Consider the following 144,179-nt stretch of genomic DNA (forward strand, 5'->3'; position numbering starts at 1 on the left):
AGTATAACTAGTGTTTTGCTCGGTGCGCGAGCTGCTAAAGCAGCTCGCGTGACGTGGTTATGTTAACTTTATTATATTTAACCAAATTTATTTATTAAAGATACACAATTCACCACAAAAATCCACAAAACGACACCCATATAAATTTTTTTCTTAAAAAGTGCATGTCCGCCATCTTGGATTTCAAAATAATTGTCGTTATCGAAATCAGCACGCCGGAAAACTCTGAAAACGACATCCATATCATTTTTTGTAAAAACGGGATAGTTGAGGTTAATAAAGTAGGGGTGCGTGGGTGCAGAATTTGTTCCACCGAGTAGACCTTCGGATCCTGATCATCTTTTGCCGAGAAACCAGTCTTCCATCTTTTATACCCTCCGAGATAGACACCGACGAAGTTTGTGTGGCGGCCATCTTGTTTTTCCAAATTTTTCCACTATTTCCATTAATCGTTTATTACTTTCTTCCAAGATTGCGAGTTTCAACGAAATCGGTCGAAAAACAATAGAGTTGCAAAAATCATATAGGCCGCCATCTTGTTTTTCTGAAATGTCATAATTTTTCCCTACTCGCCTCCACCACCCGAACACATCTCCCCTACATTATCGTATCGTTTTCCGTCTCTTTCTAGGAGAATGAGACATTCAATATTCGCCATACAAAATGTATGGGAAAATAAATTCCGCCATTTTGAATTTTTTTTCTATTCATCGAGTAGACCTTTGGATCCTGATCCTCTTTTGCCACGAAACCGCACCTCCATCTTTTATACCCTCCGAGCTGGACGCCGGCGAAATTTGTATGGCGGCCATCTTTTTTTCGCCATTTTGAATTTTTTTTCAGCTTTTTGGCAATTGGATGACGTCATGAATGACATTTGGTCGAGCACCCCCTACCTATCTTCAATACCTTGAGCGGACCCTTCACCCGTCTCCGACATCCTCGATCATCAGCTATTTCCAAATTGTTCCTCGATTTTTTTTTTGTTTTCTATACGAAACCATCAGTGAAAAAAAAAAAATTCATACAAAATTTTACAGGAGGAGTTTTTGGGGAGAATCTCGAAAATCTCCCCAAATGTGGCAACACTGTTTACATATTTCGATACTGCTGGTTGAGTCACACAATCGATTGATACATGTCGACTTTCCAAAATGTTGCCAACTGCCTTAAAAACGTGATCAAAATTTCGGAAAATTTGAAGAAAATACAAAATGGCCACCAACTTTTTTTGCAGAAGCAAATTCGATAATGTTACAACTTTCCCATTAACTACAGGATATACCGCTCCCGATGACGTTTCAATCTTTCATCTCGCTCGCACCCACGCGAAATGATCGTCCCTGAAAAAAGACAATGTCGAAAATCACTTTTGCTTCGATAAATTCCAGTTTTGCCAGTCCTCGGCGACGAAAATACCTAAATGTCATTTGCACGAGCAAAACACGTAATCGCTCATACTCGAATTTTGCTAAAAGTGCGTATTTCGATTTTTTATAATTTCCCGAAAATCTTGAAATTTCCCCAAAAAATGGGGTAATTTTTTTCCTTCAATCTATACCTCGAAACTATACGTACAATCGCTTCATAGAAGCCGAATCGCTCCGATGTTGCCAACTTTGAGATATTTAACTTTTAAAATTGCGTTTTTTCGTACCTCTAACATAATGGCCGCCACGACAGCCGCCATCTTGAATTTTTAAAAACCACTCCCATTCCGTCAAAATTCAGGATAATCGTAGACGAAACCAGAAAAAAAGTATTATTATCGATTTCCCGTTTCGGATCTGCGGCGCCGCGGTTCGGGGTCGAAAAATGAAAAATTTGAAAACGCTACGACTCGGCCGCCATCTTGTTTTTCCAATTTTTTCTACGTTTCCCATTAATCGTTTACTATTTTCTTCAAAGATTGCAAAATTCAACGAAATCGGTTGGAAAACAACGGAGCTGCAAAAATCACGTCGGCCGCCATCTTGTTTTTCTGAAATGTCATAATTTTTCCCCAGAGGGTTCCCGAAACCGAACACAACTCCCCCACATCATTATATCCTTTTCCGTCTCCTTCTAGGAGAACAATTATGTCAATGAGTCAGTCAGTCAGTGGTAATCGAGCTATATATAGTATAACTAGTGTTTCGCTCGGTGCGCGAGCTGCTAAAGCAGCTCGCGTGACGTGGTTAGGTTGAATTTATTTATTAGGATACACAATTCACCCCGAAAAACCCGTAAAACGACACCCATATCGATTTTTTTCTTAAAAAGTGCATGTCCGCCATCTTGGATTTCAAAATAAATGACATCATCAAAATCAGCACTCTGGAAAACCCTGAAAACGACACCCATATTATTTTTTGTAAAAACGGGGTAGTAAAAGATAATAATTTAGTAGGGTGCGTGGATGCAGAGTTTGTTCCACCGAGTAGACCTTCGGACCCTGATCATCTTTTGATAAGAAACTACTCTTCCATCTTTTATAGCCTCCGAGATAGACACCGACGAAGTTTGTACGGCGGCCATCTTGTTTTTTCAAAATTTTCCACGTTTTCTATTAATCGTTTACTACATTCTTCAAAGATTGTGAGTTTCAACGAAATCGGTTGGAAAACAAAAGAGTTGCAAAAATCACGTCGGTCGCCATCTTGTTTTTCTGAAATGTCATAATTTTCCCCTACTCATATCACGCATCCAAACATATCTCCCATACATCAATATATCGTTTTCTGTCTCTTTCTAGGAGAATGAGACATTCAATATTCGCCATACATTTTCTATGGGGAAAAAAAAATCCGCCATTTTGAATTTTTTTTCTATTCATCGAGTAGACCTTTGGACCCTGATCATCTCTTGCCAAGAAACCATACTTCCATCTTTTATATCCTCCGAGCTGGACGCCGGCGAAATTTGTATAGCGGCCATTTTTTCTTCGCCATTTTGAATTTTTTTTCAGCTTTTTGGCAATTGGATGATGTCATGAATGACATTTGGTCGAGCACCCCCCACCTATCTTCAATACCTTGAGCGGACCCTCCATCCGTCTCCGACATCCTCGATCATCAGCTATTTCCAAATTTTTCCTCGATTTTTTTTTTGTTTTCTATACGAAACCATCAGTGAAAAAAAAATTTTTCATACAAAATTTTACAGGAGGAGTTTTTGGGGAAAATCTCGAAAATCTCCCCAAATGTGGCAACACTGTTTACATATTTCGATACTGCTGGTTGAGTCACACAATCGATTGATACATGTCGACTTTCCTAAATGTTGCCAACTGCCTCAAAAACGTGATCAAAATTTCGGAAAATTTGAAGAAAATACAAAATGGCCACCAACTTTTTTTGCAGAAGCAAATTCGATAATTTTACAACTTTCCCATTAACTACAGGATATACCGCTCCCGACGACGTGTCAATCTCTCATCTCGCTCGCACCCACGCAAAATGATCGTCCCTGAAAAAAGACAATGTCGAAAATCACTTTTTGTTTGATAAATTCCAGTGTTGCCAGTCTTCGGCGACAAAAATACCCAAATGTCATTTGTACGAGCAAAACACATAATCGCTCATACTCGGATTTTGCGAAAAGTCCGTATTTCGATTTTTTACAATTTCCCGAAAATCTTGAAATTTCCCTGAAAAATGGGGTATTTTTTTTCCTCCAATCTATACCTCGAGCCTATTCGTACAATCGCTTCATAGAAGCCGAATCGCTCCGATGTTGCCAACTTTGAGATATTTAACTTTTAAAATTGAGTTTTTTCGTACCTCGAACAAAACGGCCGCCATGACAGCCGCCATCTTGAATTTTTAAAAATCACTCCCGTTCTGTCAAAATACAGGATAATCGTGGGCGAAACACGAAAAAATAATTATCCTCGATAACCCCGTTTCGGATCTGTGGCGCCGCGGTTCGAGGTCGAAAAATGAAAATTTTGAAAACGCTACGGTTCGGCCGCCATCTTGTTTTTTCAATTTTTTTGACATTTCCCATTAATCGTTTACTATTTTCTTCAAATATTGCAAAATTCAACGAAATCGGTTGGAAAACAACGGAGCTGCAAAAATCACGTCGGCCGCCATCTTGTTTTTCCAAAATGTCATAATTTTTCCCCAGAGGGTTCCCGAATCCGAACACATCTCCCCTACATCACTATATCATTTTCTTTCTCTTTCTAGGAGAACAATTATGTCAATGAGTCAGTCAGTCAGTGGTAATCGAGCTATATATAGTATAATAATAATAATCTACGTTGCAGCTTAGGAGACGCTAATAGAAACAATAGGATACAAGTAATCCCATCACTCAATCTCTATTCTATTGCTACTCATGCTTTTACGGGCCAACAGGCTAAAAACTTAGTCGGCTGAGTTTTTCGTCTAGAATCTAGATGTAATAGTACACGTTGGTCTTCCGCGATTGAGATAAAAATTATGTGCAAACATACAGATGTAGGCTCACACATAGTGGGTTTTCTGACTTCAAAGCAAGCGTAATTCAAACTTTTAATTTCAACATTAAATAATTACTATAATTGGTTTTAAAGTTACTAGTGTACTATTAAAATAAGTCCATAGATTTTGCTATATATGAAGGATTGTTCTGACTCATACTACCTATTACAATAATTTAGTTGGAACAATTTAGATCTATTGGGAACATACATGGCTTAGTAACCGCAGCATTATTTGCACCTAATGTGAAGAACCTTTACAATTAAAAGTTAGGGCAATAAAAACAATGTTACATTAATTCTGGGAGCGTGTTGTGGATGATTTATTATTGCCTGGTGTGAACCTTTCCGCTTTAATGCCCGAGGGGTTACAAAAAAACTTTACACATTATTTAATGTTTTTATTAATTGTATTAATAATCATTTATTTTACTATACTATTATTTTGAATTTTATTACGAACTAGCCGATGCCCGCGACTTCGCCCGCGTGGATTTAGGTTTTTTGAAATCCCGTGGGAACTCTTTGATTTTCCGGGATAAAAAGTAGCCTATGTGCTAATCCAGGAGATTATCTATCTTCATTCTAAATTTCAGCCAAATCCGTCCAGTAGTTTTTGCGTGAAGGAGTAACAAACACACACACACACACACACACACACACACACACACACACACACACACACACACACAAACTTTCGCCTTTATAATATTAGTGTGATCATATATTTTACTAGCCGACGCCCGCGACTGCGCCCGCGTGGATTTAGGTTTTTCGAAATCCCGTAGGAACTCTTAGATTTTCCGGGATAAAAAGTAGCCTATGTGCTAATCCAGGATATTATCTATCTCCATTCCAAATTTCAGCCAAATCCGTGCAGTAGTTTTTGCGTGAAGGAGTAACAAACATACACACACACACACACACATACAAACTTTCGCCTTTATAATATTAGTGTGATAGTGCCCGGCAAACATCTTGAGTATTGACGCAATTAGCTGGCGAATGGCGCGTGCGCGTGATTGGTTGATCAGTCGGCGCGAGTGTACAGGATTGGTTGATACGTCGACTTTCGCTTCCCGGATTCGCCAATTTTCTCCCAAAACGCTGCTTCAGGTCCAAGTTGCTTGCCGGACACTATACTATACTATTTTATATGCATTAGCGGTGATAGCCTAGTGGTTGAGACTTCGACCGGGATTCGAGGGGTCCGGGGTTCGATTCCGGACTCTGGACCTCTAACTTTTCGGAGTTATGTGCGTTTCAACCAATCAATTAATATTACTTGCTTTAACAGTGAAGGAAAACATCTTGAGGAAACCTACATGCTTGAGAGTTCCCCGCAAGTCCTCAAAGGTGTATAAAGTCTGCCAATTCACATTTGGTCAGCGTTATGAACTCTGGCGTGAACCTTATAGTTCTATATGGAGACTCATGCCCAGTAGTGGGAAGGGCATTGGGTGGAGATGATGATGATGATTACATGGACAGTTTCTATTTTATTTGTAAGAAGCAACGGCAGGGTGTCTACTGTCTATGCTGCCCCGCAATTGGTTCGTCATTTCCGTAACTTTCGTATCGCACGCAGTTTGTACTCGTAAAATAAAATCTTAGTGCTAAAACCTTAAAGATCTAATTTATTAGGGTCTACGGATCTACGGTCAATAATATCAATAAAACACGAAATTCTTCAAACATGTATTTTTATTTGACGTTCCATAAATAATGACGACAATAATATTAAGTTAAGATAATAACAAAGTATCTGACTTTACGAAGTTACACGAAGACGTAGATGCAACTTTGTCAAAGGAGAAAATGTATCCATTACAACGGATTGCGAGAGAAATCTCGGTAAAATTAACAATGACAAAGTTCTACTTCAGTATAATACAACAGGGATTTGGCACAAAGACTTGGCATTAAGGTAATTGCTATTTGACAAATCGCAAAAATGCTGTACTTTGAAGTAAATTGTTTATTTTTCTAAAGCATTAACAGCTATTAAATACATGCAATTAAAAACTTCAGTTTGTGAAGATTATAAGGGCCTCTTTTAATTTAGTATACATTATCCCAATAAATAAAAAAAACAAGTTGAAAACATTGCTGTTCGCAACTTGTTCTGTAAAAATTTACTTTAACATCTTGATGCTTTGAAGCCAACCTCCAGAAAATGATATGTTTAGGTTTAACAATCAATTCGAACTGTTAGTTTTATACTAAATGTTTTTCATTTCTTAAATAATCTAAAACTAACCAAAAAACTTCCTGTGCTATTTATTTTCTTGCAGGCGCTCTATGGAATTCAGTGTCCACTGGACTGTCATGGCGGAAGGACTGTGCGCGTCATTTCGTCGCAAAATATTATTTAAAATGAATTTAAGCTTATTATTTTTGAATGAAAGTTGTGTTTATAATCGTTGAAAAATAAAATAGGGATTTTTTCATTTCTAAATGAAGCCTGCTTATATACTAAAATTTATTCTAAAGTCACGGTTTTACCAGGTAAATACTCGGAGGTTGTCATAGATTATGATGACAGATAGTAAGTGTTCTAAATAGGTATTATACCTATGTTTTTTAGGAGATAGCGCGCCTCGTTCCGGGTGCCGTGTTCCGAAATGGATTTCGTAGTAGTGCAAGTTTGGTGCAAGCCCCACATGCCGGAGGGGTATGCGTCAGGCATTTCCTGTGTACAAAAAAGACCTATATTTCGGATCCATTTTTCATCACTGACATCATTCACTATTCAAAGACTGGTCTTCAAGCATTGAGGAATTTTGGACGAGAGACATCTCGAAGGTTCCCGAAGGCTGCCTAACTGAGTTAGATTTGTCGGCTAGCTAGCTTTTTTTGAAATTGGACCTACTTAGCTGGATTGTGTGTTAGAGATTTCTTATGAGATATTATATGTACATAATAATATAACCATCATAAGAAAGCTCAGATTCATGCTGCGGGCAATGGGGAGAGCCTAAAGGTTGGAACGCCATTTCGGCGGCCGTGTTTCCTGCCATATATACCTTAGATACCTGCAAGCCAAGAGTGAATAGGCATCTTCTAGGTAAGCGTGCTCCAACTTGGACCTCATCATTGCTTTCTTTAAAGCATGATTGTCGTCAAGCGCAAGCGCAAAGATTCAGGCGGCGCAAACCCGTAGCATGTGGAAGACCCTATTAAAGACCTATGTTCACTGTGGACGTCTGTCGGTTGATGTTGATGATTATGTCTTTAGTGCAAGTAGTTCAGTAGTTTCAGAGTTTATCGATAACAAACAAACAAACCTTTCCTCTTCATAATATATGTACTTAGTAGCGCAAACTTGGAAAAAATCTCGTGGAAACTCTTTGATTTTCCGAGATAAATGTCATTTTACCTGGCAGCCCTAATCAATTTTATCACTGATAATAATAACTAATTCATAACCGTTAAACCTAAGAGTCAAAATCTCGTTTTTCTAGTCGAGTTCCGTAGGCTCTTTGAACTCACCGCATCCCAAGAAAACCTACCATTAGATGTAGGAATAATGGAAAGAGGTCACAACCCTCAGCAATAAAGAATACGATGCGGAGAGAGATGTCACTCTCAAGGTCTTTAAATGTATCCATGCAAAAAACCACGTCGACTGGTTGCTCCGTTGTAGCGTGATTGAATATTAAACCAACAAACACACTTTCGCATTTGAAATATGGCCAATGATTATAAGAAACAGTTTAAATCTCTCTCTGCTCTCCGAGAGACGTTAGGCAAAGTGAACACGAATTATGACACTTCTGTGTTCTTATACAAGCTTAGGTCTCTCAATTTTGTCAATTAATGTCAAATTTCTTTCTCAGATCAAAACCTAGTAAGTGGTTTAAATTCAAGAGAAGTTTAGGAACACACCTTTGAGAACACGGAAAACTTGCAGGTATGCAGGTTTCCTCACGATGTTTTCCTTCGCCGTTAAAGCAAGTGATATTAAATTGCTTAAAACGCACATAACTGAAAAGTTAGTAGAACGTGATTCCAGGATCGAACCCCCGACCTTCGATTAGGAGGCGGACGTTCTAACCACTAGGCTATGACAGTTTTTAAATTAAAGGGGTTTAAATATTTTAGTGTGAAGACTGGCCTACACATTTATTCATTACATGTGCATCATTTTCTTTTTTAGGGTTCTGTACCTCAAAATGAAAAACGGAGCTCTTAAAGGATCACTTTGTTGTCTGTCCATTTGTCCGTCCGTCCGTCAAGAAAACCTATACAGTACTTCCCGTTGATCTAGAATCACGAAATTTGTTCTCGGATTTATTCCTTTACTTGGGCTATGAGAGTTGAGACCTCTCTACCTGCCCATAATTCTAGGTTAACGGGAAATACCCTTTCGGTTTCCTTGACAGACACGACAGACGGACAGACGGACAGAAAGACAGACAACAAAGTGATCCTATAAGGGTCCCGTGTTTCCTTTTGAGATATGGAACCCTAAAAACATTATGTAAGTATGCAAAGTATTTCCCTTGCAAACCATATTTAACAGTTGACATGTAGAGGTCAGAACTCCTTTTGACTTTTCCTATCTTACTTTTAAGTTTTAATGCATTATTAAGTATTTACTGTTTTGACATGGTATTTAGATAATGGGTGATATTTATTTTATTTAATCTAATTCCTTTGAAAAACTTAGTAAGGCGCATTAATCTATAAAAAACCTAGCGAGTTCATAGACTTACTATGTTTTAAAATGGTCAAAGCGACTTACTAGCTTTTAATTTTACTTTAATGTGGGTGTCCTTACAATACAACGGGACATACTATGAAAGTTAGGCTTATGACATAAAACGATTTTCGGAAAAATGACATTTACTTTGTTTTGATATGGGGCGGTCGATATAATTAGGTACTAGGGTAAAGGCTCAAGTAAATGAACAGATTGGACGTTTTTACATGTATTAAGAGCTGGAATAAAAAACCGGCTGATATACCTTTTTTAAATATTTTCTTACAAATTCTTACACTTTTTTCAATTTCAATTTCAAAACCGTGTTCCGTTCAAACCGTTCAAAAGTGCGTGTGCGTGCGTCCATGTGTGTGTGTGTGAGTGTGTGTGAGTATATACTTGTCTGTATGTTTGTACGAGTGTTTGTGAGTTTGGTATTGCGTTGTATAACCACATGAGTAGCGAACAGAGTCAAAGCTTCATATAAGCGCGCTACGATAGGTACTACACTACTACAAGCTTGAGGCGCGTGTGTGCGTGAGCACAGGCGCTACGTCGCGTACGGAGAGAAATCGGTTTATACCGGTTCGGCCTGTGCTCAAGCTCAGGGGCTGCAGTACACGTCGCGCGTCGTGTTTTCATTTAATTTAATGTTAATGATAATAATTTAAATAGTGTTTACAATCTATTTTCTTGAACTGTCATAGATTTTGTTCAAAATCAATATCTGAGGATCCCTAGGATCACAAAACAGGAAATTGTTACCAAAACTTAAAACAGTTGGCACCATTTTGTAATTCTTTGTTAATTGACCGATTTCGTTCAAAATCGATATTTAGAGCTCCCTGGGATCACAAAATAAGAAACTGTTACCAAAATTTAAAAAAGTCGACGCCATTTTGTAATTCTTTGTTAATTGACCGATTTCGTTGAAAATCGATATTTAGAGCTCCCTGGGATCACGAAATAAGAAACTGTTACCAAAATTTAAAAAAGTCGACGACATTTTGAAATTATTTGTTAATTGACCGATTTCGTTCAAAATCGATATTTAGAGCTCCCTGGGATCACAAAATAAGAAACTGTTACCAAAATTTAAAAAAGTCGACGCCATTTTGAAATTCTTTGTTAATTGACCGATTTCGTTCAAAATCGATATTTAGAGCTCCCTGGCATCACAAAAAAGGAAACTGTTACCAAAATTTAAAAAAGTCGACGCCATTTTGAAATTCTTTGTTAATTGACCGATTTCGTTCAAAATCGATATTTAGAGCTCCCTGGCATCACAAAAAAGGAAACTGTTACCAAAATTTAAAAAAGTCGACGCCATTTTGAAATTCTTTGTTAATTGACCGATTTCGTTCAAAATCGATATTTAGAGCTCCCTGGGATCACAAAAAAGGAAACTGTTACCAAAATTTAAAAAAGTCGACGCCATTTTGAAATTCTTTGTTAATTGACCGATTTCGTTCAAAATCGATATTTAGAGCTCCCTGGCATCACAAAATAAGAAACTGTTACCAAAATTTAAAAAAGTCGACGCCATTTTGAAATTCTTTGTTGATTGACCGATTTGGTTCAAAATCGATATTTAAAGCTCCCTGGGATCACAAAAAGGAAACTGTTACCAAAATTTAAAAAATATTTTTAACCGACTTCAAAAAAAGGAAGAGGTTCTGAATTCCTCGGTATCTTTTTTTTTAACGTATGTTCCCCGATTACTCAAAGACGCCTGGACCAATTTGGATTTTTTTTTGTTTGATAGGGTATACTTCGCAGGTGGTCCCATATAAATTTGATGAAGATCTGATGAATATCTTCCGAGACGGAGAACGGAACTCCTCAATGGATAAGAGCAAATTGCTCGCGATCTTAATATCGATGCTCGATAATATCTTAGTAAACAGTAGGGTTTTAACTGGGTATGGCATGTACAGTGGGGCCACTAAAAATTGTGAAATAAAAAAATTTCAAAAGAAAAATAAAACCGACTTCAAAAACCACAATCACTAAAATTATTTTTACTTTTTAGTGTTTGTGGTTTTTGAAGTCGGTTTAATTTTTCTTTAGATTTTTTTTAAAATATTTATTCTGGTATTCTTCTTTCTTGGATAAGGATCCCTCTTGGGTATCCCCATTTCTCTCTGTCTTTGGTACTATCAAGCTAATTTTCTCTCGCGATTTGCACAATAGCATTAGACCAACGCGTCTTCGGTCTACCTATTTTTCTTTTGCCTGCTGGACCTGGCCAAGGGGAGATTTTTCCTGTCCTTCTTTCATCTGTAAAAATCGATACAATATGACCATTTGCATTTCAGTTTTAGGGCATGTCTCAAGGTGTCTGTAGGCTTTGTCTTTTTTCTTATGTCTTCAATTCTCACTTTGAATATTTTTTCCTTAAGTTATGCTCCTTGCCATCGCCCTTTAGCAAGTCACTATTATTCTTTTTATATTCTTTGTCTGGACCCATGTTTGGCTGGCATAGGTGAGGCATGGCAGGATGCATGTATCTGTAACGGATCTTTTAAGATGTACTGGGTAAGCTCCTTTCATTCTTTCCTTTTGTGCCCAGTACTTGTTCGAACTGATGTTAATCTGTCTGTCTACTTCCTCTTCTGCACTTGTAACGCTGAATGAGACTTGTTTTTTAAGATACATTTAGGAGCATAGGTATTGTAGTTCCAATACTTAATTGTATTTATTTGCCTGTTACTATAAATATGGCGGCTGATTGAATGAGGCCGATTGTTGTAGGTACCTCTGCGAAACTGTTCAAAAATAGTAAACTGAAGTAAGTAAGTACTACTTACAAAATTATGTCGCTTTTCATTGATAAATATGGATTTCGAAAATTTGACCACATTTCCAAATTTCGCGATATATAAAGTGGCTTCCGATTCCGAATCATTTCACTGGCATACAAAATTCAACTTTTTTGTTTTATTAGGTTTTGAAACTGTTTCTTACTAATTTGACGTCGCTGATTTCAGATCTACTTTAATTTTTTACACAGCAGCTCTAGTTTTTGAGATACAGGTACCCCCATATTTTGCACTATACTCACACTTTGTATGTTCACACTTTATTAAGATCACACAAGTAATTTCCAAAATTTATCGAGGTGTTAACATCAAGAAGAACATCTGCAAGTTATTCCAATCATTTTTGTACCATTTGGTGGCGAGTACGTATTAAAGAATGTCGTGCAAGTGTGTCTAACTTTGTAAAACAAGCATACTCGGGCTACTTTGAGAACCCATTAGCAGCTAACAGCAAGGCCTGGACTCCAAATTTTTATATGTGGAAGCTGTATTTCCTCATTGCGTTTATGAGCAAATAAGAATAGACCCTACTTTTACTAAAAAAAGTATTATAATTTGGCGCGAACCATCTAAACACCATGATGATTATTATTTCTGCATTGTGAATATAACCAGAAGAAACAGCAAAAAAATTGTTCCAAGCGACTCTATTGTAACTTGCAGTCTACAATTAGAACGATTCTGACTTCTGGTGATAAATCTGTACCTCAGCCCCAACCCAGTACCTCCAATCTACTTCAAGAACTTTCAGAAGGTAGTGACGATGTAGTGACTTTTACATCTCAACTTAGACTATTCAATCAAAATGATTTGGACCACTTAATGAGAGATCTTAGATTGTCTAAAAAGCATCAGAACATGTGGCTTCTCGGCTCAAAGGAACAAATCTGATAACATGTGTTACGGTATATTGTTCTCACTACTCTCAAAACATTCAGCAGCTGATGTTGCACTTCCAGCGACTTGGGTGCAACATGGGCATTAAGTTTTTCTCTATTATACAGAAAGGGCTCTATTATACATTCTAAAACAGGTTTTATTTTTTATTATTATGTAAAATAGTTTTTGATTTATCGCGCAAAATGTAGAAAAAAATATACAATAAGTCAAAAACTGTGAAAATCTGACAATTTTTTTTGAATTCCAAGCCGAAAATATATTTAAGAATTTATTTATTAATAGGAATCGAGAGTTTATGCACTAGATAGAGTTCGTTCATTCACTGAAATTCCCAGTTCATTTACTGGCAATTTATCCTTTTGTTAAATAAAATAAGTTATAATAATTAATACCACGCATTTTATTTGATTTTTTGATATTTAAATAATTTAAGAGTGTATACCTACTGTGTACAGACACACAAAATATAAAAATTATATATAGAACGATTCTCATATACCTTAATTTTAGGTCAATGTCAGGGTAGTCCTTATTCGTTCATGTACTGGATCTTTTACCCTCCTACGTCAAAATACTAAAAGTCCGCGAAAATTTCGCAGATTGAAATGTCTGCTTGATTAATTGTCAATAGAGGGTCATGACATGTCAAAATTGCTAGTTTGAAGGTGAAATCGTCTATGTCATTCGCATTATCTTTCCTCTTAAGTACATGATCTTACTTCTATGAAGAGTTATCAGTCTTTCAATAAAGATATTCGACAGTAAATATTTAATACTCTAAAATGGGTTGGTTGCCTTTCGTGAAAAGATTTTTCGAACTCATAAATATTTTTAAGGTAAAATACTATCACCGTGCGATAGCGATTTTTGGGTAAAATAGTCTTTCGAAAAATTAAATCACAAAAGACTCGTTTTAATGATAAATGACAAGACTCCATTGCTTACTTTACTAGATAATTACTAATGTTTCAGATTCCTTATTGATATGATTTCAATGTTTATATTAAAAATTAAATTACAATGTTTTGCCTCTGTCTCTACGTAAGTTATACGTGTAATTTTCTGAATTTTAAAAATTCTATCGAGAACAAACACTTAATTTCTATACATAATATTTTCTACATAAACATAAATGCACCATAACAAAAAAAAAAGAGCTGTTTCTTCAGGTACAAGTGAATTACGCTCAAAATGTTCCAATATTTTTTTGGTAACAAAAATACAGATGAAATACAAAAAACCTCACAGTTTTAATAAACATAATAGAAAATTTAATTTTTTTAACCACTTAAATATAATTAGTATGTACTAAAATAATAATCATCCAAATAAATTATAATTTTATTAGCGACGTTGTATTCACGATAATAATAACAATTTCATGTCACATTGGCTTTGGTTGGTATAAAAAAATATTTTATGTGACATTGTTCAATCCTATTTATTTATTAGAGTTTAATACTGTGTCTTTATGTTAACGCAATAGACGTCAAAAACAATACACAGTAGGCATTTGTAAATTTAATTTGGCATTAAAATGAGACGAAAGGTTTAAAATCCCTTAAAACTAACGTCATAATATAAATACAATAATTCGCAAAAAGTACATGTACTGACTAAGGGCCTTTTCACATGCATATAATTGTCCTCCATACAGCGCGGCGTCCGTGCAATTGTCGAGGTACCAGATTGAAGACTTAAATTAATTATTGTTTACTATCAATATAATTATCCCATAAACTAAACTATTAGCAAGCTGACGTGGCAGTGGGCAGACCATGCCTGTCGTAGAGGCGATGGCCGTTGGAGCCGGAGAGTCCTTGAGTGGAGACCGCGCTTAGGCAAGCATAGTGTGGGACGCCCTCCAGCACGATGGATCGACGCGTACGATATAAAGCGGCTGGCGGGAAGTGGCTGGATGAGGAAGGCTGAGGACCGGGTGTGGTGGCGATCTTTAGGGAAGGCCTACGTCCAACAGTGGATGTCCACAGGCTGATGATGATGATGATGATAGTAGGTCGCATTTCTGCTAGGAAAATCAACACATTATCGTGCCATGATCTGCTCGTGTTGTTGTAAAACTCTATACAAGTCAATACATTACTGTAAAAACGGTTGCCACGTTGAAACCGTGTTTGTACTGGATGAGGACGGGCTACACACGGTTACGCCACGGTTGCTGTGCCTTACAAAAGCTGTCATAGATCGCGATGACACTTGTAAGCTTTACTCACATGAGTAAATTTCTCAACTTACGTAAATTGTAAGAATACACAATTAACTACTTAACTCTCTTAGTGTTTACATTAGTAAAGCCGTAAGTTAGTTACGTAAGTAAAACTTGCAGGTGTGATCGCGACCTTACATTACTACCTCATACAGCACGGTGCCCGTGCCGTGACCGTGCGCATGTGAAAAGGGCCTAACGGAAAAAGTATCTAAAAAACCTTGGTAGTGCTGTTGCATTGAAACAAAATCCTGGCAGTTTTTTATCTGTGATGCGGAGTTCGGCAGTGGCCTGAAACAACATTGTGATTTATTAACACTAGTCCCAGTTGTAAACAAGTTCCATTTCTATTTGAGAGTGCTTTTAGGAGGAACGGATGAAAAATGGCGTCATCATGTCGGTACTGCTTTTTAGGAAAAATTTTAAGATGAAAATGAAAATTTGTTTCGTCTATCAACATAAAGCTAAGTATTATGTACCTAAAAGTTTTTCAGGGTTTATAGCTTTGCACAATTATTTGATACTTTTTTCAGTTTATTTCAAGTCTTAAGTAGCAGTGACGCTGTGATCTTAGTAGCCAATTTCATAAAAAAGTCAAGCAAGGATACTGAGAAAATTGATGCCCGCGACTTGGTCCTCGTGGATATAGGTTTTTAAAAATACGGCGAGAAATCTTCTATTTTTAACCGACTTCCAAGAAGGAAGTCCCGCTCATTAGAATCAACCCACTTTCACATTTATAATATGGGTAGTGATTTCTTTGCACTTTTAGTCCAAGTAATTCTAAAAATGTAGGGATAAGTATAGTTCAATACGAGTAACAATGTTGAGAAGGTCCAAAGTTTAATACGAACCCGAACCGTGAGCTTCCTAGTATCAAATGTACAATTTCTGGTATTTTCCTTAATTGTTTTGCAGACCCTTAACTTTACTTGAGTGTGTAAGTAGTTTTGACTACAATGCTTACTCTGTGACGTAATCTCAAGCTCCGTTTTAGGCAAGCAAAGTTATATAATTTTACATATTTGAGGCAGCACAAAATCTGCTATTGTATGTAATTAGTCTCCGTAACTCGACTTGGTAATTTCTGCTTCAAGTCAGAACTACGTCAACAAAAAGTTTCCGCAGTGCAACTATTGCGCTGGTAAGTCATTCATTCTTCAAATTAGACCGAGAACACATTATGAGGAAAAGCGGAAGCAGTCGCGGTTATTAGGTTTTTACTCACAATCCATCCTCGTATAAAAATAAATGCAATTTGTTTGTTTGTGCACCATTCTAAGCTCGGTAATCATACAACGCGAACGTAAGAAATGACTAGTGTTGATAAATTTTTGGAACATTTCGTATTTTGCAAGACAAACAAAAATACCTATTCCATTTCCGCTGTCGCTTCTGGCAATGAATACACAGCCTAACTTTCGGTAGAACGGTCTCGTATAAATCAAGCTAAGTTCTCAGCATCCGCTACAGCTGAGATTTACGATACATTTGCCTTAAGAGAGCTTTTAATGGACTAACAAAGATATACAATGCAAATTTTTACAAAAATGCACTTTTTATAATAATAAGTATATTTTTTCTTAAGTTGAGCAGGCGGACTACTTGTACGAGTATTTTAAAATAATAGATGATGCCAGCTACTTTGTTTGCGTGGATTTAGGTTTTTTGAAAATCCCGTTGGAGCTCTTTGATTTTCCGGGATAAAAAGTTGTCTATTACAGTTTCCGGGATGCATGCTATATCTGTACGCATATAAATCGGTTTAAAGGATGGGCCGTGAAGAGCTAGCAGATCGACAGACAGACAGACACACTTTCGTATTTTTTTTTTTTAAATAAAGAATATTAGCCAAGTTTATTATGCTGACTAATATTCCCCTTTTCCCCTCCAATTAAGCGTAAAGCTTGTGCCAGGAGTGGGTACGACAATAGTGCAACGGGTGGGGTTTGAACCGCCGACCTTTCGGTTTTCAGTCCGCTCCTATAACTAGTTATAGGAGCGGTAGTTTGTAATATTAGTATGGATTTTAGTCTGGATTACAATAGTTATAGTATGACAACTGCAGCAAAACTGTAGATTTTGGAGTTTCGTCATATGAAAATAAACAAAGTTCTGATACATACACACAAACTCATAAGAAGTTAGATAGATCAAAATATACACCTATTGATTACCTATTATAGTTAAAACACATATTTTAAGTAAGTATAACGATTTTAACGTTATAAATCTATCTGTAATGTGTCGATAACTTACTTAGCAACTTAAAAGATTTAATGCTTGAGAAAAACCAACGTTGCTAAGTCTGGGACCATAGTAAAAGATCTTATCGGAGGTCTATCTAGATATTTCATTTAATCTCTCTGACCTCATTCACGAACATATATTGGTGTTGGCGTACTGCCAGTAGGTAGTATCTACACATGGTTCAATGGACACCTCCAGCTTATAATCATCTAATCTTTGATGTATTTCGAATACAAAATATTTACAGGATGGCTTTGAACTGGAAAATAAAAGCGTTAGTTTAGCTAAAATAAAATTTAGATAAAAGTTCCAGAAGTTAAGTTATATTTAGTTCTTTTATTCATGTTTCATTCATTTAAATCTCTATAGTTTCTTTTATTGCGTGATAGGTTTGTGTTTGATGACAATCTAAATGAGATCTAAGTTAATGGTTTGCCTAGAAAATGCCTATTTACTCTTGCCTTGAAGATATTTAGGCTATGTACGTGGCAGGAAACACTGACGCTGGAAGGGTAGGTATTCCACACCTTAACATTTCACGGCAACACAACATAGGCCAACGTTCACGCTATGCCTAATACGAATTTTTCAGGATTAAGGCACATAAATAAAGGAACTGGATGCAGTTTAAATTCCTGTCAGTCTCACAATTTTTGATGATATGTATTCAAGATTAGATAAACATATTTTTTAAATTATTTTAAACTTTTACCCATTCGTGGTTGCTTAAAGTCTCAGATTTGTATTCACATCACGCGATACATTAGCATTGAGTTAGACTCGTCTAGGTCTATGTAGGTAGGCACCCTGCCTACCTACTGGCAGACCGCCAAGTTCAATATGTCCCGGGAATGAGGTCAAAGCGATTAAATAAACTTTGTATTAACGTAATGTTTGAACGAATTTAATTAGATTGATTTTAACGTGATCTTGCAACAAAATCTCGAGGCTTCGCCCTAGACTGGCAGGCTATTTCGGTATGTGACATGGGCCATGGTGCCAGCGTGATAAATAGTTTTAAATAAATTATTATAATGTTTTTCAATAAGACACGATGAAAAAAATGCAAATAAAACATCTGACTGACGCTAGAGGTCAATAAACGTTGCGTAGATAGGTATTACGGTGTCAAAGGCGCGTCGTATGCGGAGCATTGATCCCAAGTTTTGCTTGCTTTACATTGCGGGTTTGGAAAATACTAAATCACTAAAACTACAAGTAGGTATAAGTAATAAGGCAAATGGTTTTATTGGTAAATTGTGATTGTGTTAGGGTAGTATAATCATAGCACTAAGTTTTTGCTGGCCTTCTACACGCTGTATAGAAGTATGAGTTCCCTATCAAGCAGATACTTACGTCTAGGCATCCCTGAGACTGTAGCTTTGGACGTGCTGTCACTATCATCTGACTCTGAGACTCGTGTCTGAAAACTGGTCTCTGAAACAAAGCATCTCTGTTAGGTCACTTTCTAACTATGCATGGTATGCATGGAAGTGGAGTTGGGTTCGTTTCGATACCGCCTAAAAGAACTGTCAAACTATTGAGCTGAGGAGTATTGAATATCACCACCTCTAGATATTATGGGATGTGGCACCTCTCTGCGAAATGAAGTTTAGGGTGAGGTTTGTTATAAATGGATCGAGTTAAAATATCCATTTATTATAATTAAGCTTTTCGATTTAAATCATGCCCTTGTAAAACAAAATTATTGTGGCTAATTCAGTATGTTCACAACTTCTAAAATAAACGAAATTAATAGGACTGGTTCATTGCTATCCCTTTCGTATTGCTTCCTCCGGAAAAACATAGCGCAAGATTTAAATTAGTCAATTTAGTTTAGTGATTGACAGAATTAGCCAAATTTTGTGCCTATACTACAGTAATCTATGTTTGATCACAAAAAAATCTGATTTCAGTATTTGAGCAAAACAAATACAAAAAGTGCGAAATATGTACAAAAAAACTGCCAATCACTGGCCCCAATAAAAAACCACTACGATCGTTCGATCGTAACAAAGTAATTCGCAACAATGATCAATCAGTTTTTTTTCAGCGACGGAAAATAAGTGAACTAACCAGAGAGTTGTCGTGTAATAGAGGCGGAGATAATCATAAAACGGCTTCAACGTGACTGGTAGATTAGAAAAATCATCGTGCTTTTTATCACTCAGTGAATTACTCCTGAATCTGATTTTAGGGTTCCGTACCCGAAGGATGCCAATGGAACCCTATTAGTAAGCCTCTAGGTCGTAGGTTTTCCTTAAATGGATTGTGTAAAATATTAACGGTGCGGTGTCTTTAAAAACCAAAACCACTCAAACATAAAAGCTAGCCTTATTATTGCTAGGATAGCCATTTCCAATTAAACCCCAACAGTAATTTCATTTCATATTAGGTTGTTGTCTTCATCGTATAATCTTTTAATATTTTATTCAGATCATGTATTTTAAAATAAGCTACCTATCTATCTATCTTATATCATATAACCTTACCTCCAGATTAAATTTTCATAAAGAGTCTTCCCTTTTGTTATTGTTGTCCTAACAGAATAAACATCTTCAATATGGTGGAACGTGAAACAAGCAAAACCAGATGTACTAATCTCATTTTTGTTTTTTAAATATCAGCGAATATTACATTAACTATTTTTTTTTTAAGTTTTTAAAGTTCCAGGCTTTGCAATTATTAGGTGGGGACGTTTTTTTGATGCCTGATATACAATCAATCTCTATGGTTCTATCTCTGGCATCTCTATGGCTTATAACTCTATGTGGATTACCCAGACTTTGTTCGAAAACCCGAAGCTAAACTAAATAGAACAACGGAGTCATTAATTTTATTAAATTAGATCAAGATTGATGGTGATACAGGATGGCTGGTGCGCTCGTGAAATGTGGAGCTAGGAAACTAGCGATAAAATATTATAATGTTATCTTACATTACATGATATAATGTTATGTACTACACGGGTACATCCCACGATTAATTCGATGATTTTATTTGCAGATAGTTCGACCCAGTTGCATGGGTATCATACAATGCATGGCTAAATAAATATGAGTTTGCAGGCATTTATGCCTCAAATGAATGAACGAATTTATGCAAAAATACGTCAAACTGATTTTTTTAAATTCTTTTTAACCCCCGACCCAAAAAGAGGGGTGTTATAAGTTTGACGTGTGTATCTGTGTATCTGTGTATCTGTGTATCTGTGTATCTGTCTGTGGCATCGTAGCGCCTAAACGAATGAACCGATTTTAATTTACTTTTTTTTGTTTGAAAGGTGGCTTGATCGAGAGTGTTCTTAGCTATAATCCAAAAAAATTGGTTCAGCCGTTTAAAAGTTATCAGCTATTTTCTAGTTACTGTAACCTTTATTTGTCGGGGGTGTTATAAATTTTTAATTTACACTTGTTGTTTACTGTATCACATTATAATGATCAAGAATTAAGACTAAGGTGATAGTTTAGAAATCTGTGACCTAGTGTTGAAGACGGTCTATTCGGATGTTCAAGGCTTTGATCTCGGGGCACGCACTTCTGCTCCGCTAATATTGCATTTTATGCAATTGAATATCACTTCATTTAACTGTGAAAGAAAATATCACGAGAAAAACCCGCATGCCCGAGAGTTCTCCATAATATTTTCAAAGGTGTGTGAAGTCTGCTAAACCACACTTGGCTAGCGTGATGAATTATGGGGCAAACCCTGAGAGGAGATCTGTGTTAAGTAGTGAGCGATGGATTTAATGATGACCAAAAAAGTTGAATAAATTAGAAGGGCACGCTTATCTCGTGGCCAATCGAACTTGCGATAGGATAAACGAAACTTTTGGAATTGCTTTTGTTGACAGCTTTATAAAGGCAGGGTGGGTAGGTACATAAAGATTTTATCAATAAATGAGGGCAGTTTACATAATCTGTATGGAAATGAACAAAGCGATAAGCAGACGCTGCCATGAACAGTTATTATCGCCAAGAAAACAAAATACTACAAATCAAACTTTTATAAAATATTCATATTGACTATTCTATTAGCTTTTGTAATTTGATATTCGATACTCTCAACTACTGCACCCACCGTAACTGATGCAGCTGACTCTCTGATTGCTAATGAGGTAAATAAGAACGAAGACATTTGTTTGTTGGTCTGTCCTTCAATCACGTCGTAACGGATTGATGTGAATTTTTGGACAGGTATAGTTAAAGATCTGGAGAGTGACATAAGCTACTTTTTATCCCGGAAAATCAAAGAGTTCTCGAGGGAGTTTTAAACTTAAACCCACGCGGATTTAAACTTAATACCACAATGACTGTGCTCCAAACCTTACAAGTGTTTGTAAAATTCTAACTGTTGAGTTAGAATAATCATTATTAGAAGTTGGAAGCAGTCAAAACATCAATTACTAATTTCGACCACAGAGTTTTCTGTGATTTCGACGGAATAACAACGTAATAGTATGGACAAGTCAAAGCTTTCAAAATTGATTTTGAATTTTTCTTTGAGCCAAGCTCTATTATTCACCATTGAAGGGTTATGAAGGTCAAACAGCAATCGTAAACCTTTTATAAAACACAGTTGCCATAAAATAAAATGTTTTTGCCCCATTTCATGTGCATAAAAATATCACTTTTTGCATGAATATCAAAATTAAAGCAATTGAATGAAAAAATAAATGCCTTGCAAATTCAATTATTGGAAACAAAAGCATGAAATGTAGTATCAAAGTGTTCATATTATGTTTTATTTTAAACTTTGTTTCGTAGCTCATAAGATCTGTTATTATAAAACTGTGCAATAAAAATTTATCCATAGTAGAATTAGTATAAAAAAATAATTCTTGTTTATAGAGAACTAACTACTAGGTGATGCCTGTGACTTCGTCTGCGTGGATTGAGGTTTAAAAATCCCGTGGAACACTATGAATTGCCGAAATAAAAAAGTAGGCTGGAAACTTAGTACAGTTCCATAAAAACGTATAACTGCTACTAATGTATATTTATACATTTAAAAGATTAGGGTACCTCAAAAAAAATGTTGGGTAGGTACCTCGAGTGATCCTTGTCGAATATGTATTTTTTTTAACTATCGTAAGTTTCTTAGGTAGTTTAAAAAAAACGACAGTTTTCGAAATGATGACTCAGAATTTGTAACAACTAGTATGACTACAGAACCCTACAAAATGCGTGTTCTGACACACACTTGACCAGCTTTTAAATTGTAGCACGACGTTTATTTTCCTTGCGTTCCCATGTGATGAGTATATAAAATATAAATTATTTCGTACATTTGTATTTATAATTTATATACATCACTCGTTCGGTAATTATTCCATAAGTGACCTCATTAATTTAATAGGCGATTTAAATTATTCCGTTAAAATATTAAATTAAAAATTTATATTCCTCTCACATTTAAATTGTAAGCTTTCCCAATATATGGAGCGCAGCTCGCAAGCCATTTCTGTTATTGTTAATTTAAATAAAATTTCATAGAGTTACGTTTCACTAGATACGATTATATTTTTGTGTTCATCGCAATTTATTGCATGGCCTTTGCATGACTTGCCCAGGCTTCGAAGTTCGAATGTATTATAGGAATCTTGTTTTTAACCCCCGACCCAAAAAGAGGGGTGTTATAAATTTGACGTGTGTATCTGTGTATCTGTCTGTGGCATCGTAGCTCCTAAGCTAATGAACCGATTTTAATTTAGTTTTTTTGTTTGAAAGGTAGCTTGATCGAGAGTGTTCTTAGCTATAATCCAAGAAAATCGGTTCAGCCGTTTGAAAGTTATCAGCTCTTTTCTAGTTACTGTAACCTTCACTTGTGGCTATTGAACACAATCTCTAAACGATATTAAAATAACAGGTCTATGGATATTGTTGCTATTTCTTTCATAATGTTCTTTGTAGAAATGCTAATTTAATTCAGTTATCGTACATTATCGTACAAAAGAATTAAGTAAATCATCAAATATACCATATAGCCAAGGTTTTATGAAGCTGGTTCAGTATTTTTTAAACACAACAATTTTCTAAAACAAACGGACGATCCTTTTCATCAGGTATTAAAATATGAGTTACTATATAAGGATAAGTGATCATAGCATTATATGAGCCGAGTAGCCATTGATAAGGTACATTTCCTTTGATATATTAAGCCAGGCCGCAAACGGGCGAAATTGATTGCTCTATACAAGCTTCATGCATGACTACTGAGAATTTGTAGATGCACTCCAACTCCAACTCCAATAACTTGGTATTTGATTGAATTAGGCTCAGTGAGGTATACATTGAATAGATGAATACAGGTACCAGTAGGTAAATAAATAAAAACAATTTAAGATTAAAATATAAATATAGCTAAAATACAACATTCTAAGCCTATAATATGAATTCAGAATGATTACTCAAGAAATCTTACATCCTCACTATGGTAGGTATATACCTGTACATACACAACACACGAATATCTTACCCAGTAGTACCAGGATTAAGTAGTTTTGCAATGCAAAAGTCTATTACTTGGTACCCTATATATTATATGAAACTATTTTAGTACCGGGATGACAGATCGTTATCGTTATTAGGTGAGCAATATCCCTACAACATCAGAATTTAGAAGATGAAACCAAAATTTCACATATCGATTTTTATGAAACTTCGCATTTGACGCGATATTATGTTTCATAAAAATCGGTTCCATAAAAGTGACTGAAAAATCCGCCGCAAGATTTGGAAAAAATATACGAAAGCTATCATGCTTAAAAATAACTAAAAATCTGTTTTAGAATGTAAATGTAAAGCCCTTTCATATGATACCCCACTTGGTATAGTTCTCTTACTTTGAAAATTAAAACACATTTTAATTTTTTTTCTGTGATGTAAAGACAAATTCACGATTTTCAGACTTATTCCTTTACTTATGCTATGAGACCTACCTACCTGCCTTTCATGATTCTCGGTCAACGGTGAGACCTATCTACCTGCAAAATTCCATGAATCTAGGTCAACGGGAAGTACCCTATAGGTTTTCTTGACACGGCGGACGGACGGACAGACAGATTGACAACAAAGTGGTTCCGTTCCATTCCCATTTCCGTAAGGGTTCCGTTTTTCCTTCTGAGGTACGGAACCCTAAAAATTGTGCATTGTCTGGGTTGTAATAAAATCCTGGAAATGATGAAAACAGGAAAATGTTTTATCATTTATTCTGATATGCCGAATCAACAACAACACTATCGAATATTTCAGTATAGCAACACTGATATTTGATATAACGTCCACTTCCAGGAGGGATGCAAAGCTTGTACGTGCTATCGACAAAAGGGATCACGTTTCCTTTGAAATATGAAACCCGACCGCAATATTTATTACTGGACCAACCCCGGAGTTGCAGCGGCTGGGTACCTACTCTCCAATTATATGGCATTTGATTGAATTGAGCCCAGGACGCTTTGATGTAGTTTGCTTGAGCTTTGTAAAATAAACTTGCATATTTAGAGGAGACGATTCTAAGACATCGGGTTGATACCTAACAAATCAAATTATTTGTATCAAAAGGTTACCAAACATCCATTACAGACTATAACACCGTATTTTATTATTATAAATGCGAAAATGTGTCTTTACTCCGTACTCCGTAGTACTCTGTACTGATACTTTTTACTTACCAGTATCAAATCTTGGTCTGTTAGGCAGTCTACTTGGCAGGTCTTGGTTCTCCACGTGGTCAAATGTTCTGAATCCAAGCGCAAATTCAGCGTATGGACTAATCTCGAACATTTCTGGACAAAAAGGAAATCCTATCAATATTGCACCTTATTAGATATTTGCAGATCCGATATATTGTCACGGATGACGTACAGATATTATTTTCATGCACTCGGATCGAATGAGTGCGTCGCTCGCTCGCTCGTCAATCGCTCTTACTTGAAAAGTTTCACCCATGGCTCAAAGCTTAAAAACAAGGGTGCAAAAGTTAGGGTCAAAATCGCATCAACAAAGATCATAAAAATTGCTCCAAGCAATAAGGCCGCCTTGGCAAACAATTGTTTTTTCTGTTTTCTTCTTTCCGTGTCGTGTTCCTTTTCATGTGTTTTTGTGTGCAATAAAGTGTTCTATCTATCTATCCATTTATCTATCTATCAATAACTCAAATCAAAGTATAAGCTTGCGAATACAGCGAAATAATAGTGTGTATGATTTCATGGTTACATGTTCGTGCGTCGCGGCACGGCGTCCGCGTCCGTCGTTTGATGTCAATTTTGTTAGCCGCGTCGTGACCGCGACAAAAGACTGCGACGCTCATATATTTGGTCGCGTACGTCGCGTGCATATTCGCTCGAGTGTAGAGAGGGCTTTACAACATATAAACTCAAAACGTAGATCCTCATAAGCTTGTAAAAATATAACTACCCATCTACTTACCTCTTTATTACCACCAGTATGAAATCCACTTACCATTTTTACCGCTCTTCCTCGGGTGGACGGGGGACGTGTATATGCGAGGAGTGTGCGCGTAACGCTCTTTATGTTCCGAATGCGAGGCCACACTCTCGTTGCGAGATTTAACCTCCTCGGCGATGGAGTGACGATATTGGGACGAGTAATTTTGCCTAAATCGAAGGACATAAAATTTTTGTAGGAAGGTAAAGTACAGGCAGGTAAAATATAATTTATTGCTTCAGATACTTTTTACGAGGGAGAATTGAGAAAAAAACTTTTTATGGTTAGATTTTGTATGAATATACCTGTAACGTAAAGGTAGAAGCACTAGATGAAGACCGCAACTTTGTCCGAGTGGATTTAGGTTTTAAAAAATCTCGTGGGAACTCTTTGCTCTCTCGGGAGTCAATCTCCAGATCTTTAACTAAGAAAATCTATGCAAAAAAATCTTTTAGATCCGTGGGTAGGAACTTTTGGAGCGTATTTGAAACATTTAAAGTACCTATCATAGTGATTTTCAAAACATAATATAGCTGACTTCCTATGGTACAATACATTTTTTGTAATAATATAGGTATTATAGGTATTAAAACTAACTTCTTTCCTACTTACTACTATTAATATTATTGTAATTAACTACTTTCCTTTAGCTCACTTAAAAGGTTAACTGAACAAAAACTGAAACCTCGCTGTAAACTTAAGTAGGTACCTATAAGTACGCTGTATGCATGGCGCATCCGTCGTTTTTATCGCGAACTAAAATTGAAAGCGTAATAAATGGAAAACCAAACTTTGCAAAGCGCCGACAACCTTCGGGTTTACCTTTTAAATCGGCTACGGAAAAAGTTTACAGAGAATTAATTTTGATTCAATTTATTTAAGGACAAAGCCACCTTGACTTTTGCATTGTTTGCAATTTATTAACCCCCGACCCAACAAGTGGGGTGTATCTGTGGCATTGTAGCTCCTAAACTAATAAACCGATTTTAATTTAGTTTCTTTTTTTTGAAAAGTGGCTTGATTAAGAGTGTTCTTAGCTATAATCCAAGAAAATCGGTTCAGCCGTTTGAAAGTTATCAGCTCTTTTCTAGTTACTGTAACCTTCAACTGTCGGGGGTGTTATAAATTTTTAATTTACACTTGTCTGTTTAAGAAAATGGTTTAGTAAAATCTTACCTATGTCTTCTAAACAGTATACAAATGAAGGCCAGAAGACAAATGACGAGGAGTATACTACTGCAGATTATCACCAACATGTTCAGGTCGAAAAATTCCGAAGGTGGACCTATTTCCTCTACAAAATAAAAAAGATGTTAAATTCCTAGCTGATGCTTACAACTTCATTCGCGTGTAGAGCTTGTCTATTTTGAAATGACGCGCCCCACTACATAATTTTGTTGACTTAAGGTGCCCACGCACTCGAACTGAACTGCAGCTGAACTGCGCGTCGCGGCAGCGCCCCGCACGATATCCTCTCCAGCCGCGACGCGCGGCAGTGACGCGCTACGCGGTACGCGCGGACGCGCAGTTCAGCTGCAGTTCAGTTCAAGTGCGTGGGCACCTAGATGTGTAAATTGCGGTGGTGGGCGCGTCATTTCAAAATAGACAAGCTCTACCTATGTACGTTTTTAAGTGGTAACATGGGTAGTATCTAGTACGAAAGTTAGACTTTCGTACTAGATACTACCCATGCCTTTATTACTAGTATGAACTAGTCTATGCCCATACACAAATTTCAAACCCCTATTTTCCCCTCTTTGAATTTTCATATCCACGTCATACTAGCTATCTGCATGCTAAACAGCCCGATCCGTTTAATGGATTGAGCTGGGCATTGATAGATCTATCAGTCAGTCAGTCAGCTTTTCCTTTTATATATTTAGATAAGCAATAATATAGAATGGAAGTAATATAGTGGACTGTATAATATCAGTCTGTGTGCAAAAGTCAATAAACTATCGACACTTAGCACCCGCTCTAAGCTTTAATGAAGCGCTCGGGGAATTATTATATTTATCTATAGGACGGCACTTGTTTGATTTTATGGACTTTAATACGTTTTAAAGGGGCTCTCTTATTTTACCGTAATCCTAAAAAAGTTAAAACGCAGTATGTGCAGGATAGAATTGGGGTCGTTAATAATACTGATCCTAATGGCAACTTAATTTTGCAGCACCCGCATCTTTTTCTTATGGTTGTTAAAAGAAAAGGATAGATAAACAAAATTTAATTTAAAACTATACATATAATCTTTGAATTTACATGCTAGTTTTGGGCAAAAGGTTTAGGCTTTATGGAGTAAATTGATCGTGAGTGTTCTTATTTATTCATGTACACATAAAGAACATCGCAAATAGTAAGTACCTACTTTTGAAAGCAATCAACTCAAGTATAAAATGAACACTTTTCTTAAACACGATTTGACTGATTTCTGAGTAATAAATAAATTTATTTCCATTGAATCGCTTCAATCGCTTCGAAATCCGTCCTTCCAATATCTTACTCAGAACTGGAGCACTTAATAAGTCCTCAGCGAACTGAAAGAGCTTGTTTGATTCTGTCGCAGCTTTGAGCACTATGTAGTTAAATAATGCCTGAGCTATTTTAATTTTTCGTAGTATCTAGATTTTATACCATTAACATAATATTATTCAAACTAAACAATTATACATAAAATAATTATAAAACTAACATTTTTCTAGCCTTGTGTCACTAAAACGCTTATTAGTCCATTTTTACACCGAACACTTTTTTTTTATTGCACGACTTTATCACGTCAATCAAGCTAAATTGCAAGTACATCTTAGTCAATTTAGCATAAGGCTGAGACTTATTTAGTCACACGTATCGTTATGTACCTAGTACATATTTAAAACTTAACATAAGTCTTAGAACTAAGAGAATTGGTTCTGTAGTCTAAAGTCATGAGTAATGAATGCCTGAGGAACCTTCAGCTCCTTCAGTTATTTACTCCATCAACAATGATTTTGAATGATCCAGATATTTATGATGCAAATATAAATCATTGTATTAGATGGTAGGCAATATGTGAATCACAGCAGTGGTTTTGGTAAAACAAAACTGACAGCAAAATCTTGTCTTGTATGAATGAATCTTTAATGGACCCCAATGGAGGGTGTGACTTGGAATCAGGTTAAAAATGAATTGTTTACGTTACTGATATGTTCCTTCCATCTACGTTGGTACCTACTTTTCGTAACCAGCGGGATGATTCGCTAACTCAGTTTTCTACGATGAATGATAGCCAGTGAGCTCATTTGACTATTATTTTTAATCCATTGAAGGTTTCTATGTAAAAACAATTTAATATCACTCAGTGAAGCAGCAATGTAGAACCAACCAATATCAAATAGGCTCGGTGGCATTCATCATTGATCATTGAGTTAGCAAATCAGCATGCAGCTACGAAATAAGATTAATATTTCGTCTTTTCGTAACTGTTAATTTATCAAGAATATTGTGGTTGTAGCCTTGTAAACATGTAATCAAATGTCTCATTTTGAAGTCAACTATTGGTTTTGAATTTCCATTAACCAAATCACTGGTAACCTTTACTGTAGTAATTATAACCCCCTGTCAAGTGCAGCTATTATACTCGTTTAAGCTTGTTTACGGATCAAATCATAAGTTAAACCGCGGTTAACTACATGTATTGATTTGATGTTAGATTGGCTCAACTTACAAACAGTTTATAAGTAGGTATGACGGCCGAACCAAAGTTATTAGTTTGGATCACAGAATTCAAAATTTGTATAGAAGAAGCTTGATCTTGGCACCATGCAAATGTTTAGTGAAACATCTATAATACGCGCTATTGTAAAACCAGTCATATTTATGTAGCTTATTAAAGTTTAATTTGCATAACTTTGGATACAATAAGGTGGTTTCGAATTATTTTCGTATGAGCACTTATAAAAAATTTGTGACACTCTTTGCGCCATTTATATAATCTTATTTAATATTTTGTGGTTTGAACTAATTTTAAATCAATTTAATATGTTTATATTCACGAACGATAAGCTTTCGAATTATTTCTATATGAGTAGGTAAGTGGATAAAACTTTGCGACATGCTGTCGCGATATTAAAGACGTGATGTCATTTCTATAACATCATTGGATTCAGTTGTTTGGATTAACTTAAGCCAATTTAATAATATGTCGATCACAGATATCTAGTTTGAGTGAAACAAAGTACTTACGACAAATCTATAATGGGAATATTATAATAATTATTGTCATTAGTAAGTACCGTGAAAGAGAATGTCTCTCAGTATTTGACAGACTCCAATCCGGTCTGTAATGATGAAAGTTTTGATGAGATTTCAAACTGTATCGTGATGAATATTAATGATTTGACCTGGCATTTTCAGTGGTAGGTATTTCCGAAATAATTATTATTGTAATATAGATTGGACTGCGTTCCCTTAGGACCCCCAAGTGGGGCTTAGATTATTTTATAATTAGGCAACCTCTGTAACCTCAGTTATTCCAAAAATGAATTGAAATGAATTATCATACGATACCACTTAGAAACCTTTCATCCATCGTTATTAAGTAAAGAGCGGGAGGGATAAAGGTTTCTATAAGTTATAGGTTGTACGAAAGGCTGATTCGTATAAGAAATAACTTACAATCTAATTAGGTTTCCTTTCACTTTGCTTACCTCCGTCCAAAGTTTTAGTAGCATACGTGTAAACAGTTGAAGCGGTGCCTGCATCATTGCTGGCCGTGACTCTCAGTTGATACCAACTGCCCGGTACTAGAGAGCCAACAGCGTACGATGCTGGGATGGAGCGGAGTGGAGGTGCTTGGTAGTGACTGTCTATGTAGCCCCATCCTAGACTGATATCCATTGCCTGTCAGAAAAATTAAATAAATTATAACCGTCTCAATCTTTCTGGGCTCTGGAAAGTCATCTTATACCTATGATTTGCTAGAGCCCAGAATCTGTTGTACTGGTACGAGTAGTACAGCATATTCCTGGGCTCTAGCAAGTCATATGATGTATCATGTAATATGTAATCATCCTAAAACGGATATAATACACCTAATGTTCAGATTTGTCACGTGATTCTCCAGAGCCCAAAAATATTTGTGACGATTGTACCTTATTACACAATTGGGCCCTTTCACGCAATACTCTCTTTAACTCACAATAACTTAAGTTTTATGTTATGAGTTAGCGGGCTGTTTAAAATTTATTGGAATATTTTTATCTTTAAAATTATTAAAGAAAATGTTTCAAATGAGTTTTGTACTTATCTAAATAGTGTGACGTTGGGGGTCGGTCAGTGGTGAAGAGATTAAAGAAACACCCCAAAGTCAACACAAGAATTTATTTAGTAGTAAGTAGGGTCGTAGGTTTTCGCGGTTGTCACTACAGTCTCTAAGGCTTGCAGTAGGCGGTACTTCCTTGCTGTGCCGTGCGGTGACGTCCCGGAGATAGCGGGACCCGGCAAGATGGTCTTCGGTGAAATGGAACGCGCGCTGGTTGGTGCTCGGTGGCAGGCCGCCGGCCAGGTGCGGAGAGGTTCGTGGCACCAGAAGAGGGTGCCGCGAGGTGCGCCTGGAGGTTCGTGACACCAGGAGAGGGTGCCACGAGTAAGCGTGCCTGGCGTAGACCAAAGGAGCACAAAGAACTTCGAGGGGTACCGGGAATCTTGAGGGTCACAGTGAAACCCGTATAACGGGTTTACAAGATCACTGGAGTAGTTGGTAGTGCAGGTAAAGGGATATTGTGTTCCTGTATTCCCAACAGGAACACGTTACCTTTAGATATGTTCACTGCGACGCGTCTGACGTGAAAAAACGATTCGAGCGTCACCCTAACCATTCCTGCGCACGCGCCGCGCGGCAGAGGTGCCCTCCTGCTTCAAGCGGCTGCACGGGACAACTCGTCTAAGACGCAGTGGTGGCGGGTAACATTGTCCGTCAGTATTGTGTCATGCTTTGAATTATTTATTTAAAAAATTTAACGCCTTCACAACGTTACATATCCCCCTCGCCTGGCGAAGAATTTTATCCCTATCGGATAAAATTCGCTAAGGCCTGAAAACGCTCGTACTTATACACTGTCATAATCACCATTCATACTCTTACATACATCACGCATTCAATAAAAGCAACAGTAATTATTCATGTAACTACTGACGCATCCTTATATATTGAGTTTATGGTTGTACAGAAACCAATAACTCTCGTACGAACTTAGCCACAAGATGGTAAATCAACACGAGGGACTGAAAGTTAAATAAGTATAATTCGTAGCCTAAGTTAAGTTGAATATATATTAACAGTAATTATATATATTATGATATGAATTTAAGTTAGATTTTGCCAATGCAATAAATATTTTTGAGTGAAGTTAAGTTAAACTTTATAGTGAGAAGATACAGGTTTAAGATCTTTTATATGCCATGTACCTAACTTATTTCCTGACATATCCTCTAAAATATAAACAAGTGGCGAACGTTTTTCTATGACGCGACACTTTGTATATTTAGGTGCCAACTTTTTGCTAAAAAACTTATCTTTGTCAGATAAAACATAAGTTTTCTTAAAGACAACGTCTCCTACTTCAAATTCGAAAGGTTTTCTACGCAAATTATAGTTTGACGTATTTTTTGCATGTGCGTGATATAAGGCTTTTTGAACTGGCACTGGGGCACTGGCCCCACGTTGGGCGCCAGTGTGACGTTGGGGGTCGGTCAGTGGTGAAGAGATTAAAGAAACACCCCAAAGTCAACACAAGAATTTATTTAGTAGTAAGTAGGGTCGTAGGTTTTCGCGGTTGTCACTACAGTCTCTAAGGCTTGCAGTAGGCGGTACTTCCTTGCTGTGCCGTGCGGTGACGTCCCGGAGATAGCGGGACCCGGCAAGATGGTCTTCGGTGAAATGGAACGCGCGCTGGTTGGTGCTCGGTGGCAGGCCGCCGGCCAGGTGCGGAGAGGTTCGTGGCACCAGAAGAGGGTGCCGCGAGGTGCGCCTGGAGGTTCGTGACACCAGGAGAGGGTGCCACGAGTAAGCGTGCCTGGCGTAGACCAAAGGAGCACAAAGAACTTCGAGGGGTACCGGGAATCTTGAGGGTCACAGTGAAACCCGTATAACGGGTTTACAAGATCACTGGAGTAGTTGGTAGTGCAGGTAAAGGGATATTGTGTTCCTGTATTCCCAACAGGAACACGTTACCTTTAGATATGTTCACTGCGACGCGTCTGACGTGAAAAAACGATTCGAGCGTCACCCTAACCATTCCTGCGCACGCGCCGCGCGGCAGAGGTGCCCTCCTGCTTCAAGCGGCTGCACGGGACAACTCGTCTAAGACGCAGGGGTGGCGGGTAACATTGTCCGTCAGTATTGTGTCATGCTTTGAATTATTTATTTAAAAAAATGTAACGCCTTCACAACGTTACAATAGATGGAGCAGGATTTTGCACTCATAACATGTTCTATAATTGTATAGACTACAATTTACTGTGAATGCAATATTTTGTATATGTATATTTTGATAGCTGATCTAGATTCTATATCTGTGTATCTACCTAGCTACTTAATGTATGAAAAACAAAGCTCTGTTATTTTCTATTAGCATAAATGCGAACGAAACTGTTACGGCACATGTACACAAAGCAATGGAAGTCCAATAAAATACAATATCCGTCCAATAAATAGCTTATCTAGCCGCTTACCGCCAAATTTTCCGCGCGGTGCCAGAAACTGCTGCCAAGAAGGCGGTATTCGACGTCCCATTTGGTGACGTCACAGCCTCCGTCATCCCACCCGCTCAGTTGTATGTAGATGTGGGATGCGTTGCTCCAGAGCCAGTCGGTTGTTGGTGGTGATACCGGTGCTATTAGGCACAGGAAGTATTTATGTGGATGACAAACTTTATTGGAGTGTAGTTCTAAACTATCAAGTTTACTCAAAATCTCTCTACAGAAAAAGAGACAGGAAGAGAAAGAGAGAGGCAGAAAGAAAGAAAGAGAAACAGGAAATGATGGAGACAGAGAGGCGGTAAGGGCGAGAGTAAGGGGCCGGAAGAGAGAGAGAGGAAGAGAAATTGAGAGAGAGAGGCGAGAGAGAGAGAGAGAGGGGGGGGGGCAGGAAGAGAGAGACAGATAAATCCGTATCCAGCTTTTTCCAGGATGACAGAGATGACTAAGTTATGAGATGAGTCGACTTTTATCTAAATAAAAAATATGGTGCTACTAATGGTAGTATGTACTTTAGTAGATTCGCTGCTATCGCAGACTCGCATTATACAGGCCTAGCTAAGCTACTTATAAAATATAATATTCTGAGAGAAGGAATTAAAGTTTTATTTGGAATACTGAGACGTTTTCATTTGATAAAGTCAAAAGGTTCAGTAGATTGTAGATTGGATATTCTGGCATTTATGTTTTTTGAGTGTCTGAGACTAGTACATATACATACAGTGTGTTTTTTTTTTTTAACTTGGACAGTATGGGGAAATCTGAAACCATAGAAGATACAGGGAAAGCGTCTTAGGAACCATTTGCTCTTTTTTTATGAAAACAATTTTGGTGGAGGCAATTTTTTGGTCAAGCGTGAGTTGTCTATAAAAATCAATGAATTTGACAAGATTTTTTTTAACGCTGATCGACTCAGTTTCATGTAAGGATCATTTAATTGTATCGAAAGAAAAAAATCAGGACAGCAGAAGTTTCCCTGTATCTTCTATGGTTTCAGATTTCCCCATACTGTCCAAGTTAAAAAACACACTGTATAGATACGTAAGTAGTGAAATACCTAATATTATAAGCATCTTACCTCCTCCTAAAGTCGTAACATCAATATGTGCTGGTACTGAAGTTCCAATACTGTCAGTGGCAGTTACTCGTATAGAGTACTTGGTGCCACATTTGAGCCCAGCGAGTGCATGCTGCTGTATTCCCGGCAACCTGGTCTCTCTGGCCATTGGCCAGGCTTCTTGCCAGGGACCATCTTCTTCCCTCCAGGTTAGATTGTAAACTATTAAAATCAAACACTTTTTATATTAACCCCCGACAAAAAAAGAGGGGAGTTATAAGTTTGACGTGTGTATCTGTGTATCTGTCTGTGGCATCGTAGCTCCTAAACTAATAAACCGATTTTAATTTAGTTTTTTTTTTGTTTGAAAGGTGGCTTGATCGAAATTGATCTTAGCTATAATCCAAGAAAATCGGATCAGCCGTTTGAAAGTTATCAGCTCTTTTCTAGTTACTGTAACCTCCACTTGTCGGGGGTGTTATAAACTTTTAATTTACGCTTGTTTCATTCATCTTTTGGTGGAATAACAACCATCACACAAAATGATGTGATAAAAGTTACTAGGTAAGTAGGTACTACAAACTTTACTAAGTATAAAAAATACGAAAAAATTATCTACTGGATGGTGCCCACAAGATCGTCCGCGTAGGTTTAGGTTTTAGAAAAATTCGGTATCAAAAGTAGCCTAATGCCCTTTTCCGGGACGTAACTTTGTACCAAACTTCGTCAAAATCGATTCAGCGGATAGGTTGTGAAAAACCAACATATAGACACACTTTATAATATTAGTAGGTATGGAAGTATGGCTATAGATTAAATACATGAACTATACCTACGGGGAATTTGTTTTGTATAAAGTGCAATACACATCGACATACCTACTTAAGTTATAAAGAAATCCATAAAAAGCTTAATTACTTTTCTGCATTAACGGCTCACTTAATGATCCCATATTCCTTTGATTTATTATCAAGGCTTACTTCGTACCCTTCGACCACAATGCAATCCTCGTGTGAAGAGGCCCTTAGCTGTTGAGGGTCTGCTAAGGGTTGAACCACTTTGGTAGAACTTTGCCTGAATAAACTACTTGTAAAAGTCTCAGCCTATCTCAAAGACTCGAGCATTGTTCTTACCTATTCATACTGATTGTATAGCATAAATATCTTTTTGTCTGGGTTGAATAAATAATAATCTAAGTACAACAAAGATAATCGGATGGGCTTAGATCATATAGGTTCAACTTCCACTGGACTGAAAAATTGTTACTACACCAACTCGAAAATTATGGTTATGAACATATTTCTCCTTCAATATTATAATATCTAGTCAATATTGTTCAACAGTGTGCTTATTTGCTGGATTATCAAAATAATTGTTTGATAACGCCGCAACAGATTAACGGATATAATATGTTTAGTTAAACAAGTGTAAATTAAAAATTTATAACACCTCCCACAAACGAAGGTTCCAGTAACTAGAAAAGAGCTGATAACTTTCAAACAGCTGAACCGATTTTCTTGGATTATAGCTAAGAACACTCTCGATCAAGCCACCTTTCAAATAAAAAAAACTAAATTAAAATCGGTTCATTAGTTTAGGCGCTACGGTGCCACAGACAGACACACACACAAGTCAAACTTATAACACCCCTTTTTTGGGTCGGGGGTTAAAAAGTGGAGAATGACTTTTTATCTCGGAAAATCAAAGAGATCCCAGAATTTTTAAGAATCGATGTTATGGGCATTATATTCTAATGGCGGTATATGTAGTAACACGAATATTTGTTTGGTATGTTTTACATTATTGCTGGATTTTAATAAACAAAAATACCTATTCACGCAATAATAGCGTGAATAACTCGTCTCTACTAAGATACAAAGTTTAAGCTTGAATCGAAGTATGTATAGTTGAAGCTAGAAAGAAGTATGTATGCTCGCAACATACCTACCTGGTCTTTTATCATACAATAGAGGCATTGAATAACCTGTATGATTCAATGCCTTATTAGTTTTCAATGAACCAAGCGCAAAGTATTAGGTATAAGGTAATCAAGTATCCAGGTCAAATAGTCACTCACCGATGCCGTATCCCATTGTGTCATTGGCAGTCCTTATTTCATCCCATTCAACTACAATGGAATCCTTGTATGGGGTCGCTCTAAGTGATGGTGGGTCTGGTAAAGGCAGTACCTTCACGGAGTAGACGACTGAGTCAGATCCGTATAAATTCTTTGCTAGACATGTGTAGTTCCCGCTGAGAGATTGATCGATACCTGGGAAGAACAAATTTTATACGCATGGGAAGAAACTGAAAATAAGCACTATACGAACTTTTATTCAGATAAAAAAAATTCAAAAGAAAAATAAAACCGACTTCAAAAACCAAAAACACTAAAAAGTAGAAAATAATTTTTGTTTAGCTACACATGCAATGTACCTAGGTATGAAGTCGAGCGAGCATATTAAAACAAAATTAGAAATCCAAGAGTGAAGCTCGCCCGACTTCATACCTAGATACATTACATGTGTAGCTAAACAAAAATTATTTTCTACTTTTTGGTGTTTTTGGTTTTTGAAGTCGGTTTTATTTTTCTTTTTAAAATTTTTTATTTCACAATTTTTAGTGGCCCCACTGTACTATGTTATACTACTATAATATGCTATGCCCAGTTAAAACCCTACTGTTTACTAAGCTATTACAGTGATCGCGAGCAATTTGCTCTTATCCATTGAGGAGTTCTGTTCTCCATCTCCGAAGATATTCATCAGATCTTCACCAAATTTATATGGGACCACCTGCACAGTATACCCTTTCAAACAAAAAAAAAATTTTCCAAAAAAAATAAAAAAAAAAATAAAAAAAAAAGATCCCGACGAATTGAGAACCTCCTCCTTTTTTGGAAGTCGGTTAAAAAGCATTTTGTTCACGGCTTCAGCTTCGTTCGTTTTCGTCAGGATTTAGAGAAGTTATCTTAAATAGAATAGATTAGGATAGATTTTTATTTAAATAAACTCTTACAAGTGCTTTTGAATCGTCAAAATAATTTACCACTGGTTCGGTTATTTTCTATGGCTTTTTTAAAGATCACTAATTCTCAAAATTCTTTCTTAGTCTCTAATTTTACATTAATTTAAATGAATCCATATGCTGAATTTCAAGTTTCTAGATCTAGTGTTTTGAGATGTAAATTAGAACAATACCTACTATGCGTAGGTATGCTATGTATTGCAATGTAGCGACTGCACTAATTTCATGATTGGATGAACCGATTGGCTTCAGAACTAATCGGTTAATCCGTTACGTAATTCGCAACTTGAGTGTGTAAACCAGTCAATGCACTTCGTCTCTGTAAAGAAATGATAAGTTCCTGTGGATTTAGGTTGACGGTCCTCAAAAAAAAGTTGCTAGTTTTGGGTAAGGTCTGACGAAATCACAAACACAATCTTTATGATAAATTATTATACTTTTATTTCATATTTAAATTTATTAACTTTTACATTTGTCAAATAAATGTTGTTCCTCTTACGTTAGTATATTTTCGAATGTCGTCGTTTTAAAACCACCCTTACAAGTAACCTCTCCACGTTTATTAGCCACTCCCCTTTTTATCTTATCGTTATCGGCCAATCCAAATTGTACAATGAATAAACTTAGTGACTAATATACAAATCATCAAGCTCGTTTAACAAATCATCTAAGTAATAAAGATGTTTTCATCTTATATATTGATTACAAATATTATCCTTTATTATGCTACAATTCATCAACTAAAAACTATAAGAATTTTATATACAGTACGTTTATCGATCAGATGTTGAACAACTTCAGCCAATCAATGACGCCTTCTAATATGATGTTATGATTTGTTATGATTTGAGTGGCGCGAACTATCTAATCGGTAACTTCTACACGTTTATAGATAATTAATATGGGCCAAGCTTACAGCTCGGCCATCCTGTTTTAAGCGAGTCTCATCGCTTTAAAAAAAAAATTAAAACTTAAGTAACATGTAAACTTCACAACCAAAATGACAAAGATTTAGTTCAACAAAACAAAAAAAAAAATTAAGATAGTAATTAATTAAATTAATATTCTTGCTAACCTTAACTAGAAGGAATATACAGTTTTATTGATACATTGGTATTGATTATGATTGCAACTTAATTTTAGAGCACTCGCAGCAACCCTTTCCATCCGATATAATTAGAAAATAGCAGATAAACTCAATTCAATTCCAAATTATTTACCCTCGCAACTTTACCTGCCAGTCTACAGCAGCACTCAAATTTAGCCTTTAATCTAAAATTCATTTTTCTGTTCTCTTCCGCTAATATTAAAATAAAAAGATGCAGACACTCTAAATTTATAAATAATTTTTCAAAAATCATAAAGATATCAAAAATTGCGAGACCAGTAGCAACTAAAGGAGGCCTCCATTTAATCAAAGAAGGTAGGTACATGCATAAAGTCCGAAGTATCAATTATAACTCACAAGCCAATATTTTACAGGAACACTCAATAGAGATTTGGGGATGAGCATGTAAAACTAATTACTAAAAACTACTTTAAAGGGTTTCAAGTATCTCAAAATAAATTGTTAAAAGTTCTGTTCCAACTAGACTCTCCTTCCCACTAAAGAATTATATAAGAAAACTGATGAACTATATTATATAAGTCAATTATACAAATTCAAAATATGTCTATTTGTTAGGAAAATACTATTAAAGTCCGTACATACACGCATCACTTTAAAGCTAAATCTCATAAATATGGTACACAAAACGAACATACCTATTATGCTACAATTACATAAAGCTAGGACTAATTATGGTATGTAAACTACCTAGCTCTACTACATAATGTACTTGCCGAAACTCATACTGGAGGAAAAATCTTTTACAAAGTTTAAAGTTTAATCAAACAGTGTCAAACACCATAGATATCTTAGCTAGATGTAGGTATAGTTTGTTAACGAATATAACGTGTTTTGACTTTTTATATTATTGTATAGTCACCATACCTTTAAAGATTATGTTTTCTTCTATATTTATATTTAGAATCGGGAGCGATTCTTAATATGAATATGTGTAAGTGAACTTCTTGTCCTTTTGATAAAATAAACTCTCTAAACTTAAAGTTAATCGCCGCCAGTTCTCGATTTAAATCACAAAACATTTTCATACACTTTCAACGCAATAGTTTTACGCACATATTTTCTTCTTCCCTTCTTATTGGAAAATCGCGGATTCAGAGCCTTGGCGCGTCTCTCTTCTACCGGGATACATATATTCGTAAATTCGTGCCGTGTAATAATAGTCGCATTACTGCTATAAAAGGGGTAATCGAGAATCGTGTGTTTCTATTTATGTGTGTGTATATGCCTACTGACTCGCATGTGAATATTGTGGAGTTTAATGAATGCTTAGGTGAGCTTGTAGCTATGATAGATATGTGCGGCATTGAGTCTGTATACATGTTAGGTGATTTTAATGCGCATCTTGGCGAGCTATTCGGTAGGGAGCTATTAAATTTTTGCTCAGACCAACATTGGATATGCGCTGATGTTGCCAAGCTTGGACGGGACAGCGATACCTACACCTTTGTTAGTGATGCGCATGGGTGTCGGCGATGGCTCGATCATTGTTTGGTGACGGAGGCAGCTTGGATATCGATTAGGGATGTCAAGGTGCGCTATGATGTGTTCTGGTCGGATCATTTTCCCCTGGAGATAAGTTGTAATTTTGGTGTAACAAGAATTAAGTCCGTTTACAATACGGTTGTGAGGCACACAATGGTATCCGATCAGAACAGTAACATTGGAATCAAGTGGGGGGAAAAAACCCAGGTTGACATGTACACCGAAATGTGTTCTAGTTTACTGAAGAAAGTAGATTTTCCCAGCGAGCTAAGTATATGTTGTGACAAAATGTGTACAGATGAAACTCATAGGTTAGTTATTGACGAGCTGTACCAAAGAATTGTTCAGGTGCTACAGAAGGCAGCAATCGCGAGCAATCAGCCTGGAAGGGTCAGCAAAGGTAGACGGGTAGCGGGATGGAACAGGTATGTCAAAGAAACTCATAGGGAAGCTCGTGAGAAATTTCTGATTTGGAAACAACATGGTATGCCTTTGAGGGGTAAAATGTATAACGATATGAGGGAAAGTAGGAGTAAATTCAAAAATAAGTTAAAATTTTGTCAAAATCATAAAGAGCAGCTACAGATGGACGCGTTAGCAGAGAAACATAAGCAGAAGAATTTTAATAAATTTTGGAAGGAAACAAGAAAATTGAATCCTAGTGGTGGCCTCCCCGTGAGCGTTGAAGGTGAGACGAATGCAGGGCGCATAGCTAATTTATTTAAAGAACATTTTAGAGTATGCTCTACCCAAACTCGGGCGTCGCTGTCTCGGGGATGTACACAAGTTTTGAACTCTTCTCTCTCGTTCAGTGCAAAAGAGGTGAAGAGTGTCATAAAGAACTTATCGAGGGGAAAGTCGCCGGGGCACGATGGGCTGAGTGTGGAGCACCTTATATACGCGGGACATCACATCTATCGTGTACTTGCCATGCTTTATACGTTCTGCATTCGTCACTCCTATCTTCCAGAAGACTTAATGGAAAGCGTAGTGGTTCCTGTAGTTAAGAATAAAACAGGCGATATTTCAGATAAAAGTAACTATAGACCTATATCGCTAGCTGCGATATTAGGAAAAGTGTTTGATGGTCTGCTAGATCGTCAACTTAGTGAATATGTCGAGCTAAATGATGCACAATTTGGCTTTAGACAAAATCTGTCCACGGAAAGTGCTATACTGGCACTCAAGCAGACCGTCAAATACTACACGGACAGGAAAACACCTGTGTACGCTGCCTTTCTTGACCTTTCCAAGGCGTTTGATCTAGTCTGCTATGATAAGCTCTGGGAGAAGCTTCGGAGCTTAAATGTGCCGTCAGAGATAGTAAGCATTTTAAAATATTGGTACAGCTCTCAAAAAAACAAGGTGAGGTGGGCTAATTCTTACTCAGAGTCGTATCGTCTAGAGTGTGGCGTTAGGCAAGGCGGTTTAACATCTCCTACTTTGTTTAACATATACATAAACCAGCTGATTGATGAGCTCAGCGGAACTGGAATCGGCTGCTCTATTGATGGAACTATGATCAATAATCTAAGCTATGCAGACGATATGGTATTGCTGAGTCCATCAATTAGCGCACTCAGAAAGCTCCTCAAGATATGCGAGACCTATGCTGCGTCACATGGACTCGTATACAATGTGAAGAAGAGTGAGCTCCTGATATTTAAGAGCAAGGGAAACACTGTGGTCGATGTCCCACCCGTAACCCTTAACGGAGTTGCACTTAAGAGAGTGACTGAGTTTAAATATTTGGGGCACATTGTGACAGACGATATGTCTGATGTTAGAGACATTGAGAGGGAGCGTAGGGCGTTGGCGGTCCGATGCAATACTCTAGCCCGCAGGTTTGCACGGTGTAATAGGGAGGTAAAGCTTACTTTATTTAAAGCGTACTGCCAAACATTTTACACGTGCAGCCTGTGGGTGACGTATACCCATAGGGCCTACAGCGACCTACGTGTGCAGTACAACAATGGGTTCAGGGTACTGATGGGGCTGCCGCGCTGGTGCAGTGCATCACAGATGTTCGCAGAGGCTCATACAGACGACTTTTACGCAATCATGAGAAAAAGAGCTGCATCTGTGATGAGCAGAGTGCGCGGGAGCTCCAACAGTATTTTGAACACATTGGCTGCAAAGTGGGAAAACCCCTTTATGAAGCACTGGGTGTACATACATATGAACACCCAGTGGTCTCGAAGCTACATGAACTGAGCCTAATTTGACAATTAATAATAATGTAATTTAGTTTAGTTGAATTTAATTTGATTTAATTTATTTTAATTTGATTTAATTTGGTCTGATTTGATTTAATTTAATTTAATCTGGTTTGATTTAATTTAATCTGATTTCATTTGACTTGATTTGATTTAATTTAATTTAATTTAATCACTAACATAGTTCATAAGACCCTGTTACTAACACTATATGGATGAATGGAATAGTCCGAAATAAATGTTTATTATTATTATTATTATTATTATATATGATTGTCCTTATTTCCCTCCAGATCCAAATTTTTAATGACCCTTATCCTAGGGTCCTTTCCCTCCAGATCCAAATTTTTAATGACCCTTATCCTAGGGTCCACCTCCTTCCTCCTATAGGACTTTTTGTCCATAGCCCGTAACCTCGGGGCTTTTCCATCCGTTCCTTCCTTGGGACTTTGTGTCCCTGACCCATACCTAGTTTTGGGTCTTCCTTCCCCTCATTTGTTCATTTCCAACATCCTTGGATCCTGCAAACATAAAACACTTTGAGTAGACCGTTCATTTAATTTTGTTTCATAAGCATCCATCATAATACAATCCGACCTAAGAGAAGTAATTTTACTTGGTAACCTAGAAAACCTATTATCATTATTATAATTTAGTTTTCTCCAGTTCCGTACCCCTCGAAGGGTGCCTACGAGACCCTATTTTCTAAACCTCTGCTCTCCGTCCGTCTGTCCGTCTGCACGTGCGTCACGGCCCGAACCGCGAACGGCGTATCGTGAACCGTGATAGATAGAGAGTTGAAAGGAACGTGATTACGGATGTATGAAAATCCTATGCCTGGTTGCTTCCAATTCAAACTTTTTCTTTTAATGCAGATTACGCTTCCCATATTTCTTACAATTACCTATTGTTTTTTTTTTTTTTCTAGCAAAATCCACATTCTGAAGTACTAATGGACAATGTTAAACAAACGCCAGGGTACAGTAGTTGCGTCACTTGTGCCTCTTAACCATATAATATCTACATGCAAAAAGAATCTTTGATTTATAATTTCACATGATACTTATATATTTTATTTTAGCCATAATATGCACCATATGGCGTACTTTGTCGTTTCGAGTAACATAAGCAGAACTACCAAATTCGACCCTGGGAACGACACAGTCGCGACTCGCCGCCGAATGATACCTATTAGTTTATCATTAATTCCTTTTCATAGAGAAAAGCGATATCAACATAATAGCAGGAAAAAAATTGAAATAAATATTCCGTTCGATACATCTCTATTCTCTACGACATCAAGATCTCTATCACAAGCTGATCGATCATAAAGATTAGAAGAAAGTAGGTACCTTATACATTATTTTATATGTTAACCGTAATGACCCGCATCTGTTCGATTTCCCTTTATTCGTTTCGTAAAAGATTCATCCTCGTACGTCCATCATCATCATCATCGTCATCTACATCGTCATCATCATAAGGTCACTGTTGAACATAAACCTTCCCTAGTAAGCACCACACGTACTGTCCTCAGCCTTCCTCATTCAACCCCTGGTTCCTATTGATACAAACCACTAAACCCCCCCCCATCAAATGTGTACCTATCTACATCCATCCATCATACCCAAATGCCGTGCTGGTTGATGTGATGAGCGACAAAGTGTTAACCTCTTCAATACGTCATGGAACTGTAGGAATAGCCATGGAAGACCTCCAAACCGAACGTTGATATTTTGTGTAAGTGGTCCCACGAGTCAAAAAAAAATATTCTTGTCCATAAAGGAACAAGCCACGATATAGATTCTTCTATCGGAACTTAAATATTCCAATCACTGCATGTATTCCAACTAATCAGTTTGCTACTGTATATTTGAAGTTGATAATAAATAAAAATGTTAGCTTAATTAAATTCCTATGATAATTCCATTTTTGGTGCATCAACCAGCTTCACCTATTATGTAAAATTAAATATATATATATTTTTTTTAAATTACCGGCTGTACATTTTAAACTAACCTAAACAAAATATACTTTCTTACTAATAACTTAATCTTAAAAATTTTCAAGAGGATCCTTCCGCCTCAAATTAACTCAATGATAAAAATGAACAGGAAACTTTAAATGTTGTAAAATCCAGCCAATGCTTCGTACCTTGCCTTATTAATCCAATAGGTACTTCTTTGGATTTTGTCAAAACAAAATACTTTTACTTGTTGAGTGTATAATAAATAAATAATGTAATAAATCAATTAACTGTTAAAGCTAATAACTTTTACAGAAAGCGAACCTCATGATATCTCTTATGAGTTTTAAGCGTAAAATTACCACGCCGAAAACAAAACATGAGCTGACAGTATTCTTATTTGATATACGTAATCCAGTAATACTATATCTATCTACATAATTCGTAAATATGTATGTATAGTTTGTAAGTTACTATTTCACTTTATGCTGTTTCAATGCTTTAAGTTATTATTTTTATCTTTGTCTCATTTTTTTAGTTTAGCCTCATTCTATTTTTAAACTTACTATTTCGCTATAATATTTACAAGTAACCTCATCGAAGACTACACGGTCTTCTGATAACCCAACAAGCATTTATCCAACAGCTATCGCTTTCACCCGAACGGAGGTTCCCTGAAATATACTGAGATAACAATACCTAGTCGACACATGGATGTACAAGAGCGGCAACAAGCTATGACCTCCTCTAGTCATAACTATATCTTTATGATTGTAACATTTCAAACAGTGAAAGTATGTATAAACGATTTCGTCCATAGGACATGCGCTCTAAAGAATGTTAATATAATTATCAGCAACTAAAAGCTTGAAGAAACTAATAGGTACAACTTGTCTTTGAAGTATGAAAATATGCACATTTATCAAGTATACCAGTCCATCAAACATTAAAGTACGCATTTATAAAATGATAACTCACTTATTAATCAAGATAACTACCTGTTTATCAAACCTACCCTACCAAATATAAATAACTACTCACCAAATGTAATACTTTATAACTTAAGTAAAAATATGAAACAAATGTGCATCAACCACATACATACACTCTTCAAATTCATCCATTTATCAAAATGTTATATAATATAACCATTCACCAAATCCATTATATACTTAGTTCATTAAATAGTTTAGTCAAACTTTACTCCACTTGCCACGATTGCAAATTTTCCAAAATAATCAGCCGCAAACATTGCAGCTCATCTCACTTGATAATGCATCCCTCCCTCAGAAAAACAGGCATTAGGAATGTCTTTCCAAGACGCGCGAGAGACAGCCACCGTGACTTTTCGCGAGATTTAATCCAAATTGAACTAATGCCTAAATAAATGATTTAATTAGAGGGCGATTGCTTTTGCAACCTCTAACCGTCCAATCAAACACCGAAAGTATTCAATAATCCGAGACGTAAATAAAAACCCGTCAGAACACCGTATTTATAAAAACAGAGACAAGAAAAAGATTCCTCCTCGCAATAGATCGCGTGACATCCAACAAGTGAATTATCGACTTTATTACACAACTTATCCTCAACATGTTTTACATCATTTCCTACAATTGAAATCTTTCTATTTTAAATACCCTAACTACAACTTCATAATCCAACCAAAAATCAAACTAGATTTATCCCTCGGTCCCACATCTTTAATGCTTTTTTTTTCTGTTTGGGTAACTAAAACAAAAAAAAATATATACTCATGTTATAAAACGTTGTCAAAGCTTTCCTGAACGCGCTAAATAAGCAAAAACATAAAATCAGGCGAAATGCCAGACCAGCCGAAAACCCTTCAATGCTTAATCAGCCTTAAAAAAAAAATTATGATCAATATTCATATTATTATCATGAGATACTACCGGCGCTCCTAAGCGAAATTTATAAGGCACCGCATTTCGATTTTATCAAATAGACTGATCAATTTCAAGAGCACAACAAACGTGGTTTCCTGAGAGTTTTGTTAACTAAATGCATATCGAAACTGAACTATCGCGAAGCGAGTCAAGCGAGCGTGAATTTTTTTTTTAAAATATATTTGTGGGATAATGTCATGCCACAAACGCGAGCGTAGTGCAAAGATATTTGCCTAAAATTTCTTTCGTACAACAAAGAAAATAGTATTTTGGTAGTAGGTACTTATTATCGCGCCCTGCCCTAAGGGCAGTACTGTAGGTATATTACCATTAAAAAAAACTTACTCTAATTTTAATAGAACATTTGCCAGGAATTTAACCCGCCAAGCGATGTTAATCCAATAAAAACAAAATCATATTGCATTTAAATGCGGCAGTACACAGTTAATTGCGTGAATACAGGTAAAAAAAAACCCCCGCTGCCCATATACTATACCTACCTACTACTCGTAGTACTCAAATTATTGTGCCAGTATTAAAAGTAAATGAGCTGTTATCTAGCGTGGTAGACTACGGCCTAAACCCTTCTCATTCTGTGAGGAGACACTTGTCGCTCAGTAGTGGGCCGGCCATGGGTTGTTCATGGTGAGCTGTTATCAGCAAAGTTATGTTTGAAACTCAAACATTACGCGTTTCAAGTGGTAAAAATAGATAAATGAAAACATTTCTCCTCACTTTTGTAAAAAAAAACACTTATTTATGCACCCCGTATTTAAAACTATCTGACTACCTACCTACCATAATTTTAAATTTAGTTAAAGAATAACCAGATAAGATAAACCTACTTTTACACCCATTTTAGGATTTATATTTCTCAAAATGCTCAATTTATTAACCCTGGTCACTATTACTTTATTACAACGGATCACCTTCATTTTTATCAATTAACATTTTATATCCCCAATCACTCAGTAACCATTACAAGTAGAGGCGGATTATTTCACTGGCAGGCGTAAAACGAAAAGCTATTTCATGTAACTTTTTCTACCTTATCCCAAAGCGGTTTACAAAAAATAATAATTTCACAAAACAACATTCAAGATGCCCAATGAGTGCTGTGTGATAATATCGCGTCACTGTGTGCTAGAAAAAGGAAAACATCTATCTATACAATGAATGCAGCAAACGATTGAACCTAAATCCAGAAATTCACCTTCCCTAAAACAAAACCACTATGTGAAAATAAATCCCTATCGTAACTCTTAACCAAACTAATTCGGCACACGATTACAAGTGTGAAGATTGAAATACCACGTTCCGTGAGATATTCACCTGTGAAATCATTTAATGAGAAATAAAACCCCGGCAGGACATAGTAGATACATCCTGAAAACTATTTAAAAGTAACAATAACGCCCATCATTAAGTAAACCACACTTTTTATATTGTTTAACACTATGTTCACTATCTATTTCATTGTACCCACGATACAGGATAACCTAGTGCGGGTACCACCAGAAACAGGAAAATTGTACAAGACTGTATTTTGTAAATAAACATTTTTCATTTTTCATTGTAAAATAAGCCTTCTAAATACCTCAATGTTATTTAAACCACAATTTGAAGGTCGATCGCATTTGTATAACCAATATACAAGATGAATTATAAACATGTGGGTATCTAGGTATCATAACGTTATATAATTTCCATTCCAACTCGGAGCAAAGCTTTTTAACAAAACTAAATGTAGAACAAACAAAACGAAAACCCACACAAATAAAAAAAGAAAAAAAAAATACCATTAATAGCTATCAATAAAAATAAAATCATGGAAAGATCCTACCCGTTTATCCAGAAATCCTTTGATGCCATGACTAGGTACTTTGATATATTGAGGCCCAAATATTGGCCTTGTGCTCCAAAATGTCTGTGGTCTACTAGACCTCCACTTCTTTCTCGTTCCTCTGTATATTTCCACTTGTTTCTCTGAGTCGTGAGCGTGACAAGAAAATATTATATTTTCTTGATGTCCCTCTTCTGACCTTTTGGGTAAGGTCTGACGAAATCACAAACACAATCTTTATGATAAATTATTATACTTTTATTTCATATTTAAATTTATTAACTTTTACATTTGTCAAATAAATGTTGTTCCTCTTACGTTAGTATATTTTCGAATGTCGTCGTTTTAAAACCACCCTTACAAGTAACCTCTCCACGTTTATTAGCCACTCCCCTTTTTATCTTATCGTTATCGGCCAATCCAAATTGTACAATGAATAAACTTAGTGACTAATATACAAATCATCAAGCTCGTTTAACAAATCATCTAAGTAATAAAGATGTTTTCATCTTATATATTGATTACAAATATTATCCTTTATTATGCTACAATTCATCAACTAAAAACTATAAGAATTTTATATACAGTACGTTTATCGATCAGATGTTGAACAACTTCAGCCAATCAATGACGCCTTCTAATATGATGTTATGATTTGTTATGATTTGAGTGGCGCGAACTATCTAATCGGTAACTTCTACACGTTTATAGATAATTAATATGGGCCAAGCTTACACTAGAAACCACCGGTTATTATTATTCTTGCATGAATCCTATGTTCAGCAGTGGACGTCTATTCGCCGAGATGATGGCTATGACGACTTACTAGTGGTTCAGTCAGACATTGGCCTCCTACGCAGGGGTTCCATCTTGGGCACACAACTTTAACTTTTTGGAGTTGATTGCGTTTTAAGTAACTAAATATCATTTGCTTCAAAGGTAAAAGAAAAAATCTGAGAGTTCTTCGTAATGTTCTCAAAGGTGTATAAGTCTGCCAATCTGTACTTAGCCGGCGTAGTGGCTTTGGCCTGAAACCTTTTCATTCTGACAGGAGATTACTGGCGATAAGTTGAAATGATGATGGTGACTTACTTTTAATTAGCAAGCTGTCATCTTTATTCCTGGTGAATCGGGGATGGTGTGTGATGATGTTGTGGTTATGGTACCACACGGTGCGCGGTGGTGGCGACCCCACGCTCCGGCACGCCAGCAGTAAGGCACGACGCACCGCCACTCGTACGTCGCCACCGAGGGACCAAACGCCTGCTACCACTACAACAATATGACGACATGAGACGGTTTTTAAATGGTAGGAGGCTTCGGCCGAAGCTAGTTACCACCCTACTACAGCTTAGCGTAATATTCTGCATCATTTATTGGTGGAAGTAAACAATATTAATCGACCGGTGTGATAATCACCCTAATATTATAAAGGCGAAAGTTTGTATGTGTGTGTGTGTGTGTGTGTGTGTGTGTGTGTGTGTGTGTATGTATGTTTGTTACTCCTTCACGCAAAAACTACTGACGGAAAAAAAGACGGATTTGGCTGAAATTCAGAATGGAGATAGATAATATCCTGGATTAGCACATAGGCTACTTTTTATCCCGGAAAATCAAAGAGTTCCCACGGGAATTTTAAAAAACCTACATCCACGCGAACGAAGTCGCGGGTATCAGCTAGTCTTTTAAATAAGTTTCAACTCATCCTTGGTTTCCGTCACACATGCTTGTCGTCAAGCATTCTGTTTTCCATGAAAAGGTCCTATCGTATTTTAATTGCAGAATGGATTTCATTTCTACAAAGTACATTAAATCTAGGTACCTACCTACTTTACAAGAAACTCGATAAAACTCAACGAAAGAATATTAATCACGGACGGTTTCAATATGCAAGAAGTTGTGAAAGTTTACAATTGTAGAATGTATTTTTAATTTTTTATCGTTGCTTTTAAAAGCATATTTCACTAGAAAAAGTAGAAAATTGCGGGCGTGTTGAGAGTCCCTCCATAAAAATGAAAAGTTTTAAATCATTGAACGGCGCGTTGGTATTTATTAAAAAGAGAAATTTCATTACTGATACTGTTTTAAATTGGAATAACACATACCTACTATGTATTTTTCATTTTTCATGTTGAAAATCCCGTGGAAACTGATTTTCTGGGATAAAAGTAGCCTATAGGTATCAGTCTCCGGGATACAAGCTATGTATGTACCAAACGTCAAAATTGGTTAAACGGATAGGCTGCGAAAACGTAGCAGACAGACAGATAGACACTCGTATTTATTAGAATGGACTATATGGATATGGATTACAAAGTTACTATTTAATGAATACAATTTACTAATTGAAAGAAATTAGTGTTATGCTAAGAAATGAATACTTAGTTCAGTGTTCATTAGGTTAGTGTTGAGATCAGGTAGGTACCTATGGGAATTAATGAATGCAATCTATACTAATATTCTAAACTAGAGGTTTTGTAAGTTTACTTGTAGGAATTATCTCTAGAATTATTGAACCGATTTTGAAAATTCTTTCACCATTACAAAGCTACATTATCCTGAATGACATAAACTAGACTACCTACCTATCTTATTTTCGAAAAAAATAGAGATCTCAAAGAAAATTGTAATAAGCTGCACGTGTGAAGCCGGGGCGCGGGTTACTAGTCACACTAATATTATAAAGGCGAAAGTTTGTATGTGTGTGTGTGTGTGTGTTTGTGTGTGTGTGTGTGTGTGTGTATGTTTGTTACTCCTTCACGCAAAAACCACTGGACGGATTTGGCTGAAATTCGGAATGGAGATAGATAATATCCTGGATTAGGCTACTTTTTATCCCGGAAAACCAAAGAGTTCCCACGGGATTTCGAAAAACCTAAACCCACGCGGACGAAGTCGCGGGCTCCAGCTAGTATAACATAAATCTTGAGCAACAAACCGACAAACAGTGGTTTATTTTAACTTACCTCGTTGTGAAGGTGTATTAGTAACTCGTCGACTCTCAGGCCCTTCTCCTATAGCCGTGCTGGCAGTAACCCAAACATCATACTGTCGCCCTTCATACAAGCCCTTCAGTTCCAAGCTCTGGGTCTGTTCGTATGGCTCCGTGTCTGTCTCCACGTCTACTCGATGAATTTGAGGTCCATCATTGCTGTTACAGAAAAGTGACGTCAGAACATTTTCTACTCTGTCATTGATTTTTAGGGGTTTAAAAACTCTTAAAAGTATTGGCTGTAAAAATAGCAACTAATATTGGGCTGAAACTCAAAACTACTACGCTACTTAATTCATCTGTAACTGCAAGCTCACTCAGTGCTTCTCAAAAACTTTAGTTCAATTCATTCAAGCAACAAGACACTTTGAAGACATTGTGGTTTTACGATTAAACATTACCGTCGAAATACTTATATTGCGATTTGCAGCTGTCTTTGCAAAAACGCATGGATTATTATCGTACTTTAACAATCATTTTGAAATGATTGATTAAGGGGAATACAACATTTTATTCAGTTTGATCGGTTAATATTCAAATGAGCACCAAAACTACGTTTGTATGAAAAGCGCTAGGGAACGCGCTAGGGAAACTTCTATTAAATAAAAAATATAGAAAAGGTAAATACAAATAAAGACAAACTCGAGTGATTTAAACTTCGAGAAATTAAAGGGTTTTAGGTATTTTTACTGTTTCTTCGATGTTGGCTTGTTTAACAAATAAAATAAGCAAGCAAAACACCTTCAATATCAAAATTCAGCGTCAAATGACACGTATTTTGAGGACCGGAGCTAACGAGGAAAATGAAAATAAAATCGGGCAAAGTTACACGTGCGGAATTTATATGATTTCGCAGATCAGTTAGCAAGATGATGTTTGACCTTTTCGTTGGGGTAAATCTTAATATTTGGTTAACACTTTATAATAATACTTTAAAGACCTCACAAGAGTTACTTTTTACTTTGCACGTAACAGTAAAAATGCTCTAAGTACGTCATGTTTACCCTACTACATTTCTCATGTTTACGTCCACATGTTTTACCCTTTGGATAAATTAGACAATAGCACTTTCTTTGCAAAAAAATACACAATATTACTATCCAGTCGTGGGATTCTCTAAGGGTGCGGCCAAACGGACGTAATTTTTTGAGTTATAAGTCGCGTAATTTCGGTTGCGTAATTTCTGCTGCATTCGGTTTCATACTAAGGTCCAGTTCATGCCACACGGCGCACAATTCATTTTGCGTCGCCGTGTGGCACGAACTGGACTTTTGTATGAAACCGAATAGAATATGTCTGCAAAATTTCATGCAAAATGCAAAAATTCAAATGAAACTGGAACTACGTTTGTATGGAGCTAGTGACGGAGAGACCCCTCTTAAGTAGATGTATAGAAAGCTGAACAGAAATATCGGGCACATTATTTGGCCGTGGTTTATTTATTATTATTTTCTTTTATTGAATTTATTTGGGATTGTCTACAAAATTCGGGATTTTATTCCTTAAATATGATTGTAATGGAAAAACGAAAATTGCGTTTAACCCAGAATTGTCTTTTTCTTATTTCATCCCTTTTAAAAGTAAAATAAAATTGTAATAAAAAAGTCGGCAGAGAAAATTAAGACGCACTTAACACAAATTTCCATTAATTAAGAGCCCTAAATTTCTGTTCTAAATTATTAAAGTACTTAGGACCTAAGTGCGTACCTACTCAAATAATTAAGATAATTCAGAAATCCTAGGTACATAATATTATTATTTAATCTAATTTTAGACAACTTCTTGCCGTGTTTTACGTTTTTATAGCCGTATTAAGGTAGCCGTCCATTGGAGAAAAGCAGAGCGGAGATTTATTAGGCAAACCATACAGAGCAAAGTAATTATATAGAACGTGATAATTCTACAATCGTAATAGTGTTGAAAATCTTATTGGTTGACTGAGCACCCGATCCATCTCGATTCATCAAAATGCAAAAATAAAACATACAAAAAAGACTGTGCTATAACTGTAGCTATAATATTAAGTAGCGAGCTAATAGAGGCCGGTCAGAGCTTGATATTATGCTTTAACTTACCTAGCTGTAGGTTTGCAATATACTGTATAGTGTAGGAGCCGACCGTTTGGCTGCTTCGGCTTCTTCCAGCTGACAAGAAGAGCTGTTGACGACTGGGACACTAGTTTTATTTCTGCGGGCGCGTCCGGTACTGTGTGATGGATAAATTATATTAAATCATTAATCTATATTATATTAAAGTAAGAAACTGACTGACAGATATACTTAATGTATCAACGTTCAGATCAAACTACTGAGTCTAAAAATTTTGAATTGATTTTGAGAAATTCCAACGAGATCTTTAAGAAATCTTAAAAAGGCGCGGAAAAAGTCACTATATTAATACGGATTTAACTCTTCTCCAACAAGGTGAAAAAAAGTTTATTTACTTGTGTTTGTTGACATAAATATAATATATCTGAATAGATGTTATCATTGAATTTCATGGAAATTCATGATTTAGTATAACGTACGTTAGGTACATTACTTATACTTCTAAATTAGGTATGTCTTTTTGTTCTTTGAGAATCAATTCAAACATATATTACCTATTTAAGTTAATTATTTTCTTAAAAACTAATAATGACGCACTACTAGAGTATGAAAGGGAAAAGTATATTAACTTAGTCTTCAGTTTTGAACTCAAAGCTTTGTATGAAAGACGTAGGAAATGGCAAAGTCGAGACTTTATCGCATGAGAGACAAAGTTTATGTGCAAATTTTAAAACCATTAGATATTATTAGTATATTTTTTCGTGGGCCCGTTATAACGCCCGTTGTTCTCTTGGGGGTAAAAAAGTCATCCAAAGTGGCATCTTCATCCAGAAAGTAGGTACCTTTTACATCATCTTATCTAAATAGATCTTTTACTGTAGGTATTTTGCATTATTCATTATATTTGCTAGAATACATGAATATTTTTTTTGATTAGATCTTACCTACAACTGAATTTTCTAAATAAATCTAACTACTCGGTAACAGAATACCTACAGAGAAAATGAAAGCCAAACAAAGTGTAATTAATTAGTTATTTACGCACTAGAAAACAATGTAGTAAACTAAGTAAATCATGATTGACAAACAATGAAATTCACTGAAACACTTCGTTAACACTAAACAATGTAATTTGGAACTGAAACAAAGCTTTTGGTACACTAATGACAAATTGGTCTTGATACAATTTGAGGGCGAGCTGTAATAGACTTGTCCTATTATATAAAACACAAAAAAAGTTTCCACGATTAATAGCCTCATCGGTTGACAGAAGGGCTGGTTCATTTTTGGCGCAACGGATTAGCCTGGCTGTACAGTGCGGAAATGCAGCCAGTATTCTTGGCACCATTCCACGCGGGAATTATTTGTATAGCAATTAGATAAGGCTGGCTAGCCTTAAGTTTTATTGTAATATTTTCAATAAATTAAAAAAAAGTTTCCACCTATGTTAATTAGAAAGGTGGTTTTAGACCAATAAAAAATGCATTAGGCAATTTTTTTAGCGTAGAAGCACACGCCGGGTATCCGCTCGTAATTGTTTTTTTTTTGATGATGATGCAGCCTAAGATGGAGCGAACTTGCCTGCTCACTCTTGACTTGAAGGTACCCTTACTTGAAGGTACTTAAAGGTATATTAAAAGTGAAAGCATAAAAGGGATATAAGAAAGTTCATCGAACTTCTTAAATAGGACTTACCTGGTTAGTAAAATTGTACTTTTATATTATGTAAGATATAATTCAGTATTAACATTAGTGTGAACAGTCATTTCTTAACTGAAATTTGGAAATAATATACAGAGATAAAATAAATGTAAACATAGGCTAGGTTTTATGTCAGGAAATCAAAGACCTCCCACGGAATTTCTCACAATCTCAATCCACACGAAGAAAGTCGCAGGAATCATTGAGAGGAAAAACAAAAGAACGAGCAATGTGAACGCGAAATTTTTTAACATTTCAAAAAAAATACTAGTTTTGTCTGGAATTTTGTTTTAACCCCATAAAGTTGTTTCCGCTCAGTTCCGCTCCACTCCGCTTCAGTTAAAACACACCCTTAGGCTTAGTGTGACCCACGCTTACTAAAACAATAGCTTTACGTGGCCTTACCGTCTTGTAGCGTAGAGCAAACAATGGGGAAGGAGAATGGCCCAGTGCCGTAGTTGGAGAAGCCGGCCACTTTGACCGTATAGTTTGTGTACTTGAGGAGCCCTTGCAAGCGCAGCTCAGTTACTAGCGATGTTGCGTTGAGCCATGGACGTCCTAGGAAAAACAGAATAATCGTAGACCATGAAAGTAAAAAACTTCATATTATAGGTATTTTTTTGAACGTGCATTCAACAATGAAAAAAGCGGCCAAGTGCAAGTCAGACTCGCGCACCGAGGGTTCCGTACTCGGGTATTTTTTCCGACATTTTCCACGATGAATCAAAAACTATTATGCATAAAAATAAATAAGAATTTGTTTTATAATGTACAGGTAAACCCCTTTCATATGATACCCCACTTGGTATAGTTATCTTACTTTCAAAATTGAAACACATTTTAATTTTTTTTAAATGATGTAACCACAAATTAACTTTCTTGACACCATAGACGGACAGACAGATTGACATGACAAACGGACGGACAGACAGACAGACAGACAGACAACAAAGTGATCCTATAAGGGATCCGTTTTTCCTTTTGAGGTAAAAATCAATGAACTCGACGGGATAAAAGTTATTTTTACTGGGCTTCATTAGGCTACGAGTCTTCTATGAAATAAATCTTTGTTAAACATCTAAATCTGTTACTAAATAATTTAAAGCAAAAATAATAAATAGATAGGTATAAAATTTCTTCGTATTATTAAACGTTATGAGTTAAATTCAAGAGTTAAATTAAATTAGTAGCTTGAAAAGTATTTGAAAATGGAAAATTACAAAGAGGAATTCCAAATTTTCGCAGATAATATCGGGGCTACAAGTTCTTTTGGTAGACAACTATTGTTAAACTTTAAACGGTTATGGTCTATTTAACAAGTTCTGTATTCCCGCTTCGCTTCAAACTTTCAACCATTATTGGAGGAAACTTTCGAAAAGTCATTATAATGAAGACATGGCGATTTGACAGACTAAAATTGTGTATATTTTTAAATTTTCACCAATCATGTCCATCTTATATTATAAATTCGAAAGTATGTCTGTCTGTCAACTGACTTTTCACTGCCAATCTATTTAACCGTTTTTGACATTTGGACAGAGATGAGAAGACAGCGGCAATAGCTTAGGCTACTTTTTGTCCCAAAAAATCAAAGAATTCACACGGGATTCTTAAAAACCTGAATTGCGGGCAACATCTACTTGTAACGTTTTTCCTTATTATTTTTTATTATACTATATATAGCTCGATTACCACTCACTCACTGACTGACTCATTGACATAATTGTTCTCCTAGAAAGAGACGGAAAATGATATAATGATGTAGGGGAGATGTGGTCGGATTCGGGAGTCCTCTGGGGAAAAATTATGACATTTCGGAAAAACAAGATGGCGGCCGAGGTGATTTTTGCAGCTCCTTTGTTTTTTAAGGGACTCCGTTCAAACTTGCAACTATTAAAGAATGTAGTAAACGGTTAACAGAAAATGTAGAAAAAATTGGAAAAACAAGATGGCGGCCGAGCCGTAGCGTTTTCAAAATTTTCATTTTTCGACCCCGAACCGCGGCGCCACAGATCCAAGACGGGGTAGTCGAGGATAACTATTTTTTCGTGTTTCGCCCACGATTATCCTGTATTTTGACAGAACGGGAGTGGTTTTAAAAAATTCAAGATGGCGGCTGTCGTGGCGGCCGTTTTGTTAGAGGTACGAAAAAACGCAATTTTAAAAGTTAAATATCTCAAAGTTGGCAACATCGGAGCGATTCGGCTTCTATGAAGCGGTTGTACGTATAGACTCGAGGTATAGATCGGTGGGAAAAAATTACCCCATTTTTAGGGAAATTTCAAGATTTTCGGGAAATTGTAAAAAATCGAAATACGCACTTTTAGCAAAATCCGAGTATGAGTGATTACGTGTTTTGCTCGTACAAATGACATTTGGGTATTTTTGTCGCCGGAGACTGGCAACACTGGAATTTATCAAAGAAAAAGTGATTTTCGACATGGTCTTTTTTAGGGGCGATCGGTTCGCCTGGGTGCGAGCGAGATGAGAGATTGAAACGTCATCGGGAGCGGTATATCCTGCAGTTAATAGGAAAATTATGAAACCGTGTAAAATCTTTCTGTGAAACGAGTTGGCGGCCATTTTGTATTTTTTTTAATTTTTCGAAATTTTGATCACGTTTTTGAGGCAGTTGGCAACATTTTGGAAAGTCAATATGTATGAATCGATTGTGTATCTCGGCTGGCAGTATGGAGATATGCAGTCGGTGTTGCCAGTTTTGGGGAGATTTTCGAGATTTTCAACTAAGAAACTCCTGTAAAATTTTGTATGAAATTTTTTTTTTTCACTGATGGTGTCGTATAGAAAACAAAAAGTTAGTAAGCCAAAATTATGGAGAGAGCTGATGATTGAGGGTTTCGGAGACGGGTGGAGGGCCCGCTTAAGGTATTGAAGATAGGCGGGGGGTGCTCGAGCAAATGTCATTCATGACGTCATCCAATTGCCAAAAAGCTGAAAAAAAATTCAAAATGGCGAAGAAAAGATGGCCGCCATACAAATTTCGCTGGTGTCCAGCTCGGAGGGTATAAAAGATGGAAGTGAGGTTTCTTGGCAAGAGATGATCAGGATCCGAAGGTCTACTCGATGAATAGAAAAAAAATCCAAAATGGCGGAATTTTTTTTTCCATACATTTTGTATGGCGAATATTGAATGCCTCATTCTCCTAGAAAGAGACAGAAAACGATACATTGATGTATGGGAGATGTGTTTGGATGGGGGAGGCGAGTAGGGGAAAATTATGACATTTCAGAAAAACAAGATGGCGGCCTATATGATTTTTGCAACTCTTTTGTTTTCCAACCGATTTCGTTGAAACTCGCAATCTTTGAAGAATGTAGTAAACGATTAATAGAAAAAGTGAAAAATTTTGGAAAAACAAGATGGCCGCCGTACAAATTTCGTCGGTGTCTATCTCGGAGGCTATAAAATATGGAAGTGTGGTTTCTTGGCAAAAGATGATCAGGGTCCGAAGGTCTACTCGGTGGAACAAACTCTGCATGCTCGCGGACCACTTTAGTGGTCCGCGCACCCACGCACCCTACTTTATTAACCTCAACTAACCCATTTTTACAAAAAATGATATGGATGTCGTTTTCAGAGTTTTCCAGGGTGCTGATTTTGATAACGACATTTATTTTGAAATCCAAGATGGCGGACATGCACTTTTAAAGAAAAAAATTGATATGGGTGTCAGTTTGTGGGTTTCTTTGGTGAATTGTGTATCTTAATAAATAAATTTGGTCAAATATAATTAAGTTCACATTACCACGTCACGTGAGCTGCTTTAGCAGCTCGCGCACCGAGCAAAACACTAGTTATACTATATATAGCTCGATTACCACTCACTGACTCACTCACTCATTGACATAATTGTTCTCCTAGAAGGAGACGGAAAATGATATAATGATGTGGGGGAGTTGTGTTCGGTTTCGGGAACCCTCTGGGGAAAAATTATGACATTTCGGAAAAACAAGATGGCGGCCGACGTGATTTTTGCAGCTCCGTTGTTTTCCAACCGATTTCGTCGAATTTTGCAAACTTTGAAGAAAGTAGTAAACGATTAATGAGAAATGTCGAAAAAATTGAAAAAACAAGATGGCGGCCGAACCGTAGCGTTTTCAAAATTTTCATTTTTCGACCCCGAACCGCGGCGCCACAGATCCAAGACGGGGTAATCGAGGATAATTATTTTTCTTGGTTTCTCCCACGATTATCCTGTATTTTGACAGAACGGGAGTGGTTTTTAAAAATTCAAGATGGCGGCTGTCATGGCGGCCGTTTTGTTCGAGGTACGAAAAAACGCAATTTTAAAAGTTAAATATCTCAAAGTTGGCAACATCGGAGCGATTCGGCTTCTATGAAGCGGTTGTACGTATAGGCTCGAGGTATAGATCGGTGGGAAAAAATTACCCCATTTTTAGGGAAATTTCAAGATTTTCGGGAAATTGTAAAAAATCGAAATACGCACTTTTTGCAAAATCCGAGTATGAGTGATTACGTGTTTTGCTCGTACAAATGGCATTTGGGTATTTTTGTCACCGAAGACTGGCAACACTGGAATTTATCGAAGTAAAAGTGATTTTCGACACGGTCTTTTTCACGGTATCCCCTTTCGCGTGGGTGCGAGCGAGAGGAAAGATTGAAACGTCATCGGACGCGGTATATCCTGTAGTTAATAGGAAAATTATGAAACCGTGTAAAATCTTTCTGTGAAACGAGTTGGCGGCCATTTTGTATTTTTTTTAATTTTTCGAAATTTTGATCACGTTTTTGAGGCAGTTGGCAACATTTTGGAAAGTCAGTATGTATGAATCGATTATGTATCTCGGCTGGCAGTATGGAGATATGCAACCGGTGTTGCCAGTTTTGGGGAGATTTTCGAGATTTTCAACTAAGAAACTCCTGTAAAATTTTGTATGAAAAATTTTTTTTTCACTGATGGTGTTATATAGAAAACAAAAACTTAGTAAGCCAAAATTATGGAGAAAGCTGATGATTGAGGATGTCGGAGACGGGTGAAGGGTCCGCTCAAGGTAATGAAGATAGGTGGGGGGTGCTCGACCAAATGTCATTCATGACGTCATCCAATTGCCAAAAAGCTGAAAAAAAATTCAAAATGGCGAAGAAAAGATGGCCGCCATACAAATTTCGCCGGCATCCAGCTCGGAGGGTATAAAAGATGGAAGTGTGGTTTCTTGGCAAAAGAGGATCAGGATCCAAAGGTCTACTCGATGAATAGAAAAAAAATTCAAAATGGCGGAATTTATTTTTCCATACATTTTGTATGGCGAATATTTTATGTTTTATTCTCCTAGAAAGAAACAATAAACGATACGATGATGTTCGGGAGATATGTTCGGGTGCACGATATGAGTAGGGAAAGATTATGATATTTCAGAAAAACAAGATGGCGGCCGACGTGATTTTTGCAACTCTTTTGTTTTCCAACCGATTTCGTTGAAACTCGCAATCTTTGAAGAATGTAGTAAACGATTAATAGGAAAAGTGGAAAATTTTGGAAAAACAAGATGGCCGCCGTATAAATTTCGTCGATGTCTATCTCGGAGGCTATAAAAGATGGAAGAGTGGTTTCTTGGCAAAAGATGATCAGGGTCCGAAGGTCTACTCGGTGGAACAAACTCTGCATGCTCGCGGACCACTTTAGTGGTCCGCGCACCCACGCACCCTACTAACTTATTATCCTAATTTACAAAAAATAATATGGATATCGTTTTCAGGGTTTCCAGGGTGCTGATTTTGATAATGACATTTATTTTCAAATCCAAGATGGCGGACTTACATTTTCTACAAAAAATAGAAATGCCTGTCATTTTATGGGGTTTTTCGGGGTGATTTATCTTAATAAATCAATTTGGTTTTATATTATAAAAGTTAACCTTACCACGTCACGTGAGCTGCTTTAGCAGCTCGCGCACCGAGCAAAACACTAGTTATACTATATATAGCTCAATTACCACTCACTCACTCACTCACTCATTGACATAATTGTTCTCCTAGAAGGAGACGGAAAATGATATAATGATGTAGGGGAGTTGTGTTCGGATTCGGGAACCCTCTGGGGAAAAATTATGACATTTCGGAAAAACAAGATGGCGGCCGATGTGATTTTTGCAGCTCCGTTGTTTTCCAACCGATTTCGTTGAATTTTGCAAACTTTGAAGAAAGTAGTAAATGATTAACAGAAAATGTCGAAAAAATTGGAAAAACAAGATGGCGGCCGAGCCGTAGCGTTTTCAAAATTTTGATTTTTCGACCCCGAACCGCGGCGCCACAGATCCGAAACGGGGTAGTCGAGGATAATTATTTTTTCGTGTTTCGCCCACGATTATCCTGTATTTTGACAGAACGGGAGTGGTTTTTAAAAATTCAAGATGGCGGCTGTCATGGCGGCCGTTTTGTTCGAGGTACGAAAAAACGCAATTTTAAAATTCGAATATCTCAAACTTGGCAACATCGAAGCGATTCGGCTTCTATGAAGCGATTGTACGTATGAACTTGAGGTATAAATTGGTGGGGAAAAATTACCCCATTTTTCGGGAAATTTCAAGATTTTGGGGAAAATGTAAAAAATCGAAATACGGACTTTTCGCAAAATCCGAGTATGAGCGATTATGTGTTTTGCTCGTACAAATGACATTTGGGTATTTTTGTTGCCGGAGACTGGCAACACTGGAATTAATCAAAAAAAAAGTTATTTTCGACGGGGTCTTTTTCACGGAATCCCCTTTCGCGTGGGTGCGAGTGAGAGGAGAGATCGAAACGTCATCGGGAGCGGTATATCCTGTAATTAATAGGAAAATTATGAAACCGTGTAAAATCTTTCTGTGAAACGAGCTGGCGGCCATTTTGTAATTTTTTTAATTTTTCGAAATTTTGATCACGTTTTTGAGGCAGTTGGCAACATTTTGGAAAGTCAATATGTATGAATCGATTGTGTATCTCGGCTGGCAGTATGGAGATATGCAACCGGTGTTGCCACTTTTGGGGAGATTTTCGAGATTTTCAACTAAGAAACTCCTGTAAAATTTTGTATGAAAAATTTTTTTTTCACTGATGGTGTCGTATAGAAAACAAAAACTTAGTAAGCCAAAATTATGGAGAGAGCTGATGATTGAGGATATCGGAGACGGGTGAAGGGCCCGCTTAAGGTATTGAAGATAGGTGGGGGGTGCTCGAGCAAATGTCATTCATGACGTCATCCAATTGCCAAAAAGCTGAAAAAAAATTCAAAATGGCGAAAAAAAGATGGCCGCCATACAAATTTCGCCGGCGTCCAGCTCGGAGGGTATAAAAGATGGAGGTGCGGTTTCTTGGCAAAAGAGGATCAAGATCCAAAGGTTTACTCGATGAATAGAAAAAAAATTCAAAATGGCGGAATTTAATTTTCCATACATTTTGTATGGCGAATATTGAATGCCTCATTCTCCTAGAAAGAGCCGGAAAACGATACGATAATGCAGGGGAGATGTGTTCGGGTGGGGGAGGCAAGCAGGGAAAAATTATGACATTTCAGAAAAACAAGATGGCGGCCGACGTGATTTTTGCAACTCTTTTGTTTTCCAACCGATTTCGTTGAAACTTGCAATCTTTGAAGAATGTAGTAAACGATTAATAGAAAAAGTGGAAAATTTTGGAAAAACAAGATGGCCGCCGTACAAATTTCGTCGGTGTCTATCTCGGAGGCTATAAAAGATGGAAGAGTGGTTTCTTGGCAAAAGATGATCAGGGTCCGAAGGTCTACTCGGTGGAACAAACTCTGCATGCTCGCGGACCACTTTAGTGGTCCGCGCACCCACGCACCCTACTTTATTAACCTCAACTACCCCGTTTTTACAAAAAATGATATGGATGTCGTTTTCAGAGTTTTCCAGGGTGCTCATTTTGATAATGACATTTATTTTGAAATCCAAGATGGCGGACATGCATTTTTTAAGAAAAAAATCGATATGGGTGTCGTTTTGTGGGTTTTTTGGAGTGAATTGTGTTTCTTAATAAATAAATTTGGTTTAGTATAATAAAGTTAACCCAACCACGTCACGCGAGCTGCTTTAGCAGCTCGCGCACCGAGCAAAACACTAGTTATTATACTATATATAGCTCGATTACCACTCACTCACTGACTGACTCATTGACATAATTGTTCTCCTAGAAAGAGACGGAAAATGATATAATGATGCTGGGGAGTTGTGTTCGGATTCGGGAGTCCTCTGGGGAAAAATTATGACATTTCAGAAAAACAAGATGGCGGCTGAGGTGATTTTTGCAGCTCTGTTGTTTTCCAACCGATTTCATTGAATTTTGCAATATTTGAAGAAAATAGTAAACGATTAATGGGAAATGTGGAAAAAATTGGAAAAACAAGATGGCGGCCGAGCCGTAGCGTTTTCAAAATTTTCATTTTTCGACCCCGAACCGCGGCGCCACAGATCCGAAACGGGGTAATCGAGGATAATTATTTTTCTTGGTTTCTCCCACGACTATCCTGTATTTTGACAGAACGGGAGTGGTTTTTAAAAATTCAAGATGGCGGCTGTCATGGCGGCCGTTTTGTTCGAGGTACGAAAAAACGCAATTTTAAAAGTTAAATATCTCAAAGTTGGCAACATCGGAGCGATTCTGCTTCCATAAAGCGGTTGTACGTATAGGCTCGAGGTATAGATCGGTGGGAAAAAATTACCCCATTTTTAGGGAAATTTCAAGATTTTCGGGAAATTGTAAAAAATCGAAATACGCACTTTTAGCAAAATCCGAGTATGAGTGATTACGTGTTTTGCTCGTACAAATGACATTTGGGTATTTTTGTCACCGGAGACTGGCAACACTGGAATTTATCAAAGTAAAAGTGATTTTCGACGTGGTCTTTTTTTAGGGGCGATCGTTTCGCGTGGGTGTGAGCGAGAGGAGAGATTGAAACGTCATCGGGCGCGGTATATCCTGTAGTTAATAGGAAAATTATGAAACCGTGCAAAATCTTTCTGTGAAACGAGTTGGCAGCCATTTTGTATTTTTTTTAATTTTTCGAAATTTTGATCACGTTTTTGAGGCAGTTGGCAACATTTTGGAAAGTCAGTATGTATGAATCGATTGTGTATCTCGGCTGGCAGTATGGAGATATGCAACCGGTGTTGCCAGTTTTGGGGAGATTTTCGAGATTTTCAACTAAGAAACTCCTGTAAAATTTTGTATGAAAAATTTTTTTTTCACTGATGGTGTTATATAGAAAACAAAAACTTAGTAAGCCAAAATTATGGAGAAAGCTGATGATTGAGGACATCGGAGACGGGTGAAGGGTCCGCTTAAGGTATTGAAGATAGGTGGGGGGTGCTCGAGCAAATGTCATTCATGACGTCATCCAATTGCCAAAAAGCTGAAAAAAAATTCAAAATGGCGAAGAAAAGATGGCCGCCATACAAATTTCGCCGGTGTCCAGCTCGGAAGGTATAAAAGATGGAAGTGTGGTTTCTTGGCAAAAGAGAATCAAGATCCGAAGGTCTACTCGATGAATAGAAAAAAAATTCAAAATGGCGGAATTTATTTTTCCATACATTTTGTATGGCGATTATGAATGTCTCATTCTCCTAGAAAGAGACGGAAAACGATACATTGATGTTTGGGAGATATGTTCGGATGCGCGATATGAGTAGGGGAAAATTATGAAATTTCAGAAAAACAAGATGGCGACCGACGTGATTTTTGCAACTCTTTTGTTTTCCAACCGATTTCGTTGAAACTCGCAATCTTTGAAGAATGTACTAAACGATTAATAGAAAAAGTGGAAAATTTTGGAAAAACAAAATGGCCGCCGTACAAATTTCGTCGGTGTCTATCTCGGAGGCTATAAAAGATGGAAGAGTGGTTTCTTGGCAAAAGATGATCAGAGTCCGAAGGTCTACTCGGTGGAACAAACGCTGCATGCTCGCGGACCACTTTAGTGGTCCGCGCACCCACGCACCCTACTAACTTATTATCCTAATTTACAAAAAATAATATGGATATCGTTTTCAGGGTTTCCAGGGTGCTGATTTTGATAATGACATTTATTTTCAAATCCAAGATGGCGGACTTACATTTTCTACAAAAAATAGAAATGCCTGTCATTTTATGGGGTTTTTCGGGGTGAATTATCTTAATAAATCAATTTGGTTTTATATAATAAAAGTTAACCTTACCACGTCACGTGAGCTGCTTTAGCAGCTCGCGCACCGAGCAAAACACTAGTTCTATTATATAATTGCGAACAGTAAAAATTTCAATAAAATAGAATCTTTTTTTTTAAGAGTCGCGAGCCTGTTACGATTTTTAGTTTGCCTAAATCACCGATTTTTTGTGACTGAGAAAATTTTGTTGTACAAAAATTATGTTATTGTATGGGAGCTACTGTAAGAATACCTAGGTAGGTATTCCCTTAAATTTCTCTCGTAGAGAATCATGTAGTTTTAAATTATAAATTGCACATATTGCACTATCTACCCCTGCCCGGCTAGCATGGCCAGTAGATAAAAATTATATCCCCCGATTATATCCACTGATGTCATAAAAATCAGTGGATATAATCGGGGATATAATTTTTATCTACTGCCCATGCTAGCCGGGCTGGTGTAGTAACTCTGTAAGGATTGTTTACCTTGAGCTGCATAAAGTACTGAGTATCCTATAAGAGCTCCGGCTTGCTTATAAGGCGGTATGGGCTGCCAGCTAACTCGAAGAGCAGTCGAGGTTACTCCTCCACATTCTACTGAAGATGGCCCTTCTTCTGGTGCTAAAAGAGAACAGATAAAGCTCAACATACAGTAAAAAAAACCTAGTTATTAAAATAAAGGGAATAATATTCTACGATTTGCATGTGTGGTATTACGATTAGTGTTATTATTAAACTTAATGTGGTTTTTTTTTTGTTTTGATTTTTATTTAATTCCAAGTCAGCCTGTGATGAGAACTGTGATTTCACTTAGTGGCAAGTGATGATGAAGCGAGCCATTTTATGTGGACAACTTTACCCAATCTAACTAGGATTTAAGTGCACTGAACTAGAAATATTTCAATATTCTAGAACCGTAAGAAATAACAATTTAATGATAATCAACTATAAACTTTCTATATATTATTAATAATACATTATAATAATAGCGTACATAAAAGATGAAATACGTAAAGAAACAAAATTTTAATTTAACATAAACTCAAACAAAAACAAGAATTCCAGAACAAAATTGCATTTGCAAAGTAGCGCAAACGAACATTTAAATTAGGAAAGCGAAAGAGCCATCTCGAGAACAACCAAGGAAGCGAGGACGATGTGGAATAAAGTTAGTGAAGAAGACGTACCTAATTTAGAATTACGACGGAATATTTTAAGAGAGACGCATGGGGCTTATTTGCAAGATTTTTAAATATCCTTTGCAATTGTTTCTTTTTAAAATTGTTATTATTCTTTTTTTTAAATTTAAAATTGTTTGTTGGAAGATAATATAATACTTAATAATATAATATCAAAAGTAACATATTGATTAACCTGTCAAACTATGATCTAGATCAAGAGCATCGCAAGAATCAATCAATAATTAATAAATGATTTAGATTTTTTTTAAATTCGCTCTGGGATTACCGCATTATTATCTCATAATATCCCTAATATCATATGATGAATGGAAAGAAATAAAGATCCTCAGGTATGAGGATCACGACGCGGAGAGAGAGTGGGAGAAAAATCCAACGAGAACATGCAGCATAAGATGCCCTCTGGAATGACCAACCTTGGTTCCCCAATACTCTACTGCAACGTTATTCCGAATTAACAGATACGATAACTGATAAATATAGTAAAACTAAAGCAGAGGATCTTTTAAATTTTTCTCAAGGGTCCGCAAAAGGTAGGCTCGCCTGGGCCTAGGTGAGGCTATCAAGTCGTAACTCGTAACATTAGAGGTATATGAAATATGACTTTATAACATGATTTTTAAAAGATAAAATAATAAAGTAAAAATAAACAGAGAACATGCTTAGAAATCCCTGAAGTACCTCCTTCCCGAGTATCTTGGAACAGTGGAATTGAGAAGGGTCCGTTTCCGGCCCCGTTGAACGCGGCGATTGAAACCGAATACCTGTTACAGATATTCAATTAAAAGTTCTGAAAGACTTCAGAAATTCTTTCTAAAGTTTCTTTTTAAATAACTACAAGTCTTTGATTAATTAAAAAGTTTCTGAGTGCAACATAGGAGTACATTTTTGCTTTAGTTACCCAACATTACGTTAATACAACCGGTACAATTTCATCCACCATCATAGCATCAAACAACTTAGAAAGTAGAACTTAGTCGGATTAAAGATATTAATTACATTTATGGTTATGTTACGGTTACGGTATAGTCAGCAAAAACATTTCATTAGTACATTATCACGTTACATTTTCTTGAAATAACCTTACCTTACACCTTTTAGAAGCCCACTAATAACAGTTTCCTGCTTAGAATATAGAGAGGATGTTTTGATGATCTTGTCACTCGTTTCTTGACTTTCTGCGAAAGAGAAATCAATTTTATACAGAATCTATAGCTGCTGAAATATTTTTGTCAAAAAATCGTGGTGATCTATTTTCCTGATAATAAATCTGACCAAAATTACTAATCAATTTATCTTTAATCTGCCGTAGCAACGTTCTTAAATAATAAAAAATCCATACTGTTTTTGACAAATAATAACGTGGGTACAGATAGATTAATTTTCAATTTCTGCCAGCCAACGCAGTTTAATTATTCTTTTTTTAGTTTAAAGAACTATAATGTGAGCTTTTCAATAGTATAAAAGTATACAAACCCTTGATTCCGCTCAGTTGGGGGATAGCTCTTAACCTATAACCAAGTATAAGTCCGTTATGCGCGTCTGCGGGTGGTGGCAGCCATCTTGCTCTTAGCTCTCCCGGTGAATCTGTCTGTTCCAACTGTACTCCTAACGGTGGTGATGAAGGAGCTACAGAATGAAATGATCATATTATTATTCCGTTTTAATAACATAATGCAGATTGTGTCTGTCTCTCTGACCAATAACTTTACACTGAACAATTGTTAAAGCGATCTTGATAAAAGCAAATCTTAAGAAGATCTGATGAAGATCTTCAAAGGCAATGGACGGTACTCCCCAAAATTAGGTGTATAAGAACTTACGCCAAGATAAGTTATAGAAACAATGAATTCATTACCTTCTTCAGTTGTGGTAAACCGTACTGGTGTAGAATAAACACTCAGATCTGCTTGATTACCACCGGCCACTCTAGCACTATAACTAGTTGCTGGCTGTAGGTCTTCTAATTCTATGCTATGACGAATTTCATCTAACCTTTAAAGAAGAAGGCCAAGATTATCAATCTTATAGAAAGTCATAAAATCTTGTATGACAAGGTTAGACAAGAAATAGGTAAGAAGACGAAGAAATCTAAAACCGGACAAAAGTATTAACTATCAATTAATAATGTACTAACCTGGTAATGTTAATGGTTCTCGCAGTACTCCAAGTCAACCTTTGGCTGTTAGTAATTTGTACACTATAGTATTGTGCTAAAGATCTTGCCATGTCACGCCAGGAGAGCTTTACTGATCGACTCTTTATTGAATCTACTGATAAATCCGATGGAGGAGTAGGAGGCTCTAAAAAAGGAAAGTATTAAGCATAATATAACTGGTTCACACAAAATTTGACGGCAGGTTTCAGTGAAGTTCAGAGCTTCAAAGAAGTCATAAGTAGGAATATTTTTTTTCATTCCATATTCAAACCTCTGAGCATACTTAATTAATTATATTTTATACCTTACACAATATATTAGTTATAATATGTGGATTCCCTGGCAAAATGACCCAGACAGAGTTCTTGGCACCCAACATTACAAGCTGCCACTTCATCTTTATCCTGTTTCACTTAGAGTTTATTGGTTTTCCAAGGACTTACAGATCTTAACACGTTTCGTCGAACCCGAAATCTAGGGCATTCAACGCCGAGCTGACGGTGTTTTCCCACTAGGCAATCTAGATGTAATTTTCTCACAGTACAATTTTCTTCTATCCTATTTTATAATGATGATAACCATATTATTATATTTAGATTCCTTACCTAATATAGTAAGATAGACTGTATAAATGTCAACTCCGAAAGGATTCCCAGCTTTGCATTGATATAAGGCACCATCACTTGTTTCCGTTTGTAACAATTCCAATATGCTGTTCATTCCATCATTTGTTTTGGCTTCAGAAATCTTTACTCTAAAATGATTTTAATTTACAAATATTACTTACTGTAGTCACTCTATAATAAATTATTTGTAATTTTCTAAATCTTGAACTGCACGAATTACATCAAAAAGAAACTAAACACCAATTAGGGAAAATCTAATACCGTTGCGTCAAAGGATTAATCGGTTTCCCGTTTCTCGTCCACATTATTCGTATTGGATCGTCTCCTTTGGCCTGGCATTCTATTGTAACTTGTTGTCCTAATTTCGCTGTTAAGTTTCTCGCTGCTATATCAAATGTTACTGGTTCTAAAAAGTGAAACGGAATTACAATTAGACTTTGCGTACATTGACTATTACCGTCTGAGCGTTGAGCTTCTCTAGTAGATATAAATAATAAAAACCTAAATCTTTTCATGATAAAGTTAATAGATTTTTTTTAAGTAAGCGCGCTCCGAACCTCTTTAATCTAAATAAAAACTTCCAAACCTGGATATAAGCTTAAATCAAGCCTTAAAATTAATGTTTTTCAATGTGATCAAAGCACCACAGGCACTGTAAACGTGAAAGATCAGCAACCAAAAGCTAAAGTATCAAAGTTCTTTAACTCTTTACCGAAATGCATTACATAATAGAGCCTTAATAATTATGTAGATTGTAGAGGTATGAATACTGACCTGTGTGACCCATTTCGTTCGTTTATTTGGCGGGCAAGTTTAACTGTAACGATAACTTTCTGTGGTGCAACGTGCTCTAAATAAATCAAATCCACGAAAATCGTAACACTTACTATTAACAGAAATCCAGACAGTTTTACTAAGAGCTTCTCCAACGCCGTTTTCTACGTGGCACGTATAAAGTCCAGCGTCTGATAATGCCACGGAATCAAATATTAGAGATCCGTTAGATAAACTCAGGACTCCACCTCCCGCCACTTCCAGAACTGGTCGCCAGGTTTCAGATACTACTAAAACAGTTTGATTGTTTTACTTATAATATGTTAGCTCTAGCTCTACAAAAAATACAGCAACAAATAAAAGTCAACTTCTTCAAACACTAACACCAGTACCGTTGACATTAGGTCTTACACGTAACACAATAGTACTTAAATTCAAATTCAAATTCAAATTCAAATTATTTTTATTCAATTAAACTTTTACAAGTGCTTTTGAATCGTCAAAATAATCTACCACTGGTTCGGAATGCTGTTCCTACCGAGAAGAACCAGCAAGAAACTCGGCGGTTGCTCTTTTCAAATGTACAATTTACAATAATATGCCATACTGTATACAAGCAATTGCAGCGCCGTATATTGCTGGAGCGAATCAAATCCAAGCTTTTTTGTCATTTACATAATCTTCGATTGTATAATAAGCTTTTTCCAGGAGCATACTTTTAATAGATTTTTTAAACTTGTGTAAAGGCAAGTCTAAAATTGATTGTGGAATTAAAATCTAGGTATAGCCACTAGATACTTACACACAAACAACATTGAACTATGCATTGAACTAAACGTAGGTTATTTTAAAACTAAATATAGTACGTAAAAACGTTATCATTAAAATTATAAATAAATGTAGGTAGGTAAGTAAAAAGTTCGTAGGGTAGTGTGAAGAGCGTAAAACGTAGTAAGACGCCTTATTCACACTAATTCATTTATGCTATTTTTAATTCTTACACATACAATCTTTTTAATACATTTAGACCTGTCATTTTAGTTTAGTTCAGAGATCGTGTGCAACAGAATAACTAAATTGACAAAGTAATACGGGATGATCTTTACGAGCGCCATACTAACTGAATAACTACAATTTCAAACATTTTCCTATCCTTGCATTACATCGCTTTATACGGTACTTATACGATACTAAACAGTTGAACAACCTAATTGAAACGTTGCCAAAACCCACCGAATTCATTATCATTTAGTTAATCGAAGGGATTTCAACGTTTATATAAGCCTATCTTGATTACTGCAATCTAAATTTAGATCCCATTTCAATCACATAAAGTTTTACGGTTCTAGATTTTAGAGTTCGCTCGAAACTTTTCATTCGGTCTGTAGAAAGTCTGCTTAATATGTGGCATAGTCTTTCTTAAAAGTCTTTCTTTGTGAATTGGTTTTTTGGGTTGGTTGTTGTACTACAGTCGACCTGGCTGGTTGACTGTCGTCCAATAACCAATCTTCCACTCAACCAATAATGAAGGCTTATATTTATGGATGATGGACAAATAAATTTTGGATCTGAAAAAACATTGATAAATCACTTTAAAAGTACTCTGCTGCAATTCAATACAGAAGATTATTAGATGATTTTTATTTAAAATATTAAATTTTTCAATATTTTGAAAAATTGTATATTTTAACTAATCATTTTATCAGTTATTAGCGCAATTTGGGTGCACTGAGTGGTCCAGGCAAATTTTTAAATGTATACCTTTGTTTATCTTCGTTAGTTTGGACGCGGTATACATAACATTTCGGTTGTAAGTCTTACCATCTTTCTTCAGCCAGTGGGTTTGTGGTTGCGGGTACCCATTTGCACTGCAAGAAACATGCCCATTTCTACCTAAGAGTAAAGACGTATTTTGCGGTTCCTCATTCCATTTCGGTGCAACTAAAAGTAAAAAAACCTCAGTATTTAATATGATCGTGAGTTGTTAACTAATATAATTCTATTATGAAACCCCCTGGAGCAGTAGTGAGTGTTGTGGTCTTATAAGAGGGAGGTCCTGCGTTCAATTCTCGGCGGGGATAATTTGAGAATTTATGATTTCTAAAATATTGTCTGGTCTGGTATAGTGGTAGGCTTTGACCGTGGATATAGTTACCACTCTGCCACAAAGACGTGCCACTAAACGATTTAGCGTTCCGGTACGATGCCACGTAGAAGCCAATAGGGGTACGGGTTTAATAAAACTACCATGCCCCTTTGAACTCAGACCGCTTCCATCTGAGACTGCATCTTCACTTACCATCAGGTGAGGTCAGAGTTAAGGGCTAACTTGTAATCGATAAAAATCATATCAGGACTAAATTTATTAAATTTATTTATTTAAATCGAGATGTGGCAACATTTTCATAGTAAACCACATGGTGGCAAATAGCAATCCCTAAGAAATGCATTTTAACTGAATACCACATGGATAAAGAATTCATGCAGCGAGATCTCGGAGTGATAGCAGTACAGTTTGTTAGTGTTATAGCGCAATAATATAAAGTGGATAGCTTCCTATCTCAAATCTCGTTTGAAAATGGAATTTGTTTTTACTAAAGCTTATTTTGTTATTTGTATTCATTTCGCAAAGTGATGTTTAAAATATGTTTTCAACTCTTTTGAAGGGGAGTGGAGTATTATTTAGCTTTTATTCAGTACTGTTTCATTTATTTCCTAAAGCTATTTTTGGTTGATATCAAAGTGAACTATATATATTTTATATTATATGTATAAGGGCCACAAAGCTATCAATTATAATTTTATGATTAAAATAAAACTATTTATATTTATTATTTGTGTAGATATTACACCTTTCAGCACAGAATATGTCCGCGTGGAAAAGTCGTTGAATAATTCAGAAATTCTTTGGACAAAAAAGCTACTTTGCATAGTTCTCTTATTGATACGACCGAAATTTCAGATTGTCACTATTGATATTCCTGCATTCATTGAGCCAGCGGGGATTAGTCTAGACTCTAGATGATAGCAAGAGACCTGATAGATTGATGGTGATTCCCTGGGAGTGGGAATAACCCTAATCAGAACGTACACAATATGAGATCCGGTTCATATCAAGCATTAACAGTAGGAGCCACAGCTGAAATGCCTGTTTTTTTTCTTTATTGGGTTTACCAACAGCTTGTTACGTTTAGGTACTTACGAGTACATTAATATTGATACTGATTAATCTATAGATGGATTTAGTTCAAAAGAGCAAATGCTTGCTGTATCCTCATTCTGTCAAATACTCTTTGAACAACTGTAAATTAAAAATTTATAACACCCCCAACAAGTAAAGGTTACAGTAACTAGAAAAGATACTGATAACACTGATCAACAGTAAATTTGTTAAACGAAATCAAGTCATATTTTCAAACACTACTACCTATCCGCATATAAACCCCATACTTAGTTTTGTTCAATCACCTTCAGTTTTCATAAAATATCGACTTACTTGATTACGCGAATTTTGCTTATCGACGTGTGTTTCCGAATAAATTAACGAAAAAATATTAAAATTAAAACAGTTTTTTTTTAGATTAGTGTTATACATCATACTAAGATGCCGAGAGTGTGTGTAAACCATCCTGATAACTTCTGTTATATTTGGTGGTCAACTTACTGTTAAAAGTTAACGTCGTAGTTTGACACCATTAGTTAAAAACTGTTATTTTAATTATTTTGGTTTTCCGGCGCAAAATTTGGACAAAACCTGGACTCCTAGTGTTTGCTGTGCACAGTGTGTCACTTTTTTAACATCATGGGCTAAAGGATCTTGTCATATGCCGTTCGCAGTTCCAATGATATGGGCCGAACCGAAAGACCATGTATCTGATTGTTATTTCTGCCAAACTTCTATAAAAGATATTAATATAATCACAAATCTGGGCACTCTGTGAACTATCCAAATCTACAATCTGCTCAAAGACCTATCCCACACAGTGATGATTTACCTGTTCCTCAGCCTCCAGTAAACATGGATGACGTGACCGAAGAAAATGTATCCGAGAGTGATGCCAAAATCAGTGATGCCTAAATAAAAGAAGGAATATTTGTAGGGCCACAAATAAGAGACCTACTGGCTGATGAAGAGTTTGAAAAAAACTTAATCCGATCGAAAAATCCGCATGAACATGTTTTGAAATATTGTTCGTAATTTTCTTGGAAACCACAGGGCCGAAAACTATGAAGAGTTAGTCAACAACTTCTTAGCGGCTTACAATGACATGGGATGCAATATGTCGCTCAAGATTCATATTTTACACTCGCATTTGGATTTTTTTCCTCAAAATTTGGGAGCCGTTAGCGACGAACACGGTGAGCGGTTCCATCAGCACATATCCAACATGGAAAAAAGGTATCAAGGCAAGTGGAGTCCGAACATGTTAGCTGACTACTGCTGGACACTCAAAAAGGATGTACCTGACTCTAAATATTCCCGAAAATCCTGAATAAACGCAAATATGAGTAATTTTTTCTTCGTTTGAAACATTTTTTTACCGTTTTTACTTAAAAAAAGATTAATTGCTGTTGCAAAAAAACTGAGGGTGATCGAAATTTTCTAAAAATGCAGATTAGTTACAGACTAGGTGTAGATACAAAATAACCCATTCAATTACATTTAACTTTCATTAAGGTCATTTTTGTCTATCAGTGTAATTTTCTTGGATGATAGCTAAGAACACTCTCGATCAAGCCACTTTTCAAGCAAAAAAAACTAAATTAAAATCGGTTCATTAGTTTAGGAGCTACGATGCCACAGACAGATACACAGATACAGACGTCAAACTAAAAACACCCCTCTTTTGGGTCGGGGGTTAATAAACAGAGACAGAGGAATGGATAAAGCGAGGATAAAGTGGGCGTTCGCTACTCTAAATCCACTTTAATTAAAAGAACTACGCATTTTTTCACTTTGCCGTTATCTCCTGAGTCTTTATTTCCACAGAATTACTGATTCAAGTTTTCAAAAATAAATATTTGATCGTACCTTTGATGTATAAGTTGACAGTTCTATTAACTTTGGCAACATGGTTCGCAGCAACGCATGTGTATGTGCCGCAATGTTCCAGAGACACATTCTTGATAATAAGTACACTGAATACTTCCAAGCTCCGCTCTACAATCTGAAATATACGCCACAAAGACATTCCGGGCTTTAATACCTAAATAGTTAGTTTCCGCTATGGAATATTTCGCCTTGCCATGCTTTGTAAGGAAATGTGCGTAGAAACTACTTTGAATACTATGATTGAATTTCAAGGATATAAGAGTAAAAACTATTTTTGTAATAACGCTATAGCATTAAACGGGTGGCCTTGCCACCTCCTTGTTAAGGAATGAACTTTGTATATCTATATCTTCTTCCTGCGCTGCTCTTTCGACTCTCTCCTTGATATAATAACTCTTGCTATGATGTTCTACTATTTTTCTTTGTTACCTGTCGCGTGGGTTGCATCGTAGATAGGTGTGTCGACCGCTTCTTTATATGGTCTGTGTTACAGCTATTAACACCCACTAGATAAGATATTTATAAATTAACGATTAAATCCAAATCACACACTCACCTTAAGATTAGAAGGAATTTTCTTTCCATCCTTCAACCAAGAGTAATATACTGGCGAGTCACCACTCTTTAAATTACAATGTATTTGTACTATTTGACCCTCTTGAAGATCTGACGCTAGAAGTATCTCTTCTAACTGCGGAGCTTCTACTACTTGTAACTCGAATGACCTTTTCGCCATTTCACCAGATGGACTTCTCACTATACACGCGAATGTGGCTCCATTTTCACTTTTACTAACTTTATTTACATTTAGTACCCCATCGTTTGTGATTGTCGCTATATCTCTTTTAGCTCTTAACTTAGGTTTCCTACCAAATATTTCTATGCTAAGGGCAGTGTTGTTTATGAGTCTTTTATATCGAGTGGATTGTGTTGCATCTGAACTAATTTCTTTTCCTTTGTATTCCCATGTTATTTCTCTGTGAATGCATATCGATTTTTAGGAAATAAAAAGAAATCAAGCTTTTTTAAAAGATCAAGGATGATATTAGTTAGTTTCAATGATAAATTGTTGTTTACCTTATCGGATAACCGTAGTAGGGGCATCTGAGAACGACACTTTGCCCGCTCTGAACTTTGAAGGGTGGCAGCGTCCGGATATAGGGGGGACCTGTTCGTGGTTAAAGTTTTTTTCATCAGAAAGTACAAAATTCAAACAATTTCAACTGAACTTTTACGACAATTTTATGACGGCGTTTACAATACCGTGAACATGATAATTAAAAAGTTACCAAATCAAAATATTTAACTTTCTCTACAAACTCCTACTAGAATATTTCTGTTCACAAATTAATAAAGTTAGTTGTGGTTAACTGTGGTTAAAGTTATCTTTTCCAGCAATTTTTTTTTTGCTTACCAATATTTTTTGTTCAGTTCATTGGACTAGAATATTCTCAATAACTTCTACATGAGAACGCAAGGAACTACAAGTTTATTTTCCTGCAATATGCTAAATTAACTAAAAATCTGCATAGTACAACATGCAGCACCGCCCGCTTTTCTACTAATACAAACGCATTGCCTACTTGCTTTTATGCATAGTGTGCATAGTGTTGTTGCATGCTGCACATATTTTTACCATACCGTTTTATTTGGTTTGTAAATAAACAAGTGTAAATTAAAAATTTATAACACCCCAGACAAGTGAAAGTTACTAACTAGAAGAGAGCTGATAACTTTGAACCGATAATTGAGTATAGCTAAAAACACTCTCGATCAAGCCACCTTTCAAACAAAAGAAACTAAATTAAAATCGGTTCATTGGTTTAGGAGCTACGATGCCACAGACAGATACACAGATACACACGTCAAACATAACACCCCTTTTTTGGGTCGGGGGTTGATAAACAAATGAATAAAAATAAGATTTTTCCAGTGTAGTAGACTTCTAATAATTTTAGGCGTTAATTATAATAATTAACGCCTGGTTCTACACTACATTTAAATTAGTCTTACCATAAACATTAAGTCTATCTTCATGAGATACCACAGCGTCTCCGTGATGAGCCACACATGCGAATCGCCCTCCATCGTCAACTCTTACATGTGAAATGTTAAGTTGGGTTGTCACTCCCCCATCGGTTGTCATGGTTTGACCTATTGAATACCTAAAATGTTTATGATTATTCTAAACTAAGTCCTAAAGTTTTTAAAACTCTAAGTATTTTTTATAACTTAACACGAATATTTGGCTTCTTCTGTCTTACATTTATCTTAAATTCTCATATTTCTTTTCCAACTAAAACTAAGGCTTCAAACTTTTGCTTGCTTACATTATCGGCTTGTTTTTAAGGAAATTTTTACGCAGTTATACGTGAAAAGATAATGTTCAAAAATACAAACTCAACCAATTTTCCTAAACATACCTCGAATCTGTATTGGCAGAGATAACAACTCCGTCCCTTTCCCAAACAAATCTAGCTGGATGAGGACCATTGACTACACACTGGAGCGTTACCTACAGACCAATTTACACTTTATCAATATATATTCAAAGTTCAAATTTATATGTGGCGTATCTTAATTCCTCGTGAGAATAATTACATTTGAAATTCATGAAATCATGCCATATTACAAAGGTAATAAAATCCAATATTGCGTGAATTTAGAAAGCCAATTAAGTCAGGATTGGCATCGAAATATTAGCTCGTGATTTATATGATTTTGCATAAAAGCTTTCAAGGTCATATGAGGGTATTTTTTATTATTTAGGTGAAAAAGAGTTTGAGTACCAGGATTATAAATATTATTTTGTATCAATCAATTTTTAATAAAACTTACATCAACACCAGGTGTAATTGTAGTTTCACTGAAGTGTTGAGAAATCATCATTGGTAAAGTTCTTTTGTACCTGTTCAGGGTTATCTGTACACCTGGGAATTATAAAAGTATTAGTGCTACCTGAATTGTAAAGAGTGTTCATTCACGTTTGTTTGATATTCTTTACTCCTTAAGTAACGATTCACCAATAGCATATCTGTCAGACATGGTGATTGCTTTCTCTATCTAGGCCTGAATTACTCCCGAACCCGCAATCGGATGACAATAGTTCGCACTTCACGTACATCTCAGCTCTCATTTCAGCTCGAATTCAATTTTTCAAATTATTTGTGCCTTGCCATTGCCACTAAAGCCTTTACCAGTTTATAAAAAACCAACACATCAATTATAATGCTACGAAAAAGTACACCTATTAAAATACTTCTGACAACAATTTTTTTTTAATTAAATGAATAAATCACAGAACAAAGGAAAGTTGTTATTGCATGGTATTTGATACTTTATTTGAATCGCAGTACTCAATTTACAGCTGTATCACTTACGCTTATTATAATAATTCCATTCTGCAAAATCTCTATAAGTGTCATCTTTCCCGTAATTGGATATTGATCTGTAACAAAAACAAAAATATAATGATTCAGATGGAAGCAATTATTTTTAATTAAAGGAATCTGATCTTTTGATTGATGTTATGAGCATAATTATTATTAATGACGAAGACCTTAAGCAAGGCTTTGTAATAAATAGCGTGCTTTTTATTGGATAAAATTGTTTTTCCTTTTAATAATATAATTAAAAGATTGATCTTGTATAACCGCAATTTTCCGTGATCCGAGTCTATACAAAATACACATCTTGGCATCATTATTTGGTCTGCAGTATTGTTATACTGCTTGAATGTCGAGTATGGAGTGCAGTAAGTATTATCAACAGGTTTAATTAAGTCAAATTATATACAAGTAAGAAAACAACCACTACCATAAATAAAATTTTGAAACAATTTGTGATGACTTATTGTAGAGTTGTAACGTATAGTAGGTACCTACTTATCAACCTTCTTAACAGGGCTCTCTCTGTCATTTACCCCATACAATCGTAGTTCCAATTTCATTTGCATATTAAGCACCCAAAGTCCATGAAATTTTGCAGACATATTCTAGAAACTAATATCTATGCCTAAATTTGCAAAAACCTGATACTCAATCACTTAAAATTATTAAGTATCACAATAATAATATGTAATTCTGCCGATACAAAATTAAACGCAAAACTCACTGAGTCGCACCAGCTTATTTCTTGTGAGTAAACACCGCCTTTGAACATCGTCCCATAAGTTATCAAACGGATATTAGATACACGGAAAAGAATATTTTATTTTGAAACGAGATTTTTAATACTAACTCGTTGATGTTACCAACCTAGGTAATCCAGGTAGGTTAGGTAATCCAGGAGAACATGATCTAGCTCATTAAAATCATGCGTTTCATTGTAATATCATAACTGATAAAAACCCACCCTGTATTCCAGATCTGTTCTGTCCACGCACATAAAAACTGTGGAACCTACTCCCTTCGACGGTGTTCCCACTAGATTTCAACATGGGGTTATTCAAGGGACGGATCGACTAATTCCTGAAAAGCCGACAACGCATTGGCATTTGGCAGTTCCACTGGTGCTGTAAATGTTCATGAGAGGCGGTAATCACTTAACATTACGTGACCCACCTGCTCGTTTGCTCGCTGTTTATATAAGTATATAAAAAAAATGATGACAAAGTTTCCTCAAGCTTTTGAAGACGAGGTACCTACTTATAAAGTTAATTGTGTGCCAAATAAAGTCTGAAAGAAAAGTATCCGACGTCGTACAATAAGTACCTGGATACATTTCTAAAATTGGAACACTACAAAAGAAACACCTTTAAAAGAAAACAAAGACAGAACTTATGTCCAGAACACAAAGAATGCAGTAATAAGCAACAAGCTTAAAGAAGTATGCAGGGTCCCACGTTTATTCGCTGAGGTTATTGTGTGTAGAGCAAAACAAACTTTTGTAGTCGGAAACTTTTTAAGAGGGCGCTTACACTTTTTCCCGATTTAAGCTCCAAATTTATCATCATAGGAAAGACTCACATAATTACAAACCAATATTCCAAAACTGATATTCCAAACCAAAATTCTGTCTCTATGTATGATTTCATCACTGTACCTTAAGTTTCATCGAAGAAAAAGTACCTACTTAATATCAAACTTTTGCTAAAGTTATCCATACTTAATATTATAAAATATGCGAAAATGAGTCTGTCTGTCTGTCTGCTAGCTTTTCACGGCCTAACAGTTTAACCGATTTTGATGAGTATAGAGTTAGCATATACCCCGGGGACGGGCATAGGCTTTTATACCGGAAATTAAAAAGTTTACACGGGATTCATAAAGGCCTATCCGTTTAACCAATTCATTGAGGTCCTGGAAATTGATGTAGGCAACTTTTATCCCGGAAAATCAAAGAGTTCCAACGGAATTTTTAAAAAAACCCAAATCCACGCGGATGAAGTCGCAGGCATCATCTAGTATCTAGGTAAATACGTAAAAAGTAGATTAAGGTAAACGTTATTTTCTTCTTCTATTAGAAGATTTTAACCAGTAGGTAGTATAATAAATGTTCTCAGCATGTAACACGAAATATGGAAATTGACCTCTTAATGTTAGAGACGACAAAAAAGGAAATGAGAGGTATAATAAATTTCTTTGAAGTAGCATTATAAAAATAAATAAATTGGGGTAGGTAAACAGCCCTATAAAGTAAGGAAGAAAAAGTCGCCAAAGAAAGTGTTTACGTTATGCATAATATGAAAACATACTTTAATGCTTATTTTTTTATTTTTTTTGATGAGTTGCGCCGTGTCCATTTTGTATGTCTATTTACCGAGGCTTGACCTGCATTAAAAAAAAACCGGCCAAGTGCGAGTCAGACTCGCGTACTGAGGGTTCCGTGCTCGGGTATTTTTTCCAACATTTTGCACGATAAAACAAAAACTATTATAGGTACATAAAAATAAATAAAAATCTGTTTTAGGATGTACAGGTAAAGCCCTTTCATATGATTCCCCACTTGGTATAGTTATCTTACTTTGAAAATTAAAACACTATAGTTTTTTCTGTGATGTAACCACAAATTCGCGGTTTTCAGATTTATTCCTTTACTTGTGCTATATAAGACCTATCTACCTACCAAATTTTATGATTGTAGGTCAACGGGAAGTACCCTATAGGTTTCTTGACAGACACGACGGACGGACAGATAGACAGACAGACAGATAGACAGACAGACAGACAACAAAGTGATCCTATAAGGGTTTCGTTTTTCCTTTTGAGGTACGGAACCCTAAAAAGAGGATTTCACGATTACTACTGTGAAAAAATAATAGACTGCGCGCTACCTAGGACCATTAGATCGATTAGACTCTGACTGGCTTCGTTCTGTAAGTACCTTTCGTTTATCGAGATAGGTTTGCTGGCGCGCTATAACATTGATAGTGTGCTTTAGGCTTGAAGAAAAATTAGGTTTGCAGATTTTTAAAACTGCGCAGAGGTCTGGATATAGCAGGCGGTTATTTGGGAAATCCAGAAGTTTCAATATTATTTTAAAGTTATAGTACTACTCGATAATGGCGTCAATTCTGATGTCTTTCTCTAAACTGAAGAGTATCTGCATCTCTTAATTTTTAAATTTGCTAAAAAAAGACGAAAATTGAGTTTTTTTATAACTTTAAACACTGCTGCTTTACAAATTTAAACACCTTGCTCAAAGCTGGTAAAGTCACGAGGTTTTTAATTAAAATAAGTTTGCCTGTCCTTTTGTTACTGTACTGGTAAGAAAAAGATACGAACACTCTATTTAGTTCACATTAGAATAAGTACCTACCTTTCTTTAATGTCCTAAAATCTTAAAATTTTTACTAACTTATCAGTTTTGTATTTTATGACAATTTTTTGACTACGTGCCCGTTTTTGAGTTCTATAACTATTCCCGTAATTGCAGTATTTCCTTGAAAATATTTTTTCAATGCTTGCCTTAGTCATGTCTATCTACCTACTCCAATTGTCAGCTCAAAAATATAGACCTTTATATTTATTACGTCCATCCTGAAAAGGTACAAGTGTAAAATAAAAATTTATAACACCCCCGACAAGTGAAGGTTACAGTAACTAGAAAAGAGCCGATAACTTTCAAACGGCTGAACCGATTTTCTTGGATTATAGCCAAGAACACTCTCGATCAAGCCACCTTTCAAACAAAAAAAAAACTAAATTAAAATCGGTTCATTACTTTAGGAACTACGATGCCACAGACAGATACTCAGATACACACGTCAAACTTATAACACCCCTCTTTTTGGGTCGGGGGTTAATAAAAATGAATTCGCTTGCCTAGATATTGCTTGGAAAATTCTTGATTCTAAAACAACTCCACAGCTCGCACTTGACCAGACATGGAGCACATGTCGCGAGACCACTTCGCCTTGACAAGCATAACATTCATATCCGGGACAAAGAAGTAGAGCTTCCTATATTAAAAAAATCAAGAAATATAATATTTTTCAATACAAGGGGTTACAATACAAAGTAAATACTAATTTCTATTGCGTTATCATTCATTATTAACCAGCTCATTACTGTGCTCGGGTCTTCCTTCAGAATGAGAAGGGTGGGGCCATTTTTCACCCTTGGCCAAATTTGAATTAGCAGATTTCATATACTTTTGAGAATATTATGGAGAACGGCGAGGATGGTATACAGGTCTTTTACAAGATGTTGTCTTATACCGTAAAAGCGAGATCTTTGAGAGTACAATAATAATAATTATGCTCCCATACATTATATTTAATTGGTACTCATAGATATGCATAAAAGTAGTCCAAACAAGTCAAGAAGTTCCATATTAAATTAAAAATTCCTCTTTACAAAACTTTTCTCTTAAAAGTCGAAACAGACGCGAATTCAGTATCATACAAAAAGTTCAGCAACGGCGTTGAAACGACAAGAGATACGAGTTAAGAACTTCCGATAAAATTCCAAACATCGCTCTCACAGTATGTAAAACAAACAACTAGAATACACCGACTCCCAAACTTTTATATGCCTTTGTTCCGGGTCCCAATAACCTAAAATTCCAACAGTCCATGGCACAGTTTCAAACACTGGATATCTAGGCCAGTAGATCCGAAAAAGCTCATTTATTCTAATACTTGAAGGTTTGTAACAATTGAATTGGATGGACGCGTGATGTTATCCTTATGATGGGAGTGATTTGGTTCTATTTGAGGCGAAATCGAAGTAAGTATCATCGCTATAGAGAGTAAATACTCGTTACATCTCCTTAAGGACTTCGGATGGGTTAAAGTAATTGGATGAATCCGACATTAATTCAGGCTTCTTATGCCATAGAAGTTATAAAAAATGACCAGTTTTACGTTCCTGTTATTTTAGTAACTTTCTCTGTTTTTTCTTTCAAGTCTTCTTTATACCTTTAGATCGTTATCGAATTTAACGTGCTTCCATTTTAAAAAGGGGGAAGTAAGAAAGTAAATACTTCAACAGCTCCCCAATTTCCACGTCCATTGTATAAACAATGGGCGCCAATGTTATTCTTTCGAAACCAAACCGACTCGTTAACTACTGGAACTACGATCTGAACTGAAGGAAATCAGTTGTTTCCATTGTTTTTCCTTCGCAAACAAAAGTTGATTAATTTCGCTAAATTAGACTTTAAAGCCACGGTGTAAAGTTGTTTATCCCGTGAATTAAAGAGATAGGTACATTAGAATTCTGAGGGGTTAGTAAAACTTTGGAGTCTCTCGTATTCCCTTAAGTTTAAGCAAACTTGTACACTAGGAATGGGATTTGTAATAGTAATTTCGTTAAATTGTATGAAATTCTGGGGCTTTGACTCTGTATTTGGGTTAATGATGAAATTCTGGATTGTTTCATCGTAGTGCCGAATGCGGCGTTAGGGTGGGGTAATTTAGACACATTAATTCGTTACGTTACCGCTTGTTGGTAAACGATGCCTGCACTTGAGTGTAATTGCTAAGTAGTTTACGGAATTCTCGTTGCTTACTGGTAACGGTTTCAAGGTATCTTCTATCGTGATAGGAATAATAATAATATAATAGGAATAATAATAATATAATAGGAATATAGGTATAAAAGTTGAATATGATTCTTATAAACAAGTTGTGTAAACTGCCAAAAAAAGGAGTGTTATGTTTTCAGGATTCATGTATTTTTCTTTATTCCACTGTAAGTAATTCTAAGTGCCTGAACAGATTTGGATATATACCTATTATTTTCATGTCTTAATGAGACAAACTAAGTTTTTTCTAAGTTGTTAAATTCCTAAGTTAAGAGCAAAGTGATTGAGTTATATAGGCTAAAACTACCAAATAAACGATTAGGTATTGGGGTTAACGACTACCTTTGGAGTAATCTAACACCGTCTAGCGTATCGCGACGTCTGGAAGAGATTACTTACTACAGGTAACTAACTATATAGGTACATTACTTCGTTACTTTGCCGCTTGCCGGTAAACGGGTAATACTTTGCCAAAGTTGCTAAGCTCTTAGCAAACTTCGTCTAGGTATTTAGCGGCAAAATTTCTATACGCTTGTAATAAATAACTTAATAATACAGAGCAGTAATTTAGAAATAAATAACAAATATTTTTTTTGAAATCCATAAATACGAACCATACTTAGGTACACCACTCATAATATTGTTATGTTCGTTTCAGTCTTAGCAGTGCGCGTAGAGGCGCGTCCATTTTCGTCCCTCAATTTTCATTAATTTAATCTTAATTAAAAGATAAAATCCCCTCGGGTTACCATTATAATTGTAATCATTATTTCGTTTAACGTCGTATATCTTATATCTACGCTGGATTTTTTCAAAGTTTCTATCAGTTTATTAAGTAAGTACATACTTATATTGAAATCTGCCAGATACTCACCTTATCGATTTTTTTTACGATAATAGGTATTTAGTTATCTGCGATAATTTAGTAGCATTTAAGGTTTTTGCATTTTGAACGCTCCTATACTTACCAGCTAGAAAGAGGGATCTACAAACGGATCTTTTGCACGGGGAAAGATTGCATTTTAAGATCACCTACTACGAGGATCCCTGTACAAGTTTTCATGGTTGATCTTTGACGGCAAGATAAGTGGAAAAGGGGCTTTTGATCTGGTGGGAGGCTTCGGCCGTGGCTGGTCAGTGGTCACCACTCTACCGGCAAAGCCGTGCTGCCAAGCGATTTTAGCGTTCCGATAAGATGCTGCGTAGTATTCGATCAGGGATACGGATTTAATGAAACTACTATACCCCTTCCAATTTAGCCCACTTCCATCTTAGACAGCATAATATCATCACTAACCAGCAGGTGAGGTCGCAGTCAAAGAGTAATTTGTATCAGAATAAAAAAATGGGCACCTGGTCATCAAAGAAGTAAGTGAAGTGAAGAACATAGGTAGGCTAGTACCTACCTACTCGGAAATTAAGAAAATTGCGCAAACCGAAAAAGTTTTTTTCGGCTTATGTTAGAAGTATTGAATGTTATGTTTACTCACCTTAAAAATATGGGGTGTTTTTGAAAGTGCTCGATAACATTGATACCAGATGTTAAACCTGTAACAAATAAAACACAAGTGTAAATAAAAAATTTATAACACCCCCGACAAGTGAAGGTTACAGTAATAATTACTAAAAAAGAGCTGATAACTTTCAAACGGCTGAACCGATTTTCATGGATTATAGCTAAGAACACTCTCGATCAAGCCACCTTTAAAACAAAAAAAAACAAAATTAAAATCGGTTCATTAGTTTAGGAGCTACGATGCCACAGACAGATACACAGATACACACGTCAAACTTATAACCCCCCTCTTTTTGGGTCGGGGGTTAAAAATTTAATAAAGCCTATCAATACACAATTGTAATCTAAAGAATAACATACTGACTAACGTATCCACTTACAACTCTGTTCAGTTTACAACCTTGAGATTTAAAGAAGGTTTCTAAAATAATCTTAAAATACAATATATTGAAGTGATAAAGCCCCATTAGGACCAAGTTCCATTACATCTAAGAAGCGGAACACATCAAGTTCAAGTTTGCGACGTCAATGGCGACATCGTTAAAACTTCGGCAATTACACTTAGCAGTCCGCTTTTATACTATTTCGCTCGGTATTCCTCAAAGATACGACTTGAAATGTTTGTGAAGTTACATTAAGAGGGTTCTCTCCGTCACTCGCTTCATACAAACGTAGTTCCAATTTCATTTGAATATTAAGCAACCAAAGTCCATGAAATTTTGCAGACATATTCTGGAAACCAATCTCTGTGTCTGTGGCGTTTTAGATTTTTCTAAAAATATGTAGTTTTAGAATTACAGGGGCTCAAAGATTTGTATGTAAATTTTTAAGACCGCGTAACTTTGAAACCGAATATTTTAACAGAAATCTGGAAAACCACAGACATAGACATTAGTTTCTAGAATATGTCTGCAAAATTTCATGGACTTTGGTTGCTTAATATTCAAATGAAATTGGAACTACGTTTGTATGAAGCGAGTGACGGAGAGACCCCTCTTAAAGTACATTTCCAAAATTAGATATATTTACCTCGTAGCAACAGAACCTAATATTCTTCATCATCGTCATCATCATGGTCAACTCATCGTCGGCTCACTACAGAGCACGGGTCTCCTCTCAGAGTGAGAAGGGTTTTGGATATTAGTCCACCACACTGGCCAAGTGCGGATTAGCAGACTTACATACCTTTGAGTACATTATGCAGAACTCTCAGGCATGCAGGTTTCCTCACAATGTTTTTAAAGCAAGTGATATTTAATTTCTTAAAACGTACATAACTCCAAAAAGTTAATGTTGTAAAAAAAGTAAACCACTAGGCTATCACAGCTTTTAATTTCTTTATAATAATATTCATTATGCTAAAAAATAACAATCTTTCTAAACTTTAATATTCTGAACACGAGGCAAATGGCGCTGCATTAGTAGGTATAGCTAAGTACAGGAATGTATAAAAAACAGACATTTTTATATAATTCTACTAGCTTATATACCTACCCGCGACTTTGTCCACGTATGTTAGGTCTATAATAATCCTATGGGAACTTTTTGATTTTCTTAGATTAGAAGTACTGTTGTCACACACACACACACACACATTGTATAAAAGAAACGAAAACAACAAGAGAATACTTATATCAAAACAAAGATGTCTTGTCAGGCTATAAACAGGTATTAACTTGTACAAGGCCTTTGAGACAGCGCGAGGTTGTTAAAACTTATATAATTAAGCTAAGTTACATCCATCCTACACCAGTAGATACTATTACATCAAGACTTCAATCTTCTTCGTCTTTTGTCGTGTTTAACTCATAGCATCTTGAATTATAAACTCTTGTTGGAGTTTGTCAAGGAATGATACCTTTGCCGTAAAGTTTGAAATTCACATAGCGCCGGACAAAAACGCATAACAGTGGCCTTAGTATGACGCCAAGACAATAATTTCCCGCTGCTTTTGAGTCGTAAATCTTGAACCTATTCGTCTGATTATACGCACAAGTGTGTGCATAATTTGAAGGTGATGATGTCCCATCTAAGTATATGAACAATTGTGTAGGGAGTTAATGTTATTCTCTCGCACTATGAGAGCGCGTCGGCTTTTCACGAATTGCCCTGACTAGGAGGCCAAAGTCTTAACCACTAGGCTTTCACCGCTTTTACTGAGTGAGTGAGTGAGTTATAGTTCACTTTGGTTATTGTGACTTAGGCGAAATGCATTAAAATATTTTAACAGCTGCTCCCAGATAGTAGTTATGCCGAAGTTTTTCCTCTATTCAAATACTTTGCGTCACTTTCCAACTTTTAAATACTTGCCCAAACGATGCAGTGGCTAAAGCTAAAAGGATGGCAGTTTAATTTAATAGTCAAACTTTTAAGTACGTCAAAGACATTCTTAAGGATTCTATTGTGCTTTTATTTTGATACTAGCTTAGATATGCCCACGACTTCGTCCGCATTGACTACATAATTTTCAAGCCAAAGGATTTTTGAAAATTCAACCCTTAAGGATTACCCCCTTACGGGTTGAATTTTCAAGAATCCTTTCTCTGAGGATGTCTACGTCATAACAGCTATCTGCGTGCCGTTCATACCTAGTTTGAGTTGTGCGTTAATAGACCAGTCACATTTCCCTTATTTAGATAAAAAATCTTTAACAGATCAGCTGATTTATCAAAGCGAAAGGAGTTGAAAATAGGAGATATACTCGTAGGAAAGTTAGTATATTATGTAGACTTGGGTTCCATCTGTTTGAATTGAACGTAATATCAATTCAAATTGACACAAAATTATTCATAAAATATTCTTCAAAGAAAAAGTAAACACAAATTCGCACGAAACTTTGTCAATTATGCGAAGTTACCCATATTTACTCGCTGCTTACATTTTCGGGCATATTTTGTTGTACAAATATTCATGTATGAAAAGTAATGGGACCATGCTGGAAAAATCTAAATCAGGAAATATTGTTATTTTGTCATAAAGCTAGTCATTAAAATCTGTGTTCTTATAAGTCAATGATATCAAAACTCGGACCTCTATCTATCTAATCTAACAACCTAAAGTTTATCGCGCTCGCTGATAGCAGAAATGAGTAGGCGACATGACAGGTGAGCGTACCTGCTCGTTCTGTTAGTGATGAAACATTACAGGGTACATTAATGGTCATTATTATAATATTTAAAATGTATATTTGTTTTAAAATAAAATAATAATACAATGGACACCCGGTAATCCGACGGACGTTTTGCAAGGCAAAGTTGAATGTAGAGTACTGCCTAAGACGCCCTATAGTCCGGATTTTTTTACAAAAGAGTGCCTTATAATCCAACAAAATATTACAGATCCATTGATAAGATTCTATACTCTGAAGTAAAAATGACACTTTATTATGTATGACTTTAGTAAAATCAATAAAAATAGGCATGTCGGATTACAGGGGGTGCCAGATTAGACAAGGGCCGGATTAGCGGTGGTCCACTGTATATAAATAAATCAGTCTATCAACACCTTGTCAACATGAGGACTGTGAGAGGTAGTAGAGTGACCATTTTTAACCCCCGACCCAAAAAGAGGGATGTTATAAGTTTGACGTGTGTATCTCTGTATCTGGGTGTCTGTGTATCTGTGTATCTGTCAGTGGCATCGTAGCTCCTAAACTAATGAACCGATTTTAAATTAGTTTTTTTTTGTTTTAAAGGTGGCTTGATTGATAGTGTTCTTAGCTATAATCCAAGAAAATCGGTTCAGCCGTTTGAAAGTTATCAGCTCTTATCTAGTTAACCTTCACTTGTCGGGGATGTTATAAATTTTTAATTTACACTTGTTTACTCGTATAAAATGCACAGCGGTTAATAATCCAAATTGAATGGTCACAGTACAAAAGAGCAGCAACTTCTGAAACATGAGGCGGAATTTATCTCATATAAATCGCTCACACGCCTCGACGGGTTCACAGGACAACTGCGCACAACATAATAATATTAATTGTTTATTTTATACTCTGTATACGCAATTATTACTCACGGGTGGATGATTCAATAATTATTTTTCTGTTTCTCTTTAAAATGAATGAAATTCAGAACAAAGAACGGAATTTCCAAATGAATGTTGATAGTAAAATAATATTATAAATACTTCTAATCGATTAAAACAAAACATATTTGTTTGTGCATGTTTGCCAATCCGCATTGGGCCAGCGTGACAGACTATGGCCTGAATATAAACCCTTCTTATTCCGTTCCCGGTACCCGTTCTCAGTAGTGACCTGGCGCGATGGGTTGATCATAATGAAAGTTAGTCAGAAAAAAATGCTGAACAAAGTGTAAATCACACTAATATTATAAAGGCGAAAGTTTGTATGTGTGTGTGTGTGTGTGTGTGTGTGTGTATGTTTGTTACTCCTTCACGCAAAAACTACTGGACGGATTTGGCTGAAATTTGGAATGGAGATAGATAATATCCTGGATTAACACATAGGCTACTTTTTATCCCGGAAAATCAAAGAGTTCCCACGGGATTTCAAAAAATCTAAATCCACGCGGGCGAAGTCGCGGGCATCGGCTAGTTCAAAAATAACGCTCCTGACAAGTGAAGGTTACAGTAACTAGAAAAGAGCTGATAACTTTCAAACGACTGAACCGATTTTCTTGGATTATAGCTAAGAACACTCTCGATCAAGCCACCTTTCAAACAAAAAATTTAAATTAAAATCGGTTCATTAGATTAGGAGCTACGATACCACAGACAGATATAGATACACACGTCAAACTTACAACACCCCTCTTTTTGGGTCGCGGGTTAAAAAGCTTGCTAATTCCCTAAAACGGAAGCAAAATATAGCTACGCGTATAATTCGCCGTAATAAATGTTCAATGTACGTCTTATTTATATACGTCCGATTCGGGACGGCCGGCGCTTCTGAGTCGTAATAAATTGCCCAGGACGGATAGCCGTCCGACGAAAATGAGATTAACTATTTGTATGTAACGCGGGAAGCCTCTCTGAAAATATTTATATGACCCATCAAATGGCTACATACCTACCAATTCTATTACCTACATGATAAGTGATAACGAGGTAAAAGCCAAAATGAATTTTGGTTGATAGTAGAAAATAAATATTTTTCATACTAGACCATTTCAGAACTTTTCAAGTAATAACCATGTATAACGTAAAACTTGTCTTGACTGACTAATTTATCAACAGAAACTTAAAATTTTGATATTAGGCTCCTCTTACGACGTGGACACTCACAAAGAATTAATTTGCGAAATTCAACCCCTAAGTACCCTTAGAAGTCAAACTTTCAAAAAATCTTCGTTAATCTAATTCTAAATGGATTATAAAAGTTTGTATGAAAGTCCGTCATTTTTCGAGTTACGAATACATGAAAATTGATATTTGGGCTTTTATCTAAAATTCTACCTCCAATATAGTTAAATAGGGGTTGAAAGTTTGTATGAACCTCGAGATTTTCAAAAATTAAATCCAAGTGCAGCTTCCCTGCCCACATCTTATCTCTTTTTTTCTGTTAAAAGTTTTTGGTGCGTATAAATTAAAAAAAATAGAATCCAAAAATTTCGACAAGCAAAACGAAACGACACCGCAGCGCCAAAATATTATCAGAAAACGTAGCTTTATTTTTGAGTGTATTTATAAAAAGAATTCTCCGTAAACATTTTTAAAAGCTTTTCAGGCCGACGCGCGACGTCCTTACCTAAAGTTTTCTTATCTAGGCTACATCTCCCAGATCCCATTGAAGCTCTTATAACGCCAGCGAGTGTTTTACTCAAAGCGAAGGGGGAATAAGAACGCTTTCGAGTTAGGCTTTAGGGTTTTAAAATGTTGGGATAGAGCGTAGCGAAACATGTTGTTGATGCGAGTAGGAACAAAACAGCTAAACAAGACTAACAAAATTTTGAATATTAATGATACTTAAATTAGGGTACTCTTGATAGATAGAAATATGTTTCGAGTTGATCTCAAAATGAACTTTATTGCAAAAGCGTAAAACAATTTGATTAATTGCAACAGCAGCTTGAATGACAGAACTTTAGAGGTTTGACTAAAATCTGTTAATAGCATGGAAACTTGTGGTCACGGTTTATTGTCATTTATCACCATTATCGTCTGATGGTGATAAACCACCACTCGATTTAAATCTTATTTATTCACAAAGGTGTGTGAAATCTGCCAATCCGCATTTGGAAAGTGGTGACTATGGCATTCTCATTCGGAGAGTAACCCATAATTAGAAGTTGGCACTACCGGCCACGGCGATGAGTTAAAATGATTATTTTTAAGATAACATGGTTTGGTAATACTATAATAGCCTATTTTAGTTACCTACTTTTCACTATGATAACAGCCTCAATGGGGTCCGCGAGATGCAACCTAGATAAGAAGAAAACTTTCATAGAACGCGACGACATCGTGACGGCCTAAAATGTTTTTCATATTCCAGAGCAATTTTTCTGCAAACACTCAGCCGATGAGGTTTTTCAAATATATCAAAAATGTTACGCGCATTTTTATAAAACAAAATACTACTATTCATACTACCTATCTATTATAATAAATCTGTAATGTTTGTCGGTATATTTTTGCAAGCTCAAACGGAAAACTGGACAAGTGCGAGTTGGACTCGCACACGAAAGATTCTGTACGTGTCATCGAATAAGAAAAATCAATTTTATTGGCATGGTAGCCATTCTAGAATTTTTACTATTTGTTCTTGTAGAAATAGAAATACATACTCTGTGAAAATTACCACTCTACCAATAATGATTACTGTTAGCATGCTGACAGACGGACGGACGGACGGAATTAAATAGGGTCCCGTTGCGTTGGCACCCTTCACCCTCAAAATCACTAGCTAGATGTATATAATAAAAACCGAACTTTATTACTGCGACGAGTTTGTTAATAATAAATAATCAGTTAAACCCCATAAGGATGAACTAACTATTATAGAACTAACTCTACGTAGGTTCCTATAGGACAATAGCTAGTATCCTTTTATGGTGAGATAATAGATACATAGGTAATATGATTTAGTCATCTAGTATCCTTTTATATTTAGTCATCGATATACTATCCATGATTTTTATATGACTTCAAAATAAGATCATCGGTAGGTACCTACGTCGTATGTAGAACGAAGTGATCCAAAAGTACTTGTCTTAAAACATTGTTTTTGAAGTCGATAAAAATTCTCCTCGATCTGCGGTAAGTTCGTCATACATACCTATTTTTAACCCCCGACCCAAAAAGAGGGGTGTTATAAGTTTGACGTGTGTATCTGTGTATCTGTGTGTCTGTGTATCTGTGTATCTGTGTATCTGTCTGTGGCATCGTAGCGCCTAAACGAATGAACCGATTTTAATTTACTTTTTTTTGTTTGAAAGGTGGCTTGATCGAGAGTGTTCTTAGCTATAATCCAAAAAAATTGGTTCAGCCGTTTAAAAGTTATCAGCTATTTTCTAGTTTTCTTGTAGAAAAGAAGGTTAGATAACCCTTAGGTTCATAATATTCAAGTGTCAATAAGGTGTCAATTGACAAATGTCAAGTTGTCAAGATGGACGTTGCCTAGATATACATAATTATTTATTTGAAAATGATTTGTCGGGGGTGTTGAAAATTTTTAATTTACACTTGTATTAATATAGTTATGGGTGAATACATAATTACAATTATAAGCCTTTGGATCAACATGTGTAGTTATGGTCTCACACATTTCCCAGTAATATTTGTTTTAGTATACGCAGAACCCTCAGTACACAGTAATTAATAAACGAAGGGTTATTGCTCAACGCAGTTGCAATTGGCTAACGTTGATTTTGACTGTAAAAACTTAAATTTATATGCCATTAACTGCATCTTTTTAGGGTTCCGTACCTCAAAAGGAAAAAAGGAACCCTTATAGGATCACTTTGTTGTCTGTCTGTCTGTCCATCTGTCCGTCTGTCTGTCCGTCCGTCGTGTCTGTCAAGAAAACCTATAGGGCACTTCCTGTTGACCTAGAATCATGAAATTTTGCAGGTAGCTAGGTCTTACAGCACAAGTAAAGGAATAAATCCGAAAACCGTGAATTTGTGGTTACATCAATTTAAAAAAAATGTTTAAATTTTCATAGTAAGATAAGTATACCAAGTGGGCATATGAAAGGGCTTTATTTGTACATCCTAATACAGAGTTTTATTTATTTTTATGCATAATAGTTTTTGATTTATCGTGCAAAATGTCGGAAAAATTACCCGAGTACGGAACCCTCGGTGCGCGAGTCAGACTTGCACTTTGTAGGTTTTTTTTTAATATCCCTACCTACATGCGTTCGAGTAGGTACCTACCCATAATTTTTCCCTTGCAGAGCGAATTTAATTATAAAGAACAAACGAACTGAATAACGTTAACGAATTCAATAAGTAAATATTGTAACCAGTTTCATTGATTAAATTGAATTCCCGTTTTATGCAACTTTTAAATTTTCACCTTGTCACAACAGCAAAGGTTACAAAAATATTATAATTTCAGTTGGTATTAATAATACTAAGTATTAATTTTAGATAATGCGTGTCGTAGAGGCGATGGCCGTTGGAGCCGGAAAGTCCTTGAGTGGAGACCGCGTTTAAGCAAACGTAGTGTGGGACGCCCTCCAGCACGATGGACCGACGATATAAAGCGGCTGGCGGGAAGTGGCTGGATGAGGAAGGCTGAGGACCGGGTGTGGTGGCGCTCTTTAGGGAAGGCCTATGTCCAGCAGTGGACGTCCACAGGCTGACGATGATGATGATGATTAATTTTATGCATTTAATACATAAAAATAGCCATATTAAAAATGCGAAAGCGAGCGTGGTTGTTTGTTGATTTATTGGTTTAGTGGTTTGTCGTTCAATTACTCCGCAACGGAGCAACGGATCGACGCGACTCGGACGTGTACTCGTAGGTATGATAACAGTTAAAGACCAGAGGGTGACATAAACTACTTTTTATGCCGTAAAATTAAGATTTCCCACGGGATTTTTATGAACCTAAATCCACGCGAACGAAATCGCGGGCAACAGCTAGTAAATAGATATCTTAAAAAGGTATAATCGAAAAGGATAGATGGATAGAAGGTACAATAAAAATGTAAGTTTAAATTATATTTTATTTTAATTCCAATGCTTTTTAAAAAAAAAATCCAAAGCTATTAACAAATATTATAATACATTATTACATGACCCTATTACATCTAAACACCTATCTTTTTAACAAATTATAAAAAAAAAATGAATTTTAATTTCAATTTTAATGGACTTACCAGAAAAAAATGGCGCCAAAAATATTAAAAATATCCAATAACTTGTATCCATTTTGGTTTATGCACAATGCACGATAAGTTTTAAAACACGCATAGTTTTTAGTCTAACATTTTTTCTAATCGCAAAACGTTCCATATTTAGAGGTCAGAGATAAATAAGTCATAGTCTTAAAACGCACCATTGTAAAGTTTTTCGAGATTTTTTTTTACGAAATGTTATTTCCAGTTTCCCGCTCTTTTAGTATTGAGGAGCGTGCGCCCACGATCGCGTCTCAACCAAAACTGTGGACTGGCAGATTTTCCTACTACGGGTTTTCGCAAACTAGGTAATCAAGTTATATATAAGTTATAAGTAGGAATTTATCGAGGAAATTCGAGTATGTATGCGTATCTTCATTTCTGCAGTCAAAGTGGAAATAGCGATGATTTTCCCATTGAGAATAAATCGATGGAATGCAAAATAATGGCTTCATTTTCAATTAAAGACTCTTTTGATCTCCTATTTTGTTTTAAAGTCTTAAATAGTGTTGAATTAATTTTATAGTGACACGTGAATGATTAGATTAGTTATCCCTTAGTTGAATTTTCAATCTCTGCGATTCGTTATGATTTTATGGGTAGATACGTTGGTCATTTTACTGTCCTTCTGTCAAGTTTTAGATTTAAGATTAGATTTTATTCGACTAGTCAATACAATTTATAATTCACTAAATGTTCTATACAATAATTTTATTCAGGACCAATGGTACGGGACGACCAGATTTTCAGGCCGCTACCATAATACTACTTCAGGCAACGTTTGAAGATTATCTTTATAGCTCTAGATATTTTGGTGTATCCTCCCTTTTCCACTTTTGGTTGTGGTTAAATATAATTATGTTTAACCACAACTGATGCCCGCGACTTCATCCATGTGTATTTAGATTTTTGAATCCCGTTGGGGCTCTTTGATTTTCTGGCATTTAAAGTAGCCTATGTCACAGTCCAGATCTTTAACCAATGCAAAAAAAAACTTAGGGTCGGTTCGGTGTTACTAAATAACGAATTTAGTTGTACGTGGCATTGTTCCAGAACGCTAAATCCGACCGTGCCGCTAAGCGTTCCAGTACGATGATGATAGAGACTACCTACAGTCAAACCTTGAAACCACCACAATCCACATCTCACATCATTGCGCCATGGAGGCTATGACAAAGTTTCTGTTCCTTAGCCTCTAAGTAAGTTTCACCTTATATCATTAAAGTCTAAAATCACATACGAGTACCTACTAGGCTAATTAACCAGTAAACAGTAAAATGTGGTTAGTCCTGTAGCAACTTCAAGAACACATGGTGTAATTCCACTGGCTGGCACCAGATGGTAGTGCAGGTCGCCCATTACTGTATGTCATCTTTGTTCTATAAGGGGCGTGACATGAATGACATCGATATAGTGTAACTGTATCGATAAAATCGATTTTGTTATTACAAAATGTAATTGTGGTGAGGTTTCGGTGAAAAATGGCAAGTATTTATTATTTATTAGTGATACTTAATAATTTATTTAAACAATTTAAAATTATAAGCAGACTGATACAGCTCAAGCTACCGTGTTTAGAAGTTTGAGACTTTTCTTTTTACGGAAAGGTTTTAAGATAAAATATCTATCTTTAACCCGAGCAAAGCCGAGGTGGGTCGTCTAGTGTAGTATGAAACGTAGAAGACGTATTGTAACTTGTCGACCCAACAGAGCTATACCCCAGTACACAGGCTTCGAAGATAGGGTAGGCTTTAGCTAAGGTTTTCTATTTACTGACTAAAAAATTAGCATTGAGCTAAGCACTGCTTTTATGCCTCTATGACCTGCACACACCCCTGTAATAGTATCTAAGAAGCATGTGAATCATACCATATTGGGTACGCACGAATTCAAAACAAAATGCGACGTACCTATATGCGTACTGCTTCCTATTTTCCGTAAAGTTCCTATTTTCGTTGTAAAATTAAAATAACATAATAATGATAATAAGTTAGCACAAATTTTAACAATATGAAATTTAATTACGATTTCAAAGCTGAGTTTACACAAAATTATGGTATACCTAATTGAAAGCCGCAATAAGGGAGAGCTCTACTAAATAATAAATCATTTAGTTGTAGTTAATTAAAACCTTTGTTTCGACATTTTGAATAATACCCAGTAGCTAATATCGTTCCGTGTCGTTACTATTTCATTAGAATGGGATAGCACCTCTGAAAAATCGTAAATAATGTTCGAGGTTTCAAAACGGCTTGTTTTTAGAAATATCTAAATTATTATTATTTAAATAAGCAACTTTCTGGTTTTCATATACAGTAAAATAAAAACTAAAACTATAGTTTGGCCATAATATAGTTTCAGCTAAAAATACAAAATAAGGTTAAAAATTCGCAAATCTCAGCACTTTGCACTTTCAAGTTACTTGCACTATAATAGCTATGTAGAAACCAGTAGGAAACCTTGCAGTAAATCAATTTCAACTAAAACATGCAGAAATTGGCATTGACATAAATGACTGCTGACCTCTGCTAGTTGACTTTAGTTCGTATAGTATTAGTTTAGAGTTAGTAGTTAGTTTTAAGATACTTTAAAACCATATTGACATTGTACCATGGAAAACTCTATGAAAACATTAAAAACAACAATATTATATCGAAATCAATAACTTATTCTAAAATGCAATTTTAAAACAAATCATACCATAATTAATCGAGCAAAATCCGTATTATTGAAAATGTATACTTAAATCGTTTTGTAGTCATAATGTTAATATAATCATTTTTATCAAATTAAAATCCGCTTTGATTGCGTTTAATTTAAAGCTACTATTAATATGCTTTTAACGTATTGCCACTTATTTAGCCATAATTTATTAATAGGACTTTAATGCATAACACTGTAAATTTTATTATTATTATAATAAATAATAAGATTTTAATTTAGCAAGTTCAGTGAGAAAAATGTACGCCAGTCTACAAAACAACCAATGTCTATTGACTTATTAAATTTTGTACTCAGCGTAATATATTATTATTTACTAGAGCTCGCCTACGGCTTGGCTTGGCGAAAATATAAACCCTCTTTATTCCGTTGGAATTTATATAGCTTATGTAAATATTTTGAGAATAATTTGAGCTTTTTAGAACAATTTTAGATTTTTATAGACCATTGAATGGTTTATTCTGGGCGTTGATGAGTCAATCACTGATTAGGTAAGTTAGATCTTCCCGTACCAATTTATATTTTGACCGAAATTTTTGCGTTTTTTCGTCTATAGATAAAATTACCACCGAGTTTCCTACGGGTTCTTTACGGTAGGAACGACATACTAAACCATTGGTAAATTATTCTGATGATTCAAAAGCACTTGTAACAGTTTATTTGAATAAAAATGTATTAAATTCAATTATATTCTATTTCAATCATCGGTCATCATCTGCCTTGGCCCTCGTGCCTTGAAAATATAATGATTGACATGTATTTAATATTCAAGTCTATCGACACATTAGTCGAGGAACATCACTGGCCCGTGCTGTCTAAAAGCTATTAGCAGTTGCCGTCGGAGGCGCACCTGCGACTGTCATTTCCTACGAGAGATTACCTACCTTCAACATTAGCGCTATATGCTATTGGGGCAATGAACTTACAGAGGCACATACCTAGAAACCTACCATTGTAGGTAGATGGTATTGTAGCATACCATTATCTTTGTTTATATTATAAAAAGCAGATAGGTATTGAAACCTTTGAAATGCAAATTAAATAAAGTCGTTAGAGAAAATCTATATTTACAAACCTTTTATACTATTTATTAGCTATCTGATTCCAAGCCTACGCTTTCATAACAAAAAAAATAACAATAATAAAGTTAGTCATAAGATATACCTACGCACTTACCTAATTTTCACTGAGCCAATGAAATTATACTTATGTTTAGAAGATGGAATGATGCTGTTGGAAACATTAAGAGGTCAGGTCTGTTTCTTTTATAATTTTTTTGAAAATAATGGGCAATTTTCATACTTCGATCTTCGTAGCTTTATACCTACGTCGTTTCTAAAGCACATTAATAAAACTAAGTTATTGATTTATTATCTCTATTTAATAAGTTACTACATACTTATTTTATTTATTATAGTTCATCTAAAAGTAAGTACCTACTTACTTATCAACGCGAAGATTTTTATTTTAACAAAGTGAGTAGGTACACATAATACATACCTATCAATATTACGAGTATGCTTATAAAAAAAAATACTTAATTAACCCTCGTTCTTCAAGATCCTGAAAAAGTCCTGTAATTCGCTCTTGTAGAACAAAAATGAAACTTTCATTTCAACTCGCATTCAGTTCAAGCTTCAAGACTTCTCTGAAAACAGACTTGCATAAATCTAACTCACAGTAGCAGATTGTTTTTAACGGTCTCTTTGGTGGTGCAAGTTGCAGATTCAAAGCGGGTTTTTATTTTTATTCCTAATCAAAAATATACCTTTTAAACTATCCACGGAGAGAAGTTAGTATAGGGATCTCTCTGTTACGTTATCCCATACAAATGACAAAGACAATCAAACTCAGTGGGCATTAACCATTTTGAGTCACCAAACAATCACAAGTTTTACTAGAGAAAGTATGTTATGAAAAAAACATTTAAAATTATATTCGAAAACAAAGTTTCGTTTGTGATTGGTTGGTGACTCAAAATGGTTACCGCCTATTGAGTTTTTATCTTCGTCATTCGTATTGGATTACGTAACATAGAGAACACTGTACTAACTTCTCACCGTGGATAGAGCATAAACGAGTTGAAAGAAAAAACTTGTCAATATAACCGTTAGATATAGTTTCGTAGTTATGTTTATAAAACTACCATCTTACAACAGTAGTTCTAGAATTTTTTAGAATCTTCATCTTGAATGGAAGGCCTTACCAGGTGTTCAGTCTTGTTAAATATGAGTTCACTATTCGATCACGTAAAACTGTCACTTTCGCGGTCATTAGTTCGTAGCGAACAAAAACGCAATTCGATTTAGAAATCTTGAAAAACCTAATAACAATTTACATCGAACATTAAGTTCTTCGTATTTTGTAAGTATTATGCTAATAAATGCACATATCTTGCTTTATTAATAAAACATGGTTTAAAAAGCACTTGAAAAACTTTATTGAGTAGCTTAATAGTAACAAATCTAGGAATAATTATAATCTTATGGAACAATGAACTAGGATGGGATTTTAAAATCACTCACCGTTTATTCCTTAACCCAAGTCACAAGAAATTGCGGTTGCCGACGAAGTTACTCCCGTGATTATTCAATTATTGCCACAGTTAGGAGTTGTCGAGTTGAGCTTAAAAACCGGTAAGTGCGAGCCGGACTCGCACATGAAGGGTTCTGTACCATCGTACAAGATATACTTAACACCTTTATCTAGAACTGTACAAGTTAATAACGGTCTGCGCCATCTATATGTGATAAAGTGAATTAAATCTTTCGTAAATACTTTTTTTTGTATGATATAACCACAAATTCACGGTGTTCGGATTTATTCCTTCACTTGTGCTATAAGACCTACCTACCTGCCAAATTTCATGATTCTAGGTCAACGGGACAGACGGACAGACAGACAGACATCAGACCGACAACAAAGTGATCCTATAAGGGTTCCGTTTTTCCTTTGAGGTACGGAATCCCAAAAATATCCTCGAATCTTTACCTTCGGATTTTTAAGGTCGGAATTACAATTTGTTTTATTACAAAAATGCTTTCGCTCACAGATTTGCAAGTTTATTATGAAATTGAATTTCGAGGTGAAAAAACGGTTTCTCATTTTCTTCCTTTTCCCTAAAAGAGTTTCTGCATTAAGTAACACTCTACATTTAGGAAATGGTAGGTATAATTTTTTGAACTGGTGAATACAATATAATGTTTTATGTTAATTACTTTGCCATTGCTCTTTCCACGTTTCGTACAAAATAGAGTTTTGATACCAACATTTTTGCCCTTTTCTATTTCAAACTTGATGTAATATTTATTCTTTCATTATGACCTATGAGTAAACTAACATTAAGAGGGCTCTCTCCGTCACTCGTTTCATACAATCGTAGTTCCAATTTCATTTGAATATTAAGCAACCAAAGTCCATGAAATTTTGCAGACATATTCTAGAAACTAATATCTGTGTCTGTGGTGTTTAAGATTTTTCTAAAAATATGTAGTTTTAAAATCACAGGGGCTCAAAGATTTGTATGTAAATTTTTAAGACCGCGTAACTTTGAAACCGAATATTTTATCCCCTATTTAACCCCCTTAGGGGTTGAATTACCATAAATTCTTGCAAAATGGATGCCTTCGTTCTAAAAGGAACCTACTTTCAAAATTTTATGTTTCTGACCCCAACGGTTTAGGCTGTGGCGTTGTGAATTGTGATAGTTACGATCAAGTTGATTGATCAGTCTGTCAATCAGGATAAGTCTTTTATGTACGAGAGACTATTTGGCCCTGTTAGGGCGAGTCAAAAATTTTACTAGTATTATGTGGACGTTCAGCGCTCATATACTATATTTACAATTAACTATATTTACATCTATACATACTATGTACAACTTAATTCTAATTAGTTGAGAAAATGTTACCTATCCCTATTATACGCTTGTTCTGTATCGAACGGTAACGTGACATATTAAACTTCAGCGACATCTATTGACACGTTTAACAAACAGTTTGCAGAGGCTTTTAGAAGTTGATTATGCACACTAATCAATCTTTCATTTTTTTGAGGTTCGATTTCCGCAGAAATTTTTAATTTAATTTTATTTACTCTTTATTTAACTATAAAAAAAAAAGTTTTACTGCTGCTCACGCCACGGAAGCCCTCAAATGAAACGATTTTTGCCTTCTTAATTTACATTATTACAATTTTCATAGGGATCTCTATTTATTTTGAAAATAAAATACTTGTTACTGTGAGGGAGCCCTGTTACAGGGCTCCCTCCGTCACTCGCTTCATACAATCGTAGTTCCAATTGCATTTGAATATTAAGCAACCAAAGTCCATGAAATTTTGCAGACATATATATTCTAGAAACTAATATCTGTGTCTGTGGTGTTTAAGATTTTTCTAAAAATATGTAGTTTTAAAATTACAGGGGCTCAAAGATTTGTATGTTTTTTAAGACCGCGTAACTTTGAAACCGAATATTTTAACAGAAATCTGGAAAACCACAGACATAGATATTAGTTTCTAGAATATGTCTGCAAAATTTCATGGACTTTGATTGCTTAATATTCAAATGAAATTGGAACTACGATTGTATGAAACGAGTGACGGAGAGGCCCCTCTTAACTATTATAATAACAACTTAAGCGAGTTAACAGCATTGTCGATTTGAATAGAAATTATCTGACTTATCCATCCACACTAATATTATAAATGCATTTTGTCAGCCTGTCCGTCTATCTGTTATTTTTGAAGCCCATCCGCTAAACTTATTTTGACCTTAGTACTTATCTACAGAAATAGCTTGCATCTCCGGAGACATATGCTACTTTTTACCCCAAAAATGCCCTAATGGGAAATGCCTAAATGGGAAACCTAAATAAACCACGGGCTCCATCTGGTAGTATAAATAATCTTATTAAAAGACCGTATGTTTGTATGATACATGTATAAAAATATAAAAATTTTAAAGCTAGAAAAATACAAATTAATACGAGTACTTACTTAGGTAATTATTTATATTAGGTACATGTTAAATAATTTATTATTTTTATTGAGGGTTCGTTCTCACTGCCAACGGTGCTAATGATCAAGGTAACGAACCCTAGTGGTCAAGCATTAGAACAGTATCATTGCGTATAGGGTCTCTTCTCACTAGCGTTTCTCCTGCATTTAGAGGATCGTCGAACGTATACCCAGCGCAGACGCCGCGTCAATTCGACGCACGCGCCGCTTTAAAATCTGATGTCTGAACACTGCGCTTGCGTGGCACTGAGGTGTTCAAGTTGCGCGTCTCGTTGCCTGACGTTTGCGCTGCGTATACGTTCAACGCAAGCCTAGGCAGGAGAAACGCTAGTGTGAAAGAGCTCTTAAGATAGCTAATCTGACAAGGGCGTTGACGTAAATATGGACAAAGGACAAACGCTCAAGCGTCATGATATGAGATCTCCATACTTTGACAGAAAAAGTTAACTTTAGGTGTCTGACTTTAGCTTATACAAAAGGAGACTAAAGCCTCACAATTCTGCTTCCGAGTGCACCTTTACCGAAAGTTGCTTTTTTGACCGTCCCCGTTCACTTTTGTACCGATAGGTAATATCTAAAGTAGGTATTGAAGAAACAAGTCATATAATAGATTCCGTTGGATGTGAGATCGACCCTTTTATAATACCTTAGATTAATAGATGAATATTTATGGTTAATCATAAAGTAAAAGATATGGCTTAAAAGGATTTTTTGAACTGAAACGAACCGCCTGGTTGCCAGCTGCCTTTGCTGAAAGGATTGTCACTCTTAGTTGCCCCGAAGTTTAGTCCAAACGACGAGGTTGGCGTTTGGTGCAAATTCAGTCTTCCTCCAACCGAATAGTCAGTTTGCTTGAACATCGGCGTGTGTGATACTGAAGCGTTGGCACCAACCGTGTCCCTGAAAAAGAAATCATAAAGAAATTATCATAAGAAATAGTTCTTAACATGTTTCGACCATAGGTTTCATACATTTAACGCAGTGATCTCTAAATGAGTAACTGAGTCCGTCTTTTTCCGGCTGAACAGCTGAACCGATGTTTTTATTTACGATAGATACTTTTTATGGAATAACATCTAAGAATTTTAAAATTTAAATTCACGAGGAAATAGGTCGTGGACTACAGGTAATAACTAGTAATATTATGTTGAAAAAGAAACTGACTAATACATTAACGTACCGTTCAAACCTCGTAGAACCCATAGAAACTTGAGATGTTGTATATGTACGAAGTAGGTATAGGTTTGTAACAAATTTCTGTACATGTATATGTTTGTGTGTGCTATAAAGAATTCTAAATTCAAAAAAATCCAGGGTGAGCTAACTAGTATATTTATAATACTCACTTGTACATATAGTCCACACCACCACCATGAGTTCCAAAGTTAGGGCCAGCTTTTGGCATAACGGTAGAAGTAAACGCATTGGCAGTCAGCTTATGGGTATCCGTGTTCACCAAATGCACGTTTGTGGAAGCAGTAAGTATATTAGCACGGTTTGGTATATGAGTGCCCGTTAAGCCTACTGAACCGGCGCTGGAAAAAGTGAATGTTTTTAACACAAAACAGATCTAACCAACCCTTACCTCATAATATGTTTCATTTTCAAGGCATTCTGAACCAGCCAGCATACTTATTAAAGTTTAATTGATTAATTTTTTTTATTTTATTTGCTTATTTATTACTTATCTATTTAAAGATAATAGTGTGATGACTTCTTTACGACTTTTTTGATCCGAATTTGGCATTTACGTTTCCTTCGTGCCTTGGATACCATGATAAAAAGTCAGTTTTGGCTTTTACCTCTACCTAGATAACCGGAAACCCAAAAAGTGAATAAAGTCTGAGGTTCTGGTTGCGGAGGTCAGATGTCAGTCGTTTGGTAGACGTTGAGGGCCCAAGGTGCTAGAATAGTGACACCGTAACAGAAAACGCAATGTTTGAAGACTTTGGGGGACAGACGACATCAAATGAGTCGTAGGGAGTCCCTGGGTTCAGGCGTTGCAAGACCGTGGCGTGTGGAAGTCCCTACAAGATATCTATGTCCAACAGTGGGCGTCTATCGGTTGATAAACATGATGGTGGAAAAAAAATGATAAAATAAAATACTAAAGACATATAAGTAAATTAATCCCTTTACCAGAGAGGTCAATCGAAAAATTTACTTAGTCACTTACCTATTTTCAGCACCAAGACTTAACCCCGCATTACTGTACGGGGGAGCATTAGGTCTCGTGAAGTCATGCTCTTGCCTCAGCCCGTTCACAAAACCTGTAGCCGACACTGTACTACCACTGTCAAGTTCCTTAACCCCAGTTATAGAAAAATTTTGTGTTTTGTCCTGATTTGTTGACATGTCTCCTGTTAACGGCATTTTGAAAAAAAAAACTAGTTAGCAACTCAAAAACAATGCTCTGTCTTTTACTGAGTCAAGGATCTAACTGATTATTTATCATTGCACGCGTATGTAGTTTATACAGTGTTCTATAGTGATGAATATCCGGCGTTATCGATAAAGCAGTTTTAATATTTATTCGGTCAAATACGTTGTTCATATTTCTTTGTGTAGGTACAATCGATATGCAAATTTACACAGATTTGTCTTTAAATTATTTGACTTTTCCATATTACGAACCAACCGTCACCATTTTATGGGAATAAACTAGATTATTTCCTTACGCCACTAATTCATCATCACCAATTTTTAACCGATTTTCAAAAATGGGGGTTCCTAATTCAGTGCCAATTTTAGATTAGGCTACACTTACTTTAAGGGCTTATTTTTTTTTGTATTTTGTTAACCAAGTACTTATGGTACTTACCAACATATTTTCTTGAATCCATACTATACTATCGACATAAATATTATTTATCGACAACATTGTTCACCTCCTCACTAATGAAATTCCTGTCGATTATAGCAGGGAAGTCCCGAGAGCTTCTAATGTATTCTTAGTCCACCTACACAACCATATTCAGTTACTAACACAGATCTGGCACTCCAGGTTTTTCCCCTTCAGGGGATTACTATCAGGATCGCAATTTAAAAGGCTAACATGATGTCACCGATATAATAATAAAAAAGGAGAGTCTGTTCTGTTGTTATGATCTAATTCAAATCCAATAGTAAAACTGCTATGCTATCCTATTATTATTATAAATGCTTGTGTCTTCATTTTTTGGTTTGTCCTGCGATCACGCTGCAAAGAATTGACGTGATGTTCGCATGGATATAATTTTAAAGATCCTTAAATAACAAAGGTTGCTTACTTTTAATCCAGAAAAAGTGAAGAATATAATCTGATATCATATTATTACAATATTATCTAAGACTTGCTCTTTACAAGGAAGAAACACTCGAATACAATTATAATAAGAGCTTTATCTATTTTCCTACTTGTATTAAGGAAGAAAGCACTATTTTTACCAAGTCGTCTAACCAAGCTATAAAGATAACCTACGTGAAAATCAAGTAGGTAAATACCTAGATAGTAGAACAATATAAGTATCTTACTTAGAGAATAATAATGCGTTACCTAAATTATTTATTGTGTTGTCGTGCGTTATGGGTGTTTTAAGCTTTATTCTGCTTTATGCAAATAAAAATTGAATGAGCGAAGCGATGACTTCGAGTCTATTTGGATGTATGTATGAACACTCATCCGTTTTTCCTTTCAGTCTTGAAATTTTGAATTAGAAGTTAATTAAACATAATCGATCTTTATATAACTAGCAAAAAAAATATAAATCCTCCTTTGAAAATTCCAGTCTTATTCCTTGTCTATATACATTATTTAGAAAATCTCGCTACAGCTTTCTATGTTCAATGATATTGAGTCGGCATTGATAAGTTAGTCAGCGAGTCAGGATTTTTCTTTTTATAAAATATTTCAGTTATACTCAGTATTTAATAATAGCGAAATACTAATGTACTTTTACATTATGAAAACTTTATGAGTAGGAATATCTCAGGTATATTTCAAACATTCGAAAATCCTCACTATGAAAGCGGTGCATCAAATGCAACAGAAACACAATTCCCGTAGTTCGAAACTGCAATCCAACGGTCTTGAGTGGCCACTCACAGCAATGTTCCTAGTTAGCGACTACTTGAAATGCCAACTTATTAACAAGGAGCCAATATTACACGAGTAATACAATAAACTATGTAACAATTTGCAACTAACTATAGGTCATATTAATGCATTGGAAGCTGAATCTAAGCTATACAAGGTGTGAGATAATAATTCATAACACCTCCGCAAGCTAAGGTTAGGATCTATGTGACAGATATACGAAAAACTAATGAACCTCTTAGCGTGATCCGGTAGTAGATAATATTATGAGGGTTTTCAGAATTTGTTTAAAACTCCAACCACGATGGCGTTGGTGAATCTATGGAGTCGAGCAAGTTCAACGTCGGCTTTTTGGTTTCGTCCGCGATCTGCTAGCTATTTAGCAACCATAAAGCGACAATGTTTAACCAATTAAGTTATAGGTATGCTGCGTTCCATAGCTCTTTAGCAAACCTTGCGTCCAAGTCTGAGCAATTATATTGTAAGACAATTGGAAAAAATGCAAATGTCCATCCAGTTAGTAGAAAAAAATTAATAGTATTAAAAATTGATTCGCTTTATGGTTACTGATATTATGTCTCATTTATCATCATCATCTAATGGTGATAATGCGGACGTCCAACTGTTGACCTGTGATATGTATGTGTATTGTGTATTCAATGAGCCTTTCCCAAATACACTTTGAACATAATTGGATGAAGTAAGTAGGTACTCGTAGTTCATTTTATAGGATAGCCATAACGCTGAGCGCTAGAAATACAATTTCGCAGTTCGAAACACTTGCAGCTACAACCCTGCAGACTGCAGTCTTGAGCTTGTTGCGATGAACCTAGTTAGCAACTACTTGAACTGGCAACTTTTGGACAGGAGCACTATAGTGATGAAACTAGAAGCACGTACTATCGTGATACTCTGAACAAAGTAGTAATCAGAATACAAAGTAAGAACCAGGTGATACCCGCAACTTCATCCGCGATAATTGGTTAAACTGGACCGTGAAAAGAACAGACAAACAAACAGATATACTATCGCATGTATGTTGTATGGATTATTTTTCGCCCCCCTCCAAGTCTTTGATCATTCTGAAAATTTACAGATAAATACTTACTCTTACAAACCTACAGGTTTCGATGACGGTTAGATGGTTGTGATACCATTGAGCCTGTCTAATAATGAAGATTGCAGGTGGATACTGGTAGGTACTCCCCCGTTGGCATAACATGGCAGGACAGTCTAGTTTGGACTCATTTTTTTTTTTTAAATTTTTACTCTAGTAGATATCAATATCTACAAAATAATGTTTTAATTACATTGAACTCTGTTAAGTGCCTGTATTATTATTTTATAAGCTATCTCTTTTGCCACTTGTGAAGAAGGGTGTGTGCTGAGCAGTTATAGGTATGCTATTGGTTTTATTTTCAATGTGAAGTATATATTGTATAGACTTAATATTATTTTCATATTGTTGTGTAGATATACTTAGCAGATACCTACAGTAGGTATCAAGTTTTTCTTCTAAAAATTTCTTACTAAGAAAAATAAATGGATTTTTTATCTTTTCGATCTTATCGGTTGAGATTTTTCAGAATTTATTCATTTTTCAGAGGCCTTCCCAAAATCGCGGTACTCATAGTCCTAGATAATATATTATAATAATACAAAGTATCCTTGTGGGAACCCTACTATAGCATTCCTATCATTCAGAATATAAGTGCTATGAATATTGATTTCGTCACTATTGTATTGGCGAAACCCTTAGTGGTAGAATGTGAATGCTTGGAAACACTCAATTGTTCACCAATTGACGGTAAAAGTACTTCTGTCCATTGTTTTGTGTCCCTCCATGAATAAACTTCGCTCAGAGTGATTTCAACACCTGTTCCAACCCTCTGGAAACCCCCTTTTTAATCTAAGATAAAGAGTGCATTGAGTGCTTAACCATAGTACCTATCTAGGAATGTACCGTTTTATATTTTACCATCAAGGTGTACTTTATCACAAACTACTAAACACTACTTTACAACAAACAAACTGTTAAATTAAAGTGGACTGGCTTTCAATTACAACATTTTCAATTGCACTTGTTGTACACCTTATTACAAGTACAACACGACTCATTTTGTACCTTCACAGATTTAACTTAAGTTTGTATATAGTACGCGCTGTCCCTAACAATTATTTCTTATGCATTCTCTCTATACCTAACTATATGTGAATAAGGTTCATATTGCAATATTTGAACTGTTTTATAAGATGGTTTCTCTCTAGATTCAGTACCTGACAATGGAACCTCTTGTTTTACGGAACGTAGCGGAGATCATGCCTTGATATTATTCTGATGGCAGAATCGATATCTTGATTTAATTACAGTAAGTGATCACTCGATATCGTGTCCTTAACTACGGTGGCGATTTTTTGCAAGAATTAAAAAATGTCTAGTATTTCTGATCTATAGGAATAGGTACCATAACATGCATTTATGAAGTAGGTGCCTACCTATCATTCTCTTAGAACAATTGCATATTATTATTATAACATTTTATTGAATTAGGTAAAAATAACTTTGCTTAATTTTAATCCAAACGAAATTAAGTTTTACTTTACCAAATTAACAAGATTTCGTGGTAGCTACCTATTTGAAATATTTTACCCCAAAAATTAAGTCCTGGTGGCTAAACAGATTTCTTTTGTCAATAAACTTGTAAGTTTAAAGTATATTATATTTCTTTTAGTTAGGTACTTTATTAGTTGAATCGTTGAGAGCTATGTGGTTTGAAATAAAACAATTTGTAATAGATAGGTACTTTTGTACATAAATTGACCCACCCCGGCAATCAAGAATCGAACTTGAAACTCTTTCTAATTGGGGACTACAAGTAGAAGCACTGCGCTAAAGGGTTCCTTAGCTCGAGGCTGATAACGTAGCAAAATCTTCTTCATTAAAATTCATAAATGCATCATCCCGCAGTTAAGAGTTTTATAAAATTTCATTAAAAATATCTAAAATTTTATGAGAATGTAATAAAGTGGTTTCAAGATAATCTGTTGTCAATGTGGCGAGTTCCCCCTGGGGCCTGGTCCTAAGAGGTGACAGTACGCCTATGCGCTCGTCTACGCAAGTATAAGGAGATAAAAATTTTTAGGCTTGCTTTTTCACTCGATAAAAAAATCTTCGTCAAAAAAAGAGGAGATTCGTGATTCGATCAGTATATGATGTCACGTGACGTGTCATGTATTTTTGTTTTACTTATCGTCATCCGCATAACGCTCCGCACACCTGCACGTCACCCGCGTTTTTCCGCACCGGGTTAGTGCGGAGTCTGTGCGGGTATGCTGGGCTTCCCCCCGCATCATACCCCGTTTGCCATCTCAACCTGTCGCGCAATATAATCTAACGACAATGATCATTTCAGTATTATGATACGGAGAAAGGCTGTATGCAGAAATCTTCAGCTATAGGTATACTTACCTACCTAGGTAGGTATCTATCTCTTTCATCTGTTCACTGCAAGGCAATTAACTTAATATAAACATTCAACTGTTTCTATTTCATTCCTGGGAATCTAACTAAAAGAAAACAGTATCTAAGTGTTAGGTATTCATAGATCATATTCCATAACTGATATCAATTCATTTTAGACTTGAACAGTAGGTACCTTGTAGCTTATATACCTACTTACCTTCTAGATACAGCTTTAAATTCACACGAGCAATGCCGGCGACAAAGGCTAGTTCAGATTGCTTGGCATTAAAAAATTTGCAGAAAAAATGCATAGAGACCTTCTATTCAAACTACAAGGTACCTACATCGTTTTGACCTTACGTGTGTTTAAGAGATAATTCGTGACCGTACACTTCTGCAGCAACTAACTTATGCTAAACAGCTAAACTATGCTGTCGCAACTTGACTTGCAACTAACTTTCAACATTGCAGTACAAAAATCAGTATTTTATGATATAATATATCCATATGTTGATTCAAGTAAGATGATAGTATACTATATGAAACGCAAAAAATGAAGAGTAAAGAAATAAAGAATAAGGACTTAGATTAAGACCCATTAAACAAGGTCGACTAGTTGCCTGGCAACTAGATCGACGGCGACCGTTAGAATCTGTGATTTGTCTGGATTCTGGAGGTGGCCGAGTCTAAACATACGCACGCAGTCGCCTCAACTCCATGCGCATAGATACGGCAACTTTCACATTTACAGATTCCAACGGTCGCCGTCGACTGAGTTGCCGAGCGACTGATTGTGCGTGCGTAATGGGTGTAAGGATTAGTCTCCGCTAGGAGCGGACAACAATCCTTAATCTAAGTGCGTGGCATTAGGATTTAAAACCCCTCTCTCTCTCTCTGAAATAATGTCAACAAATTTTCTCCTTCAAATAGGTATCAGTAGCAGGCTGTTTATATTCGCGAGTCGCGTGTCCTGACCTCTTTCTTAACTTCTAGACTGTAAGACGTCTAGGCAGACTAATAGGCAATTCAGTAATTTGAATGAATATTCTTGCGACCATCGAGTTTGCTAGCTTACAAACTATACTTAATTATCAAGATAACTAATCTGGGAAAAGATTGTTATGATTAATTCCATAAATTCAACACATTAATAACTTTGATTTGGTTTGCGGTAAGGAATTTTTTAAGACAAGTACAAGAAAAACTTGTATTTGACTGTTTTTTAATAGTTCCAGCTCTGTGAGAGCCTGTGGGTTGAAGAGATAAGCTGTCTAAAGCAACAGAACTGCATTCCCAAAGAACGGTTCAATGGTTACCCTATTGTTGCAGTTTAGCCGTCTCAGGGCTGCCTAAAATTATTGCATAATCAAAAATAGGATAGTAAAGATAGTATATAGATAGATAGGTATAGATGGTAACTCACGAACAAAATGACATCGCTCGAGTGGCCAGGTTTGCACACATAATATATACACATCTGTGATTAGGTACACATTATTACGAAATGTAGATAAAAGTTTTATAATGTCAACCACTTTCAAAGTTTAATAACGATTGCAAAATAAGGTTAAAAAGGCGAAAGTTTGTGTGTATGTGTGTGTGTATGTTTGTTACTCCTTCACGCAAAAACTGCTGGACGGATTTGGCTAAAATTTAGAATGGAGATATATTATACCCTGGATTATCACATAAGCTACGTGTTATCCCGGAAAATTGAAGAGTTCCTACGGGATTTTTAAGAAACCTACATCCATGCGAACGAAATCATGGGCATCAGCTAGTCGACAATACAAAGATTCGAAAAGAGTTTTTTTGAAAATGAGAACTAAAATATTTACTATAAGATAAAACTTAATACATAAGCAACAAGTCTAAAAATTTTAGTTACCTATTTGAAATAGAGCCATTTCTCTAACTATAGAAAATCTTATTTTTCGAGCCGCATTTTAAGCTCTTATTTCATATCTTGTAGATACTCAAATTGCTGAAAGAAGGTATGAAATTACGACCCACCTGACAGCCCTATGATACCAAAACAATATCAACGGACAGTTGCTTTTGATGCGTATTGTTTTATGTTTCATTTGTTTTAAAAATTGCATCTCTCCTAACATTTTTATTGCTGGAGGTTTTTGAAGTATTGCAGACAAAAGTATCATCCGTGATTCAGGTTTGAGAATTCATGTCTATTGTCAAGGTCTATTGTATAGGAAAATATTTTTAACTATAACCAACAGTTAAAAAAATGAAAATTTCATAGATATGCCTACCAGCTTGTTTTACGTTTTTTTTAACTGAATCCACGCGGATGAAGTTGCAGTCAAAATTTTTGATAGTTCAGCTATCTAGTAGGTATATTCTACTGTACAAATAATAAAAGGATAGAGTAACATAATATTATTTTTACATTAAAGTACGCTAGGTGCTAACTACTAACTTGCGATATTGCATGTTGGAATAATCACTATAATAACCCTCAGTAGCGTGCAGGTCATAGAGGCATAAAAGCTCTGCTTATGCTATTTGTGACAACTTGAATGCTATTTTTCATTGAACTGCCAGTTAAAATTCGGAAAGACCCGGGAACCCATCGTATTATCATCCCAAAAAAATCCTACTATTATATTATGATGAATGAAAGAGGTCACGACTCCCAGAATGAGGAATATGATGCCATTAAATAGGTTCCTACCTAAATGCCTACCCTACCTTCAAACCTTGGGCACGCCACTGAACCCTCCCATCATATTAATGCCCACCCAGCAGTATTATACCTAAATACGGAAGTGTGTTTGTTTGTTGATTTGTTGGTAACACGCCGCAACGGATTCAAACGTGATTGCATGGATTAAAGACCTGGAGAGAAACATAGTTACTTTATCAAATTAAGTCCCACAGGATTCTTACGTCCCAAATCCATGCAGAATAAGTAACCTTTTATAACAAATTTCCGCAATCAATTTTGACTTGCCTTCACACAAGTTTAAAAATTTATTAGGTAAAAGTGTGCTCCTAAAAATAAATAAATTACACAATCGATGATTATGTAAAATGATAAAAGAACGTGGATTTGGCCTGCAGCTTGTTCCAGCAATGTGCGGGACTGCAATTACTTTTATGGCATAATATTGTTATTAAATCTTTGAAAAGAGCAACCGCCGAGTTTCTTGCTGGTTCTTCTCGGTAGGGAAGGCATTGCGTACCAGTGGTAGATGCATTTGACGATTCAAAAGTATGTACTTGTAAAAGTTTAATTAAATAAAAAATATATTCATTTATTTATTTGGAAGAACCTGTGGACTTCAGCTATAGTTGCAAGGATTTTAGCTTTCAAGAAATTCCATTCTGTCGAAGCCATGGCGACTGGTGGGTGAATAAGTTATCTTGCAAAGTTATGAAGCATATTTCTATTCTATTCTATTCTTGTAAAGCCTAAGCGTAGATAAAACATTACAATAATTTGCAACTATGGTGACATAGTTGCTTTATAAGCCAGGCAGTTGTGAACATAAATTGCCCGTGATCTCATTGTCCCGAAGCATTATTACAGGCATTTCTAGCGCCCATCGTGATGAGAGAAAATGTGAATCCTTTTTATTTACACTAAAAAGCAAAATAATACTAATAAAACTAGTTTTCACATTATTTTTCGAGCGTTTCCACATTCTAATGCTTATTATTTATTTAGAGCTATGCATTTAGCCTCAATAGGTCAACGGAATAGGCCGAAAGTCGTCGTCGGTTCAGAGCCCACCCGTTGCACTATTGTCGTACATGCTCCTAGTGCAAGCTTTGCGCTTAGTGGGAGGGGAAAAGGGGAATATTAGTCATTATGATAAACTTGGCTAATATTCTTTTTAACCCCCGACCCAAAAAGAGGGGTGTTATAAGTTTGACGTGTGTATCTGTGTATCTGTGTGTCTGTGTATCTGTGTATCTGTGTATCTGTGTATCTGTGTATCTGTGTATCTGTCTGTGGCATCGTAGCGCCTAAACGAATGAACCGATTTTAATTTAGTTTTTTTTGTTTGAAAGGTTGCTTGATCGAGAGTGTTCTTAGCTATTATCTAAAAAAATTGGTTCAGCCGTTTAAAAGTTATGAGCTCTTTTCTAGTTTTCTTGTAGAAAAGAAGGTTAGATAACCGTTAGGTTCTTAATATTATGTCAATAGACAATTAATGTCAAGCTGTCAAGATGGACGTTGCCTAAATACATAATTATTTATTTGAAAATAATGTTTTGGAAAACTCAAATACTTTGGATCGTCGGGGATGTTATAAATTTTTAATTTACACTTGTTAAAAAAATGGTTTACTACTTATTACTATTATCTTAATATTATGTACTTACTACTTAAACAGCTTTAATCAGGATTTTTTTTAAATTCTTTATTTTATGACGGGGCTTAATCACTTCGTGATGATGTCGCCCCCATGAGCAAATCAACTTATATTAGATCTTAACCAAAAATTAAAAAAAAAACAACATTTATTTATGAGTATTATTATTCGCACTAAAATTACTGGACTGATAATTCTTCAAAAAATAAAAAAGTAAGTATTTTATTTATTTTTAATACTTATTATTTCTATTTTCTTAATTATTTACTTAGTAATTACGTTAAAACCGTTAACTTCAGCACATAGCGCCATTACAGCTAGTTGCTCTGAAAGCGGGCAATTGTAAACTTTAATTGCCCATGACCTCATTGTTCTGAAGTGTTACTGCACAAACCCTTTTTATCGCCGTCGGCATAAAGGAAACAACAATCCTTTTCTAAGTATTTTTTAGTAGATATAAATGGATATTATGAATAAAACAACTAGAATTTAAAAAAAAAAAAACAGAAATATAATCTTTGAGTAACTAAGGACTAACTATATCATTTTATTTTAAATATTTTCCATTTTCTTGAGTATTTACTTAGTATAATTAAGTTAAAAACCGTTGACTTCAACAGAATGGCACCATTAAGTACAACTTTGTATCGGCACCGAAAAAAGGAAATACTTAGGTACCTAACAGTTTTTCTTGTCATGACTACATTTTCAATTTAAATAGATATTACAGTATAATAAAACCAATCTCTAACAAAATATTATAAAAATTAACAATTAATTCCATAAAATAAACTTAAATCTAAATGAAAACTAAAAAATCTTTACTTAAAACTTAAATAAAGTTAATACAATAATATATTTTTATAGAATAGTTATATAACCCAGGGCGAAGCCGGGGCTCAGAGTCAATATGTACGACAAGTGTTTTGTTACCTTTTTATTTGAAAAGTGTATTATGTTGTTTGCAAAATTAACGATTGCCATTGCCAATTTTATGTTCCCACCTCACGGACTGGCTTTTATTATGCTTCAATGAACTTGGTGTAATACGATAAGATGGAATAGCTGCACGAACTAAACTAGGTACGTAGTGGCCGCGGACCGAGGTCGCGTCGTCGATTCTGTCCGACTTGCGAGAACATCATCCGTCTCTTTTCATCTTGCTGAGTGACATCATAGGTACATATCTTTATCTCTTTCTTTTTATTCCCCTCCTGTATACCGACACTGACTAGTGTGTCTGGGTGGCGCCCGGGCGCGCGCTGTCGGCTGTTCAGTTGTGTTATAAACGTTGCATAGTTCGTTTCATTTTTACAGTTTTTTCGAGCATTATTTTTGTGTTTCAATGTGTTGTGCCAAGACAGCATTCCAATGGATACATTTGAAGATATTGACTTTGATTACGAAGCTGTAAAAATGGCGTATATAGATAAAGTGAATAAAAGTTCAAAGAGGACAATGTGGAATCGTCATAAGGAAAATAAATTAATTGTGAAAATAGTCCGAGAGAACGCTCCGTTGAGCCACCCAATTTCGCTATTCGACTCAGAAACAAATGAATATGCGAACCTTAGAGTAGACTTAGCGAAGAAAGAAGCCGAACACGTTCTAACATGCACCAACAGTCATATTCAAGTACTTCCCTACGAGGATTGTTTTGACATATTTGTGGACTTGCATCTACGGGAATTTCACGCCGGGTTTGATGTCATGTATCCTATTTTGCAAAAATACTTTTATTTTTCTAAACACCTTTTGTTAGAATGTTTTTTGCCATCATGCAACGTTTGCATTGCACGCCATTTGAAAGACAGAATTCAGAATTCCATAATTATTAATCAGATTCAGAACCCATCGAAGGGGACATCAAGTGATGAAAGAGCAAATGACAATAATCTTAACTTGGAAGCGTGTATAATGTTTTTGGGCATGACTTCTGTGCAACCAAATGAGAAGGACGAATTCAAGTATTTACTAGTTTATAGACAAGAAGAGAGCGGATATATTTTACTAAGACCGTTATTAGAACTCGACGCAGAAGAAGTGGCCATAGAACTTTACAACATATTTGTAGATTTTGGCCCACCTGAGACTATTAAGACTACACACTTGAACTTTATCAAAGATGTCCTAAAGTTATTGCAACTTACGCCTATTAAGTACAATTGTAAAGTTTACGTAAACCCATTTAACGGTGACTATTTAAGGAATAAAATCACTAGATATATTAATGAATGGATAAAAAAATGTGATAGTTCAAATTGGCCTGCCGCTTGTTATATTGTCCAGTTTAGTTTGAACACCGAATCTCATGGAAGTAATGGAATCAATCCGATGGAAAGATTATTTGGCAAAAGAGCTGGACAAAGGGCTACAACACGTTTATCTCGTGAGCAAAAAGATAAATCATTGCCATCAACATCCAAGGGTAATAGTTCTACAAATGAAGTATCAACATCAACAAACCCCTTTTTTATCAAAGAAAAACCAAAAACTCCCGCTAAAGGTATTTCGTCTGTATCGAGTGAAGAGGGATCAAATTCTGCCACTGAAAGTTTAGACTCTATGCACTCTGTAAAAGTTGAAAAATCAACACCCATAGAAGGTTTGGACAGCACAGGAAAAAACTTATGTAAAGTATGCCATCGCATCATTATGTTTGATGTCCACACTTGTACAAAGTGCAATCAATTTATTCACCTATTTTGTGGCCTTAGAGTTGCAGTTGATCTAAGATCATTTAGTGAATTTCAAGTAGTTTGTCATAGCTGCTTGTCAAATCCCAAATTTAAAAAATAAAGATAAATATCTATAATACTTTACGTTGTTTCTGTTTGAAAAGCGGTTTGTTTACCTTTTAAGTCAGATAAGGAAAAATAGATTGGATCATTCATAACCAACCAGAATTTATAGGACAAAATCTTGGATAAAAGCAAAAAATCTTTCCCTGAACGTATTGATTGACTCACTGTAAATGGGGCGTAAAATACACGGGTATCGAAGTATAGGTACTATCTTTCATATTCCCAGGTTTATGATGTTGACGGTTATGGGGTTTATCTAAAAAAAATTGATCAAGTGCGAGTCAAACTTTCAAACGAAGGGTTCCATACCAGCGTACAAAAATAGCGGCAATAGAAATACACATTCTATGAAAATTTCAACTCTCTACTAACATAAGTCACTGACGGATAGATAGACAGACAGTGGAGGCTTATTAATAGGGTCCAGTTGGTACCCATTAATTACGGAACCCTAAAGATCATTTGTGTGGAGTTACATATTTTTAGAGTTATTAAGAATTATCCACATTAACCGGCGGCAGCATAGATTATCTACTGGGCGGCAGTCTCGCAGGAAAACGTTCGTGAGTCAGCCTGAGATCTACCTTTAGAGTGTACCTTGACTATGCTCAGACTTAAGGTGCAAGGGTCCAGTTTAAGAAGTTAGTTCTAGTATAACTCACAAACTAGTCGACCCTTTCAAGTAAAGATTTTTATATAAACCCGTGAGGATGATATTGCCATTGGCGCAATAATTAAAGTGCTATGAGCCTAATTTGTCGTATTAGTTTACAAATTGCGAAAAACCAAATTAAATTTGAATTTCGCGGGCAGACCCATATCTTCCACCTTAAGCTTCAGTTAAAACGAGACAGTTTGATGTCAGCAGTGTAGCGCTGTCTCGTTTTAACAGTGTTTTAAGTCTAAGCAAATTCAAAGTGCGCTCTATAGATCTCAACCTAACTGTGGGTGGTCGCTTTCCGTTATCTGTGCTGGCCACGCACCAGGCACAAAATCAAAGCCTCGCAATTCGCGAAACTTACGCAAGTGGACCTTACTACTCTGTCCACGGAAAGAAGTTAGCACAATGCTCTCTCTGTTACGTAATCCCATACAATAACAAAGTTGAAAATCTCATTAGGTGTTAACCATTTCGAGTTACCAACCAATGACAAACCAAACTATGTTTTCGAAATGAATTTCGAATGTTTTTGAAATCATTTTCAAACACATTTTTGGTTGGCGTCTCAAAATGGTTAACACCTGCTGATATTTTGTGTACCTGTCATGTTTATGGGATTACGTAACAGAGAGAGTAACATAAAAATAAATAAAAATCTGTTTTAGAATCTAAAGATATAGCCCTTTCATATTATTATAATACCCCACTTCGTATAGTCTTTGAAAATTGAAAATACTAATTGCTTGTTCAAGAACACATTAAAAATTTTTTTCGTGATGTAACCACAAATTCACGGTTTTCAGATTTTTCCCTTTACTTGTGCTATAAGACCTACCTACCTGGCCATGATTCTAGGTCAACGGGAAATACCTTAAAGGTTTTCTTGTCAGACACGACAGACAGCAAAGTGATCCTATAAGGGCGGAACCCTTTTTTCCTTTTGAGGTATGGAACCCTAAAGAAGAAAAAAATCATCGCCGCATCGTTAATGGGGCGTAAAAAAGCGGTTATCGATACTTTAGTGGGGTATAAACTTTATCTTGCATATTCCTGGTCGTCTATGACGTTGCTTACTGTAAAGTTGTGAACTAACTGTACAACTACAGGGTGTAGCAAGGAATAATTTTATTGAATATTTTATTTGCTCAAACTTTTTTATTAAATAGATGCCTCTTTGCTCATAATGTTTTTTATGTCTTCCCTATATTAATATTAATTACCCCGTGAACAAGAATTACTTAACAGCAAAATGTATTGTTATCGATTTACTCATACCAACCTATAACGATGAGTCGTATGATTCATGATTTAGCTAGTTTTCTTTTGCTTATTGCAAGGTCTACGTTTTTTCAAAGTTATTGGATAGCTTAGCTCCGAGCCATAACAGTGTCGTTTCGATGCGGTTTTAATTAAAATTCCCGCGGCCCGAAGCGGGTGCCATTTTTTTTTGTTATTTTACGGGATGATATTCGCTTAGGCTGTTTTAATATCAGTTTATGAAGTAGACACTTTAGAAAATTCAATTTAGGTGGGTAAACTTAATTTTTGACGCCTACATTAGATAAATAAAAAAATACTTGTATTATGCGTACATCTTTGTCAACCCTTCTAAGTTAGTCCGCTTCCATCTTAAGACTGCATAATACTCAGTTGCCACCACGTGAGATCGCAGTCAAGTCTCACTTGTAATAGAATAAAAAAACCCTAACGTATTATTAGTTTTCGATTTATACAATATAAAATAATATGTATGAAAGTCCCATACATAAATACAATTTTATGAGGTTCACGGCTTTATACTTTGAACAACTGGCCAGGACATGACACGTGTTATTTCATACCTTATGCAAATACAATAAAGCTTATTATCGAGTGAATGCTAACTAAATTATATGTAAAACAATTTTGATATGTTTTCCGTTGTTTGGCTATAAAATAGAAATATTGGAAGTGAAAGATATCTACTTACAATATTGTTTGTACAAAGGTGAATAGTGAATACATTTTATTATTTTAAACGATTGTCGTTTTTATAATGGACCACTTTAGGGCCAATATTTCTTGGCCGATTGAGAAAATAAAATTTGCTGTTCGTTGTACCTATAAGTAAATAATTTTTAATATGTGCGAGGCAATGAAATTACGAGACGGATTTACCATACGGATCTAATAATAATCTTAAAATGGAAAAATGCATTGGAAGGTACTGTTTTCTGTAAGCTTTCTTTATTGAGTTTTTCAATATTACTACTGTATGAAATCTGGTATTAGTATAATATCTCGATTTCTAATTTAGCGTAGCCTCTCTTCACAGGTATCCCCATCTAAAAAGTATGATTCTAGGAGATATCCAAAAGAATAGGTCAAAAGCTAAGATAGTAGTAGTAGAAGTAGCCCTCGTAGCTTTAGTTTTAAGTTTAGGTAATTATTTTTCACCAATATTGTATTGCAAATTCAGCAATTGACAAGCAGAAAGTGTACAATAATTATACCCAATTTGAATAAATGATTTGACTTTTTGATTTTTTAACTTTTGATTAACACCTAACACAATTTACATTTCAGGCCACCCTGTAGCGAGCTCATGAAATAATAAAATTGCCCGGAAGTTGTACCAACATCAAAAAATAGTTACTACACCCACAGTCTCTGAATACAAAAGGTTTCCAGTAAAATGCATCGTTCTACGTGCCTGCTAAATTTGCGACCGCTAAAATTTCCGACCGCTAAATTTTTATAAGCCACGCCGCGACAATTTTTTTCGCTCAGTCAGCACTTTGGAGTTTCGCTACGGTTAAAATCTGGGCTCTAAAACCGACAGTGCACACTCCGTTAAGGCCAGGCAAGTATATTGTTTTTAATCGATGACCAATCTTAACGTTTTGACTTTACATACACACTAGCCGATGCCCGCGACTTCGCCCGCGTGCCCGGACTTAGGTTTTTTGAAATCCCGTGGGAACTCTTTCATTTTCCGCGATAAAAAGCAGCCTATGTGCTAATCCAGGATATTATCTATCTCCATTCTAAATTTCAGCCAAAACCGTCTAGTAGTTTTTGCGTGAAGGAGTAACATACATACATACACACACACACACACATACACACAAACTTTCACCTTTGTAATATTAGTGTGAAGTGTGATGTGATCTGTGTGCTTAGTATGAGATTTTACATGTCACTGATATTGGTAGAATTCGAGAGTGGACCTAAGTTTCTTACTAAAAGTCAAAAATTCAGTCCCACCGATATTAATTTAGCAACGTTTCGGAGCACTGCGCGCTGGCGGAACTGGAGGCTGGCGCTTGGTTTCTATGTCAGTATCGGATCGCTAAATCACTTGGCAGCATAACTTTTCTGGTAGGTGGTAACTAACTATGGCCAAAGCCGCTTACTAGACCAAAACAACGACAATTATTAACAAATTAAAAATCCCACCATCGCTTACCCCTTCGCCTCGTTCAACTTAGCCGAAAATAATCACTGCACCAGACAGTTTCCCAAAAAGTGACATCAAAATAATAATCGAAATAGCATTCTCTCCTAGGGTTTCCTCCAAGAGATAATAATGCGGTGTCGTCCCAGATCCCTCTGCATAATCCATTATCAGCTGTTTAAACAGGTTATAAATAAAGTCAGTAACGGGAAGGATGATGAACTTTGATAATACTAAATCTACCTTCCGTGACTCAGAGAGCAGGTGAAATATTAATTTTCGGCATTTCACGTGAAGCTTCCCCTTAACGTCGGAGGACGTAAACCGTGCATAATTAATATCTTCGGACGGACACATACTGCATATTCATGAGTCTGACGCCTCAGCGTAAAACTGGATTATTAGACCGCTTTCAAATGTTGCAGCTTTTAAATAATACTTCCTTGCGTCGTATTGCTCATGGCTTATCCATTAATCATATCTATACTTCCATACTAATATTATAAATGCGAAAGTGTGTCTGTCTGTCTGCAACGCTTTCACGGCTCAACCGCTGAACCGATTTTAACGAAATTTTGTGCAGACTTAGGATACATTCCGGGGAAGGACATAGGATTTATCCCGGAAAAACAAATAGTTCCCGCGGGATTCCTAAAGACTCATTCGCTTGACCGATTTGTATGAAATTTGGTATCGAGGTAGCTTGCGTCCCTGTAATTGACATAAGCAACTTTTTATCCCGGAAAATCAAGCAGTTCCCAAGGGATCTTTAAAAATCTAAATCCACGCGAACGAAGTCGCGGGCATCCTCTAGTTTTTTATAATGGCAAGAATTTTCTTGGGATAATTATAATGCGGTGGGTTCACAGATCCTTCCGCATACGACTCAAAAGTAATAGGGAATTTAACCCTTGACACTCGAATTCGATCAACGTAGGCAAGATGTTAAATCTTATACTAACCGTACAGTTTTCTTTTATTGACACTTGGTACTTGGTGAGGTGTAAAATCTCAAAACCATTGAAAGTAAAAGAATTCGGTTTATTTTGTTTTCACGTAAAACCTGAAACCCTATCACGAATGACATAATTGGACTGGAATATTTGGCAGCCATAGATACAGTTTATACCAGGTTTATACCATCGTTAGGCTTCTAGCCAAATGGAGAGCCTTGATGGAGATTTCGCAATCGAGGTAATAAAGCTTAGGGGAATTTACTACAAACACTTACCTTCAAATTGTAAAACTGACTGACTGGCATAATTTAAAGGTAGTTAAAACTCAAAAACTGTGTCAAGAAACTTGAGATTTTCATGTGAGTAAATTCTTTCTAATAGAAAAACTTTTTTCATGCTAAAAACGTATCACTACGGTTTTAGCCAACTTCCACACTACAGGCTAATAGGTAGGTACCTACCTATCCATTGACAATTTCCCCCAATATTTATTTTCGTCCCGACCCGGGAATCGAACCCAAGACCTCGTCACCCGCCTTTGAACATGCTAACCACTAGTGACTAGACTCTAGAAGTTTAGATCAACGAGGCAGTAAACAGCAACAGTGCAAGTTATGTGTAGTGACTAGCCATAGCTGAATTTTGAAATTTTTATTGCAAGTGGACACTTGGCATAAAGTAAAACAATGGTACGAATTGTGGAGACACTACATTTGCACTAACAATCGCACGCCTCCGAAGCGGGGACTCACTTTAGTTTTATTGTTTGAACTATAACTCCTCTCCAAGATGTGCTATAAAACTAGTAGATATAATAAATCTTGCGTTAAATCGAACAGAATGATTTTGGAAGATCTATCGAAAGCCAAGACCACCGCAAAAAAACTTGGCATTCTCAACAAGATAAAGCAGTACTTCACGCTTCGCCAACTAATTACTTTGTATCAAGCAGAAGTTAGGTCGTGCATGGAGTACTGCAGTCACCTTTATGATGGCTCCGCTAAGTACCAACTAGCGGCTCTAGATGCCGTTAATCTTCGAGATAGGAGACTCAGGCGAAGACTCTGCTTTGCTGGCGAAACTTCAAAGTCTCGATCACCGCCGTAAGGTCGCCGGCTTATCGGTGTTTTATAGAGTGTGCATAGGAACTTTTTGATCTTGTCCCTCCTTCACTATTTTCACCGAAACGCAAGACGTTGGACGAGTTTCCATCCTTATGTCGTCGACATTCCATCTACACACACGAAACGTTCCGCGTCATCATTCTTCATACATGCGGCTAAGGTTTGCAATACTATTCCGCGATCTGTCTTTCCTACTAATTACAATCCGGGTATCTTTAAAACGAGAGTGAATAGGCATCTTCTAGGTAAACGCGTTCCATCTTAGGCTCCATCACTTTCCTTTCCTGTACTTAATTTAAAAAAACTAAATTAAAATCGGTTCATTAGTTTAGGAGCTACGATTCCACAAACAGATACACAGGATACACAGATACACACGTCAAACTTATAACACCCCCTTTTTGGGTCAAATTCATCGCACGCTTTTCCATGATAGCTTGACTTGCAGTGCACAAAAACCTCACGTGCGTCTGCAATGGAAAGGGGGAGCAAACGGGGGTATAAAAGGAGCCGATACCCCTGTGATACCTGGACAGACAGATCAATTATGCAGATATAACAGGACCGCTGGTTTATGTTTAATATTAAATGGAATTCGAAATTTTCTTTCACGTTTTTTTTTTGTTTTTGTAGTTCGTAGTCTGTGTTTATGTCGCAGGTATATTGTCAAAGCCGTGATATTACAATCACCCCAGTGATATATTATAATTAAACTGTAGATTGTCAATCGACTTAATTTCTTAATTTCGTATGTCACTATCCCCTCAGGTATTGAATTTTCATAAATTCGTTTTAAACGGATGTTTACGTCATAATAGCAATCTATGTGCATGAAAAATTTCAGCCCGATTCGTCCAGCAGTTTCAGCTGTGCGTTGATAGATCAGTCAGTCAGCCAGCTTTTCCTTTTTAACTCCCGACCCAAAACGAGGGGTGTTATAAATTTAACGTGTGTATCTGTGTATCTGTCTGTGGCATCGTAGCTCCTAAACTAATAAACCGATTTTAATTTAGTTTTTTTCGTTTGAAAGGTGGCTTGATCGAGAGTGTTCTTAAATATAATCCAAGAAAATTGGTTCAGCCGTTTGAAAGTTATCAGCTCTTTTCTAGTTACTGTAGCCTTCACTTGTCGGGGGTGTTATAAATTTTTAATTTACATTTGTTATATTATTTAAGATAAATAACTTATGCGATTTTTTAACAAACAAAAATTTCAGTATCACATAAAATCAAGCCCCTGTTACTAAGTAATAGGATAACGTGGCACTTCACTCCTCTCTCGAGAACTCAACACGAAACTCGTTCGAAGTCCATTTCCGTCGACTCATCGTTGACGTGAAGTTATTTATCTTCTGTAGGGATAGTAAGAGATTTTACACAGTGACTTGGAGATAATAAATAATTTTACTTTTTTTAACCCCCGACTCAAAAAGAGGGGTGATATTAGTTTGACGTGTGTATCTGTGTATCTGTCTGTGGCATCGTAGCTCCTAAACGAATGAACCGGTTTTAATTTAGTTTTTTTTTGTTTGAAAAAAATCGGTTCAGCCGTTTGATAATTGTCAGCTCTTTTCTAACTTTCTTATAGATGTTTCTGTGTCGGGGGTTTTTTAAATTTGAGTTATGTTGATAACAATATGTAATTGATTTGGGTTTTTATTATGTTAGCATTTTTAATTTGTATTTTACTATTATTTTGTTCTTTACTTGTGTAAATTCTATGTACCTATGTCTTTCTTAACTTAATATTTTAGTATTGACCTTTATTTTTATTTCATGCATGAATGCATGCCGGGGATCAAACCCCCAACCTTCCAAATAGAAGGCGGACGTCTTAACCACTAAGCTATTGAGACCTTATGTTTTGTATTTAAATAACTGAAATTCGAAAAATCCGCAATGAACAATGACCAAACCCTTGTGCGCCGACGATGGGTTGATCATGATGATGATCTGATATGTCTGTAGCTATTATTTATTCTGTGACTGAATTCAATACGAAACTCGTTTAAAGCCCATTTCCGTCGTCCCATCGTTGAAGAAGTTATTTATCATCTGAACGCTTGAAATAGCGGAGATTTAAAACAACTTGAAGTCTCTCGGGGATGATATTGAATTACCCCTTTGTTTCCCCATTGCTAGAGGGGTAATGTTTAGAGTCTAACAAGATTGTTAATGTTTGAATTTTATCAAATACAATACAATCAAATACAATAATATATGCAAGTAGGTATCATGAGAGTTTTCAAACCTAATATCATCCACTTAGTTTGGCCAATCTTTTTTTGCTTTGTTTTGCTTGTTGTCAAGTAATTGCTTTTATTTAGTGGATGAAGGAATGTGTTAAATAACTGATAATATTATGTATTCTAAATATATTGTTTAGATGAAGTTATTTATCATTTATCTAAACTTTGAGTTCACGGATGAAATAACTTGAATGCCTCCCTGGCGAAGTGATAAGCGCTGTGGCCTTATTAGCGGGAGGTCCCGGATTCGATTCTCGGCAGGGGTTTGGAATTTTATAATTTCTAAATTTCTGGTCTGGTCTGGTGGGAGACTTCGGCCGTGACTAGTTACCAACCTACCCGCAAAGCCGTACCGCCAAGCGTTTTAGCGTTCCGGTACGATGCCGTGTAGAAGCCAAATTGCCATACCCTTTCCAGGTTAGCCCGCTTCCATCTTAGACTGCATCATCACTTACCACCTGGTAAGATTGCAGTCAAGTGCTAACTTGTATATAAAAGTAAAAAACTCGACGTCTCTTGGGTCGACGCGACGTTGAAATAGCCTTTTTACCTCTTCGTTATCTAATAAAATGTAAATAATAATTAATCCCGTTAGACTGTAAAGTCTTTTTATACTAAAGTTTGAAGTAAGTATAATGAGATTTTTCTAGAAGCAATAAAATATAAGTAGTTCAATAATATAAAGTCTAAAGGCGTGTTAACAAGATCTTATTCTTCGAAAGAAATTAATAAGTTTAGTGAATTCAACCATAAATATAAGTAGGTAAAGCAGAGTTAGGTATCTTTAAATTATTTCAACCCTTGAGATACCTACTTGTAACGGAGATTTTATTTATATTTAAATTCAATCGAACGTCTTTTGAGGACGATATTAAATTACCTCTTCCCCCGATAGGCAGAACGGAATCTATTATTTATTTATTCCGTGAGTGAACTCAAAAAGAAACACGTTTAAAGCATTTCCATTGACTGTTGTTGTTGATGGAACATCTATTGTTGATGCAAACTTATTTATAATTTAAATTGTTGAAATGGCTGAGATTTAAGGCTCGGGCAAGATGTACGGTGGTGCGACAACAGCAAGCAGAAGACTGGATGTTTACCTATCCAGTCTAACACAGCCACCCTAGGGTGGCTACCCTACTATTTATCACGGACCAAATAATGATGCATAAATTCCGTTAATTCACCCCGCCCGGGGTGGATGGACACGTTTCCGAGTATATCGGTACCCTAGGGTGGCTATTTTCGAGAACCTAGGTAAGCGGAATAAGCCAACACGGTTCAAAGAATTCCAGTATGACAATGCATGAAGATTCTGCTAGACTGCTTTGGAGTTCGGCCTACTTGGTCATGCTTGTAATAGAGTTACTTACAATGCGCCTAATTCTGTTGTACATAATTTTTACACTAAACTAAACTGAAAGGTCTCAAACTAGTGCTAGCCTTTTCCGCATTGAGAATTACGAGAGGCAATTATGAGAATATTGAGATAGCAAAAGCAATACATGTCATTTTAGTTTAGTTAGATATTGGCACCGATTCTGTTGTCTTTCTTTAAACTAAAAGAGTATCTGCATCCTCCTCCTTTTAGTATTGCTAAAAAAGGACAGAACATTAATTTTACATTTAAAGATTCTAAATTTTAGTGCACGCTACAAATTTAAACATATAGCTCGCGACTGGCAGCTAAAGTCACGAGGTTTGACAACTCTAAATTAAATTTAAAACTGTCAAACTATGTCTGTCCTTTTCATTTTACATTAGTAAGAAGAGGTAGCAGATACTCTAAAATTTAGCTGCCAAGAGAATCAGTACCATTGTATAGAACGGAATTATCTACAATGGTTTGGTACGTAAAGTGCGAGGGCAACAGCATGCGAAGTCAGCAACGCAACTATGTGCACTTTCCAGTGTAAGGTCATACAATTCCTTGACACCAGAACTTCAACGAGCTGCTTTGGGATGTTTCCGCCACACGTTGTGCTTGTCCAAACCTTTACAGCAATTTGATGGCTCTTAAGGAAAGGATAATATTGAATTACGCTTCTTTCCCGATTCCAAGCCTTTTCTGAGTGTGTAAATATTTTACGTATGTAATGTTCAAACAGTTCGTATCTTTCAATGTCAATTTTTAACCCCCGACCCAAAAAGAGGGGTGTTACAAGTTTGACGTGTGTAACTGTGTATCTGTGTATCTGTCTGTGGCATCGGAGCTCCTAAACTAATGAACCGATTTTAATTTTGTTTTTTTTTTGTTTTAAAGGTGGCTTGATTGAGAGTGTTCTTAGCTATAATCCAAGAAAATCGGTTCAGTTGTTTGAAAGTTATCAGCTCTTTTCTAGTTACTGTAACCTTCACTAATCGGGGGTGTTATAAATTTTTAATTTACACTTGTTTATCAGAATCGGTTGAGCCGTTGAGTAACGGACGTAGGAACGGACATACCTAACGGTACACAGGTCAAACACATAGGTAACCCTCCTTACTAGCTTTGCCACAGTCGGGTGAAAATAATGAAATTATTATCATCTAGTGAACATTCCAGCCATTTTATTAAAGCAAAAAATCATCAAATAAGGCAATACCGTTTTGTTTTACGAACGAATAGAAATCGCTAAGCAAGCAATTTCGAGATTAAATTCTTCCAATCCGGGTCGCGGAGATATAAAAACTGTGCCATCGAAGCAAAATTCCCCTACCAAGGGTTGTTTTACAATTTATCTACCCTTATCATCGTGGTTACACGATGACGTCCATCACTGCTGAACATATAAGTAGGTCTCTTTTTGTGAACTCTAATCTCTTTATGTGAACTGCCATTGCCACCGTCGGTTACTTAGGTTCCTTCTACGGATCTCCTTATTCCTAAATTGATCATGTAGAGAAACTCCAAGCATGGGTCTCTCCAGCGCCCGCTGAATGACTCTGAGGTTTCTTATAAGACCTATATTTATTATTTAGTGAACATATCCCGGATCCGGAAAAAAATCTGGAGGAGGCCTTTACTCAATGAGAGGTCCTTAAAAATAAAAATAAAAATTATTTTCTTTGTTTAAAAATTTATTAAGGATAAATACAAGGCTTTTTTATTTTTATTTTTATTTATTTATTTTATCCCGGATCCATATTATTATATCACTGACCTAGATATGGTTCTACTTATTTTACGCTAACTGTGACGAGTGAGTTTCCATGGAAAAAGTAATTGAAGTTTAAATATCATTGTAAAATGCTTAAAAAATATTTTTATAACTGGTTTATAAAATGAATATAATATTTTAAATTTTCAAATACTATTATCACGGCTGATATCTACCTCCTACACCTAAAAAATGTCCTTCATATCTCAAATTTTGTGTTTCTCCATCAGGGATGTCCAAGGATTCATTCATTGTTTTGGAGTAGGGGTCTTTGAACCCCTAACATCGGAAAGAAATTTATCGACTTTCCATCAGACGAGTCTAGAAATATTGTACAAGATGGTTTATTATCTGGAAAATGTGATGGCGATTGAGTCGAACTTTTAATAAAGTCGCTTTGTTCAATTAGTTTGCAATGAACTGAGATGATTACGAGTTTTTAACCGACTTCCAAAAAAGGAGGAGGTTCTCAATTCGTCGGAATCTTTTTTTTTATAATGAAGGAAGGACGGTTAGAGCACATCATTTGAGAATGAACAGTGAGTTGATTCACTAACTCATTGTTCAACGTTGTATGATAGCCACTAAAAAAATTGTAACTAGAAAAAATTGTGATTATCATGAAAAAAATAACTAACTAAAAATTCTAGAATTTTTCTCTCGACGAAATTGTACCCATTCATGCTTCTATTTCAGGAGGGATTTAAGCCCCAAAAAGCACATTATTGAAACACTAAAGTTATTGTTGTAACAGGCAGAGTCGCAGGTTTAGGTACTTGAATTAAAACGAGAATTCTAATTAAATACGAGCAACTGTATTTCACCACTTTGACAGAACGAGACAAGAAGCCAAGAGAGCATAGGACATAGACAAATAAATGTACACAGATAAAATTTACATATCAATACTCCCACTTAAATTTTATGTTCCTATGCTTAAAAAAATTAACAAACTTGACAACCCTATGCTTAATCTTAAACAAACCAACAATCAATCAACTATTACTCAAAACAACTTAACACTTGGTCTCTATTTTTGACAAAGGAGATCATTATTTTTGGGCCTTTTCTGAAAGTGCCGGCCAACGAAAAAAAATGGTACGGATCGTTAGAACTAACCATTTGAAGTAATAGTTAATATGGCAGAAAAGTTGTAGGATTGCTCTGAACCAAGTTATACAAGGTCGAAGATTCATCATTTTCATACATTTTATTGATTTCTAAAAGTGCTGGGAAACATAAAATAATGTTAGATATTGCTAGAACTAATGATTTGAAGCAATTGTCATTATGATCCGAAGGCTGTGGGGCCATTATATGTCGTGTTATACAAGTTATACAAAAAATTAATATACTTTGTATAATTAATTGTAACCGATTTTATGATTTTGTTACTGTTCTGATTGTTTTATACGAATTTGAATACACGTACAATTATATTGACTCCCACGAAGTGCTGGATCAGCTGCAATGTGGACAAAATTCGTTTATACATACCTGGATTGTATGCGGCCTTGTAATACTAGGTGATCTCATCCAGCCATCTCCCAAACTTCTGCCACTGGGATATCTCCGGCGAGCTCTGTGATGAATGCACCATTTGGTTATAAGTACTGTTCACCATAGTAACTACGGGCTTGCTTCAGTCGATAGCTGCCCAAAGCAACCTGCATCGATTCTTCTGTGAATCTAGGAAAGTCATTGAACGGAGGATGTCGGCTTCTATAGCCTGGAAATGAGCTCTTCTTCTATTATAATTATTGTGTGTGATAACAAGTTCTGCTAAACTGTTTTGCGCATTGACCAGTTCATGGATTTTGTCAAGGAAATCACGTCTGTAGTACACGTTATTATGCTAGAACATGATAGCTGTTTAGCGATGTTACCGCGATCCTGAAATAATCGATCACGTTACTTAATGCACGGTCACTCTGATCAATCCTGAGCAAACGAAAATCTCTTTTAAAGCAATTGTTCATCACTTCCACCATCCAGCGGCAAATGGTAACAAGTTTAGATTTATTGGTTTGGTCAGTAATTAGCTGGGTTTCATTTAAATGTTTTGTTTCTAGCATTTGTGTCACATAACCGCATGCCTCAAGAAAAAAGGCTATCTATAAAGGGCATGTACAGACAGATACAGGCATGTACATATATCTTCAGAAAAGCACTAATTACTTTTTTCAGTGAAAATCATACCCTAACCCAATGACTTTCCAACCAAGGACATCGCACTGGCGCTCATAACAAGGGACCAAGTAAGTGTGCTTATACTCGGTGTAAGCACACTTTCTTCATTAGTCGCATGTTCACTGCAAAGCTGTCAAGACGTCTAAATGCGCCATCAAAAAGTGCCGAAATAATACGTTAACGACGCAGAAAAAAGATGGTGTGACTTACCACCGGTAAGTTAATTTTATTTACGTAAGATAACATGCGAAAAAGTGTAAAATACTTAGTAAAACCATTGAAAACACTAGAAATATCTAAAATTATTTACAATGTTCCCATTCCTTTCTCTCACGCACATCGGAAAGAGACAGATGGAAGGGCGCGTCACGAATGTCGGAAAAACAAAACTGTGGAGTAGCTTTTTTTTGTTCAATGTAAAATCTATTGGCCATTATTGTATCACATTTATTTTATGATCTTTTGACGACCTCCGGTGCGCAGTTGTAAAGCAGTGGTAAGGCAGTCATAGAAAGATACATTGATGTTCGTTTACATTACATATGCCAGAAGGATACCTTAGAAAAGAAAACTAAATCTAAAAGACAAGTTTTTAACAAATTGAATTTATTCCAAGGCACTTAGTATATTTAAAATTAAAATTTGAAGTAGAATAAACTTATATTTTCTTAAATTAGTTATTTTTCTTTACACACACTAAGTTTATAATCAGTGAACAATGAATTTCAATTTTTAATTTTTTTTTAAAATATAAATCATCCCACGTAAAACCATAAACACAGTAGGGCGCGTGAGTTCGCGGCCCGCAAGCGGACCGCAATTTTTCTGCTCATCAAGTTGAATTTCGGGTCCTGATCATTTTTTGCCAAAAAACCACTCTTCCATCTTTTATAATCCTCGAGATAGACACCGGCGAAATTTGTATGGCCGCCATATTGAATCCGCCATTTTGGAGTTTTTTTCAGCTCCCTGTCAATTGAATGAGGTTCTGAAAGACTTGTTCGAGCACCCCCCACCTATCTTCAATACCCTGGCCGTGCTTTTCACCCGTCTCCAAAATCCTCAATCATCAGCTCTCATCATTTGTCAGAATGAGAATTCTATAAAAACAAATTTTGAAAAGAAACCGTATCAAAGTCTTGCATAGTTCCCAACTTTTAGTCTCTGCAATATTCGCCATATATTTTATATCAAAAAAAAAATCCACCATCTTGAATTTTTTCTGTTCACCAAGTAGACTTTCGGGTCCTGATCATCTTTCGCCAAAGAAGCATTCTTGCATCTTTTATATTCACCATGAAATTTGTATGGCCGCCATCTTGAATCCGCCATTTTGGTTTTATTTTTCAGCTCCCTGTCAATTGGATGAAGTTCTGAATGACATTTGTTCGAGCACCCCCCACCTATCTTCAATACCCTGGCCGTGCTCCTCACCGAAATCCTCAATCATCAGCTCTATCCATATTTTTCCTCCGAATCATTTTTTGTCCTCTATACGAAACCATCAGTAAAAAAAAATCATACAAAATTTTACAGGAGAGGTGATCAATGAGTCAGTCAGTCAGTCAGTCAGTCAGTGAATCAGCACGAGCAGATATATTTATAGTAATATAGTATAATAGTTTCATATTTACAAAAACGAAAAATCTCTCAAAGAAATAACAAAAATTAATAGTGCTACACTACTCCATTCCATTTTTTGTTCAAGTCTGCTTCTAAAATCACCTTATTCAGCTTCGAGTGCTTCAATCGATTTACATTGCGGCTTAATCACTGAGGTTAGTTTACAGGACTTGAACGTTAGCGGGAATGTATAAATGCAGCAGTTGAAGCTACATAGGGTGAATTTAGAAACATGTGCCATGTTTGGGCTCTTGTGTTGTATGCCATGATATGTCCATGTGTAGAAAGTCATTGCCCTAACCACAAGTTCCAAAACCACTAAAAGCCTTTATATTTGTTGCGATGGAACAATAATCTACACGCTGCAGCAACTTACAATGCCTAGATTTTAAATGATACCTTAAATGATATAGAAGATTTTTACTGGATTTTTATCTTAGTCCATGGTTTTGGAGATACCATAAACAATCTTGAGGTAATCTTTCTTTCTTGAGGTGTGCGGTTATATGGCACAAATGCCAGTAACAAAACATCAGTAAAAACCCAGCTAACTACTGACAAAGCCAATAAATCTAGACTTTTTATCATTTGCTGCTGGATAATGTAAATGATTAACGACCGCTTTGGAAGAGATTTTTGTTTACTCAGGGTTATTCAGGATTTGTAACCGGACATTAAGTAACATGGTCGATTATTTCAGGATTTTGTCAGCATTGCTGAACGGCTATCATCTTCTGATAGACAACAACGTGCATGCACGTGATTTTCTTGACGTAATCCATGAACGGCCAGTGAGCAAAACAGTTCAGCAGAACTTGTTATCACAAACAATATGTAATTATAATAGTAGGAGAGCTCATTTCCAGGCTATGGAAGCCAACATCCTCCGTTCAATGACTTTCCTAGATTCACAGAAGAATTGACGCAGGTTGCTTTGGGCAGCTATCGACTGAAGCAAGCCCGAAGTTACTATGGTGAACAGTACGTATAACCAAATGGTGCATTCATCACAGAGCTCGCCGGAGATATCCCAATTCCCAGTGGCAGAAGTTTAGGAGATGGCTGGATGAGATCACCTAGTATTACAAGGCCGCATACAATCCAGGTATATATAAACGAATTTTGTCCACATTGCAGCTGATCCAGCACTTCGTGGGAGTCAAAATAATTGTACGTGTATTCAAATTCGTATAAAACAATCAGGACAGTAACAAAATCATAAAATCGGTTGCAATTAATTATACAAAGTATATTAATTTTTTGTATAACTTGTATAACACGACATATAATGGCCCCACAGCCTTCAGGTCATAATGACAATTGCTTCAAATCATTAGTTCTAGCAATATCTAACATTATTTTATGTTTCCCAGCACTTTTAGAAATCAATAAAATGTATGAAAATGACGAATCTTCGACCTTGTATAACTTGTTTCAGAGCAATCCTACAACTTTTTTGCCATATTAACTATTACTCCAAATGGCTAGTTCTAACGATCCGTACCATTTTTTTTCGTTGGCCGGCACTTTCAGAAAAGGCCCAAAAATGTATGGAGCTAGAATGATCTCCTTTAGTTACTGGTAATGCTTTAGTAAGAAAATCTGCTATTTGATTCACCGTACTTACATAATTAATAGACATTATACCAGCTTCAACTTTTTCTCTTATAAACATATATTTTACATCAATATGTTTTGATCTCTTGTGATACACAGGGTTGTGTATTAATTTAATAGTACTCTGGTTATCAATACAAAGAGATATTAACTTTTGTGGCACTCTAATATCAATAAAAAGTTGTCTAAGCCACAACAATTCCTTTGCAGCTTCTGCTGCTGCCATAAACTCGGACTCAGTAGTGGACAAAGCAACTGTGGTTTGTTTTCTACTAGCCCACGTTACTGGACCACCATTCATCATGAAAATATATCCCGAATTCGACTTCCTTGAGTCCAGGTCTGAGGCAAAGTCGGCATCAGAAAATCCAACTATCTGGCTTATACAACTATATTCTATACACAGATTCTTAGTACTAATCAAATATCTAATAATTCTTTTTATAGCATTTACATGACTTTGATTGGGGTTATTTACATATCTACTAACAATATTCACAGCAAATGCTATATCAGGTCTAGACACTGATGCCAAAAACAACAAAGCTCCTACAGCCTCCCTATATGGAAAATTAATCTCACAATTACTTGAATTTTTAGTTAAAATCACATTATTATCTGCAGGTGTACTACATGGGCTTGCATTTGACATATTAAATCTTTTAATTAACTGTTCAGTATACTGGTTTTGATGTATTATGATTGAATTACTAGACTTTATAATTTCTATGCCAACAAATGAGTGTAAACTTAATACTTTTATCTTAAAACTCAACATAAGATCTTTTATAACCACAGACAAAACTTCTTTACTTTTTGAAAATAATAAGGCATCATCTACATAGAGCAAAAGTATAACTTGATAATTATTAAAACACCCAACAAATATACAATTATCAGACTCACAGGCTTTAAAACCATACGTTAACAAAAATGAAGTAAACTTTTTATTCCAACATCGAGATGCCTGTTTCAGGCCATACAAAGATTTATTTAACTTACATATCATGCCTGGGTCAGCTTGGACTCCTTCAGGTAGCTCCATATAAATGTCCTCTACAAGTTCACCATATAAGAAAGCAGTTTTAACATCGAACTGTTGTATCTCAAACTTCTCTCTAGCTGCAATACTTAATAAAATCCTAATGGAATCATACCTTACAGTAGGCGAGAAAGTTTCCTCGTAATCAATCCCCTTGATCTGTGTAAATCCACGGGCACAAAGACGAGCCTTATACCTGTCAATCTCACCATTACTCTTTCTCTTTATGGAAAATACCCACTTACATGAAATTGTCTTCTTATTCTTTCTTTCAACTATTTTCCAGGTCTTATTTTCTGAATGTGACTGCAATTCCTCGGATATAGCTTCTTTCCACTTTTGACTATCTTTACCTTGAATAGCTTCTTCAAAACTTAATGGTATATCAAACTCGGTGATATTTACTTCATGCTCATTTCTATGGCGCCTTGGCCTCAGTGTGATATTTCTGAATTCATCTTCATCGCTATCTATTATTCCTGATGGTTGATATGACTCATCACCGCTCTTAGAACTTGTGGGGCTCTCATCGCTAGCATAATAATCTAAGTTTGTGGGTCTACTCGGGGATGCACTTGTATCCGGCTCACAGGCACTCTCATTCTCTTCCAAATCTATACTAATTTTATTGATATTTTTCCTTATTGAAGGCACATTATTCTCATTAAAGTACACATTTCTAGAAATTGTTATCTTATTTGTCTGAGGATCATACATCTTATAGTTTTGGTTGTCATAGCCCACTAACAACATACACTTACTCTTCTTATCTAACTTCTTTCTTTTCTCGTCGGGTATGTGAACATAACCTTCTGAGCCAAACACCCTCACATGTGTTAAACATGGTTTGTTCCCCGTCCATAATTCATATGGAGTTATATCTTTTGTTTGACTAGATGAGCTTCTATTCAATAAGTAAACAGCACAATTCACTGCTTCTGCCCACAACTTTAGAGGAGTATCACGAGCATACAACATAGACCTTGCACTCTCCATAATGGTTCGTATTTCTCTCTCTGCTCGACCGTTCTGTTCTGGTGTATACGGGGCTGTGCACTCATGAATTATACCCTCTGCATCAAGATAAGCTCGAAACTCCTGGTTCACATACTCTCGACCATTGTCTGTGAGTAATATTTTGACACTACGTTGAAAGTTAGTCTTAACAATTTCATTATACTTTTTAAAGCAGCTTAGGACATCACTTTTATGCTTGATTATATACACATGTCTATAGCTAGTTGCAGCATCCTTAAACAATACAAAGTACCTTGCTCCTGACAAGGAAGCTCGCTCTATGGGTCCACAAACATCACTGTACACTAAGTCGCCGGGTTTACTTTGACCTCTGTTAGATTTCTGAAAGGGCAAGCGACTTTGTTTACCATATTGGCATGCTTCACAGACAAAGTTTTTATCTTCTTCAGTTAATTTAACTGGTAGAACACCATTTTTACACATATTTTGCACTTCTTTAATATTTAAATGTCCTAAGCGTTCATGCCATACTTTTAAACTTGTTTGCACTAAGTTACAGCTCTCTTGCACTATTGCTTTAATATTAAGTTCATAAAGATTGTTCTCCTTTAATGTGGCCGACATCACAACTGTATCATCCTTTAATATCATAGCTCGACAGTCCCTCTTAACAATAACATAGCCTCTCCTAGTAGCTGCTCCCTCGGAGAATAGGTTTCTACGTAGCTCAGGTACATACAATACACCAGTCAGAACACTTTGCTCCCACTGACCGTTGACACACCTATTTATCAACACTTTGCCCTGGCCACGGACTTCTAACTCCTTCTTGTCTCCCAATTTTACTCTCCTATCGTTGCCACTGCTATTCTCATTGTATTCTTGTAACTCACAGAAGAGGTCTCGCCTGTACGACATATGCACAGAGGCTCCACTGTCAAGAATCCACACATCTGCATCTGTGTTTGACTGTAAACATTCAGCATTAAATGCTAACATATTCTGCTCTTGGGATTTCTTCCCAGACTTCTTGGGGGCCTTACAAAATCTAGCAAAATGGCCCCGTTTATTACAGTTATAGCAGATGAATCTGTGCTTTGAACTAGTACTCGCAGCATCCGATGAATCTCTCTGATTGGAAACACTATTTTTCTTAACCTTACTTGTTTGGTTAGAATTCCTTTTGTCAGCTATTAAGGCTGTCTCAACTTCATCTTCATTTGTTAAACTAGCTTCCTCATCTAACAACCGTGCTGTTAGGTTATGTATAGTTTGTAACTTGGGATCTAACGATAGCCACGCCTGTCGAAGTGACCGGTATTTTGCAGGCAAATTACTCAATATTTTTGTCATGACAGCATTTTCACTAATGTTTTCTCCGCCTTCTCTTAACTGCTTTGCTAAGTTTTCAACTTTCGATATATGCTGCGCCATTGTGTCACCTGGTGACATTTTGTACTGATAAAAACGTTCATGACACATCATCTTATTAATTTCACTTTTTTGTTCAAAAATAGCTTCTAACTTTTCCATAATTTCCAATGCAGTTTCACAGTTTTCTATTAGTGTTATTTGGCTTAACTCCATCGAGGAGGTTATAATATACATTGCCATGCCATCATTTTTCATCCATTGATTTTGACTATCGGCCGAGGCCCCTGCCCCCGAGGGCATTTGCTTCTTTAGGTCGATTCCTTTGGCCTTTAGTGCGCACTTAATTTGAAATTTCCATTGACGAAAATTTTCTCCATTGAACCTCTCGACCGTCATTATATTTTTGTCGTTCATCGTGCTTTCGATAATACTGAATTGGTAATGGCGGCCGGCCGCGTACCACCGTGCCAAGTTCAAGTTGCGACACACTCTTTTGAAAATAAACTTCACAAAATTGTTGTTGCTCTTCGTTTTTCGCGGACCTGGGCCTCATAACCTGTTGTAACAGGCAGAGTCGCAGGTTTAGGTACTTGAATTAAAACGAGAATTCTAATTAAATACGAGCAACTGTATTTCACCACTTTGACAGAACGAGACAAGAAGCCAAGAGAGCATAGGACATAGACAAATAAATGTACACAGATAAAATTTACATATCAATAGTTATTGTATTTATTTTATTACTGTTTGTAATAATAATATTATTTTATTTGGCTGAATAAAGGATAGATATTTATTTATTTATTTTTCTTATAAAAAGCTTCAAAAAGTCACAGATTTTACAGAGGTAAGTATGAGTAAGTCCTTAATTCCCTTTATTCATGATAATTTCGTTATTTTTCCTCAATACCTAATAATTTATTTATTATTTTACCATCAGTTTAGTATACAAACGCGAAAATAAGCGCTTTATTTCACAACCAAATGGTACACCGTCACGTTGCGCTTGCAAATTACAATCCTATTATAGCCTTCATATTTCAGACAACTGACTTCTTTGTTATGTTCTGATAACTTTGTTATAACAAGTGTAAATTAAAAAACAACACCCCCGACAAGTGAAGGTTACAGTAACTAGAAAAGAGCTGATAACTTTCAAACGGCTGAACCGATTTTCTTAGATTATAGCTAAGAACACTCTCGATCAAGCCAAGCCACCTTTCAAACAAAAAAAAAGTAAATTAAAATCGGTTCATTCGTTTAGGCGCTACGATGCCACAGACAGATACACAGATACACAGACACACAGATACACACGTCAAACTTATAACCCCCCTCTTTTTGGGTCGGGGGTTAAAAATACTATTTACCTGTAATTATTGGCTAATGAGGCGTAGGGCTTCTGCTACAGACTTTCAGCTTGTGAAGAAATACATTAGTAATACATACTATAATCACAGTATATAATATTAATTATCATCCTTCCTCTGTGATATCAATATAATACTAATATTAAAAATTCGAAAGTGTGTCTGTTGTCTGTTAGTTTTTCACGACCAATCCACCCAACCGATTATTATTATTGACTAGATAATACTCGTAACTTTGTGACGATGAGTCACAAACAGCCTACATGCCGGCCGGCGTAGAAGCATCGAGAATCTTCCACGACAGCAACGCGTGATCGACTCAGCAACCCGACCGGCCAATCAGCAAGCTCCGCGACTGCCGCGCGTTGATCACGCCACCGGTTAGGCTCCGCCCATTCCCCAGTGTATAAATACGGCAGCAGCCGCCAGATCAGGAGAGTCGCTCGGCTTCTTCGCCCCGCATAGGTCGGTGTGATCTTTAACATCGCTGCTCGATCTGGGGGAGGGAGTCCAGCGACACAGGTAGCGTTGAAAGCAACCAGGCCCTCTGCTTGGTGGCACAACAATACCGCACGTCCCGCCCGCGCGTTCACCCCTCCTCCGGTCTCCGTCCATGAAGCGATCCTCGTTACGTACCGACATAGGTCGCCCGCGCAACCCCGTCTATAGTCCGACCCGAATTGCCCGCGTCGTTGTGAAACCCTCCGCGAAGGGTAGAAGTATCTTGTGTTGTTAATAACGGCGGTCAGTAAAACTCCATGTACAGTAGATATAAGATTTAGACGTAAATAAATAGATAACGGTTTGTGTGTGATCATTGTTTTTCTTAGCTGACAAGTCAGGCAGGGTTCCCTATCCTTTATGTACGTAGTAAGGACGTTGCACACCCCAGCCTCCTTGCTACGTTACATTGGCGCCCAACGAAAAAACCCATTTATCCGTCCGTATAAAACCCGCGCCGCGTAAAGAAACTCGCGCCGCGTCCGTAAAGTATAAAAATCCGTACCGAAGCATAGGGAACTTGACAAATTTGTTACACCCGCATATTTTACGAAATAAAACAGATACAAACCCTCACATGTCGGTGTGATCTCCATCGCTGCTCGAATTGTGAGAGTGAATATCTGACCCGTGTGTAGCTTACACAAGTACAAAATCGAAGATCTTGAAATAAAACGGATATAAACCCTCACATGTCGGTGTGATCTCCATCGCTGCTCGAACTGTGAGAGTGAATATCCGATCCGCGTACAAAAGCACCACACCACATAGAAAAACCACACATAAAAAAACCAACGCGAAATAGATGTTAATCCTTAGCCACCAAGCCAAAGGAGAAACATCTCATCGTCGGAATATAAAATAACTAGCACACTAGAAAACACAGAAAATAACCAATAATTAACCGTATGAAATAGACGAGAGGGGAACGCATAAATTCCGAACTTAAAAATACATCCGTATACACCGTAAACAATTTTACCGTACCTTCCGAAATAAATTTCGTCGCTTATCTAAAAAGGGAACATTAGACGCGACGATCCGATTCCGATCCGACACCGATACGACACGTTCGTTCCGACACCGATCTGATATTAGTCGCAATCCTACATCAATTCGTTTTGAACTAGGAATCGTAAATGCGACAATCCGTTAAATAAACTAATCATCCGCGGAAACAAAACCTAAATAAATCAACCGAACACGGCAATGCCTACGGCTTGGATTTATACACTGAATAAACAAGAATTAAGCGCCGAATTAGAAAAGAGAAGTATACAAATCGCGGCCACAAGTACGGTCGACGAATTACGCAAACAACTAGCCCAAATAATCAAAGAGGAAGACAAAATAATACAAAACAATACAATGTCGAACGAAAACGAAACGAAAGAATTCGACAAGGCCATTTCTCGATGGAAGATACAGTTCGATACAACAGGCGACGCCGTAGAATTCCTAGAGCGAATAGAAGAACTAGCCGAAACATTAGGCGTCAACAAAAACAAAATAATACATGTTATTCCGAGATGTCTAACGGGAAAAGCCTCATTATGGTATAGAAATAATAACCAAGGATGGAAAACTTGGGAAGACTTTACAGATAACTTCAAATTATTCTACTATCCAAGAAACTATGAGAAAAATCTTCTAGAAACGATTATAAACAGGAGGCAACAATTCCGAGAAAATTTCATACAGTATCTAACCGACATGCAAACTTTATTGAGAAGATATGGGAAATTAACCCCAGAACAACAGTTAGAAAGAATCTACGATAATATGAAACCAAACTATCAATACTATATAAAAAGAAAAGATTTTAGTACAACTGCAGAACTAATACAGCTAGCAGGCGACTATGAAAAAATAAATACAGACCGATTCAGAGAAACAACAAGAAAACCAATGTACCAACGGAAAGAAATTACGCCAAATCCCATAGAAAACCCCACCGGAACCCTAAAACCCGAAGACCAAAAGACAGAAAGAAAACAAATACACGCAAATTATGATCCACAGTCTTGTTGTTGGAAGTGCGGCAAGAGAAACCACACAACGCGGGAATGCAAAAACCAACAAGTAATTTTCTGTAGCAGATGCGGGTTGATGGGGAAACTGACACGGGACTGCTGTAAGAAAACAGGCGAGACCAACTACAGAAGGAAACCACAAGCATACACGGCAGACGCCCAGAATAAGGGAGATAACAGAGTGTTTATAGAAGTCAAGATATACGGGAAAAGGTTCAGAGCATTGGTAGACACAGGGTCAACAAACACCTATATAAACAAAGAGATCATGGATCAAATTCAGGATAATATTAAAGGAATTACAGAAAAGCAGAACACGATAAAATTAGCCGACGGATCTCGAATAAAAACAAATAAAGTAATCAATATTAACATAGAAGCAAATGGAAAGAAATTAACACATCAAGTCATATATTTACCAGCAACTACAGTAATGATCATGGGAATGGATTTGCTAACAAGAATAGGGCTATCCATAGGGTGGAAAGAAACAACATGTGAACAAATCAGCACAGAAAAACCAGAAAAAGAACCCAGTAGTACAAATACCTTAACAGCTGAACAAGAAAAACAGCTGCAAACCTTCCTCAACGAAGAGTTCGAAAAGTCTGATAAAAGTCCGAAAGGAAATACAGGGGTGGAACACATTAGAAAATTAAAACATAAAGAACTAATCAAACAAAACGTAATTGCAGACGAACTATCGAGAAACCCCGTATATACCACAACAACGGAAGAAAAAGAGTGGTACACAAAGAAATTGGAGATAACAAGCAAAAATCCGGAGTCGGACCCCGATTATTGTATAAAAGACGGAAAACTGTATAAAAAAGTTATTAATCCGAAATATGGAGGAAAACTCGACCCCACTACAGAGTGGAAACTATGCGTGAGAACCTCGGAAAAAGAAAATATTATCAAACAAAACCACGACGAACCGGACGCAGGCCATTTGGGAACGTCAAAAACGTTCAACAAGGTAGCTCAACGCTATTATTGGCCAGGCATATTCAGAGACGTAGCGAAATACGTGAATAAATGCGAAGTCTGTCAAAAACACAAGCCGTCACAAGAGAAAAAACCAGGACTCATGCATATAAAAAACGCCGAACAACCATGGGAGGTAGTAACAACGGACCTCATAGGCCCACTACCTCGTTCGTCAAAGGGATACCAGTGGATAATCGTATTTCACGACAAGTTCACCAAATGGTCTGAAATAAAACCCTTACGAACGGCCACCGCCAACACGGTCGCATGCGCACTCAAAGAATGCATATTAAATAGATATGGCGGAATTAAAACACTTCTCAGCGACAACGCGAGAATATTCACCAGTAAAGTCTTTAAGGACACATTAACAAAGTATAAAATAGAACAGAAATTTACCGCACCGTACACCCCACAGTGCAATCCAACCGAACGAGTAAATAGAACACTAGAAACTATGATATCCGCATATATAGAAAAAGCCATAAAAAATGGGACGAGTATCTAGGCGAGTTCAACTTGGCGTTGAACACATCGGTACACGAAACGACTAAATACACCCCGGCGTTCCTACTATTTGGAAGAGAACTACGAAATTTCCGGGACGGCAACCAATTTCCTACCCCGGCGCTCAGAGAAAACCAAAAACTCGAAGAAATTTATGAGATAGTACGAAATAATCAAAATTTAGCATCAGCCCAACAGAAAAAGTATTATGATAAATCAAGACGAAACTGGAAACCACAAAGAAATGAACTCGTACTAAAAAGGGAATACACGCTATCAAATGCAAACAAGCAGTTTTGTGCAAAATTAGCCCCTAAGTACTCCGGCCCACATAAAATAATCGAACAAAAATCGCCAGTAATATACCTACTACAAGCGGTAAAAGGTGGCAAAGTGTGCACCGCACACATAAAAGACTTAAAAGTATTTCATTACTAAACAATCGGAGTGAACAAAAATACCTACGATAACAACCGGATCGCGACACCGAGCCAGAACAATGATATCCATTGACCATAGATACGACATCGCCCGATACCTAAATAAGAAAAAGAAACCAAGTTCAAGATGGAAAACGCACATTAAGAGAAGAGTGTAGCTAATCCCCGAGTAAAGCAAAAAGGAGTAAAACCCAAATCGACAAGGAAAAGAGGTGTATATGTAACAATATCGCGCTGAAAAAGAGAAGAAGACCGAAAATTTAGATACAAATTGGAATCCGAACAAAAGGGTATAACGGTGCAAACCCATCACATAAATAGGATGAGGAAAAAGGGGTTAACTACATAAAGAGGGAACCGAGAGAAAACTTTTAAAAAGCAGGGACGGCATGTCTCAACAAATAGTACATCAATGACCTGTCATAAAATACCTAGGCGAACATACAGGAAAAAATAAAAGACCACAGAGAAGAAGAAGAAAAATCAGTAAGTTTTTCCAGTTAATCCAGTGATTTTTTCCTTGCAGAAAAAATCTTCAAACGGAGGAGGGGAGTGTGACGATGAGTCACAAACAGCCTACATGCCGGCCGGCGTAGAAGCATCGAGAATCTTCCACGACAGCAACGCGTGATCGACTCAGCAACCCGACCGGCCAATCAGCAAGCTCCGCGACTGCCGCGCGTTGATCACGCCACCGGTTAGGCTCCGCCCATTCCCCAGTGTATAAATACGGCAGCAGCCGCCAGATCAGGAGAGTCGCTCGGCTTCTTCGCCCCGCATAGGTCGGTGTGATCTTTAACATCGCTGCTCGATCTGGGGGAGGGAGTCCAGCGACACAGGTAGCGTTGAAAG

The 144,179-nt window shown here is 36.2% G+C and overlaps 2 protein-coding genes and 1 long non-coding RNA gene across 7 annotated transcripts; 1 reads left to right on the top strand and 2 right to left on the bottom strand.

Annotated features, from left to right (window-relative positions):
- The first annotated feature begins 6,139 nt into the window (after positions 1 to 6,139).
- Positions 6,140 to 14,107, top strand: LOC123865119. The gene is made up of 2 exons (XR_006795909.1): positions 6,140 to 6,374; positions 13,581 to 14,107. It is a non-coding gene; the product is annotated as an uncharacterized LOC123865119 (long non-coding RNA).
- An 87-nt stretch (positions 14,108 to 14,194) lies between these two features.
- LOC123865117 (Down syndrome cell adhesion molecule-like protein Dscam2) lies at positions 14,195 to 94,919 on the bottom strand. 5 transcript variants are annotated; one of them, XR_006795906.1, is made up of 33 exons: positions 94,655 to 94,919; positions 85,331 to 85,388; positions 78,251 to 78,318; positions 77,709 to 77,800; positions 77,294 to 77,385; positions 76,884 to 77,035; positions 75,948 to 76,038; positions 75,427 to 75,847; positions 74,850 to 74,985; positions 71,639 to 71,758; positions 69,931 to 70,104; positions 69,305 to 69,449; positions 69,023 to 69,171; positions 68,397 to 68,562; positions 68,118 to 68,254; positions 67,736 to 67,888; positions 67,347 to 67,437; positions 66,941 to 67,023; positions 65,547 to 65,681; positions 55,306 to 55,458; positions 53,227 to 53,356; positions 51,126 to 51,310; positions 49,252 to 49,431; positions 36,667 to 36,861; positions 34,611 to 34,811; positions 33,509 to 33,669; positions 30,484 to 30,676; positions 26,975 to 27,092; positions 25,814 to 25,968; positions 25,024 to 25,137; positions 18,708 to 18,788; positions 15,297 to 15,392; positions 14,195 to 14,490 (listed from the first exon to the last, which is right to left on the bottom strand). XR_006795906.1 is itself a non-coding variant. In XM_045905967.1 (32 exons), exons 1-32 carry the CDS (start codon positions 94,704 to 94,706, stop codon positions 15,364 to 15,366), a joined length of 4,413 nt encoding a protein of 1,470 aa, XP_045761923.1. In that variant the 5' UTR covers positions 94,707 to 94,919; the 3' UTR covers positions 14,825 to 15,363. The 5 variants fall into 5 exon arrangements, 1 of the variants encoding a protein (XP_045761923.1); XR_006795904.1 differs by having other exon boundaries at positions 69,931 to 70,107; XR_006795907.1 differs by lacking the exons at positions 85,331 to 85,388; positions 94,655 to 94,919 and adding an exon at positions 78,984 to 79,005 and having other exon boundaries at positions 69,931 to 70,107.
- Positions 94,920 to 102,428: 7,509 nt separating this feature from the next.
- On the bottom strand, positions 102,429 to 104,876 carry LOC123865118 (attacin-B-like). The gene is made up of 3 exons (XM_045905968.1): positions 104,589 to 104,876; positions 103,759 to 103,947; positions 102,429 to 103,312 (listed from the first exon to the last, which is right to left on the bottom strand). Exons 1-3 carry the CDS (start codon positions 104,783 to 104,785, stop codon positions 103,111 to 103,113), a joined length of 588 nt encoding a protein of 195 aa, XP_045761924.1. The 5' UTR covers positions 104,786 to 104,876; the 3' UTR covers positions 102,429 to 103,110.
- Positions 104,877 to 144,179: the final 39,303 nt, after the last annotated feature.

The sequence above is a fragment of the Maniola jurtina genome, chromosome 5, assembly GCF_905333055.1.
Source record: "Maniola jurtina chromosome 5, ilManJurt1.1, whole genome shotgun sequence".
Classification (NCBI taxonomy): Eukaryota; Metazoa; Arthropoda; class Insecta; order Lepidoptera; family Nymphalidae; genus Maniola; species Maniola jurtina.

Excerpts from the sequence above, each read along its gene's own strand:
- LOC123865117 (XM_045905967.1), bottom strand. The coding sequence starts at position 94,706 with ATGGATACAAGTTATTGGATATTTTTAATATTTTTGGCGCCATTTTTT. Across the intron at positions 49,432-51,125 it reads TAATACACCTTCACAACGAG|TGGTAGCAGGCGTTTGGTCC; the intron begins GTAAGTTAAAAT and ends ATATTGTTGTAG. Across the intron at positions 33,670-34,610 it reads TGTTACGACTTTAGGAGGAG|CACCGGTATCACCACCAACA; the intron begins GTAAGATGCTTA and ends TGTGCCTAATAG.
- LOC123865118 (XM_045905968.1), bottom strand. The coding sequence starts at position 104,785 with ATGCCGTTAACAGGAGACATGTCAACAAATCAGGACAAAACACAAAAT. Across the intron at positions 103,948-104,588 it reads AGTCTTGGTGCTGAAAATAG|CGCCGGTTCAGTAGGCTTAA; the intron begins GTAAGTGACTAA and ends CACTTTTTCCAG. Across the intron at positions 103,313-103,758 it reads GGTGTGGACTATATGTACAA|GGACACGGTTGGTGCCAACG; the intron begins GTGAGTATTATA and ends TTTCTTTTTCAG.